The sequence below is a fragment of the Mastigoproctus giganteus genome, chromosome 7, assembly GCF_048544385.1.
Source record: "Mastigoproctus giganteus isolate SK-2022 chromosome 7, ASM4854438v1, whole genome shotgun sequence".
In the NCBI taxonomy this organism is placed as follows: Eukaryota; Metazoa; Arthropoda; class Arachnida; order Uropygi; family Thelyphonidae; genus Mastigoproctus; species Mastigoproctus giganteus.
The window spans coordinates 200,515,192-200,629,090 of record NC_143581.1 but is presented as its reverse complement, the minus strand read 5'-3'; the positions used below and the strand labels follow the sequence as shown (position 1 = coordinate 200,629,090).

The following is a 113,899-nucleotide window of genomic DNA, read 5'->3' as shown; positions in this document are numbered from 1 at the left end:
ATTCACCCAAGGTGGTTCTTTTATCGGGTTTTTTAAAGGTAATAATATAGATGGAAACGTTCACATTGCCCAATAGAAGACCGCTATGCTATTTATGAAGTTAGACTTTAATAAGGGATATTCCTACTGTTCAGCAAAGAGCTTTCTGTAAAATATTTTAAGTTCTTGAAGTCCCATCAGAACATGTCATCAAAAGTTACATGTTTAGATTTCATGATCTGGCAAACCATTCTGTTCCAGAACCTAGAGAAACATCAAACAACTGCGCAGAAGTCTATTCAACAGTCCAAAGAGTTCAACAAGAGCTTTTTTTTTCCCGATGATCAGAATGGAGTTTAAAAAGAATTTTAAAAGTGAAATTTTTTTTATCGATAAAATTTAGTTGGTTTAAGAGTTTCAACCTACTAATGATGAATCCTCAGCGCCGTCCTCCCTACACTGGATGGAAAAGACTTGAGTTCGAATCCCGTCAATGGCGTGAGGAATTTTTAGGGCCTTTTTAAGAGCGTTGCTGAGTTAGTCGGTCTTCGGCTAGGGTAGCAAAGTTTTTCCTCCCGTAAACTCGACTATTTCATCCAGCAAACAGAAAAAAATGGACCACAGAACACACACAATTGACAGGCAATATAGATGGAGCAATATAGCCTTAGTCGCTGATGTTCCTAAAACCCTTTTATGACAAAAACACGAATCCTCAGTGAGTGTGCTGAGGATTTTATTAACTCAAATGAATCCTCATTTCAGTTAATAAAATTTTACGGTATTGTAAATAAGCCTAATTCAGATTGTTTTGAGCAGAATTCTTAAATGTTTTGCACAATTTCAAAAATTTCTGCTGCTCTAATTTTTTATTTATTAGCGGTTAAGTGTCATTTGATTATCAATGTTATTCTCCCTTCCCTCTCCTCTACAGTTACAGCCATTTCTTTTTATTTCTTGTGTTTCGTCACATTAAAAAAATATATATATTGAAAACGGTTGCTTCAGATTTTCTGTGCCTAAAAAGAAGCACATATAATTAATAATGACAATTTGATAAGGTGGAACTAGAAAACTTTGCTGATCGAAAAACCCGAGTTTCCGGGAGGGAAAATCATTCACCCTCTCCTGAACCAACAAATTCAGTCACATTGCGAAAAACGACCATAAGAATTCCTCGCGTCATTGATGGGATTTGAACTTAGGCCTTTTCCACCTGGTTATGGAAGAACGGTGATTATATCCATGTCCTACCCGTGAGAGCCTTATATCAGAGGCAATATGACCAATACAGATGATGTATCGTCTCAGAAGAAATAAGAATCGCGCTGCTAATTTGAGCCTTTTGTGAGAATGCCCAATTCGATATTAGTGAGGGAGTTTGAGATTCTGTGTTATTTAGACTGGATTGATTATCTCTTTGAATATGGTGTTATGGTTTGTTATATATGCTTTGGTTAGTGGAGTTGTAGAAAAGATTAAATTAACTGTGCCGTTAAATAGAAGCTGTATAAATTTACTCTTACAATTTTCTTTCTTTTACAGTATTATAAATTTTAAACACATTTATTTTTGAAAGGCTATTTCTTTCCTAAAGCTGTAATGACGGCTATAAGGAGTCTAGTTTCAATTGTTTGTAATATGCTTGGAGATAATTTATTTTTAACGAATCTTTAAGTACTCCTCCTTTAGAATGACTTTGCAGTTTCTACAGTTTTTGAGAAATTCGAACTGGACCTTGTGTCTGGTTTCTTCTATTAGATTCTTTAAATTTTCGAGTTTTCGCATGGAAAAGGTGCACTCTGTTGTTATCTGGAATTAATGCGTTGAGAAAAGAAGTTATGTCGTTTATCATAAAGTATTAATGTGAAATACGGTTGGCGCAAATTAAATCATGTGAGTTATTATGAAGTGAATTTTATTTTGGAAAAAGGGTTACAGTTATTTGGTAGCAAAATCTTACGTCCAATAAACAGGTTAAAAATTCTCTACGTTTTTATATTATGTGTTTAATCCTGTCATCAGGCACAAACATGATGAAAACCACTTTGATTAGTAAGTTAATCTGTATCCTTCCCGTATTTCTGGGCCAGATAAAGGAAATGCCACAGCTATCCTTAACAAAAATGTAATCCAAATTTGAAAACAGTTGATTCAATTTACAATAAAATAGTGTCCTTGATCCTTTGTGTATAAACAAAAAATATTTAAAATATACATTTGGAACGTAACTAAACATCCACTTTAAATAAATGCTTTAAATAAAACGGTTAAATTATTTAATATCAGCTTCTGGAAGGATAGATACTATAACGGAGAGAATTTATGTAAGCAGTTGAAGGTCATTCGTTATTTCCCTTCTTCTCTCTCATCCCGTATACCTCGTGGTACCGACTGCAATAAGCAGGCTGTTTCTTGGGCCAACAGTTTATTGACGAGGAGTCGAAATGTAGCGTGAATACTCAGAGGAACAGCTAGTGACTGACCCTGACCCGTCTCTGAGAATTCTTTCTACTGTAGTAGCATACAGCTTGTCAATCTGTTATACAAAGATGTTGTAGTCACAAATGGACTAATTAATTGAGACCACGGAATTATTTCTAATCTAAAAGTCTCTAAGTGAGGAATTAAAATAAATAAATAAATTTTCGGAGAAGGAAGAATAACCGCTTTAATGCAAAAGTGCTTTCACTTCCATAAAAGAAGCAAATGTGAGCAAGAAATTAAATACTTGAGACAAACAGTTTCAAAAAAAACATATGATTTATTATGGTGTCTGATAGCCAGTGTGATGCATTACAGCTAAGCCTATAAATATACGAGTAATACTGCGAGCAAACTTAAAACTAGAATTGACTTGTATCTTTTTATGCATCGAAGAGTACAATTAACTTTTCCAAATACCGAAATGCTATCGCTAAATGCTACCGAAATTAATCGTCTCAAAATGCTATTTGGTTTTCACTAGCATTCCTTTTACAATTCTAAGGTGTGTTATATGTAAAATGCTGCAATAAGTTGAAGTGGCTACCACGTTATTTCATCACAGTAATTTAACGGACAAAAACAAATCACATCATTCCTGATTACTCATTCAGCTGTTTGTCACAACTTTTTCCAACTGTTTATAGTAATCAAGTTCATGGCCATGGCATTGGAGTATGGAACTGCAACCACTTTCTCTACATGTGTAACAAGTTTGCGAGTTTCTATGACCTGTCTCAACCCATTTACGGACAACTAATAACATTTCACGGCGCAATCAACTGAGCACCTAAGGCATGGTTTCGATTCCAGTTTTGATGAAGAGATAACTTTAATGAGCTCATTCACACCGTAGCTGAATTAGTGGGTCTAAAGCAAAAGTTACCTAAATACAGGTGAGTAGTTTTTTATTCAGTAAACTCGAGTTTTTCATCCAGAATAAATCCAATTTACAGACACGGTATACTGACGTTTCATAGCTTTAACTGCTTCGGCGTTTATCTAACTATCCTAGTCTAGCTCTCGTTACGGTTCAGCAACTTTCTAACAAGAAGCAAAAATAGGTACTTTGGTATTTGGAAGGAACAAGGCAAAGTAATATAGCTTCCTTCCATAAAAATTACGAAGTAAATTCTGATTTTCATTTTATTAGTACTGCCTCTCGTATACGTATTTATTTATCGTTATTTCAGTCTGGCTGTCATAAGCTTCATTAGTAATTCATGGAATCAGCAGTCGCACACCGTTAAAAATATGACGTCGGATCTTCAATCTTCAGCCAGACGCAAACCGCATCTGACGCTCCCTACTGCTTTTGTACGAGTATCAATTTCTCGCCAAAGTTTGCCCCTTTTTCTTAGAAAAAAATGTTTTTAACATTTACAGCGAATTGTGGTCTTGTTAAACCAGAAAACATTGTTTTTGTCTGTGCTAACAACTGCTCTATTATCAGTTAAAAGAGAACAGTACCAACAGTACACCGATCGATGCGCCACCTTACATTGGTATCTGGTTGTTTAAACTATTGGTCTCTCAAGCGTGTAGTGAAAATTTTGTAATTTTTCAATAATTGAATTAAAACCATTAAGCAAAGTAACGTATACACCATTTTGTCTACTGGATATCGCCTCAGAAGTGTCAAATTACTTTTCTTTGGACAGAAAGAAATTTTATGGATATTCTTCACACGGTAACCGTCTCTGGCGGAGAACGAACGTTTGTAATTCCCGAAACTTTAGTTTTTCATCCCAAAAAAGTTTTCCCTTTTTCTTAGCAAAATGTTTTCTAAGAAAAGGGGTCAAACGTATGGATGGATGAGGTTGCTCCGGTAACCTTAATACGAATATCTTTTTTTTTTTTTTTTTTTTTTAATATCTATTACTTGAGAAATATATGCAATTTACAAACACAATGTACTTTTTTTTTTTTTTGGCTGATGCTGCATAAGCTCATACCTTGCTTTCTTGCATCACATGCCACTACTACTACTACTACTGAGGCTTCGTGGCTTTAGTAGCATTCGGAAATTCTAAATAGCCCAACCCAACATTTCCTAGAGGCCTTAACTTACTAAAGACCTGATTTCGAATGTAATGAGAATATGATATTGACTAGACGGGTCTTTGACCAAAGACATGCCTAGCCAACTTTCGGGAACTGAAAATGTTCCAGAGAACATTTTAGACTGGTGTGGAGTACATGGAAAAAACTAAAACTAAAAATAGTTCGGTGAATTAGGAGTTAAATTGTGAATGGACACCGTTGATGCACGATTTGGGACTGGTTTGGAAGAAATATGTATAATTAAAGATTCAGAAAAGGCAGAAGTGTGCAGCTAATCAATTAAAAAGGGTTTTATGAAAGTCCAATTGCTCACCGTACGTAACTAATTGTTTTAATAGCACATTCGTCAAACAAGCCAAAATCTAACAGCAATCAAGCTACCGCAGCTTACTCCTCCTTAATTAACTCGATTGCTTTCTATTTGGTAAGGAAAAAAGGAGAGTCATTGTGTATTGAGGAAGGGATGGTACCACTTCCAGATCTGGATACAATGCTCCACGCTACAGCAGATTTAAACCTGAGCACTAGAAAATTAATATTTTGTCTCGTCTTCATTAATACTTGTCTCGTACTATATCAGGCTTAAACTTAAGAAGCAGGCTTGACCAAACAACTACTGTACTAAGAAGTAAATCTTGTAGCAGACAGATTAGAAAGTTATTTTTTACATTAAATTGCCACTTGGAATCAGGCAGATTCCAAGTGGCTTCCCACTAAGGCAGATTTGACGTTTGTAAAGAGTTGGCAGGTGCTTAGAAGTATGAAGGTTGTTCAATTTAAACATTTCTACTGTTGCTTCACTAATCTATACATTCTTCTTACAAAATTCTTTATACTTTTTACAGAACTGTTCTTTGATGGTTAATTTCACTTCGGATATCGAATTGAAACAATGTCCTTTTAAAGCTTTTTACAAAGGACTAAAAGCTTGAAAGTCACATGATGACTACAGTGGGATAGCACTGTGGTTTTAATCACCATTCTCTCCACACCGGGTGGAAGAGGCCGGGGTTTGAATCCAATAAATTACGGAAGGAACTTTTATAGGCTGTTTCCATTCCGCTGCTGAGTTAGGCGGAACAGCAAAGTTTTTCTTCCGGAAACTCAGATTTTTTTTTTCTCTAGCAAAGCAGAACAGGCAATGTATGGACATAATACACATGGATAGATGAGGTTGTTCTCGGGTAATCTTAATATGACTTTTTTTTTTTTTTTTACATATAGTAGTATTGCAGCTGTGTGTTATCAAACACAGCTGCAATTCTGTTGTGATTTTCTTGTGTTTAATACCCTTTAACCATTAAAAATCACTACAAGCCGATCGGTTGGGATGCATCGTCTGTTTCAAACGCCATAACAAAAATTGCACCCATAACTGTAAAAAAGATCAAGCGAAACGAAGCAGTTCTTGCCATGAACTAGCATATCAACGTTTTGGCCTAAACTGAGTTTAAACGTATCGCTCGTCTGTTGCCAACCCCGTCATTCCCATCCTGCTGAGAACTGTAACGGATCGAAACAAACAATCTCATAACACCGAAAGCGAAGGAGAAAGCCTAGTTTTTTTTTTCGATGCAGAGGGCGCGATATTTCTAAAATGGTTACAAGTAAAAGTCAGAAATTAAAGTCAACACCAGTAAAGAAATGTGTTCTCACCTATATTTTATCTTCCGTTTTTCTGCTCACTGGAATTACTTATGTAGGTCTTACGGAAGCAGCATATCCTGGAGATTACTGTCAACTATTTACCCATCTGCATGTCATCAGCAAATTTATGTGTCGGTTTTGTTGAGTTTGTGCAGACTCACTGTTCAAACCATGGAAGAACAGTATACTGTGTCTGTGAATTGGCGGCGCTTTAATACATTATGATAATTATTTTCTAAACTGTGATACAGTAGAAAGCTCATTATAATGATGACAATGAAAAATACACTTCACTTGAGGGAGTCTGCGCGGGTAGCACAGTGGTATCGTCACCGTCCTCCCCACACCGGGTGGAAAAGGCCCGGGTTCGAATCCCGTCGATGACGCGAGGAACTTTAGTGGCCTTTTTTCACTCCGTGGCTGAGTTAGTCGGTCTCAGGCGTAGATAGCAAGGTTTTTTCCCTCAGAAACTGGGTATTTTTCGTCCAGCAAAACAGGCAAATCGACCAGAGAACACACGCAATTTACAGACACGAATACGGGTTAATGTAATCATTTACGGGTAACCCTAATATAATAATAATAATAATAATAATTCCCTTGAGGGAAGTTTATTGGGATTAATTTGATTATTTCAGCTATTTTAAAAGATATATGCAGTATTACTTTGTAGTCAAAAGCATTCGTAATAAACATACCGATCAGGCGAAACCACATTACAGAAAAAAAACAAAACAAAAAAAAAAACAGCTTAGTAATCCCTTTATTTGCACCTGTCCGCTAGTACACAAAAAATCTCTTTAGAATAACTAGACCAGAAAGATAGAGGTCATTCCTAACGTACACCACTGAAACTACTAGATAATAGGCGCGTTCCAGCTGCATTAGATAATATTCACAATAAAAGAAGTTTGTTTGCGAGGTTTTGTGTTTTTCGATGGGTAGATATGTAAGTAGTCTCGTTGCCTTGTGCCACATAATATGGTACAGACGGCAATTGACTGCTTTGTAAGCATTTCCGGGAAGCAGACGCTGCAGAGTGTTCTGATAAGAACAGTTGTTTTTCAACTCATATCATGCGATGATGTAGAACAGGGAGTCCCGATTTTTTGTTGAATGTAAGTCGTACCAGACTAATTGCATTTGCTTGAAAATCTTACTCCCTCTCAACTTCTGTACATTTTCATTTCGAAAGACCAATTTTAAATGCTGAAGGTTCACAGATAATTATATTATTTTTCGCGATGAAAGCGTAATTGGGCGAAATCGAATTATCTTTTAACCTGTTTATAATTTTAGTTTTTAATTTTTTATAACCTTCTGAACGATCCAGATGGCGTATTTTTATATAGGAAAGTCCTGATAGCAGACGTCAGGTAAACGTGATAGAATTTACGTGGGTAAATCATTTCTGATAGCGAACTATTAGAACTATTAGCGTAAAAGATAACTGATATAATTTTATTATAAAAAAATAGTAATAACTATTAGCGAAACTTCTGAAGTATGCAAAAATGAATCCCACAAAAAAATAAAAGAAAAAAGACTTAGAAAACATGGAGACGAGAATTTACCGAAATGATTGCGAGTTTGGATTTGGCCATAACTTTTTGGTCATAATTTGGAAAAATTATGACCAAATCAGGTAAGCGAACTACTTTATTTTAATAGTGAACTACTGTGTAACAAATATTTTATTATCAAAAGATAGGGTTAACTTTACAAACAGTACCCATCCGGTTGAGTGTCGAGGAGGCGTGACGTCATAGTGAAACTTATGATGTATTGAAAAAAACCACAATAAATAAATAAATAAAAGTAGAGACTGCCTTCGAAACTAAGGAAAGTAACGTGGAGACATGAGGATTACCGAATTGCGACTTTGGCGACGGCTATATCTTTGACTTTCCCAACTTACGACAAAAGGACAAAATTTCAGCCTCCACTCTTCCTCCAAATTGTTCGTTGTTATAGCAACAGCCTAGACCTTGAATGGCTTAACGAGAGAATGTGATCTATAGAATGCTTGATGGCATTCTTATCGCATTTGTATCTTCCGGTAAACAAGAATAACGAATAGCGGGTGTCGACTGGCGGAAGCTATAAGGAGTAGTCGCTAAATCTTCATTCTAAGTTGCCATGAGCTTTACACAGACAAAAGAAGCGCATTTTGCCACAGAAGGAGACATCCTGGAGCACTTAGCAAACCGAAACAAGCAAAGATGTCAACTACAGAAATATACCGAGTTGCCACTTTATTACGTACACAGCATGATAGGGACTTCGTGCCCATCATAATGCTGTGTACTTTCATCTAAATACTTCGTGCACAGCGTGCACCGAGTATTTAGATAAAATTGGTGTAGGTAACATATTTGTTTGCTTCTGCAAAAACTAAAAAAGTGCATTTTTTAAAAATATTTTGTTAATTTTATTGTACTGTATATTTTTTATTGTTAGTAATGCATATATTATAATATTTATATGATATTCATTTTAAAGTAATTTAATAATTTAAACGTGAAGTTTTTTTTTAGGAGCATCAGCAACTAAGGCCATACTGCTCCGTATATACAGTCTGTAAAAAAATTGCGTGCGTTCTGTGGTCGATTTTCGACCACAGAAAACCTACCCCCGAAGGGGTTAGTAGGGAGTGGGGAGTATTCTGGACTGTCCTAGCAGCGGTGAGCTTGACACGCCTTGTGGTGAAGACATCCTGGGAAATTAGAGTGAATGCAATATATTTATCTCTGTCATTTAGTAGATTTTGCTCCTGATTGTGGGGAGTTCCTTGGATTACTGTAAACAGTTGTAACTAGTTGTTTCCAAAAGAGTGGCACTCATACATAACGTGGGCCCAGGACTCCTCATCTCCACAATGGTAAAAGTGATGTGATTTGATACCCATAGAGTTCAGTTTTTGCTGGAATGATCCATGTCCTGTTAATAAAAAGGTTGCTTGCAATCCAGGTGAGTACCATGGAGGCGGCTTGGAAAAGGTGAACTGACTGAGGGGAAGAACTTCTTTGTTATTTCTTCTTTGTGGGTTGAATTCCAGGATTCCTGCTAGAGGTGCTGCAAGTGATCTGAGATTTGCCTTTTTTCCTGTTTGTGGTCACTTGTCAGGTCCAGTTGGAGATTAAGTAGCTGTGTAAGTATGCCTTTTTTCAGACGATGGAAAAGGCCTCTTTTGGCAACTTCAAGGTATAGGGGCATATACCCTGCGATGACTTGGAGCACAGGGGTGCTGACAGTGTGGCACGCCCTGGTTACTGATAGAAACATAAATCGCTGTATGGAGTCCAGCTTGTGTTTGTTTCGCTCCAGTGAAACTTTGGTGCACCAGACTGAAGCACTGTAACTGACAATTGGAACAAAAACTGCTTTGTAAATTAGGGAGAGGGCTTTGTGTTTTTGGCCCCAATCTGCTCTACTGATTCTTCTAATCATAGTTGCATATTTCTGTATCTTGATTACTCTGTATTTCAAATGAGGATGGAAGGTTAGTTTGGTGTCAATGTAGAGGCCTAGGTATTTAACTTCCTCATAGAGGCGAATTGGAATATTATTAATCTTCATAACTGGTGGTCTGCTTATCTGGAGTTTCCCCTTCAACTTCGTCTTCTCACCGGAGAGAGTAAGTTGGTGTGTTCTGGCCCAACTCTGGAGACATCCCAAAGCCTCGTTGGCCTTAACCTCCAAGGCAGCTCTAGTGTTGGACTGAATGATAAGAACAAGATCGTCGGCGTAGGCTAAAAAAAAACCAAACTATTATATTTAGACTACCCGAATAATTAAATTCATCTGCCGTGTGTAAGTATGCCTTGTCTGTTAATTGCGTGCGTTCTATGGTCGATTTTGCTGGACGAAAAACCCCAGTTTCTGGGGAAAAAAACCTTGCTATCTACCCGAGACCGACTAACTCAGCCACGGAGTGAAAAAAGCCCATTAAAGCCCATTCCTCGCGTCATCGACGGGATTCAAACCCGGAAGACACTTCTTGTGACTGTTTGAAATTTAGTGACAATCTGCACTCTTGTCTTCAAGGTATGATTTTAAACTGTTGTAGAGGTTTGTGGACATTCCAGCCTGCCGAAGTCTTCGAAGGATACCGGGCCACAACAGTCGATTGAAAGCCCCAGCGAAGTCAACCATAATATATAAGGAGTATTTTGCTTCCGTTTGTGTGGCATGAGTAATTAGTCTGTGGATGGCATCTTCAGTGCTACATCCAATCTTGAAGCCAAATCGGTGTGGGGATACGAGTTGCTGCTCAGTATATTGGTTGGAAAGTCGATAGAGTAGGAGCTGTTCCTGGAGTTTTTCTAGGACAGAGAGTAGTGCTATTGGTCTATAAGATGCAGGAAGCTGCGGTGGTCCAACATCGAACTAGAAAATGAAGTTCAAGACCGAACTAGACTTCACATGGGACGAGAGCCTCACCTTTCAGTCATTTCTCCAACATGAAAATGAAGACGTGCTCTGCGATGTGGGAATCTGACAAGAGCTAACAGAGTTGCTCAACCTGGAAGTATTCGTGAAATATGTCCAGCAGTGCCTACAATCATTTCAATTTTATGTTTCCCAATCTGGTCTGTACAGCCTTCGAATGTAAACAGATCCTCACAGTCGAATTCTGGATAATGAGATTAATATTGTCATGTGTAATCCTATTCACCATCTCCAGGATGTATTATATACCAACCTAAACACCACCCAATGGCGAATTTGCTGTTATTGGGTTTTCTAGGAGCATTAGCGACTAAGGCCATATTGTTCTGCATATACTGTCTATAAATTGCGAGTGTTCGTTCCGTGGGCGGTTTTTTGGACGAAAAATCCGAGTTTTCGGGAGCAAAAACTATGCCACCCTTGCCTAAGATCCACTGTCATGTGAAAAAGGCCCATAAAAATTCCTCCTGTCATCGAGTCCAGGTCCTTTCCACCCGTTGTAGGGAAGATGGCAATTCTACCAAATGTGCTACCCATAATGGCTGGTGACTTCACATCCTGCAAGTGTAGACGAGTGTTCTGCAACTATATAACTGGATTGGTATTTAGTACTTTACGAAGTGATCGTTTAACATAGCAATTATCCTTAAATCTGGTTCGACATCTTATATTTATATACAATAGAAATCATGTTATGCAACTTGATCATTACCGGGAGTTGGTCGGTTAAATCGGTAATCACAAAAAAGTATACTTATATATCTTACGAATTTTCTTTTCGCTTATGACATGTACATTCATTTACATAAAATCAGTAATTTTCATCTTAGTTAAAGGAATATTAAAGTTTTACGGCAAATTCCACCCACTTCCATAAACATCATATTGTTGAATCAGGCTTTTGTTCAATATAACGTAAAACTGTATCTAGGGCTTTTTTGGCAGATGCATGAAAATGGTCCTCATTTTTGGTCGTTTCATTCAATATCTTCATATTTGAATCGTTTCCACTATGCTTGTATGTTGTGTGCATCATCCATAATTTCAGACAAATCGTCACTGATTTGTCGGAAAACATTGAATCCATTGTTGTATGGCTTGCTATAAATCTTTTGAATCTTCATTTTCCTGAAATCAGTTAAGCTACGTTCTTCACTATCTTCTTGTAGTTCAGGACTTTCATTAGCATTCAACCTCGGGCCATAGTTTGATCCAAGATTTATTAAATATTTAACTGGGAATTTCACTCCATGCTGGTGTTATATTGTTAATAAGTCTTTTGTCGATACTTTTTAACGATTCTATGACCTACACCAATGAGCCAAAACATTATGACCACCTACCTAATATGATGGTCCTCCACATGCAGCCAAAACAGCTCGTACCCGGCAAGGCATGGATGCTACAAGATTTCTAAATGTCTTGTGGTATCTGGTACCAACACGTAACCAGCAGATCCTTTAACTCCTGTAAGGTCCGTGGTTGAGATGCCGCAGATTGGAGTTGCTGTTCCAACACAAACCACAGATGCTTGATGGGATTGATGTCTGGGGAATTTGGAAGCCAGGGCAATACTTGGAAGTCTTCCTCATGTTCCACAAACCAGTCTCGAACAATCTGGGCAGTGTGGCATGGCACATTATCCTGCTGAAAGACGGCACCGCCAGAGAGGAAGACCGTTGTCATGAAAAGGTGTACCTGGTAAGCAATGATGTTTAGATACTTGGTAGACATCAGAGTGCCAGGCACATGGATGACTGGACCCAGGGTATCCCAGCAGAACATCACCCAAAGCATGACACCGCCGCCACTGGCTTTTTTTCGTCCCACGGTGCATCCAGGCACCATCACTTCCCCAGGTAAATGATGCACACATACCTGACTATCCACATGGTGCAACAGGAAATGTGATTCATTGGACCAGACGACCTTCTTCCAATCACTCAAGGTCCAGTTTTGATGCTCGTATGCCCATTGTAGGCACTGTCGCCAGAGAAACCGTGGTTACCATTGGAACTCAGAGCGGTCTGCTGCTATGCAGCCCCATTTTCAGTGGGGTTCAATGTACTGTGTTTGTTGTTGGTTATGTTGTTTAATGGCACAAAGGCTACTAAGGCCATATTGTGCCTTGTGTGTGTTGTGACACATTACTTCCGTCACCAGCATTCCAATTACCGGTGATTTGTGCCACATTCGCTCTTTTGTTGCCACATACCATCCAGGAGAGCCTTGGCTCACCTCGATGAGCCGTGGTTATCCAACACCTAGCCGGTGGTTCGTGGGTTCCCCCTCCTTGGACCACTTTTGACGGTGAGCATCCCACCATCTGTGCCATTTCAGATATGCTCTGACCTAGTCGTCTGGCCATTACAATTTGGCCTTAGCCAAACTCGCTTAAGTCTGCTGCCTTTCCCATTTGAAGAACAAGAGTAACACTGGTTAACAGAGCTCAGTATCAGGTTTTTTATACCATGTCCCGACCCATGCCGTAGTTCACCTGCAGTTGCTTCGATTTGCATAACAACTCACTGGTCATGTTTTGACTCATTGGTGTCTTCTATTTTTATTTTATTTTTTCTAAAATAGATTCAAAGACTTTTGCCTGTGTTGTCACTCTAGGACCCCCTTTATCCATAGGGTCGATCAAGTATGTTACATTTGGTGGTAAGGATATGCCCTTTACATTCTCTTTTAAGTTCCTCACAATTTCGAATATGAAGGAATATTATCCAGAAAGAGAATAGCATTTTCATGCAAGTGTTTTCTTAAGCATTCATTATTTTTGTGAGTGATACTGGTAAAGCTGAACAATTTATATATTTTTAAAAGCTCTAGAATTAGTTGATACCAACAGCAAAAAGCGGCTATTCCTTAGTTCCAGTTGCATTGCTGTAGGCAGCTGTCATGATTCTCTCTTTGGATATTTTTATATTTTTCCAATCTTTCCACAGGCTCTGCTTTTTTAGCCATCGATTTTATAGGTAACATCATATAATTAAAATCAGTTTTTCTGTTGATAAATGACCTTATGTAAATTTTTGAGCTGCAGTCTGATCAGCCAGTACATCATCTCCCCCTTCTAATACTCCATACATGACTATCATTTATTTTTCCTAACAGCCATCTGGTTTTTTATTATTAATATTACCACACCATCAATCTTTTGATGGAAGGCTAAAGCCAATTGTTTGATGCTACTTTTATGGGGATACACTGACTGCAGTTCTGCATTGTCTTTCATGCATAAACCACAGCCATAATGCATTCATTGTCTGCTATCTCTAATTTTTTTTTTTTTAATGGAGACAGAATTCAACTGTTCTTGTGAAACAAACCGAGTGCAAAATCATTATTTTATGATTTTTTTTTCGAATATTTCAGTTGTCTTACCCATATCTAATCCGATAGCAATTTTTTAGTGACACACCTTTATTGAGTCTTTCCAGCACATCCGCTTTGTGTTTATACAACCCAGAAGGTGGGCATGGTGCACATACTGGACTAGTGTTCATGGCACACTGTAGTGTGTTAAAAATGGGGGGCATCAGATAATATATATATAAAGTGGGAAGGGGATGTTTCAGTTAAGCGAGGGTTGGTTAAGAGCACTTTTGCTTTGTTTTTGAAAACACCCCAGGGGCTCACATCTGGTGAGTATGGGCTTGGCACACCCAGGGTCCTCAGCTGGATATCATCATTCTTCTCTTTCTTGGTGATTCCTTTCTACTTCTGACACTTCTTTCTCAGGGAAACTCAGAAATTTTTTTTGGCTGGTGCAGCATAAGCCTCAGGCTTCCTTGCACCATATGGCTAATAATAATAATAAAAACCAAAGGCAGAACTACTTTCACACTTATGTCGTAGCTTTTTGCATTCACGAATATAGCCTGATAATAATAGGATCGTGCAATTAGCTGTATATTTACTAAAGATCGATATGTATTCCCCCCCCCCCCAATGAATCTGGTTTGGTTTTTGATGCACGAGCAGCTAAGACTATAATGCACCAACTCTAAATGAATCTGTACCAGTCCATGTATCACACTTTGGTAAATGCTAGTCAACACCAGCATCTCTGATTTTGGAGTCTGTGTACTGCCTCCAAAAGGATCTGCTAACAAGTCCATAGGGGGCGTCTGAGATCACCCATCACACTGAGAGGTAAGTTTTCAGACTTTCATGCAAACGTTTGCAGCCATGGACTGAAACATTTGCATGACACTGGCCTACACCAATGACTGAACTATTATCAAATGGGAATGTTGTAGTGCTACTACAGGCAGCATACATTTGGGGTAGATTGCAGAAATTGATGGGTGCTCAGAAGAGTGTGACATAGGTCTCATTAGTCTTCATTGAATATCAACCAGGGAGTTCATTATGTTAAATACAAAAGCAACTTAGGCCACGAGATGCAAGTATTATCTGTAATTGGGTTATTGTTCTGCAGGTTTGCAAATGAAACCTATGCACCTCACCAGACCATCTCAGCCATTGTGGGAAAAAGCCCATAAAAACTACTTTCTTCATTGACAAGATTGGAACTCAGGCCTTTTCTACCTGGTGTGAGAGGATGGTGATTGTAACACTGTGCTACACTCAAGGGTAGGAAGTTCAGTGAGGCCATAGGAACTGATATATAGGGAAACCACATGGCATAGGATTTTATGGAAGAGCTGCAACACACAAACCAAACATCACATCACAGACCAAACCAAACATCACATCACAGACCAAACCAAACCTTGCATTGACTTGCCTAGGTGCAGAATCATAATTGGACTCTGGAACATTACAAAGCTTTTATGATAGATACTGCTTTTTGATGTGATGACCATGTTTATGTATGATCAGAGAATGCCACATCTGTAAAGTTTGGCAGATATACTGTCCCCAGTGCTTGTCAGACCAATGAATGCCAAGCAGTAAAACAAAAATTCTACCCTTTGTATACTATTGCCACAGTATGGAGAGGCCCTTTTTGTTTCAACATGACAATGCACCATGCTGTACTGCACAGCTTGTAACAATTTGTGAAAACATTGGCATGCAAAAGCTTCACTGGCATAACCAGAGCTCCGAACATTATTTTATTTTATTTCAGAAAAGTATACACAACAGGAAACCTATTTATTGTGTATAGCAAAGAAAATAACATTCAGTTAATAGTAAGGCAACAATAAAAACAATGAAAAATTTGGTTCAAAGGATTTTTTAAGCAGGTCATTTATAACAGTATTTCCAAGTATATATTTACAATGTGTGTGTAAGCTATTTACAATGAACTGTTTATATGAAAAACAAAAACATTTTGCACAGAAAAATTCTGTTGCAATCCAGAATAACAGAGCCTTAATTAAAACATCATTTCAAGCCAGCAGGGCAATATCCTGGCTTGGTGATGCCTGTAAGCCATCTGAATGAATTTCTTAAGGAATTCATTGACAGATGACTTACAGACACCTCCATTTGCATTATTGCAATAGTTCACATGCTAATCTTGAGTTGGTGATATTTTGTGATGTCTATAGAACAGCTACCGTTAATCTTAACAGCAGTAAATAGGATTATAAAAGGATTTCGATTTCAGCAAATCATCAAACCTGGCTTGAAAACCATTTTATTCTTCATCATTATTTTCAACTTCCTTTTTTAAGAATTAAAATTACTGTATCTTTAAGATAGAGGGAAATGCTGGAAATATTTTGCAGTAGGGATACAAGTACATGTCATTGTAGGAGTTTTGTTCAGGAAGCAAAAAACCATCCGATAAAGTTCATACATAATCTCTTTATTGTAGAGTACTAAATATAGAACTTACAGATGTATTTCAATAAAATCATCCGAAGCCCTTCTAGTTCCTGATAACACTTAGTTTTTATTTCAAAAAAAAAAAAAGCAATATTATACACTGAAAGGATATTAAAATGGGACTACCTATACTAATATTGAATCAGGCCTCCATGGCTTTGTAGAACTTGCATGTCATGGCACTGATGTCACAAGCTGCTTTAACACATCTGGCAATATGAATTGAAAACAATGAAGTTCAGAGGAGGTCGGTTATGGTGTGGTGCTGTTTCTCATGGAACAGCTTAGGGCCTTTGGTGATTGTTTCAACAGGATTCTTCATGCTTACCAATACTGTTTGAGAACAGTGCATGGGCATAATTGTAAAAAAGTTTTAATGGCTGGCATAGAGTCCTGATTTGAATCCAAGGGTACTCCTATGAGATTTAATGAAACATTGGGTGAAGGCCACACCAACATATCTCACACTAGTACCTCAAGTGGTCAGTATAAAGTTTTTTGGGTGTAATTAAATTTGGACGTGTAGAGCATTTGCTAGCATACAGTTAGAGTGGGGGGAGACAAAGCTGGGGGAAGAGGTAGAAATATGGGGACAGAGAAGGTGACCCCAGAAAGTCAATGAGGCAGGCCCATGCCTCATCAGCCAAAAGGAAGGGGACAGCCGGGCCCATCTCTCCCCTGCCAAGGGAAGGGGGAGTTGAAAGGGGAATCATGCAAGAGTCTGGTTCAGATTGGCAATAGTGGCATTGGGCAGTGTAGCTGCACTGTCATTCATGGTCTGGTCTGGTATTTTGTCATGCTTAAGACTTAGGTCTCAGCTTGGGATGTTGTCTTCTAGTCCAGTTCTTGTTCTTGATGTAGGTATCTTCTTTTTAGTTTCTTTTATAGTCATTCATTCATTGTTGGCTAGGGGCCGGTCGATCCGTGATGCAGTTGCGTTAGGTTGGGTTTTACGTTGGTTGTTGCTGTTGTCTTGGTGGGATAGTCCAGCGTCTTGAAAAGAGATTTTGGGCAAATTTTGAGAAAGCTGTTTATTTTTATTCTGACTCCAGAAGGTTGGTCTCTGGGGATAAATTGTATTTCTGTAATCAGAATAGATCAGAGATCCTTGTAGAGGGGACAGTGGTGCATGAGATGATCCCATGTCTCCAGTTGTCCACATGAACAGTGTGGGTTGTTAGTGAGTCCCAGTGTAGCAAGTTTCTCTACTGCAGGAAGAATGAAAGACTATACCTGCTGTAGTCTAGTGTTCTTTGGTCAAGTACCTACCCAGGAGGGTGGAGTGTTACGGTCACCAAGGTGGGGTGGGGATTGACATGCTATTTAAGTGAGTGGCAGTGAAGTCAGTGTGAAAGAGACAAATGTCAAGATACTCTGTGGCAGGTAGCATACATATTTCAGAGAAAATGAAATACAAATTTGTTTTAATGCAGGAAAAAGTGCTCATGCTTGTTTTTTTAACTTTATAAATCTGTTTCTTTTGATTAATTTGTTATGCAGACTGACAATAACCTACCAATGTGCATAACTGAAGACATTCAGAGCACAAAGTGATCTTACAAAAGATTTTAAAACTATGATTTAAAACTATGGAAAGCACTTCTTGCACTTTTATTGTGTAAGCTACAGCAAACAGCTAAGTGAACTTGAATAAGTTTTACATGTAAGGCATTGATCTCTCAAAATGCGGGGCACTCATAACAAGTTTTTCTTGTACCACACTATATTAAGCAACACTTCACTATTGGAATACTTTTTTTAGAATTTTCAAAGAGGCAGCTAAGGCCATGAAGCAGCAGGATATTGTATTTGTATACTCCTATTAACCTTTGGTTGGTCTGCTTTTTTGTTTGTGGCATGAAAAATCAATTTTTTTGAAAAATGTGTGGCTTCCTTCACCCAAAGTACATTTTAAAAAAAGCTCATAAATGCTGAGAAGGATCAAAATGAGGTGTAGTGCCAAAGAATAGTGATCATAACCATCATGCCAGCCAGGAGATCTCATTCATAATACATACCACTATCCATATGGCTGATTGATTATTTAGTGGTTTTATGGACCCATATGGTCTCTAAAGTGTTTAGGGCATATGCCTCAAGCTATGGGAGAGTCTAGACTATGTATAAATATAGTGCAAGCGCATTAGAAATACATAGCTATATCTGAATAAATCAGAATATTAGTAAAGCGCATCATTTTAAGTTATATCTCATATTGTGAATACCTTCACGAGTTGCCATGATATTGCACTACTTTGAATAAGTAACGCTTCACCTAAGGAGAAGACTAATGTTACTTATTCTCAGCATCATTTTTAGTTATATCTCATATGAGATATAACTTAAAATGATGCCGTTTTACTAATATTCTGATTTATTCAGATATAGCTATGTATTTCTGATGCACTTGCACTATATTTATACAGTCTAGACTCTCCCATAGCTTGAGGTTTATGCCCTAAACACTTTAGAGTCTAAATACATGATACACCATCAGGCATCTCTCATATTGTGGAGTTATACTTCATAACTGTTTTGTCATCATTGCATCACTCAGGTACCTACCCACCCACCAAAGAAGGGCCAAATAGCCCTGAAACGGCACCAGGGGGAGCTTGATGATGTCCGGAGTTTCCAAGAATAGGCAACAACAGCCTTCTCCACTGGGGAAGCGTTGCCTATTCGAGGAGTTTGAGTTTTTGAGTGGTGTGAGTTGGAGTCACTGTCCCTTTCACTCTTCTACACTGTTTCTTTTCCTCTTCCACTCCTACTATTACTTTCCCTCTACCTTTTTGCTTTTCTAAGTCTAATAGGGACAAGTGGATAGTCGAGTTATTATCCCACACATATACAAAATAGCCCTGAAACGGTGCCGTCTGGGTGGTGGTATCCATCTGAGAATAAGTAACATTAGTCTTCTCCTTAGGTGAAGTGTTACTTATTCGAAGTAGTGCAATATCATGGCAACTCGTTGTGAAGGTATTCACAATATGAGAAACTTAAAACGATGCCATTTTACTAATATTCTGATTTATTCAGATATAGCTATGTATTTCTGATGCGCTTGGACCCATATGGTTATTTAAGTTATCCCTTCACTGGTAAGTGCAACACATAACAACCAATATTAATTATTGGGTGATGAATATTAAGTAGTTTATTATTAATTAACAATTTGTTATTATTATGAAATTAATACAAAAAGGTCTCTCATAAAAATACTTCACTAAATTTAGTTGTATGTAACATATGAAATATCTAAATATTTTGTAATATTTTTGTTGAAGATTTTATTTTTTATACTGGATTGCAGAGATTAAAATTTTCTAAACTTTATACTGAATCTTGAGTGTAATGCTCTCTTACAGTATTACAGGGAAATTTTTCCCTTTCAAATTCAAACTGCTATTTGCATATAAGAAAAGTATATCACCAATATATATACTGTATACAGGTCTGGAGGCCATATTTCAAGAAGGATGTAGAGCTGCTGGAACGAGTACAGAGAAGGGCAACAAGGTTAGTGAACGGAACGAAGGGTTGCTCTTACGAAGAAAGGCTTAAGTTTTGCAAATTACAGTGTCTGGAGACTAGGCACCGGCGAGGTGATCTGATAGAGGTGTACAAAGCCTTGAATGGTTTGAGCATGCTCAATGCTGATGGAATACTGCCTCTTGCTCAGAATAATCACCTGAGAGGGCATAAATTCAAATTGAGGAAAGACAGATGTAGGATAGATGTGCGGAAATTTGCCTTTAGCCAGCGGGTAGTTGGTTGATGGAACAGACTTCCATCCCTTGTTGTGGAAGTTGATAGCCTAAATAAATTTAAGGCTCAGCTGGACAGGTATTTCGAACGAATGGAGGGGTGAAGTGGAAGGGTTTTTTTTTTTTTTTTGGCTGATGCTGCATAAGCTTGCTTTCTTGCATCATATGCTTCTACTAATGCTAATGCTTACGATTTTTGTTATTTTTCTGAAATGTAATATAACTTAAAATATATGTGATCATAATATAAACAAAATGTTGAGATTCATTTTTTAAAAATTTTATTTCTACAAAACAGATACATAAATAGTACCTCAACTTGTTACAAAATCTTTAAAATCTTTGGTTTCAAAAATCTAAATGTCTTCTATAAATAACTCCAAACTTGACTTAATATTATTGATATTGCACTGTATGTTATCGAATTCTTAATAAACTCCCACTATCTGTTTTTTTTTTTTTTTTTATTCTATAACTATTAAAGCTTTAAAAATTATTGTATGGAACACAAATATAGATTTTAATTCTCAATCAGGACTGGATTATGTCCTGGGCAAATCACTCACACAGCATTTCAAATAAATTACTTGAACAGGCAACACTGTTCATTTTATTAAAAATAAATAAATAAAAAAAAAAAAAAATGGAGAAAAGTTCAACAAGCAACAGAATTATTTCTGGCCTGGATCTCCTCTGACAAAAAAAAAAAAAAAAAATGATAATGACAAAGAGGATAAAATTCAATGAACAACAACACAATGTGCACCATGACCCACCTGTCAAAATACAACTTAACTTTATCAGTAACTGAATGGTTTAAGTTGCGTTTTGACAAGCAGTTCATGGTGTGCAATCCCTGATTAATTATTTCCCTCTATCAGGCTGTTATAATCATTTAAGCACATTTACACTCAATGTCAAACTGACCTCAACTTTTTTTTTTACATATTACAAAATCTTTGGTTCTATGGACACAGTACATCTGAAACTCTTTCAATATGGCTAATTATAATAATAATAATAATAATAATATACAGTATTTTTAAAATGGCTGAATTAATAGGAACTGTATTGTTTTCCACATATTTGCATTTTAACTCTGAGAATATATATTTTTCATAAAACAGGCTTACAAAAATAGTCTTGCTTCCTTTAAAAAATAATTCACCATCATATTTCAATTCTCTTAATGCCAGTTCCATTGCAGTATCTATTTCAAGTATCAAAATCAGGGTGTACCCTGGAGGGTGGGTGCCAAGCTTCAGCCCCTCCCAAAAAGGCTCAATTAAAATGAAAAAAAAAAAAAAAAAAGTAATTTTTTCTAAGTCAAAGCAGTGACTCTGATCCTCAGCCTGCACCAAATAAAAATTCTGATTTTGTTATTAATTAAAATAAATTCTTTAGGATTTATTTTTTATTATTATTATTTTTTAAAATAGTTTCAAGATATTTGAAGATTGGATGCAAATATAATATAACTGAGTAACAGAAAAATTGCAATTTTAAAGTAATGCAAAGCAGTGGAAGTATTTCTTTTTCTGTTTAATTTTACAAAAAGCACTACTGGTCAATGGAATGGGCTTCAAAGATTAAAAAAAAAGGTGATGTTTTCTATAAATCAACTAAAAAAAGTTATACAGTTGCTATCAACTAAAAGATTTTGCCATACTACCTTATATGGGTTGGAAAAAAACCAATATAACTTAAATTCTTTACAGTCAACAACTACAAGAAAGAAAAGCTAAAAAAAAAAAAAAAAAAAAAACATATACAACTACACTTACTTTAACCAGGCAGTAGTACCACACACTTTTATAGCCGAACATTGACCTTCATATTTAAAAAAAGTAATTGGATGTCTTAAATTGTGCTTATATTATACTAATGCTTTGATCCTTTACCTGTAGCTTGCAATACTTATTTTTTTTAACAATAACTCAAAATTCTAAATGTGCTGTGTTTTTTGGCCACTAGAAATGCTTATTAGTTTTAATGAAACAAAGCTTATTAATTATGCTTAAAATTTTAAAAATGTGTTGTCACCATAAAACTATCAAGCAATGGCAAATTTAAATTTGTGGAGATGCATGTGGAAACTGTGTGAAACGTTTTCTTTACTCCAGAACAACATATTTATACAATACTTAAGACAATACTTTAAAATTAACATTTTCAATGAAAAATAATAAATTATTCATATTTCTGCCCATATATGTAATCAATATTGAACTCATGAAATAGTAACAATAAATAAATCCATATTATTTTTGATCAAGGATTCGCTGCATGACTTAGAACATAGAAATGGATGACAATTCTTAGACTCTGGCAATCATAACTAGTGGATAGAGTTTCCTTCCTCCGCATGCTTAAAATTTTAAAAATGTGTTGTCACCATAAAACTATCAAGCAATGGCAAATTTAAATTTGTGGAGATGCATGTGGAAACTGTGTGAAACGTTTTCTTTACTCCAGAACAACATATTTATACAATACTTAAGACAATACTTTAAAATTAACATTTTCAATGAAAAATAATAAATTATTCATATTTCTGCCCATATATGTAATCAATATTGAACTCATGAAATAGTAACAATAAATAAATCCATATTATTTTTGATCAAGGATTCGCTGCATGACTTAGAACATAGAAATGGATGACAATTCTTAGACTCTGGCAATCATAACTAGTGGATAGAGTTTCCTTCCTCCGCATTAAAAATAATGTAGATTTTTTTTTTTTTTTTTACTGCTATATAATGATTAAAGCTTAGTGAATCTCTGGAACACTTCTTTAGCCTCCCATCCTTATAGAAAATTCTGATTGACCAGAAAATTGCTTAGTCTTCTTCCCAGAAAATCCTGGGACCATTACTGCTTACTGTAGAAATGAGTTTTATTATTTTTTACACAATAATAGCATCAATATACTAATAAATGATAACTCACTTTTACTTATGAGAAATAATAAGACAAAAACCATTTTAATATAATAAATAATTCAAACATAAAACTGAAATATATAACCTTCATTGCAATGAAAAAGTGTGCCAAAGTCAAGTAACACACTAGGTAGCTTCTCAGATACCCACAGTGATATCCTCAGATACAAAGTGAACAACAATATACATTAATCCAACAGCAGCATATACAAGACCGAATGTCAATAAGCAAGTGCTACAAAAAAGTAACTACAGGTACTGGACCATTTATTCGGCTTCCAGAAAACCGGCTATTTTTGAAACTGGCTAGTTTTGAATCTGGCGGGCTTTTTTTTTTGACAACATCAAGGTGTGGAATATAGCAAGCGTGAATCATAGCAATCAATTGCACGTCAGTTCCAATACGACAGCTGCTGTGTCCACTTGCCCCTCTAATTTTTATGTGATTATTTGTCCAAATTTATTATAATTTTCATTTAATACAATGTATAAAAGGAAACATTTTGCGCTCAGTATATCAAAGAAAGTAGAGTTACTTATGAGACTTGATAAAGGTGCTTCAGTGTGGCATTTGAGTATGGTGTTGGTACATCTACTATCTATGATATCAAGAAACAAGGAAAAGATACTTAAATTCTACGGTGACAGTGATGTGCCTAAATTAATGGACAAGCGAAAAACTTTACACCAGTCGAAGAATGTAGATGTGGACAGTGTTGCTTGAATGGATTAGGCAGCATCAGAGTGAAAAGTTTCCACTTGATCATTCCATTATAATGGCCCAAGCTAAACTTTTTCACGAGGCATTATCTGTTCATATTATTCATCTGGGTGGTTCAACAGATTTAAACAAAAGCATGGCATTCGCAAGCTGAAGGTTTGTGTAGAAAAGGCTTCTGCAGACCACGATGCTGCAGAGGCATATTTAGATGAATTTGCCAAGTTGGTTTCTGATGAGGTACTGTCAGCTGAACTGGTGTACAATGCAGATGAAACTTCTTTATTCTGGCTTTACATACCAAGGAAGCCGTAGGTAACACCAGATGAATCAGCACCAGCAGGATATAAGGATTTCAGGGAACGACTTACGATTCTTGCATGTTCCAATGCAACTGGCACCCACAAGTGCAAATTATTCACTGTTGGGAAAAGTCAGCATCCTAGGGCATTTAAGGGAGTCAGGGTGTTTCCTGTGATTGATGACCCTGATTTTTTTGTGGCTTTCGTATGTCTGATGAGGAAGAAATAGTGAAGAATTTATTGGAATATGCAAAAGGTTTGTCATGTGAAGTAGCCAAGTCACTCGATGAAGGGGCTATACAAGAGTGTATAAACATTGACGGTGATGCTCCAACTCACGGATAGTGAAATTGTAGATATGGTAATGAATGCTGATAAGAACAAATCAGATGAGAGTGATGATGATGATGGTGATGACAGTGCACTGAAAGAAGAAGAGAAAGTGTCTATAGATAGGTGCATCAGCCTGACTGAGGAGCTGATTCGGGGAATGGAGCAAAAGAGCTTCATCAGTGAGCAGCACATAATGTGAATGTATAAAATACAAGAGGTTTTCATTAAAGAAAAACCAAAGTATATGAAACAACAGAATCTGCAGGATATATTTCCAAAGATCAACCAGAAACTTTCAAGTTAAGTTCAGCCTGAACCTCAATCTTCAACCTCCAATACCTGTGCTTCTTCTCTTCCTGTACCTGTCACCCCCAGATGTTGAATTGTCTTCAAATAAAGATTAGTGGATTAATATTGATTAAACAGCCCCTGCTTTAGAAGTGTATTAATTTCTATCTGTTAAATACAATTTCCTTCTTTACTTTTCATTTTAAGTACTGTATATAGTAAGCCTTGGTCCAGAAATCTGGGTCACCTCCGATCCCAGGCTTGCCAGATAAATGGTCCGGTACTTGTACAACTAATCCCCAAACAGTGATTCACCAGGATTAAGGATTAAATAATTGCCCACAGGGGCTGTTAGACCATGCAATAATACTGCTAGGTTAAAGATAATATACATCAATAATATTTACTGACTTATTTACATATTAATTATTTCTAGATAAATATATTATTAATTTTTTTTTTTTGCTATATGCAAAGAGGGTTTCCAAGTTAGATTTTTTATAAATGGAAATTAATTACAAAAAACAGTTCCACTGTAATGATTACACTCCCAATATAACTAGTAATGATTACATTTATATTCAAGCAACACTGTAAATTGGACCGTTTTACATGGAAAATTAAATACAAAACTGTATTCCATACATTCATCAGTGCAAGAGAACAAGCAATTCTGTGTATCAGCTTAACAGAAAAGACCTCATAACAAATGAACGTACAAAAAATCTTCAACACTACACTTTCACAATAAAAAAAATATAAAACAAATGTGCTGTTACTTGACAGCAAAGATTTTTAAAATATTTTAAATAAGCAATTTGAGAAAATTGCTAAAATGAAATAACTTCTTAGTTATTCCATTTTAGCTGAAAATCCTGTATCAATATTAATGCTTTAGCCGAAATGAAATACTCTCGTTATATTTCTTGTGAAAGCCGACAAAATGATTAAAATTAAACTCTTCAAGATAAAAGGTACATAAAAATAAAATAAAATAGTAGCTTTCGGGGCAGGGTGTTCCTTCATCAGTTTGTTAGTAAGGTATACTGGATATATATACATTAGATAATATGACAGAAGATGACTGAGCATGTCTTCTGTTCCTATACACTCCATTATGGCATCTTCCATTCTTCAGTATAATGAGCACCAGCACTCATTACGCACATGTGATACCACGTTACTGACACCAGAGTGGTGATTTCGCAGTCATGCTCACTTGTCTTCGGTCATATTATCTAATGTATATATATATCTTCTATAAGATAGCCAGAGATAAAACCTCCACAACGGATATATATGGCACGGTACAAACAGACAGCGCAGAAACAACTGACTGGACAGACTGAGTACAATAATCGATAAATTATTCCCAGAAGATGACCCCCAAGGGGCACTCCCGGAGCACCAAATCATATGCAAAGCAAACACAGAATATACAACGGACTCTCAAGCCAATCCCTTCTCATTGCAAGAGCTTGACTCTGTCCTGTCAAAAATAAACATCAAAAAATGTCCGGGGATGGATCATATAGAATACGCATTCATAATCAGATTCTACAAAGTAAAGCCATACCACATCATCTTCTGCTCCTATATAACAAATGTCTGGAAAATTCCCACTTCCCACAGGCTCGGAAGGTAGCCATGCTCCGTCTTATTCTGAAACCCATACAATTACTGACAGACCCCTGCTCATATAGACCAATAGCACTACTAGCCAACCTCAGGAAAATGCTCAAGTGACTTATTCCTGTTCGCATCACTCACTGGTTTGAAAACAAAAACCTTATTTCACCAGCCCAGTACGGATTCACGATGGGGAGGTTCTGTGAAGATGCCCTCACTGATCTAGTTCTCCACCTGGAGATGTCTCAGGCTAAGTACGGGTTAGCCCTATTTATCGACTTCGAGGGGACTTTTGATAATGTCTGGTGAGAGAGTGTGCAGGACCGCCTCCAAAAAAGCAGAGTGCCCAAAAAACCTCTACTGGCTTCACAAACAGATCAATTGTAATTAGATCGAAACACCTCCAAGTCCAAAAGGCCATCCATCGGGAGTGCCCCCAGGTCTCTGTGCTGGGGCCCCTGATTTGAAACCTGGTTTTCCAAGACTGGCTGAGTTACACATTTGAAAAAACAAAAGTTATAGCATTTGCCGACGATCTGACCATCGTTGTCTCTGGAAAATCACACACGGCAATAGAACAAGCAGCCCAAATGGTCCTCACTAGTCTAATACCATGGACCACACTGAATAAACTCAAGATCAGCCCAACAAAATCCAGCGTGATGGTGTTTAAAACCAGATTAGATCTGAGAAAGCCCCCGCAGGTCAAAATTAATGGAATTTGACTCCCCATCACCGAACAAACCAGAGTTCTCGGTGTAATAATAGACCATTGACTCTCCTTCCTCCCGCACCTGCAGCATGTCCACAACAAAATGAAGAAATTCTCTGCATCCATAGAGTGTCGAGGAATGAGTGGGGGCTTTCAAGGTGCACCCTGACCCTCTATTATAAGGCAGTTTTTCTGCCCATTGTTTCATACACAGCGGGGGCCTGGTTCCACCAGACCATGAACAGTAAAATGAAAGGAAAATTAGCTTCAATCCAAAGATCAATGCTGCTGGTCTCCCATCAGGTTTGCCGCACAGTCTCTACAGCTGCATTACAAGTATTGGCTGGCACCTTACCATTAGACCTCCATATTATCTTCAGGGGGTTATCCTACAGAACCAAGAAACACATCCCAAGAGCAATAGCAGGAGTACAGACCTAAACACAGAAGTTAAACAAGAAAAAACTGTGGCAGACCAGATGGGACATCTTGCCGGTGGGTGTTGTAACCAGGGTTTTCCTTCCACAGGTAACTTCCACTACAGCCAAAGCAACTAATAAGTGGTTCTCCCCAACCCTCCAGTCCTCTTTCATTCTCACTGGGCATGGGTCACTAAATAGCAAACTGCACCAGCTAAGACTCCTTGACACAGACCACTGTCACATTGCAGACAGGAGGAAAACTGGAGGCATGTGCTCCTCAACTGTGCCCGCTACCAAAAGCAAAGAAACAACCTAAAAATGGAAATCCCCACCTACAACGAGGAACAACTACACCAATTAATAGACATCCCACACAAACTGAAGGTGTTCCAGGTACTTGCCGCAGAAATATTTGAGAAGAGGAAAACCTATGCTAACCATCAAAACTACCAGACCCCAGGGACTTCAACTGCCGACTAATGCCAGCCAACTGATAGAATTCTCATACTATTGGACATGCTACATTTAGTGACTAAAACACTTCCCCCCCCCCTGGAGCCTGGGCAGCAATAGCACCCTACTGCTATCCTTTCCTTTGTCTAGTGCAGGGTATGGAAACAACTTTTTTCACTTTTTTTTTTTTTTTTTTTTTTTAGCATTCTGTTGCTGGCACCCTGGTCATCGCTCCTTTCACTTCCCAGCTGGGGTGGAGGATCAAAATTTTTTTTTCTTTTTTAATTATTTATTATTTATTTTTATTTTATTTTTTTTTCTCTCACACTCTACCCTTGGCTGGGGCTCCCCAGGCCAGGCCAGCACAAACCCTCTCTCTCTTATTTTTTATTTATTATTATTTTCCCCCCTCTCTAATAATTATCCTGGATTGGGGCTCCCCTGGGTCGGGGAGTCCTCCTCCTCTGTTCTCCTTCCCCCTCTTCGCTTTGCACTTATTTTCTTTTCCTTCGTGGGAAACTCGTTCCTCAGGGAGGAGGGCAAGCAGATAGTAGGGAAGCCTTACCTTCCCACGGCTAGGGATGACTACCTAGAAGCGGTTGTTCAGGTGATCGCTGCTTCTTGGTAGCCAAAACACACCACACTTCAGAACACACACATAAGCTCGCTTTCTCCCATGCAGGATGAAAAAAGTTTTTTTTTCCCCTTCTCTCTCTTACCTTCCTCTTCCACTATCCTGTTCAACCAGCACAGGACTCTGATCCTGTGCGGGATGAACACTTTCTTTTTTTTTAGTACATGACACACACTGGCTTCACCTTGACAGAGTCTGTAAAAACTGAACAGAGCAACAAGGCAGAGATGAACTTTCTAGGAACCGTCCATACAAAAACAAAAAAATAATGTATATGGGGGGGGGGTTGAAAAGTTTTTAGCCTGACCCATTTTTAAAAATATTGGACCAATTTAATTATCAATGATCAGCAATCTTTTTTAATATAAAAACCATAAATCCAGAAAAAAAAATATATATTTAATTCTTTTTTTCAGCCTTTAAAGAAATGGAATCGGGAAAATCACAAGTTTGAGAAGATGAAGTACTATGCGATCATAAAATACCTTTATGTATTTCAAAGGGTTTTCTGCAAAAGCAATATTTGAAGATATGACAAAACACTTAAAGAACAGTGTCCTTTTTATGCAGCTATAAAAAATTGGGTTGGCAAATTCAAAAGAGGCAGTTTTGTCCTTGAAGATGCTCCAAGATCGAGAAGACCGATTTCTGCATCAACTCTCGAAAACATCGATCAAATTCATGAAATGATACTTGAAAATCGAAGAATTTCAGTTAAAACAATAGAGGAGACCCTAAAGATTCCAAATGAATGCATGTTGAAGATGACGATTTGGGAATGAAAAAGTTATCAGCAAAATGGGTTCCGAAATCTATCAATGTAGATGAGAAGCGAAACCGAGTGGTGACTTCAAAGACCGTTATCGCTCATTTTCAGGTTGTTGTTGGGTTTTATTGGCGTATTAGCAACTAAGGCTATAATGCGCCTCATTTTCAGGATAAGAGCAATTTTTTAATGACTGTAGATGAAACCTGGTTATATTTTTATGACCTGAGACGAAACACTAATCAATGGAGTGGAGACATTCAGGTTCACCAAGGCCCAAGAAGTTCCGAACCCAAAGATCATCTGGAAGAGTGATGGCTACTGTTTTCTGGGATTGTGAAGGTGTAGTATTGATAGACTATCTAGAAAAAGGTTTGACAATCAATGCAAGTTACTACTGTTCTCTATTAGACAAAGTAAAGAAAAAAACATGGAAAATTGAGCAAAGGCATCATCTTCCTTCAGGACAACACACCAGCACACAAGACAATGGCAAAAATTGAACAATTGGATTTCAAATATTTGGACCATTCACCTTATTCGCTGACCTGGCTCTCTCTGACTACCATCTATTCCCAAATCTCAAAAATTTTTTTAAAAGGAAGGCGTTTTGACACCACAAATAACGTCACCAGTGTGGCCAAGGTCTGGTTGGAGGAGCAAACTTTGGACTTCTATTCCAAGGGACTAAAATGCTTGAAGGACCGATGTAAAAAGTGCATTGATATAAGGGAGGGGATATGTTGAATAAAAATAGCTTTGATTTTTTTATTTGTCTTTTATTTATATGTTAAGTGATTTGAACTTTTAAAATTTTTAATCAGTAATTTTATATTATCGTAATATACACTTTTTTATTTTACTTTAATTATAGTATAATGCAGTTTTGAGTCAGTGGTTAGTGACATTAAAAATGAATTATCGAATTCCTAACTCCGGACGCCTCTTTAATGAATCATCAACTCTTTTCTGAATTATCTTGAGAATGCATTATATAGACTTATGGGAAAGCATGTCGTTATTTGCATGGATGCCAATGCTGCTTCTATTTGTGGAATAGAATACTGATTCCAAGGGAGAACTTTTGGAAGAATTCATAGTGACGACAATAACCTGACACTGTGTACCACAGTTGCCCCCCCCACGTTTGTTTCGGCAAATGGGAAATCATTAATTGTCATTACGGTTGTAAACACGACACTGCATAATGGTATCAGGAATTAGAAAATGAACTGTTCATGGAGTGCAAGTGATCATAATGCTATAACATTTGAATAGTTTTTAATCTTGCCCACAGAGCAAACATCATACGATTTTCCACGATACGAAACCTAAGGGGCAAATTGGAATAACTTTGATCTAAAACTACAAGATGCTACCACAGCTGATAATCTTCATCGTATCGGTCAATTGCCAACTGCTTCTCAGGTGGAGGCTGTGCAAGAACTAATTGAAGGAGTATGTAATAACACTTTTAGGAAGAAGCTAAGAAAAAATTATGTGCCCTGGTGGACCCAGATTTTAACAACCTTGTGAAATGACTTAAAAACTGCTAGGCACAGCTTCCAATGGACTAAGAGAAACAATAGGTCCAGGGAAGAGGTGGAACGTTTGGGAGATATTTATAAACAAGCCAGATGGAATTACTTTAATTTATTAAGAGAAAAAGGCTGCCTAGGAGCGAATGGTGAGTACGACTCTCAAAGATCCTTGGGGGCATGCTGATAAATTAGTTAATGTAATGTAATATTTTCAATTTTTTAATTGTTTTCAATTTATTTTTTACTGTAATGTTATATTCGTTTTAATTTCTGGAGAGTATCACACGAAAGTGTTCTACATATCAAGAGTATCATACAGAAGTGTTCTACGTATCAAGAGTATTATACGGAAGTGTTCTACGTATCATATTGAGGTAAACTTCTCTTATTCTTTTACAAATAAATTAGTTCCAAACAAAATAAACCCCAGTAAAAGCTTTTGTTCAATTTTGTCTCCTGATGGCCATGAAACTTTGTCATGGTCAGAATTAATGAATGAAATCTTGAACAGTATAATTCAACAAGATATTACAGTGCCAGAATGTACTGCACAGTAAAATTTATATATGGAACATCTAATTTACCCAGGTCTTGTTGAGGAGGAATTGTTCTCTCAACAGGAAATATCTGATGCTATAAATTCCATGAAAGGATGTGTGTAGTGGCGCATAAGCTGCACTGGCTATAGTGTGCCAAATCCATGAAGGATGAGAAATGTCCTGGTTGGGACATTTTAGAATAATCATTCTTAAAAGAACAAGGAAAGTCACACAGCAATTAATAACTACTTTACTTAATACGTGTCTTGCTGATGGGATGTTTCCTCTCCCGTGGAAACAAGCAAATTCAAAGATTCTGATTAAAAGTCCAGAGAAACCTGTAAATCAGCCTTCTTCCTATTGCCCTATAGCGTTGCTCCCTATCCTAGGGAAAAAAGCCCTATAAAAACTTATGGTCGGTAGATTTATATATTACTATCAAAATAAGAACCTTCAGGTCTCTACAAAGGGAAAATCAACAGTAGATGCCATTAAATTTGTGATGGCTACTGTGCAGTGTGCGAACACTAAGTATGTCCTCGGTCTCTTTGTGGACTTCAAAGGGGCCTTTGACACCTTATGGTGACAAAGTGTCCTGGCAAGATTCTGGGAGGCCGGGGTCTCTGCACAGCTTTATAGACTTATCTCAAGTTACTTTCGGGATCGTTCCATTACCATTTGCTCTGGCTCTTGCATGATTAACACTCCGTCGGGCACAACTGATCTATTAGGCACACCTCGAATTCTTTAGTTTGCCACGCCCCCTCAATACGTCATGTCCCCTTCTCCAGCCTGGTAGCTTTCTCACTTCGAGTGTTACTCACAGTGGCAAGGTCAGTTAGTGATTCTCTTTCTTCGTTTACGGCAGACAAGTGAAAAGATCTAATAGGCTCATTGCGCCTGATTACGTTGCAGTTTGACAAGTAAGTTTTCTCATTCATTTGGAATACTGTATCACATATTTACATCAGTAATTTCATTTTATGAAATATCTCATGATTATCGATACATAGGAGTGTGTTTTTTGGCTGTGTTCTCTCAAGCACATTGCGCCCGATCATGTGATTTGTTGCGAAATGTTTCAATATTTTTGCCAGAAATTATTTACAGACATACACACAATAAACATTCATGATTTTTTGTTTGTTCCAGACATAAAAATGTCGAAGAAAATGTACAATCCAAATAAACCCGAAGACCTTGCAGAAATTTACCGTTTATTGGAGGCGTCTGATGAAGACGATGACGAATTCAGGGATGAAAATTTTGAAAACGAAAGCGACATTGATTCAGAAGATAATGTTGAGGAGCGTGAAGAGGGATCAGAAACTGAACAAGAGGGTAGCAGTGAAGATGAAGACGAAATTGAAGAAAATCGCGACTTTTATATGGGAAAAGATAAAGTCACAAAGTGGTATAAGACTCATCGACAAAGCAAAGTTCGTAGGAGACCTCAAAACATCAAGACTCGCTTACCTGGGGTTATTGGAGCAGCAAAAACAGCAAAAACTCCTGTGGAATGTTGGAACTGCTTATTTACAGAGGACATTCTAAATGATATCGTAAAGTATACTAATCAGTACATAGATAATATCAAAGAAGCATTTTCCAGAGAACGGGATGCAAAACATACAGATTTAGTTGAAATACGAGCATTTATTGGTTTACTCTACTTGGCTGGTGTTTATAAAGCGAATAGACTATCCCTCGAGGAATTATGGGGAACAGATGGCGACGGCATTGCCAAGTTCAGTCTTGTCATGAGTATCAAGAGATTCAAATGTCTCATACGGTGTCTTCGATTTGATGATCGAGAAACAAGATCCGCTAGAAAGGAACTGGATCGGCTCGCACCAATACGTGATATATTCACAAAATTTGTGACTAATTGTAAAGTTAGCTACTGTATTGGTGAAAACGTCACAATAGATGAAATGCTCCCAGCATTTCGTGGCAATTGTCCTTTCCGGCAATACATCCCTTCAAAGCCAAGTAAATATGGGATTAAAATTTTCTCCCTAGTAGATGCGAAAATGTTCTATTTGCTCAACATGGAAATATATGCAGGAAAGCAGAACGAAGGACCCTTTTGTGTAAGCAACAAGGCACCAGATGTTGTGAAAAGGTTGGCGGAACCTTTGTTTGGCTCGGGAAGAAACATAACAGCCGACAACTGGTTCACACAAGTGAGTCTTCTAAATGAATTGAAACTAAAGAAACTCTCCTACGTTGGAACCATCAGGAAAAACAGGAAAGAGCTACCAAATGATTTCATAGCCACCAAAGCCAGAACACAACACTCTAGTATTTTTGGTTTCAGTAGTGATGGTGATACATTGGTATCCTATGTCCCAAGAAAGAACAAAAATGTCCTCCTTGTATCATCATTGCATGAAGACGACTCAATTGATGTTTCTACTGGCAAAAAACAAAAACCAGAAGTAATCACTTTCTATAATTCAACTAAGTTGGGAGTAGATATTGTAGACAAAATGTGTGGTGCATATAATGTGTCTCGAAACACAAAACGGTGGCCCATGGTAATTTTTTTCACAATGCTAAATATTGCTTCAATCAATTCCCAGATCATATATGTCGGCAATGGTTTTGCAGATCTGAGAAGGAGACTGTTCAAAAAACAACTCTCTAACGAACTTGTGCTTGGTCAACTTGCTCGACGAAGTCTCAAGTCAATTGGGATGCCGTCAAACCTTCAACAAAAATTGAAGATATTCGCTCCGACTCAAGAACAACTGAATGAAACAGAACAACAATTACCTCCGAAAAGACGCAGATGTGAAACTTGCACCTCAGAAACTAATCACAGGAGATTAAGTCAATATGAATGCAAAAAGTGCCATACTGCTACCTGCCTCTCACATGCTGTTTTCATGTGTCCTCAATGCTATAAAAAAGAGGTAGAAGGACATATCGATGATGAATCAGATTAATGACCAATTTTCCAGTTCCTTATATTCTTGTTCTAATTCAATGCAATTTTCATTATTATAGTTCATGGAAAAATGTATATTCATTTTCTCAAATAAACTTATGTTATTTTCGAAAATCATGACAAACTGTTTTATTTCTCTTCTTTGGTGTTTGTAGTTGACAATTTTTTCGTAAGAAAATGTGAACATGCGTAGAAAAGATCAGTAGATCAAAGTGTGCTTCCCAGGCTCAATGCGCCCGATCGTGTTCTACAACATATTGCACCCGACGGAGTGTTAAGCATGCCATTACTAGGGGCTGCCCCTCAGGGATCCAATCTGGGTCCTGTGTGCTGGAATGTGGTCCTTGATGGGTGGCTCGCTATTCAACAAGAGAAAATTGTGAAAGTTGCATACACTGATGATTTTGTAGTGCTAGTCCTTGGTAATTCTAGGCTTAAACTGGAGGAGTGGACTAATGATGTACTTATGTAACCTTAATGATTGGTGTATTGTTCACAAATTGGAAAATTTCAATAATAAAAACAAACCAAATGTTACTAAAGGGGTATTTGAATCTTAACTGACCACCAAACGTTAGAATAAATAATGGGGCCAAAAAAAATTGTCAGAATTTACAAATACTTAGGTATTATTATTGACGATAGGTTTAGTTTTATTCCTCATGTTAAATACTTAGTTCAGAAAATCAAAATGCTTACTGGGAAAATAATTAGAATTACCAGGATGGTTTGGAGTATTAAACCAGCTTAGTTTAAAATTATATTATAAGTGTTTATTTATACCAGTTATTTGTTATGCAACAGATGCTGTTTGTTATTTGGTTTTTAGGAGCATTAGCAACTAAGGCCATATTGCTCCGCAATATGCAGTGGTCATTCCCTGACCTTTCCGCATCCTCTGTATTTGGTCGTGACGGGCTCGAACCCCGGTCTAATCAAGAAGCGTGTGCTACGCACTGCTGCTCCTTCCCACCTGGCAACAGATGCTTGGGGTTATCGAGTCAACAACTGCAGTATTAAGAAATATTTATCACAAGCTCAGCATTTTTTCTGTTAGCTATATCTCGTAACTGCAGAACTGTTAGTATATATTTGTATTCTTACATTAAACTGGATTTATAACTTATACATGCATGTTATTATAAACTGCAGAACTGTTTCAACTCTTGCATTGTAGGTAATTAGCTGAAAACTTCCAATACAATATGAAGTGATGTTTCATTACCTACAGTTCCATAGGCGCAAGGCTTTGCCTGCTGTGGTTGAAAATTTCTCATTAAACCTAGATGTTCCAGTTAAAGAAGACAATATTAGAATTAGGAATGAGTTTGTCATGGACTGGCAATTGCACTAGTCTGTTGCTGAACTTGGTAGACTTACTTATAAATTCTTTTCTAATGTATCAGAATTTTCTGACCAGAAAATGACTTGGCTTAACATAAGATTACGTACATCCTTCTTAATTACTGGGCATGGCAACTTGAACTGTAAGTTGTTTGTCTTCAGTCTAGCAGCCTCCCCTTTATGTAAATGTGGGGTTCCAGAGACTGTGGAGCACATAATATTTGAGTGTCACTATTATTTAGACATAAAGAATGAGTTACAGTTATTGACAAATGTCTATGATGAGAAAAACCTTTCACATTTGGTTGAAACCAAGGAAAACTTTCTTGCACTGCAGACAGTGTATTTAAAAGGAGAAAGAGAAATGGTATATTTAAATAGAAAGGGTACAAGAATATTAGCTGATGCTACTGAGGCAGTGTTAGGTGGGTCAGAAAACTGCTAGCTTGGGGGGAGGATACACAGACTAAAAGATTAACAGTGGCAGCAGGCATAGGCAAAAGTGATTCTTGCACTACTTCTATTAGAATGAGCAGCAGCCTGGAAAGCAAGGTGCTGGGAGTCATAGTGGAACAAGTAAATACATGGGCTGTGTTAGGGTAACTAAGAGGAGGTACAGTTTCCTGTATACTTGCATGTACACCAATGCTAGTTAATAAATTTGATGAGTTTGAAGTGCTGGTCAAGACATCAAAGGCAGATATTGGTGGGATATCAGAGTCATGGTGTCACACAGATATAAGCAATTCAGAATTGGAATTTGGGGAGTACAATGTCTACAGAAAAGACAGACAGGACAGCAAGGGAGGAGGGGTTATGCTGTTAGTTAAGAAATAAATAAAATCTAAGGAAGTGCATCCAATTGACATTGGTGGACAATGCAAAGTTTAGTCAGTGTGGTGTGACATAAGCACTGGGAAAGGGAAAATGAGAGCAGTAATATGTGTGTTATAGGCCTAATCAATCTGATGAGTATAATGCGCAATTGTGCAAATAAATACAGTGGGCCAGTAAATCAGAATGTCTTATAACAGGAATTTTAACTTTCCAGATATTGACTGGAACTTGTGGATTGGTAACTCGCACACTAGCAAGACTTTTGTGGATTTATTGGATGACTGTTTTCTACAGCAATATGTTCAAGAGGCAACCAGAGGCAATAAAACTCTTGATCTGATAATCAGCAGTGATTATTCATGCATTAAGAATTTGCAGATAAAGGAACCACTGGGTGACAGTGATTACAATGTAATGATGTGGGATTTACTTAAAGATGTAACTACCATAAAGGGCAAAGGGAAGGACTTTTGCTTTTGTAAAGGTGACTAGTGTCCTCAGACAGGTTTTAAATTCTATACAGTGGGATCAACCGATGATGTTACCAATGGTGAATTTAAATGGGAAGGCTTCAGATACTTAATCTTGGAGGCTACTAGGCTTCATACCAACTAAGAAATACTGTTCAAGGTTTAGGCCTAAATGGATGTCCGATGAATTAATGAGGTTCGTGGCAGAGAATAAAAATGCAAGGGATGCATATAAATTATCAGGCGACACAGAAGCCAATGGCAGATATAAGTTAGTCTGTAACAAAGTCATAAAGGAGATTAGGCAGGCAAAGGCAGATTTCGAGAAATCTTTGGCAAAGGATGCAAAGAAAAACAGCAAAGACTTCTTTACTTATGTAAACTCTAGAAGGGGATGAATCAGATTGGTCCACTTAACATAGATGGTTCAACTATTGATGGTCCTGCTCAAGTAGCTGATAAACTGAATGAGTATTTTGCATCTACATTCACACATGAGGAGTTTCACACATTCAAGGAGGGGAATGCCAGAAGTTTATCAAACTCTACGAGGGAGCTAAGTGATTTTGTAATAACTGAGAGCAAAGTGGAGGAGAAATTGTTGAAGTTAAATATAAGGAAGGCACCTGAGGTGGATGGAATCTACCAAGTTATATTAAAGGAGGCAGCAAAGGAAGTAAGCAAACCCTTAGCCATAATTATGAGAGCTTTCTTGGACTCAGGAGAGTCCCCAATGGACTGGAGGTGTGCAGATATATACCCAATTAACAAAGGGGAGATAAAAAGGTGGCGCAAGTACCTATAGATCCGTTAGTTTAACTTGTGTTCTGGGCAAAATAATGGCATCACTGGTTAAAGAAGCATTGCAGGATCATCTAGACGAGACTGCAGTAATAGTTAAGACACAGCATGGGTTTGTTAAATGGAGGTCTTATCTGACCAATTTGATTTGATACTATGATGTGGTCACAAAGGAACTGGATGCCAAAAATAATTTTGATATATACTTGGATTTCAGGAAAGCTTTTGATACTGATGCACATGGAAGACTACTGTACAAATTAGAGTGGTATGGCATTGAGGGTAAGTTGCTACAATGGATAAAGGGATGGTCGAATGGGAGACGACAGAGAGTGGTAATCAATGGACACTGCTCTTCGTGGACTAATGTCATTAGTGGAGTTCCACAGGGTTCGGTGTTGGGCCCAGTGTTGTTTTGTGTATTCATCAATGATATTGATGAAGGTATATTATGCTTAATGTCCAAGTCTGCAGATGATACAAAGGTTGACATGGTTGTTAACAACAGTAAAGACAGTATGCTACTGCAACTGGATCTAGATAACTTGGGCAAATGGGCTGAGAAGTGGCAACTGAAGTTTAACATTGACAAATGCAAAGTACTGCATATTGGTAGCAGTAACCCAAGAGAAACGTACCAACTGTGTCATACTACACTCAGGGATTGTGAAGAATGAAAAAGACCTGGGGATAATTGTGCAGTCAGATATGAAGTTCTCTGAGCAGTGCAGGCAGACTGACAGAGCAGGTCATGGAGTTTTGTCAATGATATATAGGAATTTTTCTAGCAGGGACAAGGAGGTAATTATCCCATTGTACAAGGCAGTGGTCAGGCCACACCTTGAGTACTGTGTATAGGTCTGGAAGCCTCATTTTAGGAAGAATGTAGAGATGCTAGAACGAGTACAAAGAAGGACAACAAGAGTGGTGAGGGGAACAAAGGGGTGCTCTTACCAAGAAATGCTTAAGTTCTGCAAATTGCAGTGCCTGAAGATAGGCACACATGAGATGATCTGATTGAGGTGTATAAGGCCTTGAAACGGGTTGAAGAAGCTCAGTGCTGATGGGATTCTTCCTCTTGCACAGATTACGAACCTAAGGGGACATAAATTCAAATTGAGGAAAGACAGCTGTAGAATAGATGTGCGGAAATTTGCCTTTAGCCAACGGGTGGTTAATTGCTGGAACAAACTTCCATCTGTCATGGAAGTTGATAGGTTAAATAAATTTAAGGAGGAACTGGACAAACATTTAGAGGGAATGGTCATGTGAATTTTTTTTTTTTTTTTTTTTTTTTGACTGATGCTATATAAGCTCATATGCTTGCTTTCTTGCACACATGCCATGATTACTATTACTATTACACAGTGTGCTATGTACTTTCAGCATGACGGGGGGGGGGGCTCTTCCCATTCTACAATACGTGTGAAGCAACAACTGGACCGAATTTTCCCTAATCAATGGATTGGTCGTGGTGGTGCCATCAACTGGCCACCAAGATCTCCAGACCTAACCCCATCAGATTTTTGTTTATAGGGTTGAATGAAGAGTGAAGTGTACAGAAGAACGATGGATACAAGAGATGATCTGCTAGCTTGCATAATGGGCACTGTTGCCCATATAAAGGAATGTGAAGATACACTTAGACAAGAAACACATGTTCTCATGAGAGTAGAAAAGTGCATTGAAGTTGATGGTGACATTTTTGAAAATTTATTATAAACTGTTCCAGATTTGTCACTTGAAAAATAAATATTCAAATGCCTCTATCTTGGAAACCATTCGGGATAGGGCACATGTTTATATGAACTTTTTTGCTTAAAATGACCTATCCTTTCACTTCCTGGAATATTGACCTTTCCTCCCGGGACACCCTGTATATACATTTTATATATATATAAAATATAATAATATGGCTGAATGGACCACAACTGGTGCATAAATATATATATGGGTGACCACAATTGGCATATAGTCAGCCAGGATTAAAGCATAACAGAGCATAGAGGTCAATACAGGAACAATAAAAAAAAAAAAAAAAAAAAAATTGTATTAGATATGTCAACTATCATAATCTTAATATAATTTAGTATATTTGCTTAGTAAGCTGCTGAAACTTCAAAAAAATATTCAGAAGGAAAGCCTCTAAGGGAACCTAGAAATAATCTGAATTAAATAGAATAAAGTCAGTATGCCTTGAAGAAGGAGATGACGTGAAGATGATGAGAACAACAGTAGTATGGGTAATGAAATTAAAAGCAAAAATGAACAGAGACAAGTAAGAATAAATAATACGGCTAGCAGTAATTTAGGGAAAATTAGATTAAGTGTTTTTATAAAACCATTTAAAGGGGAGGCAGGTGAAAGTGTACAGACATTCATAAATAAATTAAGACAAACAAAGGACAAAGAAAGATTAAGTGAGTTAGATGTAATTGCAATAGCTGAATTCAAATTTGAGGGTGAGCATTAGTTTAATATAGACAGGCCATGATCACAAGGAAATTATTTGTAAAGAAAAATGATATCTTAACCAGCGTGGAGAGATTACCAGGGCAGGTACAAACCAACTGCAAGACAGTAAATCTAAAATTAAACAGAGACACAAGATTCAGAAAAACAAGCGTTTGAGAAAATAATAACCGGGCAGTTTCTTACTACAAAAACAACCCGAAACCTTGCTCGAGACTTACAATGTAAGAAACACTTGAACAATAAAAGCTGGAGAACTTTAGTAAAAATACAAGGATAAGAGAAATGAACACAGTAACAAATAAAAGGCAAGTGGAGACCATAAGTGAACAAAAGGCCAAGAAAAAATGATATTGAAGAGCTTACGAGGCACCTAAATGAAATGGAATGGCTGATAGAGGCTCTCTTTAAACAAGTATGCTCAGCCCAGTCTGCAGCAAACAAATGTGAAGCAAATAGTGGGCACTAAAATGGACAATAGATTAAACAGGGAAATTAGAGAAAGGTGGATAGCTAGGGAGTTCAGGACAAGCAAGCAAATGTGGTGTCACAGATGCCAGAACACTGACCACCAGACCAGAGACTGTGCAGTTGACAATTCTGTCAGGGGTTTTGATAGGAAGAAGGAGAGGTAGGGGGGTTAGAGAAAATATGGGGAGAAGAGACTATTGGGAAAATGATAGTCTCTCACACAGTAGAAAACCCCAAAACATAGATCAAAACAGATATGATGGGTGCACGACCAATAGAAGGGGTGGAACATATAGGGAAGCAGACAGGAAAGGCATAATTTAAACTAAGGTCCTGCGTGGAGGCCCAAAGTGGGAGACTATATGAGTATAAAGGGCATTATAACCAATGAGACATATACAAATAGAATCAGTGAAAAATATTTCGAATAAGTATGCTTTATTTTATGTGGATGGTAGCCTAGGGGGTGTAAGCAGTCGAATGCTTATAGACAACTATTAGCTATTTTCGTCACCTACTTACCTTATCAGTGTTAACTCACAGGTCTTATATATGACAGCCAAGAAACGGGATGTGCACTTCCCCTTTTTGAGTAAGTATCTTGATTCTTTTAAATTGTAATTATAATTACAACCACACAATAGCCATGTTCCATTCATATTATTTAAGTTTCTAATTCACACAACCATGCTGCTTCTTTAATTTTCATCACACCAAAACAGATTATATGAGGTGAGTACTGTAAATTAAGCTTTTTGCTATTTTAAAATTATAATAATTTATTTAAAAAACATATACATTAAAATAGTTCGTAACTGATAAATATTCAACCTTTTTAGGTTTACAATGTTTTTAGGTTTATTTATTTATTATAATAATCTACATTCAAAAGGAACAAAGGCGACGAATTCGTCAATTACTTCTTCTACAGTGACTGCAGCAGTTAAATCCTGTTCTACGTATGAAAGCAATAAGTAGTTCAACTGTTCTTGCGTCATGACGCTTCTTAATTTTGTTTTTATATGACTCGTTTTGGAAAAAGTTTGTTCAGGAGTGCAACTTGTAACACCTAAAACCTGAAAGTCGTATGAGTATGTCACTTTTGTGAAATTTGGATATAATTTATATTGATCGGCATCATTAAGCCACTTGCTCCGGGTTAAAATATTTTTGCAGTTTAGATGGTTAGTGACTTTCAACAATGATATTTCTGTCTGTAAATCTGTAAAAGATAATTTAAAACAGTCGCAGAATATTTCCATATATTCAGATGTAAGATATAATTCAAGGAGATTCCCCATAGCTTTGATTACTAGGATTATTTCTTGATTAAATCTGCTCTCTACAGCATTCATTAGGGTATCAAGAAGTGGGTAATAAAAATTTATTCGTAAATCCTCTTCTATATTTTCAAAGTGATGTTGAGTATTTCCATTTCCGAGGGTCCCCCTTCAAGATTTCAGGGGGGCATGGCTCACCCGGCCCACCCCGTGCACATGCCTATGGTGTCCCACCTGAGTAATAGGTCAGGGAATGATTGGGATAATCATATGCGCTGTTTTCTATTCGCACATCAATACACTGCAGTGTGATGGAAAAGCCAGCTTATCTGCTACTGGGATTCGATCCAAAATTTCCACAGATCTATCAGATGATAGTGCCCATCTAAAGTATGAGGACATACAAGCTTTAAGCAGGAAATGATAAGTAGGTTCGAGACAACTTGGGAACTGGCATGGGAAGCTAGCTTGCATAGTGGTCAGAAGCACAGGAAACATGTAAACGGAGGTAGAAGACACAAATAGTTCAAGGAAGGAGATTGGTTATTAATTAGGAATGAGGGGCAATGAAAGAATAAGTGGCATAAACAGACAATAGGTCCTTTCAGAGTCACAAAGAAACTTTCACCTGTGAACCACAAACTATGGAAAATATACAGTCCACTGATTAAATGGATAGAACAAGAAGACATTGAAACAATACTATTTTGGAGGGAGGAGTATTTATAACAATTATGCTTACCCACTGCAAAAAAGGGAGAGTGAACGGGTGGCAATGAAAAAGGTAGGTGAAAATGGAAGTAAAGGATTGCAAGACATGACAAAAAACTCAAAGGATGAATGCACTCTTAGAAAGTTACAAAATACGGATTATAAGAGGTTACATCATGGGGATTTCTGTGTTAGGATGGCAATGGTAAAAAAAAGGAGAGAAAATTTCTTCCAATGGGAATAAATTTTGCCCAAAGGAGGAATGATTGTAAGTGTACACTCTTACAAACAAAAAATTTTAAATTATGTATCTGGAAAAAAATATATATTTCATGAAGGGCAGCAAAATCTGTGAAACAGTTGGTAAGGTTTAATAAGGCTAAATTATAAATGGGGAAATAATAAATGTGGTAAATTTAAATAACAAGTAAATTGGAAAAGAAATGAAAAGTAGTACAAAGAGGGTGAACTGAGGAACATGTTGGGAATGGAAGAAAATCCCTGATGAGTGGAATGGAAGTATGGTACAAACAGTGGCCATTATTAAGGCAGAACGGTTATTTTTGAACAAGTGAGATAGGAGTTTGCTAAGAGTTGAAAACAATAGGATTGTGGAATAGAACTAAGACAAGTTCTATTCCACTATTTGAAGCAAGCCATGCAGTTGAAAGAAAACAAAAAGTGCAATAATAAGTCTGACATTTGCGTACGAAAACCACTACAGATGTAGCAATGTAGGCCAAAGTGACACTTGTAGCAAGGCAGAGTCAAACATGGGAAAACCTGAGAAATCATGAAATTATTCATTCATGAAAGGATTGTAATATGGTAGTGTGAGATAAACAAGTAATCACAAAAGAGTTGTTTTGTTTGTTGCAGAGGGAGGAGTTAGTCAGGAAACAACCATTGTCAAAAAAAAAATGAAAGGAAAAAAAAAAAAAAAAAAACAGGTGGAGCAAGAAGTTATACGTGCAATTCTACGGAGATGTACACTAGAAGGGGGACAGTTGTGCGAATAGGAAGGAGTAAGAAATTAATTATGATAGGTAGGATTGGTTGAGATTCATTGTGGTCCCAAACCTTGGAGAAAAATAAGAGCAGAGAGGAGAAAAAAGGAATATAGGAAAATGGAGAGGGATAGAGAGAGGAAATGTGAGGCATAGAGAAAGAGAGGTGTTTTTTTTTTTTTTTTTTTTTTTTTGGGAAGTGCGGTCGACTAGGGGAGTGTGAGCACCAAAAGCTGGGATGGTGTTGGCTATCAGCTTGTTTATTTCGTTTTTTTTTAGGACCATTAGCAACTAAGGCCCTATTGCTCCGGGCCATTCCCTGACCCTTCCACATAGTCTCTTTACACGAGGTGTAAAGGTCCCATGTTCACAAAGGTGGCGAGGATACCTTCAAACGTTTTCCTGTCTGGACATCTTCGTCCGCCAAACCATACATAAAGTGCATATCTGCTTGCTCCTGATTTGAGTACATGGTCGGAATGGAAAACACCATTTTGTCAGTACCTTGAGATGAAGGAAAACACCATTTTGTCAGTACCTTGAGATGAAGGAAATCACCTGCGGGAGATAAGACATTCCGGTTAATAACTTGGGAACCAAGCATTTCCGGAACTATGTTGATATAAAATATTTTTATTGTCTACATATGAGGAACTCATTCCTGAAGTTATGCCGTGTATTTTTGAGACACCCTGTATATGTACTCCAGGAATTGTATTAACTGTAGCCAAAATTTCCTGAGAAGCAATTAAGCGAAAAAGAGAACCCAGTTATGTAATAGGTGAACAAGTAAACTAATATAGTTGTGTATGGTTGTTGCAAGTAAGTGCCAACTGTTATAAGATCATTTGAGACAATTCTATGAGTGGGAAGAAGGATAACCACAGCCCAAGTAGCTGTTGAAAACCTTATTTTATTTGTGGTTCCCATTGGAAATTGTGTTAACTACTGAGAATAACTATATATATGATCAGGTGTAGTCCCCTGATGAAATACCTGATCATTTCTTCCAGTCAGCGATGTTATTGATGGCTTTATCGAGCTGACAGATTAAGATGATTTGCTGCAAGAGTTGATTTCTTATTTTGAAACACTACATTGGAGGAGAAAGAGGCTTAGGGCCTCAAAGGCACAGAGTTGAACCCACATTTCCCATGCAACTTTGCAACATCTATCAACAGACATGTGACAATATGCCAAGAATGAACAACAGTGTAGAAGGCTTTCACAATGCAATACAAAGCTCAGTTACAAATATGGATCGTAGTATTTGGAAACTGATACCTCTCTTAATGACGGAAGAAATTTTAGCGAAAAAGAAAAAGTGCGATGCCAAACGAGAAGACAAATCAACAAGCAAAAAAAAATGTATGATACTATGAACGAAAGACTTTGAAGACAAGTGCTTAGGTACAATCCACAAAATAAAATCGGTTATTTGCGCAGTATTACCAGGAATCTACACACATTTTAAATGTATTCAAATATTTTGTATTTTATTTTTCACAATAAAGTCTATTTAATTTTGTTATTAATTTTCATGTTTCCTTATTATGTCCCTTTTATTTTTCATTATTTTATCTTTTACGGCAAAATTGCCTTACGGCGAAAATGCTTGCGGCAAAAATACCTAGAACCGTTTTCTTTCATCTCAAGCATGTATGTTCGCGCTGTCATTTCCAGGCCGTTCAGTTCCATTTTTAAGGTATTAATTTTGTCTTCATATCTTCACTGTATGCAGGGCTGGATTTACTTATAAGCAAAATAAGCAGTAGCTTAGGGCCCCCACCCATCGGGGGCCCCGGAAAAAATCCCATAATTTCCCACAAAAAGATGTCGATTACTTTAGCTTTTATTTGGCAAAATTACAAGACTTAGCTCCCGACATAACGATTTGGCGGTAGCTTAGCGTCTAGACATAAAACAAAAAGTAACTAGAAATGCCACTGATCCCTGGTTTGGCAGCGCCCTCGTGGCGCTACTAGGAACTGCTATAGTTGAGTTAAGGCGGGTTGCCAGTCACCTATGTAAGTTTCTCGTTGAGTTTCATAACCTAACTAACAGCTTGTTCTCTGTTATAATTTATGGACATCTTTGCATCTGAATTTATTTACATTTGTATCAAATACATTGAAATAGGTTAGTTTCTTTTCTTTATTATATCTTAGTATCTGATGTTCATAAACTGTCATAAATAAAACAAGCCTAATCATTGTTTAGTATCAATCTACAGTATCTAATATCTCATTCTGTAAACAACAGAATATGTAATAATTTTAATATACTGATTGATAGAGTTTTTTTACAAGTATAATATATTGAAATACTGCAATTTCCATTATTTTAACAATATAAATGTTGTATAAATTGACTAATTTTATTCCATAAAATTAACTTAAATATTCTGTTTAATAACATGAACTATTTATTTTACTTCGCATCTACCTAAACATGTATTCTATCTCATTTATATTATTAATAAGTTCTTATCAAGTAAGTAATTTACAATATTAGTTACATGTCAAAGTTTAAAGACTTTTATTTATTCACATTAATGATGATTCTAATTTAAAAATTCGCTATTGAAAAGCGATTTATAAATAGATTTATTCAAAACTTTTAATTACTTTTTAATTAAAAAAAAATAAAGGTAATTCAAATGTTAATTTTAAAATTAATGTATTAATAATATGTGAAATACTTCAATTAATTAAATACATTATATTCGATTTGATAAACAGATTAAAAATGAAGAGGTCTTATGCTAGTGGAAGTCAAAAACGGAAGAAGAAAAGGGATGACGAAGAACGAATGAATAAACTTCCTAAAATTACCATTTTTTTTCCGAAAGAAAGTCTAAATGAAGATACCTTGTCAAATATTAACGCTGATATCCGTAATTCTTCTTCGGCAGATACAAGGCATTTTTCTAATAATGGTACCAAATCATGACATAAATGTATGGCAAACAACGACTTAGATGTGACTGAAAATATCCAAGACTCTACTGACACTGCTTCGGACAGTGCAAATTTTGAATTCAACATCGACAAGCAATATTGTAATATTAAATCTAACGATCTTGGTCTTTGGAACGAACTGTCTGAAACTGATATTGAGCTTTGGATAGAAAAGGGTCCGACAGACTGTGCGCATTGGGAGGGACCATTCGAGAAATTGCAACGAGTTTTTCAAAATACTACAAGGTATCGTCCAAAGAATATTTTCGTCGGTACGAAGGCAAATGGAGAAACTTTCAACAGAACACAGCTCGTATATTCTCCGACAACTGGTCACCTATACTGCTCTGTATGTAAACTATTCTTTCCGAATACGAGTTCATTAGCAGGTCATGGATTTTACGATTGGCGGAATCCTAATGTCATTAGACACCGTGAAAATTCAGGGCAGCATAGAAATGCCTTATTGACATTTTTATCTCGACAACGAAAAGCAGGCAGAAATATGATTAGAAAGGTCCTTTCTAATCATATTGAAAATGAAAAAAGCTACTGGAAAGAAGTTTTATGTAGAGTAATTATCTGTTATTTGTACGTTATCAGAAAGAGGTCTAGCTTTTCGTGGCACCAGTGAAACGTTTGGATCACCTAATAATGGCAGCTATCTCGGATTGTTAGAGTTAGTTGCTAGTTTTGATCTGTTTCTCAAACATCACATCGAGAAGTATAATAATTGTGGGTCGGGAAACACATCTTATTTATCCAAAAGCATTTGTGATGAAATCATCCATCTCATGGCTCAAAAAGTTCGACAATCAATTTTGGAAGATATGAAACTAGCACGATACTTTAGTCTGTCAGTTGATTCAACACCAGATTTATCGCATGTCGATCAACTAACAGTTATTATTCGATATGTCACCTGATAACGGAAAGCCAGTTGTAAGATTTTTGACGTTTTTAGAATTACAAGGACACAGTGGGGAAATGTTGGCAAATACAACTTTAGAATATTTAGAAAAGTGTGGAATTGATTTTAACAATTGTAGAGGGCAGTCTTACAACAATGCGGCCAACATGTCTGGACGTCACAAGGGTATGCAGGCGAAACTATGCGAAATAAACGAATACACGAATTATATTCCATGCTCAGCTCATTCGTTGAATTTGGTTGGACATGCTTGGAAGCAGTGAACTTTTTCTCTACAGTTCAAGAAATTTACAAATTTTATTCAGCATCCACACATTGCTGGGCACTTCTAAAGAAAACTATAGGTTGCAAGGCGTTAAAGCTCAAACGACTTTCCGACACAAGATGGAATTGTCATTCTGAAGCTGTTTCAACTATTGATCAAAGCTTCAAGGATACTGCTGATACGTTACGTAGTATTTCTGAAAATAAAGATGAGAATGGAGAAACGTGACGTGAAGCTGCATCTATAGCTGATAAAATGGAGACGTTGGAATTCGTTTTTATGTCGAAGCTCTAGAAATACATTTTAGATGAATTCCATAAAGTAGCTAAAACTCTTCAAGATCCAATGACGTCCATCACTACATGTTCGAAACTGTACTCCACACTTACAACCTTTGTACAAGATACTCGAAATCAGTTTGATTGTATCGAACAAAAAGCAATAGAAGTCTTACCAAATGTTGATTATAAACCTGCAACACCTAGAAGAAAGCGACGGAAGAAACAAGTCAATGATGGCAATGCACCTGATGTTATTGAAAATATAACCCCAAAAGAAAACTTTCGAATAACATCTTTCATTCCGATAACAGATTCGTTATTGATAAACTTGAAAACACGGTATGTAGATTACAAAAGTATTTCGGACATGTTTTCATTTTTGACTGATGAAAACAAAAGAATCTGTTGTGAGAAATAAACTAAATCAGCTGCTTAAGAAATATCCAAAAGATCTAAATACTGATTTTACTGCTGAAATTAAAATTTTTTTTACGTATGTGAAAGACACATACCCTAATACCAAGTTCAATCACGAAGAGCTGTACCACCTTATATGCCAGGACAACATTTTTCTAGCATTTCCGAACATTGAAACGATTTTACGTTTGTATTTAAGTTTGATGATATCGAACTGCACTGGAGAATGATTGTTCAGTAAACTGAAAAGAATAAAAAACTATATGCACACGACTATGTCTCGGGAAAAATTAGTCGACTTAAGTATTCTGAGTATGGAACACAATAAGCTGCGAACTCTTTGCTTCAACGATATAATCGACCAATTTTCAACCGTCGAAAGTAGAAAAAAAATGTTATAATGATTTTGATGTGAATGAATGTATTTAAATCGGAAATATAATATATATTTTTAACTTTGTAAGTAATTTTTTTCTTTGTAGCATATGTATTTATATTTATTATATATAAAGAGATAATAATAAATGTATTTTTTAGATTTTTAAAATTAAACTTTTGGGGGGGAGGCAAAAATTTTGTAATTAGGGACCCCGCAATACCTAAATCCGGCCCTGACCGTATGCAACTTTCTAAGCTTTTATTTTCGACTTTTCTCTATTCCGGCATTTGGTATTGGTCACTTGCCATTTGCATGCTTAAATTCTTTTACACTTATTTTATTTTTATCTTACAGGTCACTATTCTATCCTTTTCCTTATTGCTTTTGGCATTCTGTGTAACTAGCACATCCATCATTATACTTATATTTATTATAAATATTTATGTGTACATCTGCATACTTTGCTGCTGCTTTGCACACTTTGGTGTATTTGTCATATCCGATTTATTTTTATCTCTGCACCTTTCCTGTTCTAACTCACTGTTATATCTTATATCAATATGAATTTTAGCATTAGCAAAGGCACATGATGCAAGAAAGCAAGCTTATATAGCATCAGCAAAGGGGAAAAAAAAAAAAAAAAAAAAAAAAAACCTTATTTCACCCATCCACTCGCTCCAAATATTTGTCAAGTTCTGCCTTGAATCAATTTAAGCTATCAACTTCTACAACAGATGGATATTTGGTCCAGCAATCAACCACCGCTGACTAAAGGCAAACTTTGGCACATCTATTCTACAACTGTCTTTCCTTAATTTGAATTTATGCCCTCTCAGGCGATTATTCTGAGCAAGAGGAAGAATCCCATCAGCATTGAGTATGCTAAAACCATTCAAGGCTTTATACACCTCAATCAGATCACCTCGCAGGTGCCTAGTCTCCAGACACTGTAATTTGCAAAACTTAAGCCTTTCTTCATAAGAGCAACCCTTTGTTCCATTCACTAATCTTGTTGCCCTTCTCTGTACTCATTCCAATAGCTCTACATCCTACTTAAAATGAGGCCTCCAGACCTGTATACAGTACTCAAGGTGTGGCCTGACCATTGCCTTATACAAGGGGATTATCACCTCCTTATCCCTGCTAGAAATATTCCTGTGTATCATTGACAAGACACCATGAACTACTCTTGCAGACCATCTGCACTGCTCAGAAAATTTCATATCTGCCTGCACAATTACCCCCAGGTCCTTTTCATTCTCTACCACTGTCAGTGTAGTACCACAGAAAATTGATCCAACTTGATTGCTTTCCTTTTATTGACAGATTTACTAGTACCGAAGAGAACTTCACAGGGTTAAGGCAAAAACTCACTATTATCGCCCCACGCAAGCTCACATTTTACTAAAACATATTTCTGGAGGTCACTGTCATAAAACAATAAAAACAATTTGCACTTTCTGGGTTACTGGGCTTTTCTGTTAGTGCATCTAATTCTAAATTGGTAGTAAACTCAATCTTATTGCATTTGTGATAATACCAATAGCTGGGATTCTGTGGATTTTTAAGTTATTATAGTGAAATGTGTGTCCCCTTCACTGAAATCTTCAGTCAGGGCCGTGCGGTAGATTTTCTCAGTATGATGTAAGTCTTCGAAATGCCACCCCTTAATGGTTCAAATTGTATTTTGATTTCGCTGCTTATGCCGCCCCCTTACGGTGCCGCCTGATGCGGCCACCTCTCTGTATCATAGCACGGCACGGCCCTGTCTTCAGTCATATAAAAAAATATAAATAACGTAACATAAGTCCGAACTCCGTAAGTCGGGGACTTGCTGTATCGAAAAATGTTCAGCAACCTACGTAAAAAGTATGGCGATAGATAAAAAAACTTACCACGTACTACTCGCATGTCCAAATGATGCTTCCCTTTATTTTTTAAAATGACGCGTATGGTTTTGTCACCAACATTATAATGGTTCTTTAGAGATTTAACGGATGCACCATTTTCAAACCTTTGAATAATTTCAAGTTTTTGTTTAATTCTCTTGCGTTTGCCCATTTTCGTGATTTATTAAAAAAAAAAAAAAAATATATATATATATAGTTACTATAAAAAAAAAATTCCGACATTCCTGACACAACAAAACAAAATTTGTCTGTTTGCGGTGTGACAGAAAGCAACAATCGACGCGACGCACTAAAACAAACTAAACATTTGGTCTCTTTTTTTGAGCGACACGTGTGAAGGCAGTGGGGTTGCAAGATAATAGGTACACTAATCTCCCAATAACGACTTATAACACCGCTTCTTGTCGTTTATTTACGACTTACAAAACATACCTATTCTAGTTATTACTTGAATTTTATGATTTCTGGTTGATTTTTTTTTTTTTTTTTTTTTTTTTTTTAATTTGGAATCTTGAAGTGTCCTGGGTTAATCCAATCCCGGTAAATCGGGAGTCTGCTGTATGTCACAAGGTAAATTGTCAATGAGTGTAAGCAAAGAACCTTCTGAGGCTTCTGCCTTGGAGGTTGTTGTTATTTGGTTTTTAGGAGCATTAGCAACTAAGGCCATATTGCACCTGAGATATGCGGTGGTCATTCCCTGACCTTTCCGCATACTCCGTATTTGGTTGTCACAGGCTCGAACTTCGGTCTAATCAAGAAGCATGTGCTACGCACTGCTGCTCCTGCCCACCTGGCTATGGAGGCGCCACCTCTGGAGGTGTAGTTAGAAAATGTCAGAATGGGAGGAGGTTCTCTCGTGTAATGCTATCATGTTGGCAGAACTGGATAGAGAGAATGACAGGGATGATAAGGACATTGCCTGAATATCCCATCAAAAGAGGTCATCGAAGGCAAATGCTATGGTGGGGAAGAAAGTCCAGTTGGATCACTGTATTTATCGTGCAGTAGATCTCCTGTTATAAGAAAAAATAATAGGAGAAAAGTCAAGATTAATACTCATAAGAATGATTGGGATAAGGACCTACATAAAGTTAAGAGAAATGTTCAGAGTGATATGTATTTGGCTGAAGAAAATAAAAAATTCTTCAGCTAAAATCACTTTTCACACAATCTTGAGAGGAAACCACACTGAAACGAGTATCTTGTCATCATGTTCAAAAGAAATTAGGAACGAAAACACGAATTTTAATCCTGATGTTCAAAAATGACTTCTTTATGGGAGAGAAACTGCCTCCTGCAAATGATGATTTGGGAGGAGGTAATGCTCATACCGTTACAGAAATAACATTGAAGTTTTACAAAGATTTGGAAAACTTCCTTTTTTGCAAAGGGGAGTGGTATCAATCAGAGGGATACTGTCTAGATGGGATCTTCTTGAGGCCATGATTTTGGAACTTGGAATACAGAATGAAAAATCTGAGGAATGCATACAATGTATGCACAAATCTGTTCAGAATTATACGCAAGATATGGATAATTGACAGAATCAGAAACTTTACAGTAGTGCAGTCAAGGGTGACATGACCTACTACAGAGGATGTTGGCTTGAATGTGAGTTCCTCAGATGATGAAGCAACTAGATCATGATGGTGATCGTGTTTTAATTCAAGCTAATGATGGCTCTGTACTTAGTGAAGATGTCCAAATTGCTGTGGATAAGGAAATGAGAAGCTCATTGAGAGGGGTCAGGATTTGGAAAGTAAGAAAAGTATTTGATTGTGGCATTGTTTTAGAGACACAAACCCCTCTACCTGCTTTTTTCCTTCTTTTTATAATGATCCCCCATTTCATATATTATGATGCCATCTCATTGAGGATCCTTGAAAAACGCCCTTAAAGTGATTTATGAATGTATAAAATAGTACCATGAGACAATTTCAATTAATCACTGCTATGAAAGTCACCACAAAGACATACAAGTGTGCCATATTCCAATTTAATTTTGAAGTCTCTCTTACTGCACTTCAAAAAACCACACATTCTATGCACACAAGTTTTTGAAAAATAATGAACAGCAGGTTGTTTCCTTACATGCAGAACCTCTTGATTTTAAAAATTCACCACTGGCACCAGAGTAAACAAAGCAACTACCACTGAAAGGTTGCCAACTTCTGGTATAACGTTAGGAAGAATGCACAAACAAATTTATATAATTCAATACATATCATAACATAAATTCATAATTGTCCTGCTCTACTGCTAAAGAAATTAAGCATCTAAAAATTAAGCTCTTTATATAGAAGCAGAACTGAGGCATGATTCAGTGAGTTCAAAATCTGAGACAAAACTGATAATCTGGCATTTCCAAACTCTTTTGACCTCCAATTTTTTTCATAACAAATACCCCTCCTTGCTTAAAAGTTGCACCCAGACAATAAAACATTCAGCCCTTGGGAAAAGGGGGAGACGGAGTATTTCAGAGTTGCCACAATGCCAATGCATTGCCACAGTCTTGCATACAAAACATATAACATCAAATATCACAGTGTAAAACAACTTTATAATTTTTTTCTTAATTATATAACTATAGTATCATTTCTTACCAAGCATTAATATTAAAATATTAAATATGTAATTTAAATATGTTTTTGATAAAATATTAAATATTTATCAAAAAACAATTAAGCTGAGTTAACAAATGAACATATTAAAGTTTTTCAACCTTATTTCATTAGAAAATTACAAAAGGTATTGCACATATTCATACATTTACCAATAAATGCAGCTTAAAATGCAACATATGACAGAATGCTCAAGACTGTATCACAGATAATTTTTCATGTTCGACTGTCAGGACCCTAATAGTTCTGGAAGTAAAAATAAAATGCAATAAAAATATATTAACATTAGGTTAAAAAATTTTTGGAAAGAAGGGGCAATGAATATCAATGAGCAACTTATAAAAAACTATCACTGTTGGCAGAAAGGCCTTTGCCAAATGCAGAAAATTTCAATAACTCAATTTCTTTGATTTTTAATATTATATTGCACTTAAATTAATTTAGTGAATGGCTATTAAAGTTGATCTTATGTCGGCAGTGGTCCTTCCTCTACTGCAACTTATGATCATTCAAGAGCTAAATTCAATTAATTCCTTTCCCTGTCAGATTTCAATGGGCAACTAAAAAACAACCAGCCAAATATCAAGGTCAGTATCTGATTACACTTTCATATTTATATGGTTTGTGTGTGTATATTAAAATTTTATGTATATGGCATTTGAAAACCACACACCTAAGAATATTTTGAATATTTAAAAAATTAAATACATAAATACGATGTCATTTAATATTAAATTCCAAAATAAGCCATGGATAAGCTGACATAAGTGATGTTTATTATGATAAAATAACATGTTGATTAATCCTGGATTACGTTGTTGTTGGTATTGGGTTTAAAGACAAAAGGGCTTCTGTGGCCTAATTGTGTCTGTTCATACTTTATTTACTTGAAGCATACTGTTTGTAGATGTTAAATTAAATGTTCCTGTATAGACCAATACATTTTAAATAGATTATAAGTTCTTCTATGTTTGCATCATTTCCCAGGATATGAGTGAAATCATGTGAGACATTCAGCCTAGAGACCGACTGAAAAGTGTTTGACCGGGTGGTTGAATATAAAGGACAATTAAACAGAAAATGCCGGACCGTAAGTTGACTGTGACAGGATAAGCACTGGGGTGTGGGTCTTCTCTGAAAAACAGGATGAGATGGGTAAGGTGAGTCTGTCCAATACCACTTCCTCTCGTCTGTTTCATCGGAAGCCTGAGAGCCACAGCTTTGTTTCTTGTTTTATCTGGTAAAGTTTGCTGTTAGTATTCATTTTCCAGATCTGTGACCAGTTGTCATAACATGCTTTGCAAACAACAGGCCACACTCCATATCAGAGATTGTGTCGACTGACATAAGCATTTACCAGTCAAAGAATTTTTTTTTATGAAACTCCCAAACACAAAAGGTATTAGAACTTACAGTGCTTATTACTGTGTATAGGTTGTAAGCTGAGGAGACAGTACTACTTATTGACATTAGACTTGAATTTCTATACATTTTAATTTTCAGCGAAGGAATGTTGTCCCAGAAAACAGAAGTAGAAGGGATAAATGAGAAAGAGAAAACATTCATTCTGTGAGTTTGGAGTTGGAACAGTGAATGGATGCAGACTGGTTTGAAGAGAATGGAGGAATTGCAGATGCCAATTCAGAAGAACAGTGCTTGTGGAAGTAACTATAGAAAAGGCATGCAGCAGAAACTGAATGTCTATGAGACAGAGAGTGGATAAACTTTGTAAAGAAGTGGGTCATTAAATAACCTGACAGCCCTCCTTTGAATGGAATCTAGAAACTTGAGAGAGGTTTTGGGGGCACCACCCCATATGGGAACAATATTCCATTCGATCTGAGATTTGTAGAGCAAGTAGTCATTTAGAAGAAAAGTAATGTTGAGAGCAAGAAAAGAAAACCCGATTTATATGTGATGTGCTTATGCTAAGGGAGATTAGAAATCAGCATAATTCCTAGCAGAGAGATAAGTGATCGTGTCCAGAAATCTGAGTGTCACTGAAGATGAGCAAAGGAGCAGAAGACTTTTTTTTACAATAAATAAGATAGGACTGAGTTTAAAGGGATTAAAGTCAACTAAAGTTTCCTTTGCCGCAATGACCTGGAGATCTGCATTTAAGTACTTCGCAGAGGATATTCAAGAAATTAACACTATTTACACAGGTCACAAATTGGAGCAGCGAAAGTATGGATGTTTTAAAAGATACTTTAAAACATCTGTATCCAGCTATAGAGAATGCTTAAAGAACAAGTCTAGAGAACAAAATCAAAAGATAAGAACTCTGAATTATCAGTCATCAATGATACACATACACAGAAAAGGATTCTCACATTAACAATAAGAATTAACATTTTGAAGAATCCTATATATCATGGATGTCAAACTCATAGCCATGTAGCCAGCTCTAAATGTTATTAAACTCCCCCCCCCCATCCCATCTCGAGCTTAAAACATTTGGCAGATTTGAAAATATCCATTGTTGGCAAAATTCAATTTTTCTATTTTGCTTTCCTATGTTAAATGTGTCTTCTTTAATATTTATAAGTATTATTACAACCATACAATAAAAATGTTATTAGTGTGCTGTAATCATAGTGTTGAATTTCTGTGTTTAATTATTACATAAACTGTAAACAAACACTGATCAACAAAAATTAAATCCTAATTTGAAAAATGAATAATTAGTGGCAAATTAGTTCCTTTCATAAAAAAGGAACTGTTCTTGTGGCTGGTAAGAATAAGTAACATTTTATCTGTTTAGTCACCTAGCAAAAAAAAAAAAAAAAAAAAAAAACACTGTACACTCCAGCTATATATACTGCTCATACTTTAAAACCTTATTCAAGAGAAATTTTTTTTGAACTGTTGATGTAAATAATAATCGTGATTACTGAATGTCTATAGATGCTGTGAGCTTTCTCTAATCTGTGAATTTAGAATTCCAGATTCACAGGTTAAAGTAACTTCATTATTTAGACTATGACAGATTGTGAATCCCCCCCCCCCAAGCTAGCAGTTTTCCGACCCACCTAACACTGCTGATGCTATCGAGGCAGTGTTAAGTGGGTAGGAAAACTGCTAGCTTGGGGGAGGGATTCACAGACTAAAAGGTTAAAAGTAGCCTGCAGCTACTTTTAACCTTTTGGTCTGTGAAGGTGACTCTTGCACAACTTCTATTAGAATAAGTAGCGACCTGGAGTGAGGGGTGCTGGGGTTTTCAGGGACTGATGGCAATCATTGTGAAACAGGTGGGTATATGGGATGTGTTAGGGTAACTAATAATAAGAATAGGAACATGTATACTTGCATGTATACCAATGCTAGAAGTATAGTAAATAAATTTGATGAATTTAAAGTGTTGGTCAAGACATCAAAGGTGGATATTGTTGGGATAGCAGAGACGTGGTGTCACACAGATATAAGGAATGCAGAACTGGAATTTGGGGAGTACAATGTGTACAGAAAGGACAGACAGGATAGGAGAGGAGGAGGTGTTATGCTGTTAATTAAGAAAAACAAAATCAAAAGAAGTGAATCCAGTTGATATAGATGAACAGTGCACTGTTGAGTCAGTTTGGTGTGACACAAGCACTGCAAAAGAAAAAATAAGATGTTATAGGCCTAATGACCCGAATGAGTACAATGAACAATTGTACAAAGAAATAGAGTGGGCTAGTAAATCAGAATGTCTTATAATGGGGGATTTTAACTTCCCAGATATTGAATGGAACTTGTGGGTTGGTCACTCACACACTAGTAAGACTTTTGTGGATTTACTGGATGATTGTTTTCTACAGCAGCATGTTCAAGAGGCAACCAGAGAGGGTAATACTCTTGATCTGGTTATCAGCAGTGATCATTCGTGTATTAAGAATTTGCAGATAAAGGAACCACTAGATGGCAGTGATCACAGTGTACTGATGAGCGATTTACTTAAAGATATAATTACCATCAAGGATAAAGGAAAGGGTTTTTGCTTTCGTAAAGGTGAGTACAGTGGTCTCAGACAGTTTTTAAATTCTGTACAGTGGGATCAACTGACGATGTTACCAACAGTAAATTCTAAGTGGGAAGCATTCAAGGAATTAATCGTGGATGCTACTAAAAGTTTCATACCTATTAAGAAATATTGTTCAAGGTTTAGGCCCAAATGGTTATCAAATGAACTAATAAGACTCGTAACAGAGAAGAAAAATGCATGGGATGCATATAAATTATCAAGCGACTCAGAAGCCTGTGGCAGATATAAGCTAGTCTGTAATCAGGTCACAAAGGAGGTTACGCAGGCGAAGACAGATTACGAGAAATCTTTGGCAAAAGATGCTAAGAAAAACAGCAAGGATTTCTTTAGCATTAGCATTAGTATTAGCATTAGTAGAGGCATTTGATGCAAGAAAGCAAGCTTATGCAGCATCAGCCAAAAAAAAAAAAAATAAAGTAAAATAAATAAATAAAAAATAACCACTTCCACTTCACCCCTCTGTTCGTTCGAAATACCTGTCCAGCTGAGCCTTAAACTTATTTAGGCTATCAACTTCCACGACAAGGGATGGAAGTCTGTTCCACCTACCAACCACCCGCTGGCTAAAGGCAAATTTCCGCACATCTATCCTACATCTGTCTTTCCTCAATTTGAACTTATGCCCTCTCAAGTGATTATTCTGAGCAAGAGGAAGAATCCCATCAGCATTGAGCATGCTCAAACCATTCAAGGCTTTGTACACCTCTATCAGATCACCTCGCTGGTGCCTAGTCTCCAGACACTGTAAGCTTGTGCCTAGTCTCCAGACACTTAGAGTATACTTATATACACTCTAAAAGGAAGGGAATGAAACTGATTGATCCACTGGATATCGATGGTTTGGCTGTTGATGATCCTGCTCAGATAGCAAACAAACTAAATGAGTATTTTGCATCTACGTTCACACATGAGGAGTTATTAAAGTTTGAAAATGGCAGAAGGTTATCAAATTGTAGCAGGGTGCTTAATGATTTTGTAATAACTGAGAGCAAAGTGGAGGAGAAATTGTTGAAGTTAAACATAAGAAAGGCACCCGGGGTGGATGGGATCTATCCAGTTATATTAAAGGAGGCGGCAAAGCAACTAAGCAAACCCTTAGCCATAATGATGAGAGCATCCTTGGACTCAGGGGAAGTCCCCACGGACTGGAGATGTGCAAATGTATCCCCAATTCACAAAGGGGGATCTAAGGGTGACACGAGCAATTACAGACCAGTTAGTTTAACTTCTGTTCCATTTAAAATAATGGAGTCACTGGTTAAAGATGCATTGCAGGATCATCTAGACAAGACTGCAGCAATAATTCAGACACAGCATTGGTTTGTTAAGGGAAAGTCTTGTCTGACAAATTTGATAGGATATTATGAGGTGGTTACAAAGGAACTGGATGCAAAAAATAATTATGATATCATATATTTGGATTTCAGGAAAGCTTTTGACACTGTTGTGCGTGGAAGACTATTGTACAAATTGGAGCAGAATGGTATTAAGGGTAAGTTGCTACAATGGATAAAAGGATGGTTGGGTGGGAGAAGACAAAGGGTGGTAATTAATGGATGCTGCTCTTCGTGGATAAATGTTATTAGTGGAGTCCCACAGGGTTCGGTTTTGGGTCCACTGTTGTTTTGTATATTTATCAATGATAATGATGAAGGTATATCAGGCTTAGTGTCGAAGTTTGCAGATGATACAAAGGTTGTTAATGACAGTAATGGCAGTGTGCTACTGCAACAGGATCTAGATAATTTGGGCAGATGGGCTAAGAAGTGGCAACTGAAGTTTAACCTTGACAAATGCAAAGTACTGCATATGGGTAGAAGTAACCCCAGAGAAACGTACCAACTGTGTGGTACTACACTTAAGGTGGTAGAAAATGAAAAAGACCTGGGAGTAATTGTGCAGTCAGATATGAAGTTTTCTGAGCAATGCAGACAGGCTGCCAGGGCAGGTCATGGGGTTTTGTCAATGATATATAGGAATTTTGATAGCAGGGAGGAGGTGATTGTCCCTCTGTATAAGGCAATGGTCAGGCCATGCCTTGAGTACTGCGTATAGGTCTGGAGGCCTCATTTTAGGAAGGATGTAGATTTGCTTGAGCTTGTACAGAGAAGGGCAAGAAGATTGGTGAGGGGAATAAAGGAATCCTCTTACCAAGAGAGGCTTAAGTTCTGCAAATTGCAGTGGCTGGAGACTGGGCACCTGCACGGTGATCTGATTGAGGTGAATAAGCCTTGAATGGGTTGTGCACGCTGAATTCGGTTGGGATCCTTCCATTTGTTCAGATTACGAACCTAAGGAGGCATAAATTCAAATTAACAAAAGACAGATGTAGAATAGATGTGCGGAAATTTGCCTTTAGCTAGCGGGTGGTTAATTGCTGGAACAAACTTCCATCTGTCGTCGTGGACGTTGATAGGTTAAATAAATTTAAGGAGGAACTGGACAGGCATTTGGAGGGAATTGTGTGATTTTTTTTTTTTTTTTTTTTTATGGCTGATGCTGCATAAGCTCATACACTTGCTTTCTTGCATCACATGCCACTACTACTGCTACTACTACACTGGTTAGTGCATTTGCATCATTACTACACAGTTGAATTTTTTAGACATACCAATGTACAAACTTCGGCTTGTCTAAAAAATTCAACTATGTAGTAATGATACAAATGCACTAACATATGTCACAGTTTGAGGCTTTCTGCCCCAATATGTTATTAGTTCATAATTTAGTTAATAATGAATGAATACAAATGAATAAATATTCACTTATTATTAACTAAATTATCTATAATTATGACTTTAAAAGCAAGCTCAGGATATAATCCATATAACTCGAGCTTTTAAATGGTTCAATATACAAGGTAAAATCCAAAAATCTTTTTATTTTGAATGTGAATTCTATAATTATTAATCTGTTTAGAATGTATTATTATTACTTCAAAGTAAAACTATCAGAAGTGGACTACTTTACCTTCTATATAAAATTCTTCAAAACAGATCTTCCACTCTTCTTCTGCTGCCCTTCTTGTAGCCTCATCTCCAAAGAAATTCTGTATATCAGATCTCATCTTCTGAAACCTCTTATCCGATATGTATCTAATAATTAAAGAAGAAAATTGTTAACACAAATTGTTTTCAACTCTTCATTAAGAGGTAATCACTGAAATGAATTTCAACTTTAAACACTGAAAGCAAGATATTTTCATCAAAACCAAAATTAAAAATCCTCAGCTATTTCAAATTAGTGGTTTCTGGTTATTTGGGACTAGTGCACTTCAGCCTGACTAAGCGGCTGCCCCAATTATGAGAAGTTTCAATTAAATAGTTAAAAATACAGTGGACATTCACTTCACGATTGGTTCAATGTACGATCAAACCATGTTACAATGGACTCTCTGTAATAAAATACAATTTACTATGAAATATGTATTAGGCACTTGTCATTGTGATCACATTTGTGAATTGAATTTTAATTCTATTAAATGCCAATTCTAATAAGCGAAAATAGGAAGAATATTATCTACAGGCTATAAAAGTAAAGATGTATTAAGCACAAATTTACACTTTATTACCTTACCAATTTAAAAATTAAACGATACATGAAAATCAGAAGAATATTTTCCACAGGTTAGCAAATTAAAAATAAATTTATGCTTACGTACATAGCTTAATTAATAGTGTAATATGTACATACTAACTAATTGATATTTCTGTTCATTGACATTTTTTTTTGGTTGAAAATTTTAAAACAATAAAAAAGATAAGCAATAATAACAAAGAACACGGTATGCGCAAATTGCAACTAACATGATACACAAAAGTGAGATACGAAGTAACAAGTTTACGAAGCTTAAAAAATAGGAATAAAGAGAAGATTCTGAAAATTTATTAATGCTTTTTATATGATTGAAGATTTCAGTGAGGGGAAACACATTCCACTATAATAATGTAAAAACCCACAGTTTCAGCTATCTGTATTATCGCAAATGCAATAAGATCGAGTTTACTACCCGTTTATACTACACTAACAGAAAAGCCCAATAAACCAGAAACTGCAAATTGTTTTTATTGTTTTATGGTTTTGACCTCCAGAAATCCGACCAGACCACATGGTCTGGTTAGAGACAATTGTAGGGTAACTCAAGTGCTGTAGTCTCCTGCCCCGATTAAACAGCACGTTATCCAAGCAAAGAAAACCCTGGCTATTTCCTTGATTAGGTGCTGTTCTTTAAAATTTGTCCCAAATAATCAGCTGTCCTGATTAACCGGTGGCTCAAATAACTGGAATCCACTGTAGATGTATCTTTGCATTAAATTAAAATTTTTGACACTATTTTCAAATTATTTCATTGCCTGCTCTGAAATTTAAACCTGAAGCCTTTATTACTGAGCTTGGCTATTCCAGAAATAATTTGTGATTTATATTTAACTTACATCACAAAATTATTCATTTTTATTTCACATCATTCAAAGAATTTTTATTCAAAACTGAATTTGATTCCTGTATACTACTATAAAAGTGAAAAAAATATGCATTTAATGCAAATTTACATAAAATTTGCAATAAATATATATTTATTATAGAAGATTTACAGTAGATATGTTCAATTAAAAAAATACAAAATTAAATCAAAAACCATGTTTATCAACTGTGAAAGTCAAATTATTCAAAAGATACTGAAAAAAAGTATGCACCAAACAGAACAATCCATTATCTTACGTTCCACATCAAGATACGAATATATCATAAAGTATGGTGAGAAGAATTTTCAAATTATAATGATGTTAAAATTCTGGTTGTTCAAGACCTTAAGACCAGCATTGACCTCTGTGTGTCCAATCAATGCTTCTCACAATTAACTAAGTTTGCTGAATGTACTTATTCTAAAAAAAATCAGCATGCCAAATTTTCTCGCTGAGAATTGGGTATGCTTAAATGAGAATTCTTCTAAATTCAAAGAGAGTTTGGTATGCTCAGGAATTCTTTTTGAAAAAAGAATTTTTTTTTTTTTTTTGCCTCAGCATATGATATCTAAATCAAATGTTTCAATAATAGCATATTCAATAACATGTTCAAGAACCAACTAACAGTTCATGAAGATCGCTTCAAACTAACTACACAAATAATAAAGCAAACTCAATTCTTTATACATTTTCCAATTTAAACCTAGAGTTTACTGCATTCAAACTGCAGTGTCAACATGTACTTTAAATTCTTCAACTTTTGTTTTTTTAACTAACATAGCTTCTGCTAATTCGGTTACCTATCTGGAACTCTGCTCAAATTATTCTCCTCATTCTAAGGCTTTGTTACCATCAATATCTCTCTATTTGTAACTTCAAACTCGCAACAGACACTCTCTGAATTAGTGATTTAAAATTTGAATTGCATTATTTATGTAAAGCCTTGAAAAGTTGACTATATCCCCTGCAATTGACAACCTAGGTTATTCAAAAAGTAAAAAAAAGTTACAAAATCCCAGTATTGTTCACCACATACAAAAAACTTGCTCACGGAACCCAATTTTAATTTGTACCACAGTCAGTTTGTCACAGAATCAAATGGGTATTCAAAGACACTGAAAGTCTTCTTATAAGTTACCCACTAATGTTTAATTGGTATAAAATTTATCAGGCTTCATCCCTGATATCATTTATAAAATATTGTGTCAGGAAAACTGTAATGCTATTTATATCGGAGGTATATCATCTAGATTTGGCATGGAGAATTCCTCAGGCACATGAACTTATTACCATAAAAACAATGCAAGGAACTGCTTATTAGAGGTGGAGCTTTCAACTCACTGTAACGATGCAAAATATAACCTGGAAATTAATAAAGCAGATATTGTATTGATCACACATTCAGATCTAAAGTTACGGTGTTTTTAATCATTAGTTATTTATTGATTCAGACAACAGCATTCCCAAATGAACCTATTAATGTCTGATTACCAACCAAATTTTCAAAAAAAAAAAGAAAAAAGGAATTTAAAATAAATATCTTCCAGTCATGGAGTCAAGTGATGAACATCTATGCTATGCAGTCTTCTGACATTGCTTATGTCATTTAAATCTTTTTACAGCAGCAGACAAAAAACTGCATCATCTTAAAAACAGTAACATTTGTAGTGGAACATATAAGATATTGTTTGATTACAGTCATTTTGTTTGTCACAAAGCAAAGATATTGTGTCAGATAACGCTTCTATTGCATCATTCAGTAATTGCAAGGTATTGCATCAGCCATTTCTATAAATACAGCATTGCAAGGGTATAATACGCTCTTTAGTATCCTGTTTTGAGGAGGTGTAAGCATGGCTCCATACGTTCAGTTGACATCAAGAAAACAAAGGGCTTTCTACATGCATTTTCGCTGATAAAATAGGCTGTCACCAGTGAACAGTATCTCGGGGGCTGAAATCGAAGTGTGAAACCAGTGATGTGAAGAAAAGACCTGGATCAGGCCATAAGAGAGTGCTCTGCCTTCCCAAGATCAATATTTGAAATGGCTATGCCTTCATAATCCCCATGTTAGTGCTCCTGATCTAAAATTGGACTTTGAGATGGTCTCTGGTGTCGAAACAAATGCACGAACTATCCAAAGATGGCTTTCAGAATGTGGTCTGCATGCCTATCGGCCCAAGAAGAAGAAGCCTTTGTTGACCCAACAAATGAGGAAGAAGCGACTTGCTTGGGTTAAAACAGAAGTTTCATGGACAAAAGAGCAATGAGACATCGTCATCTTTTCTGACGAATCAAAATTCAACCTGCATGGCTTGGATGGGAAGCGATACGTCAGAAGAGGAAAATCAGAGGCATACCATCCTGACTGCATAACACACTCACTGTAAAGTTCCCTGCCGGTTAGATGGTCTGGGGATGCATAACAAGCAAAGGGATGGGGTAAATTAAGTTTATTAACAGAATGGTGAATGCAGAAACCTACACTGCTATCTTGGAGGAATGCCTGAAACCTGTTATTAGGGATCACCACACAGACATCCAAAACTGCATTTTTCAACAGGACTCAGCACCAGGCCACACAGAAAAATTGGCAAGTTTTATGCTATTTAGATTTAATGATGAGTTTGTCTCACAAGGCTTAAAACATACTTACACCAATATTTTTCCTAGTTTTTCTCCCTTAAGGTGCAGTCATACCTCAGAAATGCTGGCATTACAGTGTTGAACTGGCCTGGCAACAGTCCACATTTGAACCCTATTGAAAATTGCTGGTACATAATGTCATCTAAAATTGCTCAGAAGAAGCCAACAAGTAAGGTTCAGTTGCAAGAGAGTATTGTAAGGGTGTGGTACCACAAAATTTGGAATCACAGAATCTGGCATAGAGTTAATCAACTTTTATATCCAGAAGTTGATTAACTCTATGCCAGATCATTGCAAGGCTGTAATTGCAGCTCGAGGAGGAACAACAAAATATTGAGGACTTATTTTGCTGATTTACAGTGTATAATACTATTATGTTAACTTGTCATTTGAGTTTTTATATGTAAATGCAATAAAATGTATGTTTGATTGTCTTGATTGCCATTTGCATGATTTCTCATATTTCCATCAATTATGCATTTTACCCTTTGGGAAGATATTTATGGCAATTAGGTATATCAGGTGGAGTCTTTTTATTGGATTTCATTCACAGAGATATATATCCCATCTAACAAATGCATTTCAAACATTTCTGCAACCCACAATGCAGTGCAAAACACAATATTTGCAAATTTCACAAGTGTTGCAGTTTTTTTGTCTGCCACTGTACATTGGGGGAGGGGGGTTTCTAGTTCTTAGTTTTTAATTCTTTACATTCTTGCATCAAACCAAATGGAAGTGGTAAGTTTTGTGAAGTACATGAAGAGATGGCTGTAATAAGAATAGATGAGCAGTTTTTTAATTTTTACAAACTTCCAAAATTGCTTGGAAAAATTCACTCCAGGTGACAAGCAGAAACTATGGTCCAGAAACTTACTTCCAAAAGGTTAGGAGAGAGCCTCAAGTATGTAAATTACAAGGAAGAGATCTGAACTGTACTGGGAACAGTCCAAGACCCCTTGTATTCTACAAAACAGTTGTCACTGGGTTCGCTACATGTGGACAAACGAATATTTTAAAAACATGATTTTCCATACATTGCATCCTGTAATCAACATCTATGAGTAAATAGTTCTTTGGACTCAAAAAAAAAAAAACACGGTAATGGCATATTGATATGCTATAATAAATTATAGCATATCCTAATTAGTGCACATCATCAATTGCTGTGCATCAACTGATCACCTACTCTCAAAATGCATAATATGATTAAAAGATACTGTTTTTCTACCTTACTGATGTATGATGATGTAATATTCAAGAAATGTTATGCCCCAAATGGGTTTCTATTGAACCCATTTTATATTTATATATTGCTAAGGTCTAAAATTAAAGAGAAAGTACTTATTAAATAGTTCCTTACCTTCTCCAAGCTCTTTGTATAACAACTGCTGCTTTCTCTTTTAGAAATAGTGCACACTTGGATGCAATGTTATCTTCCACAGCATTGTTGCATAAGAAACAATACTTTGAATCATAAGACTGAGGTATTTCTAAAGTTTTTGATTTTGAATCCATTCTCCACACTGCAACAGGTATCTTGCTACCATGTTGCTTCATCTGAGTGCAATTCCTTAGCACCGAATCAGTTAGCTTATTATTCACTAAGAGAGAGTCACTGTGAAGTAATGATGTAGGCTCTTCTTCTGTGCAAAATGGATCATTATCTTTCACCTTTGAAGTGAGATCTTTTGATATCCTATCTTCTTGGAAACCAATCATGTTATCTAAACTGAAATCAGAAAAACACTAATAATAACACCTTTCAATTTTTCAATTATTTAACTGATTTCAAAATGTTGTCCCATAGTCCAACATACAGAATAGATATTTTATGTGTTTACACCTGCAATACCTACCCAAAACATCACTTAAATGTTACATTTATCTGTTCTATTCTAAATAAAATAAAAAACACTTTTGAACACATAATCATATAAATCACTTTCTAGTTATTATGCTTACAGAATGACCAGTATTAAACACCCACATTGGGACAAAAAGAGAAGAAAATGTATTACTGAATATATTAAAATAATAAACTTTCTAAATTTAATTATTTGACAATACTATTCACTTGTAATATGATTACACATTAATTTCAATTTCTTTACCTAGTGGTATCCTGAGTCTGGGTTGGAATAATCCTGAGGTTTAGTTTTTTCCTGACTTTGTAACCTCTAAACCAAGCCTGAAAATAAAATGTACTCATATTTCAAGACAGTGTATAGACCTCTTCAAATTGCTTATCCTAACAATATTTTACTTTAACCCTAACACAAAGATATCACCCTCCACATATATAGCAAAGAGAAGATAGAATAATAATTTAAAATTACAAAGTATAAATTGATTATGAGAAAGCAAAAATCAAAACTTGAATCAGTAATTTACCATCATTGTACAAATACCTGTATTTTTATAGCTGCAATGTTTCTAATTTCATTAGCTGTGAGTCCCCCTTGTAGTCGGAGAAAATTAGCAACATCATGGAGGTCTTCTCTTAAGGCACAATCCAGTGGCGTACACCTGAAGAATATATATGTGTAATAATTGGCAAGTATGTTCAAAATAATAGAATACATAATAAAATGTCAAACATTTTATTATGTATTCTATTATTCTGAACAAATGAAAGTGAAAATTAGTGCATAAATAATGTTTGTATCACTGATGCTACTTCAGTAACTTACTGCAACAGCTAGCATTAGTATCAGCTACATAGTACAAGGAAGCCACAGGCTTTTGTTACACCAATAAATAAATAAATGCCAATAAATAAATAAATAAAACAAACAATAATAAAAATTAAAATATAAATAAATATATATTAAAAAAAAAACTGTTTTCCTCTGCACAGGTAACTATCCAGCTAACATCTAAATTTCCTCAAGCTGTCAGCCTTAACTCTCCACCAGCATAATTGAAGCTGGCTTGGGAAAATTAAAATTGTGTGGCTAAAAAAAAAAAAAACTTCCAACAATCCAGTCTAAAACTCTTTCCCTGTAATCTGAATTGACAGCCCCTAGTTCTGGAATCATTTATGACAGTAAAAATTTCATCCTCATTCATATCACTATCCCTTTTCAGCACCTTATAGATTGCCGACCGGGCTAGCCGGGTGGGTAAAGTACCTGAATGGCAACCCAAAGGTCGCGGGTTCGAATCCCGCCTCGGGCTTGGATCAAAGTACTGCAAAAACCTTGGGAGGTGTATCATGGCCACAGATGCCGATGCGCCAACAACTACCAAAAAAAAAAAAAAAACCCTTATAGATCCTAGTCAGGTCCCCCGAAGGTGATGGTTGCCTAACTCCGTAGCTTACAGATACAACACTGTTCAAATTTTTCCTCAATAGGCACCCCTTTTGCAGATCTCACCAAGCAGGATACTATGGGCCTTCCTTGCAGCCTGTTTACACTTTCAGAGAATTTTGTATCTGTCCGCATTATAACTTTCAAATCCTTTTCTTCCTCTACTGCTTTTAATTCAACTCAAAAGAGTGTATAAATTATTCCAGGATTGCTATTCACCAACACCTTGCATTTTTTTACATTAAAACATAGTTGCCATTTTTTTGACCATCCATGAATTCTACCAAGATTTTTTTACATGTTATTTAAGAAAAATTTAAAATAATGGTAGTCCCAGACTCTTGGGGGGTGGAGAGATACCTCTAAAATCTATATTCCAACCAGAAGAGTAACTATTAATTACAATCCTCTGCCTCCTGCCTGTAATCTATCTTAAAATCTTATATGTAATCCTAACATGTTCCAGCTTATATAGTAACCTCTCATTATATTAGGGACAGAGTAAAATGTTTTGCTAAATCCAAATAAATGATATCAAATTATTTCCTACATCCAGTTCATGAGTGACTCTTAAAATAGTTTACCGGGTTAGTTAAACATGATTTTCCCTTAACAAAAGGCTATGTAGCCTTTAAAATTTCATTTCTATCTAAATGTCCCTGTACTGCACTTTTTTATCACTGTCTCCATGATTTTCTATACCACTGAAGTCAGACTGACTGCTCTGTAATTACCCACTTTGCTCTTAGAATCACTCATATATTGGCAATACACTGGTACTTCTACCTTCCAATGGAATCTCTCCTGGTTAAATGATGCCTTCATAAAATTCATACTCACCACCACCTTCAAAATTACAGGGTATGCACAATCAACTACAACAGCCTTACTTGCCTTTAGGCTCAAAAGTTTTTCTTTAAAAACACCGGCATGGAATTTTTATTTTCAGAAAAATTCCATGTCCCTGTTTTTTCTGATAAACAACCTGTAATTTCATACTGCTCAGCCTCACCCACATAACCTCTCTTCACTATGAAGGGTCTTTAATCTGTAAAGATTGATGTGAACTACCTGTTCAATTCCTCAGGAACATCTGCTAGGTTATTTAAGACTTTTCCACACCCATTATACAATGATCCAATGTGATTCACTTCTTCTTTGTATTCAAACATGAAAATCTCCTTGTCCTTTGCCCACTTAGTTAGTGATTTCTAATACTTAACCTTTTCCACTTAACCTTTTCTGTATGCGTGGACACATGTTATATCTTATGTATGACAGCTCCTGAACATTAGTTCAATTCTGCCATGATGCACTGCAATGTTACATAACTCTGTTATACTACTGCAGATCAACTTGGGGCTATTATAGGTTTTAGTACTTTTCATCACTCTCTGACCTTGTGCTATCTTTTTCTGTTCTATTAGACTGGTCCAGCTCTGTATTCATCCCCCCTTAAAAAAAAATTTCCATGTCTGTGCTCTTTCCTCTTTTAGCCAGTGATTTGTCGTTTTCAGCCTAACCTTTACTGTGGCACTATTATAGATCAACCTGGAGCTATTATAGGTTTCAGTAATTTTTCATGCCATCTTTTTCTGCTCTATTAGACTGGCCAACTCTGTTTCGTCCATCTTATCATCCTCACTGCTGTATTTTCTTAATGATATATATGTGCATTCATGGATTCTGTGACTATCTGTTCTGTGTAATTTATTCACCCTTCCTATGTTAACTGACCAGTTGACATGATGTCACATAGTATCTTTAACTGTCATAGGCCTTTTCCTGAAGTTAAAGCCCATGCCTTTACCTTAAACAACTGCAACCTCTTTCTTTATCTTCCAACTGTGTGTTCACTTCTTGTTAATGAATGCTGTACTGTGAGCCTTTATGATGTCATCTGGTTCATGGGTGATGTTCAGGTCTAGAATATTCTTACCTTTAAAATTTTCTCTAATATCCTGATATAAATAATCGTCATCTAGTTTATTTACAAAAATTTTGTCTCTACCTGGTAAGTTTCTTCCCACATGCTCCAAACTGTAAGGGACAAACTGAAATTACCCATAATATGGTATTCATAACACCAGCTCACTCATTCCATCTGCACATTGAGGCACTAGTCATACTCTGTACAATCTTCTGGTCTGTTGTATACCCCAACTCTCATTTTTCCTTTACTTTCAATTACCTCACACCATATATTCTCTGTTGGAATGTGTAATTTCTGAATCTGAAAAGGCCTTTATCACATTCAGTCTGCTTTTGATAAATATAACTCCCACACTTCATAAATGCAATATACATACCAATAAAGAAAATCATCATCCTCTATTTCTGGGTGACACCACATTTCTGTTAGCCTTATTCTGAACTACTGGTTACGGCAGCATTAGCTGTCCTACCCAGGAGTTCAAATTCACTCATTTTATTAACAACACCTAACATCACTGTACATTGTTAGAGTAAGTTCTGTTGTATAGTTCACTACCCTGACATATCCTTGAAGTTTAAGTTTATTTCCCTAATATTAGCTACTGTGTTAATGACCAACCCACAAGTTCCTATAAATATCTACAAAGTTAAAATCCCCCATGATAAGACATTCCGATTTATTGGCCCACTCTATTTTGTCTGGTATAGAAGTTAATTATATTCATCACAATCATTTGGCCTGCAACATACTCCTACTCTCATTTTTGTTTTCTCGGTACTTATGTCACACCAAATTGACCCAATATTACACTGACAGCCCACAAGAACTGGGTGCACAACTCTCCCCCACCTCCCACCCTATCTGTCCTTTCTGTACATATTGTATTCCCCATATTCAAATTCTACATCCTCTGTCTTGTTTCTAATATTCCTACAATGTCTGCATGTGATAACTTACCTAATACTTCAAATCCATCAAATCTGTTTACTATACTCCTGCATTAATGAACAAGCAAGTACACGTGCACACATTTTTGATCACAGTAATCCTAACAACAGACAACATATTTGCTTTTCCATGAGGATTATCCCTGCACACAATGTAATCTCCCCCCCCCACACTTCTGCTTTCATATTGCTGCATGTCCCAATAGAAGCACTACAAGAATCGATTTCATCTCTGCTAGTGGCTGCTGTTAAACTATTAGTCTGTGTATTTCCCGCTAAACTAGCAATTATCTGACCCACCTAACACTGCCTCAATAGCATCAGCAAATATCCTTGCACCCTTTATTTAAGTGTATCCCATCTCTAAAAATATTCTTGCCTGTTTACATGTACAGACTATGCTGAGAAATTTTCTATCCAACGAGGCTTGCACAATCTCTCCGGGACTGAACTGACTGACAAGGCTCTCATCAGGTACTATCTCTTGTCACATCTTGGCAAAATTTCAAACACTTTCAAATTTAATCCAAACTTGTAGCCTTTTCTGAACATTTCCCTATACCTGTTAATAAACTTCTGCAGTCTCCTATTCTTAATATCATCAGCAGCAACATGTACAACAATATTGTCTTTCGTGCCCTTAAAATATGAAACCATTCTATAATATCATTAACTTTAGCCCCTGGCAGACATATCCTGGTCCTATTCCACCTATCCTTTTTTGTACAATATATTTCCCATTTCCCTGGCAAAAGAGTTACTGAGAATAGCTTCCTGTGAGACCAGCACATTCTGCCATTGGGGATTCCGCTGTGTTGCCTGATGCACGAGTATAAATTCAAGCACTGCATTAGGCAGTTGAATGCTTGATGGATCCCTCATTTTAATTCCTTCAAAGGCATAAACTCTGTTCTTCAAGCTATCATATTCACCTATCAGAATGCTGAATTTGTGCTTAATCTTCTCACACTCTTTGCATCAATAACACACAGGCATCCCTTCTGGCTTAGTATTATTATCCTAATTTCTTTTTTAATGTCATGAGAGAAAATATACCATTCATCTCCAGTGGATATGGAATTGACAAAAGCATCATATTCGCACAGCAACTTTACGGCATCTAGGTTTTCTTTGGTACAAGCCCAATGAAGAGGACTCTTCCCCTAAAAAATAAATCATGATATAAACTAAAAGGTATGCACAAAAGAAAACTCTAAATAACATACCAATAACTCCATATAAGAAATTTCTCCCCCTCCCACAATCAAAGTATTCTGGAAAAAAAAAAAAAAAAGTGCAACAGCTAAACAACCTGCTATGAAAAATATTTCTTTTGAAAACATAAAAGTTCTAATCAATTTTGACGAAAAGAGATGAATTTTTTTTTTGGCATGATAAACGTTTTTGTTGTTTGTTGTTGTTTGTTATTTGGTTTTTAGGAGCATTAGCAACTTAGGCCATATTGCTCCAGGATATGCGGTGGCATGATAAACCTGAATAAAACTTTGTTCAAACTGACATTGCAGTTTAAATTAAATGAAGAACATTTGTGCAAATCTCAGAATGTCTGAAACTAGGAATTTTCAATCTGATGATGAGGTAAAGTATCATGCTGTGGTCATTACACTGCTCCCTCCCTCCCAGTATTTCTGTATACTGGTAGATAGACAGAAAAAGAGAGAGGAAAATTTTCAAAAAGTCAAATCAAATGAATCATTTAAAATACTACAGTAAATTTTAAACATAATAAAAAAACTACACTCTAAGAGTTCATATAACTGTCGCTTTATAGGATAAACTAGCATAGTAACAATGCCAGTTGTCAATGTGTGCACGATCAATGTCTGTATTTACAAACAACTACAACCAATTTACTTTCATTTGTAAGGTTTGTTTTTGGTGCATCAATTAGATCATAGGTACCACTTCACATATCTTTGTTAGCATTAGCATTAGTAGAGGCATATGATCCAAGAAAACAAGCTTACATAGCATCAGCCAAAAAAAAACCCCTTCCCATTCCACCTATCCATTCGGTCCAAATGTTTGTCTAGTTTTGCCTTGAATTTATTTAAGCTGTCAACTCTACAATGACAGATAGAATTTTGTTCCAGCAATCAACCACACGCTGGCTAAAGGCAAACTTCCACACATAATAAACACAACGTTGTGTTACATCAACTGAAAATGATTTATATGTTACATCAACTGAAAATGCCTATGATAACTAAAAGTGGGAAACACCACTCTCTGAAATGGGAAGGTCTTTTTTTTTTTTTTTTGGCTGATGCTATATAAGCTTGCTTTCTTGCATCATATGCCTCTACTAATGCTAATGCTAACAAAGATATGTGAAGTGGTACCTTATGATCTAATTGATGCCAAAAACAAACCATACAAATGAAAGTAAATTGGTTGCAGTTGTTTGTAAATACAGCCATCGATTATGCACACATTCTGAAAAAGACCTTCCTCAACTGAAAAGACCTTTAAGAATTCCTCCAGTTGCTAGTGAATTCTAAGCCTTGCCTTCCACAAGGGAGTGTCACACTCATTATACTATCATGAAGAATAATTTAATTGAAACTGAATAAATATAAACACTGACAATTGTCTGTATGCAAATGTCTCAAACCATTCTACTTATTTTATTACGTTTTCACGTAAAGCAAAATTTCTCGTATTAACTGAGGTGATACACATAAGCAATGACCAAATGTAATATACAGGGTGTCCACAAATGATTACCCTGATTACATTTTGTTACAAAAATTTTATTACTATTGGGAGGTTAACAAAATTTAACCAAATTGTACGCTAATAGTAGTAGTAGTGCCATGTGATGCAAGAAAGCAAGTGTATGAGCTTATGCAGCATCAGCCAAAAAAAAAAAAAAAAAAAAAAAACACACCATTCCCTCCAAATGCCTGTCCAGTTCCTACGACAGATGGAAGTTTGTTCCAGCAATTAACCACCCGCTGACTAAAGGCAAATTTCCGCACATCTATTCTACATCTGTCTTTTCTTAATTTGATTTTATGCCCCGTTAGGTTCGTAATCTGAACAAGTGGAAGGATCCCATCAGAATTCAGCGTGCTCAACCCATTCAAGGCCTTATACACCTCAATCAGATCACCGCACAGGTGCCTAGTCTCCAGCCACTGCAATTTGCAGAACTTATGCCTCTCTTGGTAAGAGGATCTCTTCATTCCCCTCACCAATTTTGTTGCCCTTCTCTGTACACGCTCAAGTAAATCTACATTCTTCCTAAAATGAGGCTCCAGACCTGTACGCAGTACTCAAGGCGTGGCCTGACCATTGCCTTATACAGAGGGACAATCACCTCCTTCTCCCTGCTAGCAAAATTCCTATATATCATTGACAAAACTCCATGACCTGCCCTGGCAGCCTGTCTGCATTGCTCAGAAAACTTCATATCTGACTGCACAATTACTCCCAGGTCTTTTTCATTTTCTACCACCTTAAGTGTAGTACCACACAGTTGGTATGTTTCTCTGGGGTTACTTCTACCTATATGCAGTATTTTGTATTTGTCAAGGTTAAACTTCAGTTGCCACTTCTTAGCCCATCTGCCCAAATTATCTAGATCCTGTTGCAGTAGCACACTGCCATTACTGTCATTAACAACCCTGCCAACCTTTGTATCATCTGCAAACTTCGACACTAAGCCTGATATACCTTCATCAATATCATTGATAAATATAAAAAACAACAGTGGACCCAACACCGAACCCTGTGGGACTCCACTGATAACATTAGTCCAAGAAGAGCAGCACCCATTGATTACCACCCTCTGTCTTCTCCCACTTAACAATCCTTTTATCCATTGTAGCAACTTACCCTTAATACCATTCTGCTCCAATTTGTACAATAGTCTTCGATGCGCAACAGTGTCAAAAGCTTTCCTGAAATCCAAATATATGATATCAAAATTATTTTTTGCATCCAGTTCCTTTGTAACCACATCATAATATCCTATCAAATTTGTCAGACAAGACTTTCCCTTAACAAACCCATGCTGTGTCGGAATTATTGCTGCAGTCTTGTCTAGATGATCATGCAATGCATCTTTAACCAGTGACTCCATTATTTTACCCAGAACAGAAGTTAAACTAACTGGGCTGTAATTACTCGTGTCACCCTTCGATCCCCCTTTGTGAATTGGGGATACATTTGCACATCTCCAGTCCGTGGGAACCTCCACTGAGTCCAAGGATGCTCTCATAATTATGGCTAAGGGTTTGCTTAGTTGCTTTGCCGCCTCCTCTAATATAACTGGATAGATCCCATCCACCCCAGGTGCTTTTCTTATGTTTAACTTCAACAATTTCTCCTCCACTTTGCTCTCAGTTATTACAAAATCATTAAGTATCCTGCTACAATTTGATAACCTTCTGCCATTTTCAAACCTTAATAATTCCTCATGTGTGAATGTAGATGCAGAATGCTCATTCAGTTTGTTTGCTATCTGAGCAGGATCATCAACAGTCGAACCATCGATGTCAAGTGGACAAATCAGATTCATTCCCTTCCTTTAAGAGTTTATATAAGTAAAGAAATCCTTGCTGTTTTTCTTAGCATCTTTTGCCAAGGATTTCTTGTAATCTGCCTTCGCCTGCCTAACCTCCTTTGTGACCTGATTACAGACTAGCTTATATCTGCCATAGGCTTCTGAGTCGCTTGATAATTTATATGCATCCCATGCATTTTTCTTCTCTGTTACGAGTCTCATTAGTTCATTAGATAATCATTTAGGCCTAAACCTTGAACAATATTTCTTAATAGATATGAAACATTTAGTAGCATCCACGATTAATTCCTTGAATGCTTCCCAAGTTGGCACTAATCATGTTTTCGTGGAAGAAGAAAGGTCCAATAATGTAATCATGTAATAGGGCACACCACACATTGATTTTGGCCCTGTTACGAATATGCTTTCTTATCACCTGTGGATTTTCTGATCCCGTAATATGCACATTGTGTCTATTGACTACATAACTAACATAATATTAAATGTTTTTATCAATACATAAGGACTTTAAAGAACTTCAACATGAGTGCCTCTTGTGGCATGTAGAATATCAAGGCGATATTCAATCTCTCTCTCTCCCTCCCTCCCTCCCTCTATACATTTTCTAACATCTGTGGGGTGGTGCATTCGACTGCAAGTGTAATCTCCTCTCGTAATGTTTCAACATCTGGAACAGCTGTCCATTACACCAAGTCTTTAACATATCCCCAAAGAAAGAAATCCAATGGATTTATGTCTGGTGGCCTTGGAGGCCGCAAAATCGGTCCATCCCTGCCCATACAACGGTTTGGAAATGTCTTATCCAAAGTGTCATGAACAATTTGAGCCCAATGAGTGAGTGCTCCATCCAGCTGAAAGATAGCAGTAGGCTGCTTCTGTTCCAATTGGGGTATAGCGTAATTAATGAGCATGTCTAAAAACATGTTCACACTAATCATGTTTTCGTGGAAGAAGAAAGGTCCAATAATGTAATCATGTAATAGGGCACACCACACATTGAATTTGGCCCTGTTACGAATATGCTCTCTTACCACCTGTGGATTTTCTGTTCCCTTAATATGCACATTGTGTCTATTGACTACATAACTAACATGAAATGAAGCCTCATCCGAAAAACAAACGTTCTGCTGCAAAAACTAATTATCCTCGTCAATTTTATTCAATACGAGGTTAGCAAATTCCTCACATTTATGATGATCGTTTGGTGTCAACTGTTAAAGTATCTGAACTTTGTAGGCATATAGCTTTAGATGTTTCCATAATACTTTGTGCACAGTAGACTTTGGTACTTGTAACTGCTGTGAAGCTTGTCACACGGGTTTACTAGGTGATCGCGTAAAAGCATCTTGAATTGCACCCACTGTTTCTTCGGAAACAGACGGTCTGCTAATTCTTTTCCATTTCTTAACTGACCCGGTTGCCAAAAACTTTTCCATCCACGATTTAATTAATAAGCTTTACATCTGGAGGATTTCTACTATACTTGGTTCTAAACATTCTCTGCACAGTCCCAGGAGATTTTGTTTCAGCTAACCAAACAACACACTGAGCTTTCTCTTGTACAGACAGCATCTTGAATGAATAGATGCAACAGTGCTACTAGCGGCAACAGCAGTTTAATCAATACATCATCATATTGATGTATTGATAAAAACTTTTAATATTAGCGTACAATTTGGTTAAATTTTGTTAACCTCCCAATAGTAATAAAATTTTTGTAACAAAATGTAATCGGGGTAATCATTTGTGGACACCATGTATTTTCATATTATACGAGGGGATTTCAAAAAATAAGTTACACCTGCTGCCATCTCTTGGTATAATTGCGCAACAAATGTGCCACCTGCACAGAACGGAGTTCATATTGCGCCCCCCCCCCCCCCCCCGGTAGGTGAGTTTCGTTGACATCACGGTAACAGTTGTGTAGGAGCAAGCATTCATAATGGCACGTCAGCCAGAATGTTACTCCAAGTTTGAGGTACGCAGGATAGTACGATTTTTGTAGGTGAAATATCTGAATTGTTGCAAGATTCATTGTGAAATAACGGCGGTGTATGGGGAAAATGCAATGTTGCGTCCAGCCATAGTGAAGTGGTGCCAGCAATTTGAAAGTGGTTGCACAGAATTGTACGGCAATATCCGCCGTACAGTCCCAATCTTTCACTTTGTGACTATCTTCGGCAAACTGAAAGAATATCTAGGGAGACAACGATTTGCAAACAATGAGCAGGTGCAAACAGCAGTTTGAAGGTGGCTGAATGACCAAGGAGTGGATTTTTATCATCAGGGAATTGAACGTTTAGTCACACGTTCCGAGAAGTATTTACACCAACTCGGTGACTATGTGGAAAAGTAGTGCAAGGCATGTGCTTTCTATCGCATAATATTACATACCTCAATAAATGTCTCTTGGGCTACAGTGGTAAGTGTAACTTATTTTTTGAATTACCCTAGTAGATATAAAATAAAAATTTAAGGGAGAAAGAAAATCAATATCAGTCAGAAAAACAGAATCTAAATTGGTCCAATTTAATTTACTACTCACCTCATTATCAGGAACATATGGATTGGCTCCATTCTCCAAGAGAACAGACATACAATTAATATAACCTTTGAAGCTTGCATAATGTAATGCTGTTTTCCTGAAAATAGATAAGATGGAAAACTTATTTTTCCAAGTTTGATGTATATGATGAAGTGAACAAGAATTATCAAAACAAAGCAAAATTTGCAAGCAAAATAAAATTAATTTTTTGTTTATACTCTGGGACAACCACATAAAGAGTTCACCAGATGGAGAATACAATACCATATTTAACCATATTTAACATTAATGTGAGTCTGAACAAATGTCACTTACACATGCATATTTCTGTACCAATGCACCTGACCACTCAACTATGGCAGCCCAAATAGCTTTAATATTAAGGTATTCTTAAATCGTCATTTCTAGCCTTGCATCTGTGAAATTTATTCTTTGTTTATCCAATAACTCTATAAAGTATCTTACAGTAGGAGTGGTATAATTTTTATCTGTAGTTAGCATATTTGCATTAGCTTGTTGTCAGAAGGAAGAATTCACATATTCAATTACTGCTACCTCCACAAAAAATTTGTTGTTTAGTTTTAAGTTAAACTTTAGCCTATGGTCATGAAGTCCACACACCCTGACAAAACCACTTTTCTTCCTGATAAAGAAAAAAATTTTAAAAAATCACTGCACACTGCATTTTATAGGCATGTCAGGATAAGTTAGGACTATTTCCATAGCTTATCAGTGATAGGTTATGAGGTTGGCAAAAAATTCAGCTGTAATACTTAATTGGCAAACACTGTTCACATTTAATCTATACAACTTAAATTGTGATACCATGGATAAATATAACAGCCTATCCTCACAACTAACTGTAACTGTAAAATACATAAACTTGTTATATGAAAACAAAAAATAGTACACAGATTTTTTTATAACTCTTTGATTTATAGGCAAAGGGGCAAAAATTAGTTTTAGATCTCTTGCTTCCCTACTATCTCAGCATCTCCTACTACTAATGCATTAGGAGGCTTCTAGATTAGCTAGTGAATAATCTTCTTGCCATTACTCTGTTAGTTGTAACTGAAGGAAATTTAAGTATTCTGTATGTAGTGGGCAATGCTAAGGCTACCCTAAGTCAAGGAGTTAGTTGTATTTTATTACCATATATAGTATTAGTATTAGCAAGATAGTACAAGGAAGCCCAATGATTTTGCTACAACAGCTAGCAAAATAAAATAAAATAAAATAAAAATAACTAATAAAATAAAATACCCTATCTGACTCCCTCTTGATGTGGATACCTATCCAGCAGAACTTAAAATTTTCATAAGCTGCCAATCTCAGCCATCCTAAGCAACTTATTCCAGTAATTAATAACTGGCTTGTCTACAGAACCCAATGATGCAACACTCTGCATACAGAACATGCATGGACAACTGCTATTTTAACTTCCTCATTTCAACAACACAGACAATTATTATGATGTTAAAAAATACATGGTTCCCTCATCAATGTTAAATTTTAGCACTATTACCAGTTTCCTTCTATTTGCATATGACATTAGAGACAGTGCTGTTCAGAATGCTCAAATGCTCTCAAATGCTCTAAAACTCTAATATGTTAAATCCTGCCCTACAGCATCTCTCCCCTGTTCAAATTTGCTAGGGTCTGACCTAGTGATTGTAAATGGTACCTCTGTTTTCTGCAGCTTCATATATTTATGTTTTACCACACTACCCTCTACAATACTGGATAACCAACCATTTGCATAAAATATGCTCATTCAATAGTGCCAATAAATTTCAATAACTCAGCATATAAGGTCTGACGTAGCTGAGTGGTCAAAACAGGACCATAATAGCACACACATTTGAGTTGATCATGGTTCAATCCCAGGAAAATGCTAAATACAGTGCAACTGTATTCATTATCAAAATAATTAGTTGTAAACTCATCTGACCTAGTGATCATGCCAGAGTATAAACAAAACATAAAATAATGAAACACGTAAATTACATTTATTTTTACCATAATGAGCTTTTTTAAGCTACATCTTGTTTACAAAAGTTTTAGATGCTATACAATTTTCAATTCTTTGAGCATGTCTTTCCTTACATCTGATGAAAAATGAAAACTTCAAAATACTGATATGTAGATAAAATTTTTAAAGTGATATATCTTACCCAAAAGAATCTTGAGTATCAGCAGAACATCCATACTGTAGTAGAATTTGACAAATATAAGCATGTCCTCCCATAGCTGCCCTTAAATTAATAGAAATATAATTTTTCTATTAATATAAATATATGTATATTATTCAAGCATTAGATAACTCAGTTGACTGATAAGGAGAAAAATTAGGAAAAGAAAGGAATATATATTCATTATATTCCTTCCTTCATTATACAGGGTGTCTCAAAAATATTGGTACAAACATTTAGGGGAGGTAGGTAACATCTAAAGGAATGTGAATCGCATAGGAACCCATAACCGGAAACGTCACGGGAAAGTAGTAGCAGAGGCACAAAAAGCAGAAATGACACAAGACAGTAATCAGTGGCAAACATTTATTTGACATAATATTAACAATGGAGTATGAGATGGATGCATTTCATGATGTTACAACAGATGCTCGAAGGTTCCACCATGAGATGCGATGCATGCGTGACACCGACGCAGCATGGATTGGTGGACACGGTCGAACACACCTGGAGTTTCTTTGACTGTAGCAGCAGCGCAGATGAGTCTCGCCACGAGATCCATTTCTGTCTCCACAGGCGATCCATACACGATAGATTTGAGGGGCCCCCCCACAGAAAGAAATCAAGGCTCGATAAATCAGGTGAGCGTGGGGGCAGGCAACGGGTCCACCACGGCCAATCCATCGATGCCCAAAATGCCTGTTCAAATGGTTACGAACACACCTTCCATAATGGGCAGGCGCCCAGTCATGTTGAAACCAAATGTTGCGTCTCACATTTGCTGAAACATCGTCAAGTAACCCTGGTAGAACTTGTTCAAGAAAGATCCGATATTTAGCGGAGTTCATGGGGGATGGTAACAAGTATGGGTCGACTAAGCAGTCACCGACCATACCTGCTCACACATTTATTGCGAAGCGATGTTGTGCGCAGCGTGGGGGCGCACACCGTGTGAGTTGTCGTGAGCCCACACATGAACATTGTGCTAATTGAATAAGCCTTCCCGAGTGAAATAAGCCTCATCCGTGACCAAAACATAGGCTGGAAAATTCAAGTCTTGAACACTTTCTTGGAGAAACCACTGCGCAAAAGCCACATGTGCAGGATGATCTTGGGGAAGCAGTAACTGAACCCTTTGGATATGAAAGGGGTGTAAAGAATCGTCGTGCCAAACACGCTGTACACTGCAATGAGACACTCCTAAGACAGAGGCAACGGCACGTGTGCTGGTAGTAGGATTATTCTGGACGGCATTCAACACACTTTCTTCCATGGCGAGAGTTCGCGTTGAACGTGGTCTGCCCGCACTACTCCTGTTACCTCTAAATGACCCATAATCGCACAAATTTTGATGCACACACGCAAACAAACGGTGGTCCAGTACATGTCTGTCTGTTTGGGAAGCATTCTCCATAAATTCATTGAGTGGCTCGTCCATTGCCCTCTGCTAATCCATACACTAGGTGCATGTCTGCCAGCTCACAGTTCGTATATCAATGCATGCTCTTCGTGCGGCGACTACTGCTTGAATGAGTAAACCAGAAATTTTTTCCTCTCACGAACTGATGAACAGCGCCATGTACCGACTTACAGTTACATTTCCGGTTATGGGTTCCTATGCGATTCACATTCCTTTAGATGTTACCTACCTCCCCTAAACGTTTTTACCAATATTTTTGAGACACCCTGTATACATCAATATAATAAAGAGAATTTGACTAAAGGTATGAGCTAATGCTACACATCCATGGCACAGTGTCATACATGCCACATAAATATTTAATATTATAAATATAAAATTATAGCCCTTCCTGGTCTCACAGCAAGTAATGTTTAGATTTTGCTTCATTCCTGAAATAAATTTGGGTTTTCTGTTTGTCATTAGTTGCTAAACAGCTGTCAGAAACAAGCTGAAATGCAACCATTTCAGCTTGTTTTTAAGTCTTAGTTGGACTGTCAACTTGTCCATAATACTCTCTCAGGAATCAATTTTCTTGCTACATTATGTCAATCTACCATTAATTACACCATTTGTGACTACTTTTCTTGCAGTAGTGTTCTGTCACTTTGGCCACATCATTACTGAATTTCCTTTTGTAAATAGTGCAACTTATCGATATTTGATAAATTTACACTATTTGTAACCTTTGAAAACAGAAATTCATTACTTTTTCATTACCTTTACATTCTCTTCAAAAAATTTCATTGTTTAAATTGCTGGCATAAAAGAAGGAATGCCCTCCCTAAAGTCTTATGGGGAAAAAATATTCCCCAGTTGCTTTTTTTATTTTTATTTTTTATTTTTATATATAGAAATATGCATTGCATATCATGCAATATTTACACTATAAACAACAATTACTATGATTTTTATTCAACTGAAAAGCGGCATCATCCAATGACTGAATTTCTTCTTTTGTGCAATCAATTGTCTTATCTTCATTTTCATAAACTAATTCTCTTGCTGCTTTCTTATGTTCATCTTTATCTGTATTTGCTTTATATATAGTTTCCTTCCTTTCCTTTACCTGAAGTATCTCTTTCTGCTTCAGGCAGGGTATCCATCCATTTTAGTAATTTCTAAAGTTTGCAAGCCATCACAGCAGCAGATACTTTACCATGAACAATTCTCAGAGTAAGGAGAGAGAGTGTTTAAACCATGTTTTCCATTGGACATTGTCTGCTGACTGGTGATGGTTTTGCTGAATAATTACAGCAAAACCATCAACAGGAACACTGGCAGGGTATCCATGACTCCATGTTTGAAATTAGAGGAAACCAACTCACAACAGTTATTCTGCCCCACTCAGCAGCCTCAGTTAGAATTTACGGGAAGAAACCACCAGTCAGTTCCAATCAACAATAACAGAGTTCATAATTTTATCATTAAATTTATATATTTTTATCATGGAAGAAGATGGCAAAGACCACTGAAATGGTTACTTAATGGATAGTTAAATTAAGAAGAGATAACCAATTTATCCCTACCCTCACCATTATGTTCTTCAACCCCCTCCTCCATTTTAAATTATGTTTTACTAGCTCTGCAACTCCTGGAGACAATGTTTCTCTATGAAATATCCCAATGCTACAGATACTCAAGAAACCTTCACTGATAAGCTGAACATAATATGAAGTGAAATGCATGTAGCCCATTTCACTATATTATGCTGCTGAATACATTTTAAATATAGTTTTCAAAAACTCTCCATATTCTTTCTTTAAAACAAGCATTTCTTCCTTACTCAAGCTTCAGATGTACAGAAATTCCAAAATCAATGTTATGATGGTGAACCAGCTTGAAATTATTTAAATTTATCATGTCCACAGTAATAAGCTCTTACTGCAAGCATGAGATATAATATCTATATTTACAAACTGATTGTTGATTGCTTTGTAAAGATCTCTATAGAGAAACGGCAACAAGGGATTATTTGATTGATATTTAGTCTGAAAAGGCTTCAGCTACAGGGCAACTGACTGAATGTAAAAATTATAACTTTTCTGTAACAAGTTTATTGTTCAGAGCATTCTGCACTTTCCTGACCTTTTCTATTGCTGGAGGACTAGGCTTTGCCTTCTACATATTTTTTATATGATGTATCATTTCCAATGCTCACACATACTAGAATTTTCCAACTTTCCAATTTTCCAATTTGATTTCACAAAACTTGAGAAACCAGAATGATATTTAAAGTCTGATCCCCTTGATGGAAAGTCTTAAATAGGAAATATAAATATCAGAGAAATTTTGGTACCTGCCACTCACTTTTAGCCAGCACTCTTTTAAAAGCTCCATCAACTAGGTAAAGTAACCAAGTATCTGTTTCAAACATTTCTGGTTAATTTATATCAGATTTATCACTTTAATGCAAGCTTTTAGGTTGATCAAGAATTTATCGCATTTGGGCTGTACAAAGAATTTCATTGTTTAAATTGCTTTACAGGGTGTCTCAAAAATATTGGTACAAACGTTTAGGGGAAGTAGGTAACATCTAAAGGAATATGAATCACATAGGAACCCATAACCGGAAACGTCACGGGAAAGTAGCAGAAGAGGCACAAGAAGCAGAAATAACACAAGACAGTAATTAGTGGCAAACATTTATTTGACATAATATTAACAATGGAGTACGAGATGGATGCATTTCATGATGTTACAACAGATGCACGAAGGTTTCACCATGAGACACGATGCATGCGTGACGCCGACGCAGCATGGATTGGCGGACACGGTTGAACACACCTAGAGTTTCTTTGACAGTAGCCGCAGTGCAGACGAGTCTCGCCACGAGATCCATTTCCGTCTCCACGGGCGATTCATACACGACAGATTTGAGGGCCCCCCCACAGAAAGAAATCAAGGCTCGATAAATCAGGTGAGCGTGGGGGCCAAGAAACGGGTCCACCGCGGCCAATCCATCGACGCCCAAAACGCCTGTTCAAATGGTCATGAACACCTTTCATAATGGGCAGGCGCCCCGTCATGTTGAAACCAAATGTTGCATCTCACATTTGCTGGAACATCGTCAAGTAACCCTGGTAGAACTTGTTCAAGAAAGATCCGATATTTAGCAGAGTTCATGCGGGATGGTAACAGGTATGGGCCGACTAAGCAGTCACTGACCATACCACCTGCCCACACATTTATTGCGAAGCGATGTTGTGCCACATTGGGGCGCACACCATGTGGGTTGTCGTGAGCCCACACATGAGCATTGTGCTGATTGAATAAGCCTTCCCGAGTGAAATAAGCCTCATCCGCAACCAAAACATAGGCTGGAAAATTCAAGTCTTGAACACTTTCTCGTTTCTTTGTTATTTGGTTTTTAGGAGCATTAGCAACTAAGGCCATATTGCTCCGGGATATGCGGTGGTCATTCCCTGACCTTTCCGCATCCTCTGTATTTGGTGGTGACGGGCTCGAATCCCGGTCTAATCAAGAAGTGTGTGCTGCGCACTGCTGCTCCTTCCCACCTGGCTACGGAGGTGCCTACACTTTCTTGGAGAAACCACTGCACAAAAGCCACACGTGTAGGATGATCTTGGGGGAGCAGTAACTGAACCCTTTGGAGATGAAAGTTGTTTTGTTTGTTGTTTGTTGTTTGGTTTTTAGGAGCATTAGCAACTAAGGCCATATTGCTCCGGGATATAGGGTGGTCATTCCCTGACCTTTCCGCATCCTCCGTATTTGGTGGTGACGGGCTCGAACCCCGGTCTAATCAAGAAGCGTGTGCTATGCGCTGCTGCTCCTTCCCATCTGGCTACGGAGGCGCCTTGGAGATGAAAGTTGTGTAAGGAATTGTCGTGCCAGACACGCTGTACACTGCAACGAGACACTCCTAAGGCAGAGGCAACAGCACGTGTGCTGGTAGTAGGATTATTCTGGACGGCATTCAACACACTTTCTTCCATGGCAGGAGTTCGCGTCGAATGTGGTCTGCCCGCACTACTCCTGTTACCTCTAAATGACCCATAATTGCACAAATTTTGATGCACACGCGCAAACAAACAGTGGTCCGGTACATGTCCATCTGGGAAGTGTTCTCCATAAATTCGATGAGCGGCTCATCCATTTCCCTCTGCTAATCCATACACTATGTACATGTCTGCCAGCTCACAATTCGTATATCGATGCATGCTCTTCGTGCGGCGACTACCGCGCCATCTACCGACTTACGGCGACGTTTCCGGTTATGGGTTCCTATACGATTCACATTCCTTTAGATGTTACCTACCTCCCCTAAACGTTTGTACCAATATTTTTGAGACACCCTGTATATTACTTTTGTTAATGAAAGACAATAAATGTAGAATGGAAATAATCAAACTAGTCCAAAGCTGTGGAATGGTCCAAAAAATATATTAAGTACCTTGTAGAAATATTTGAAATATTATTCCAATATCATACAATAATATCCATTTGTCCTTTTAATGCACTTCATTGAGACTTTCTTCAAATGAAACAGTGAAGTTACAGTTCTTCAGTTGTTCACATAACTGATCTTGAAAGAAAGGACCTATTCAAAAGTAAAAAGTGACAACATTTGCCAATTTATTTTTCTTCATTTAGCAATTACACTATCTGGAAACATAATGAGAAATAAATCAGAAGGGTTTGTGGCTGTGCAATCTGAAAAATGAGTCATTATTTTGTTCATTGTGCAAATAACTTCTGCACACACTGCTCCATCCACATCAAGAAATTTGAAATCTTCATAGAGAAAGCAGATTCTTTCGGATTATTACAAATTCTACCTGTAGAATTTGTAACAGCATCTTCCACATTTTTAAAGTGAACTTTAAAGAAGGAAGTGAACTTTTCGCATCAGCCAAAAAAATAAATAAATAAAATAAAATAATAAGTCAAATAAAACCTGTGAAAAAAAAAATAAAATAATGCAATATCATGCCATCCTCTCAGTAATTCTTCGTTGGGAAGCAAAATCTGACACATGAAAAACGAATTATTATTTTAAAATATATGGGAAAGTCAGGGATATTTGACCAGTAAAATAAACTGACTTCACTGATTTCAAGTATTAAAAATTTAAGTTACAGATGTTACAGCTGCATGAAGTTAACCTACTCATTACATCAGCCACATAATTAGTGGTTCAGATTTGATTAAAAATTTTGACCGATTCAATGACAAAATATAGCATCTGTGTAAATGTACATTATGCAAAAAACAGATAACAGAAAAGGATGAAACAGTCATAACAGTGTATACATTATGTAAAAAACAAAAAACAGAAAAAGGATGAAGAGGGCATGATCATTTAAAACTTACCAATGAATACAAGTGCACCCATTAACATCTTTACTGCCTATGGCTGCACCTCTTTCTAACAACAGCTGAGCTGCTTTAGCTCTTCCCATTTCACAGGCTTGCATAAACGGAGTCATGCCAGATTTATCTATAACATCTATAAGAATTCCTAATTCCAACAACAGCTCTATAGTACTTGTATTCCCTTGAATAGCAGCTGCATGAAGTGCTAAAGATATGAAAATAGAACAGTATGCATACATCACCTGCTCATTCAGTTCACATTCTTTTACTATGAGCATGATACTTTTATCCACAAATTCCAAGAAATAAATTATTTATGAATATGAAGTGTGGCAATAAAGTTCCCAGACTGGTGTAATAAAAAGAACACAAAGTGAAGGAGCTCAAAAATGGTTTTATTTTTATTCAAAGTAATCACCACCTGATTGAAGTTATTACACTGTTCTAAAAGTTTGTCAGTGAAGGCTTCCAAAGAGATGATGTTCAGTTCAGTGGTTATGAATTTCTTTATGTTCTCAACATTCTGAAATCTCTTTCCTTTGAAGGCAGTTTCCACCTTAAGAAAGAGGAAGAAGTCTGCTGGTGCTAGATTGGGAGAGTAGAGTGGATGATTGATCTGTACAATGCCATGTTTCATCAGAAGTCTTCAAAACAAGTGTGAATGGGCAAGGGCAATGTCGTGCAACAAGGACTAGCTGCCTTTTCCCCTCGATATTGCAGCCTTATCCAGGAAATACACTTCAATAATCTTTGAAGCATCTGTACACAGAACACAGCATTGACTCTCTTCCCTTCAAGTATAAATTCCTTGTGAACCACACTGTTTGTCAAAAAATATATTCAGCATCATCTTGATCCTGAACTTCTGTAAACGAAACGTTTCAGGCCTTGGTGATGATTTTGGTCCACTGCATGCTCTGATGCTTTGTCTCTGGGTCATACTGAAACATTCAACACTATTCTCCAGTGACAATACAGTCAAGGAAATTAGGATTATCTTGACAAGTCTTTGCATGATGATACTCTTCATTGCTTCTGCTCCTCCATGAGGCTATGCAGCATAGATTTTGCACAGATCTTTTGCACAGCCATTGTTCTGAGGGTCAAATGACAATCTTTTGCCACAATTTCCTAAACCTTTGCAACTCTGCCATCATTTCAAGAGGTCTTTGAAATGAGGACAGAGATCCTCACATTGGTCTTTGAACTTCTTATACCATTCAAATACACTGGTATGACTTAAGGTTTCATCACGATAAACAGTTTTTAACATTTCATACGTTTCCGTTGCAGATTTTCTCAGTTTAAAGCAAAATTTGATATTTGTTCATTGCTCCATTACAAAATCGTGACACAGATCACTTAATGCTACTAACAAAACTGGTTGTTACTTGTAAAATGTTAGCCTAGTGGACAAACTCTGTACCATCATCTGTTGGAGGAAGTTTGAAGTACAACATACCACTTCACTTCTGTTTATTTTCAAACTCAAGGAACATGAGTGCAACAGCACCAGTCCAGGAACTTTATTGCCACACCTTATATGTGACCAATAAAATGGCAACAATCCATTTGCTTGGTAACATCAGCTCTTGGCATAAAAAAAAAAAGTACAGATGAAAACAATGCTATTATGAAACATTTAATTCCTCAAGCAAGTGAACCGACACTACTGATATAGAGAAAATCTTTATTGCTTGTGATACAAATATGCACAGAGCAATTTACTCTTCAAGACTAAAGGGCCAGGTAATCTTTCTTAAATTACAATACAGACAGAAAAAATAAAATGCTAAACTTAGCAAATGTGCTTCAATTTAACTGACATGTCAGCTAGTTAGCCAAATAAAATTACTATGTTCAAAATAATGCATCGTGAGCATTTCTGCTTTGTTCATCACCCGATATCATCAAGTAGACAGGAAAAATGTACTGGCATGAAACACAATTGTTAATCTGTTTCATACCATTACATGTGTTTCATCAAACTGATAGGAAAAGCAAAAAATCTATCCTTAAATACTTAGGGTACAAACAACAGATGCCACCGAATACAGGTTACATTGCACATTGTAACTCCTCTACCTAATTTGTATATGCCTACAAGAAAATCAGCTGACAGCCCTGCACATTATGATGCAGTTTGATGCATGCAACATTTTGTGTGTGTGTGGGTTGGTTTTGTTTTTTTTTTTTAGGAGCATTAGCAACTAAGGCCATATTGCTCCAGAAATATGTGGTGGTCATTCCCTGACCTTTCCGCATCCAGGTGGGCAGGAGCAGCAGTGCTACGCACTGCTGCTCCTGCCCACCTGGCTATGGAGGCACCCTGTGTGGGGTGGTATACAGTGGCAGCCACATAAATTGCATCACTATAAATTTTTTCACAAAACAAGCATTACAACTAAAATAAATGTCCCTATAGCCTCAAATTTATTAAACACTGATGTAAAATGATTATGCATTTTATTGATAATAAAAAATTAAAGAAAACTATTCAGACATTTATTTACAAATAATCACAGAAATACATTGCAGGCCATATGAATGCCTTTTCACTGTGACCATGTTCAAAACTTTACATAATAAGATGGAAGAAAATATACCAGCAGCAAAGAAATATGGTTGTGATACCACTGGGTCTTCTATAACAGATATTAGTATTTTGTTGGCCTATCACAAGATTTAATTGTGGTCTTGCAACTGTTTGTCATGGAGTGTACGAGATTCTTGATATAATCACTGCTTAGTTCATAGTACCAGACATGAATAATGGTTTATTGCAATGTTATCTTGCTTGATGGCTCTTTAGCAGCAATTTTCTGTCCCATATCAGTCTAGCAGTTTTCAATTAGGTTCAAATCAGGACGATTCCCTGGCCATGATAAGGATCAGATATTGCAGTCTTACACGAACTTCTTCACCTAAAGGGAAAAAAAAAAAAAAAAAAAAAAATGATAAAAAAAGTCAGTGCTTGAAATAAGTTAAAATTAGCATAACAAAATTGTATTAAATAATTATGTAATGTACTAACCTTATGTGCAGTGTGGCAAGGCACAGTCATGTTAGAAACCACAATTTTCTGTTCCTTGAAAGAGGTCTCTGATGATAGGCAGAAGAAACTCCTTTAAAATTTTTGTGAAGTAGTCACCATTAACAATATCATTTACAAAATGTATTCTTCCCACTCCTTTGCTCGTTATGCACCCAAAAGTATTTGCCCCAATGGAAATTTTATGGCTCATTTAATACAGTCAGGGTGATAAGCTTCATTAGATATACACCAAATACAGCATTTACCATCTGATCCATGGAGGTTAAATTTGGATTCATCAGACAATATTACAGATTCCCACTGCTTAACTGTCTGATCAGCATGTTCTTTATTCCAGGTTAGTTGTTTCTATCTCATGGATTTTGTCAATTAGGGCTTCTTCAGAGGTTGATATGCTTTCAGACCACTCATCACAAGTCTTCATCAGACAGTTCTGTTACTTGCATTTATTCTAGCATGTTCCTTACACATGGATTTTAGGTTTGTGGAATTGCATGATGATCATGGAGGCACAAAAGCTTCAAAACTTTGTCCTGTGCTGCAGTACTTTGCTGTTTCAGTCCGGTTCATATTTTCTTTTGAATTCTCCAGTCTCACATTTCTCTTTAAATGATCTTGACACAACTGACTGGTCACAGCCAACTTTTGCAGCTATATCTCAACTTGAAAAGCCATCCCTATCAAAAGCAATAATTACACTTTTATTTCTTGGAGTGAACTGAGTGTATGCCATACCACTGTTGAACAGAAAGTGAAGACAGATGGCAGTAGTTGGATGTTTATAAAAACATCCAACTACTTGATGCACTACCACTATAATATTACAGAATGATGATGAAATATCAACACTGGTTTGGCAGGATAGTGTAAGTGTCTTGAGATGACATAATTTTACCTATAGAGGGAGTTATGGAAATACTAAACTTTAAAAGGATGATGCAATTTATGTGGCTGCCACTGTATGTGCATCTGTAACTTGTTGCATACTTTTACTGCTCCATTTAAAAATTGCAGTATTGTAGTTTTCTAGTCAGATGCTTCTTAATAAATCTATTATGCTCCACAATTTTATGAATTACTTTTCTGATATCTTTCATATTTAAGGGGAGAAAGGGGTGGGAGGAAGGACAGGAGAGAGAAAAAACCCACCAAAATCCCCGAAAACCATATTAGAACATTAATATTTAAAGTGGCCATTATAATTCATTCAGTTATAAGTTATAATACCATCATGAACTTTACCTTTTATCCTATGTATTATCAGCTTACTAGCCTTTCAAAGTTATTAGTGTTCATTTGAAATACAAATATAAACAACTGTTTAAAGCCTGCAAATCCTACCTGTAGCACCATTCTTGTCTCCCACACTAAGATTTACATTAAGATGGGACATACACTTGATCACCTCATCAGCTGCTCTTGCTGCTGCCCAAATGACAGCATGACGACCTTCAACATCTGGTTCATCTTTAATATAGCTTCTTGACAAAAATGCAGCCACTGCTTCCTGAAAATTTTTTACAAGTTGTAACATAGCAGTACACTAAAACATTTAAATCTGCACAAACATGATCTAGAAAACTTGAGTTTACTTTTGTAAACTGTCTTCTAAAAGTTCTCATGCAGAAATGTTATTCATCCAAAGAAATTTAAATTTTTTAATTCATGAATTTTAATTCTTGAATCTTGTTTTAATATTGGTATTACCAACCAATAAAGAAACCAATAACAATGGGGTAAATATATCAAATTATACAACATTATTCCCACTGTGCATCCTGGTTCTCTGTGGAAACCAGGATGCACAGTGCTAATTATGCTACTGCAAAAACCATCAAAACAGGTACCAACAATATTAGGTGCTTAAACAGCAAAAAAGTGGAATTAGCAAAAGAACTATTGATTAATATGATATTAGAATAGCTACTATCACAGAAATGAAGAAAATGAATACAGAGGAACTACAGTTAATCAATAACTATAAACAATATATAAAAAAACTATTGCTTTTAACAACTAGTTTGGAAGGAAGTTTAACTGGCTGAAAAGCATTATTAAGCAGGATTAAATCAGTAAAATTTAAGATGAATAGCTGGGTGATTAAATCTACCATGCATGACTCAACTGAAGGCTAGAAAATATGTATATGTTGAATAGAATAACGAGGAAGTGGAAATAAGAAGATAGAAAAATGGGGAAGAAGTGTAGTGCAGTGCAGTCAAAGGCAGCAAATGCTAAACATAAACAGAGCATGGACAATAAAGTGATAGAAAAAAAAAAAAGTTAAAGAAGGAAAGAGAGGGGAAAAAAAAATTGTTAATTCTTGTAATTTCTAGTTTGTTTACTAAATGTTATTTCCATTTATGTTTATGCTTTTTACCCTTTGGCTTATCGCTTACATCAGAAATGAAGACACATATTGCTATTTTACTTGCAATCACAGCTGTTGACACCTGATGAGAGACCCGGAGCAATATGGCCTTAGTTGCTAATGCTCCTAAAAACCAAATAACAAACTGATGAGAGACCGGTTTGGTAAGCTGTGTAGCAACGTCCTTATTTTATCAATTTTGTAATTATATATTTCTTATTATGCATATTTTTTTATTTGTTATCTATTAGTTATCTTCACTCTGTCTCTCTCACTTTCTTTAACTTAATTTTTTTTGTCTCCCTCTCTTTCCTTCTTTAATTTAATTTTTATACACACACTCAAAGACTTCTTTAATATGTTTGAAAGATCTGCAGAAACTAATAAGAAAGAAAGACTATACAAAAATTATATATTCTATTTTGGGGAGAAAGTTAAAGCTAACAATAATTGTAAAAAGCTAATTCCAGAAAACTGGAATTCTGTGCAAGTCATGCAAAATATAACTACAAGTTTAATTGAAGTGACCATAACAAAAAAGGAAAGCATAACTGGTCATCCCAAATCCACTATATACAAAGTCAGTGGAGGTTCTGAGATTGGAAGCAACAATAAAACTGAATCGAGCAAAATAAAAATAGTAATTAGTGCCAAAAATAAGAGGTATAAAAAAAAGTATTGCAACAGATAAAAATTAAATGACATGCTTGATATGAAGAATGGCATTTAAATTTTTTCATTTGACTTTGGATAATGAGCATAGATAAATTTATCGGAAGCCACTAAAGAAAAAGAGAAACTTTTTCTCTTTCATTTTCTCACAAGTACATCATACCACAGTCTCTGCCAAAATATAAGACCAAAATGCCTTGGGCAAAACAGTCATAGCTCTAACTGCAGGCTTGCAGTGTTCTTCTAAAACAAAAAATAGTTACTTTTTTCCCCTTACGATATATTTATAATAGTATGCTCTGTAACGTTCCTTCTACATATTGTTAACAGGAATAAAAGGGCTTACCTCTGCTTTCTCCACAAAGTGAGTATCTTTGTTGTGTGTGAATTATTTTATTTTTCAAACCTTGGTTACCTCACACTCACCTTAACTTGTGTAAAGTTCATTCTTGCTTATGTTGACAGAGACGTCCACTTTAATGGCTTAATACATTAATACACAGCAGCAAATGATGTGATAAAAAAAATAAAAAAAACTCACTACTAGTATTCAAAGTTTATCCAAACTTAATTACATTAATTAAAACGCTTATAATTTTGGCTACACATGACTCAAATAGCTAATGCATAACTCATGCTTTAGCAAGCTGCCTGAATCACCTGGAATAATAATATCTATACATTATGTTCCAAGAATTAATGTCACTCGGTGCTTATTTAAGGGACCATTCTAGCTGTTCTTCCTAAAACTATCTGTATTCCATCTCACCTGGCAACCACACACTGAAATTCTCAATTACACAATCAACTGGATATATCTGTAAAGCATCATAACTCATGTGCCTGCATTTATGCTCATGCTGGTAACCATTTTTTTAATTTCTGGCTCGCATCAGAACTACCAAACTTACAACTTTTATAATGGAACATATTATACCAAATATTTAGCAAAGATATTCTGCATAAATATTCAGCACTGGATAATAAACAGGTAAATACAATAACATTCTTTTAAGTTTTTCTTTACATTTTTTTTTTTAAACTGCAAACAAGAATGACAGTTAGTTTATGCCGTACTATGTACAGCAATGTGAGATACAAAATATCAGTAAATGGCAATGTGATGGTAAATCAATCATACAGAAACCAATGAATATACATAAATTAATTTATATCAACTTAAAATACAGAGGTTTCTACAATAAAGGATCAGTCAGCATTCTCTTTGCTATAAACAGTAGCATATGGTTGATAGTGTAAGACATGCATGTTTAATTTTACTTCCAGAGAAAAGATTTCCAAAGGCAACTGAAATTTGTATGTAAATCTGTGAAAAGCTTTTGTTTATGGTTAGAAAAGTCTGAAATAGGTGAAGGGGGAAAAAAGAAAATTTGGAAATCAACAAAAACAGTTTACCAGTGGTGCAAGGACTTCAAAGTAGATTGCTAATGTAAGGAGTTGAAATCCCATCGATGAAATATCAGTGAATACTGCTGTAGCTATGTTTGTGGAAGATTGTAGGCTAAATGTATCAAAGAATGTGGCAGTGTCGGATTCAGAAATTACTACAGTGCATCACATTTAAAGAAGCATCTGGACACTGCTCACTGGAGCAGAAACAGTGCAGTGTTCAGAAACTATGGCTGCTATGTAGGAAACACTGATGAAAAACATAACCATAAGGTGATGCAAAGTGAACTTTCTAACATGATACTGAAACAAAACAACCAAGTTCTGCTGAGAGGAGTGGTCTTCTCTGCCCAAGTAAAACAAATCAGCTGGGAACGTCATCATAATTTCTTTGATGCAAAATAGACTGTTTATCACATTGCATAAGAAGATACATAATGATAAATTGTTCTGTTCATGACACAACATAACTACAACTTCTTCACAACATAAGAATAGATATAATGATAACCACACATATTGTTAATTTCATAAAATAATGCAACATGTTTTTTGTAGTGATTGTCTGGGGACACTTTTGTCACTCAGGCAAAAACAGAGCTTGGACTTAAGCTCTTTAGAAACAACTACGTTTATCCACAAGACAATCTAGGGAAACTAATAATATTTTTAATTAAATAACATCACCCTGTAGGTGAATCTGTTATTCATTAAAAACTTGAGGGCACTATTGGGGACAGTTTCAGACCTATTTGGGTTGATAATCAGACAAGGGCTACCTTCAATTATTAGTGAATTTATGTTGAACAGTGAATAATAATATACTGTTGCACTATTTTCTGTAATAGGGGTTTTATTATACACATAACAAATTGTTACATTTTCAACTGAAGTTTTTCTTCCATGCAGTATTTTGCTATTTGCTTAGATTTGATACATTTACCTCTCAACACAAAGTCATTCATTGATGCCACCTGTTGTCTGATGAGTGATCCAAATAGGCCCAAAAACAGTCACAAAAGTGACTCTGAGTTTATAATGAATAATGGGGTGATGCTATTTGATTGAAAATGATAATTCCTTTATGTCAATCCATGGATAAATGTAGCCTTTTCTAAAGAGGCCAAGCTCTGTAACTAGAGGAACAAATGTGTCCCCATGTAATCATGACAAAAGAAACATAATGCAGTGTTATTTTCTGAAATTATTCAATATCTGCATTGAAATACCACTCACTTCTTTAGTAAATTGATACATATTCTTATACTATGAAGAAGATGTAGTTCCATTACTTATATTAAAAAATTTCATTTATTATATTTTGATAATTTTATATTATCTAAATAAAGTTACACATAGTTTCATATAACAATTCAACACTAAAAGGATAAATCAGCTATTGAATGTTTTTTTTAAAGAAAGCCTTACTGCATGGTTGTTATGAGCAGCATAATGCAATGGTGTAGCTCCATTACCATCAGTGCTACTATAGTCAGCGCTACGACCAAGAAGTAGTTCAACTTTATCAGCAAGGCCTAAAAGAAATCAATAAACACATAAAATAATCTAATACTACAAATAATACTGCCTAACAGCACATGATATTACATATTATGTAACTGCATCAAGGCCTAATTTCACACTTGCAATTAATTTTTTTTTATTAATTATATTTAAAAAGCATCACTGCAAATTTATAATGACAGAAAACAGATATATCTTTCCAAATAATTTTTTACATTTTTTTGGCTTAAGGAGGAAAAAAATATGCTTCCACATCACATAAATGAATAAAAAAAGCACAATATTTGAAGAAATCACAAGTGTTAGAAAATTAACTATTTAGCAATTTTACCTGTAACAAGTAAAATTTACTAAAATTTTTCCCAAACTATGAAACTTAAAGGTGGGCAATATTATTCATTTTCATCATTCAAAGACAATAAATCAGTTGTCATACTATTTGGTCACATACACAGAGATAACTTTACATTCAGGTCACCATGTTTCACCTGTGGAGTCTACCACAACCACCATGTAGTGCATTTTTTTTCAGTGTAAGAATAGAACCAGACACTACAGCATACAGGTGTTGTGCAAAAAATGGGCTAACCAAGTTCCCATGGGGTTGGTTGCTGGGTCCAGATTAGTGAGTAGTTTGAGCAAGGCTGCTTCTGCTTTTGTCCAATTTTAACTTCCCAGATATTGACTGGAACTTGTGGGTTGGTCCCTCACACACTAGTCAGACTTCTGTGGATTTATTGGATGATTGTTTTCTGCAGCAGCATGTTCGAGAGGCAACCAGCAAGGGTAATACTCTTGATCTGATTATCAGCAGTGATCATTCGTGTATTAAGAATTTGCAGATAAAGGAACCACTAGGTGGCAGTGATCACAGTGTACTGATGTGGGATTTACTTAAAGATTTAATTACCATCAGGGGTAAAGGAAAGGGTTTTTGCTTCCGTAGAGGCAACCAGCAAGGGTAATACTCTTGATCTGATTATCAGCAGTGATCATTCGTGTATTAAGAATTTGCAGATAAAGGAACCACTAGGTGGCAGTGATCACAGTGTACTGATGTGGGATTTACTTAAAGATTTAATTACCATCAGGGGTAAAGGAAAGGGTTTTTGCTTCCGTAAAGGTGAGTACAGTGGTCTCAGAAAGTTTTTAAATTCTGTACAGTGGGATCCAACTGACGATGTTACCAACAGTAAATTCTAAGTGGGAAATGTTCAAGGAATTAATCGTGGAAGCTATTAAAAGTTTCATACCTATTAAGAAATATTGTTCAAAGTTTAGGCCTAAATGGATATCAAATGAACTAATGAGACTCATAACAGAGAAGAAAAATGCATGGGATGCATATAAATGATCAAGCGACTCAGAAGCCTATGGCAGATAAAAGCTAGTCTGTAATCAGGTCACAAAGGAGGTTAGACAGGTGAAGGCAGATTACGAGAAATCCTTGGCAAAAGATGCTAAGAAAAACAGCAAGGATTTCTTTACTTATATAAACTCTAAAAGGAAGGGGATGAATCTGATTGATCCACTTGACATCGATGGTTCGACTGTTGATGATCCTGCTCAGATAGCAAACAAACTGAATGAGTATTCTGCATCTACATTCACACATGAGGAATTATTAAGGTTTGAAAATGGTAGAAGGTTATCAAATTGTAGCAGGATAGTTAATGATTTTGTAATAACTGAGAGCAAAGTGGAGGAGAAATTGTTCAAGTTAAACATAAGGAAAGCACCTGGGGTGGATGGGATCTATCCAGTTATATTAAAGGAGGCAGCAAAGCAACTAAGCAAACCCTTAGCCATAATTATGAGAGCATCCTTGGACTCAGAGGAGGTTCCCACGGACTGGAGATGTGCAAATGTATCCCCAATTCATAAAGGGGGATCGAAGGGTGACACGAGTAATTACAGACCAGTTAGTTTAACTTCTGTTCCGGGTAAAATAATGGAGTCACTGGTTAAAGATGCATTGCAGGATCATCTAGACAAGACTGCAGCAAGAACAAACTCCATCTGTCATTGTGGAAGTTGATAGGTTGAATAAATTTAAGGAGGAACTGGACAGACATTTGGAGGGAATGGTGTGATTTTTTTTTTTTTTTTTTTTGGCTGATGCTGCATAAGCTCATACACTTGCTTTCTTGCATCACATGCCACTACTACTACTACTACTACTACAACAATGTTCCCAGACATCCATATCCCAAGAGTATTAAGGGTATACCAACAGTAGAAGAAGCACCGGCCAGATGTACCATGCAAGCCAGCCATGTGTTATTGACCAGACAAGGGGTGGATCCAAAACACTGACCACAGTGTACTGGATCCTCCCCTAGAACAGACATATAGATATACTACAGTGGAGCAACTGTCCATGCAATACAACACTGAAGTGGCAAGATCCATTTCAATGTAGATTAAGTATCAGACACTAGCACAAATGGGCCATTCTTGAGTATCCTTTTTTGTTGGACCATCAGAAGCAAATGCACTAGAAGAAACAGTGGACAGGAAATTGGCACCACTGGACAGTGGATGACTGGAAATGGGATGTCTAGTCCAATGAATTGTGCTCTAACTGCCCATACAGATGAAAAGGTGAGGATGTGGCTTACTCAACACATGAAGTTCCTGAACTCCACTGCACAAAGAGTTATACAGGCTAGTGGGGGGGCAACATAATGGTCTAGGCATGTTTAGAGGGAAGACCTTAGTCCTTCCTGGTACCTACTGATCAGCATCATATTGGAGACTTGTAGAGATCCTAGAGAAATGGCATTGTGCTTCAGGAATCATATCCATAAAATTTTCTTGCATCTACTGACTAAACACAAATGAAAATAAAATATTTAATAAACTACACAAAATGGAGAATGGTAAGTTACAACAAAAAGAAAAAACCAGTTAAGAACTAATAAAAATAAAGGACTAAAAGCAATAAAATATACACATAAAAAGTAGCTTTGAGATAGCTTCTTTAAAGCGTAAGACACAATATCAATTTAAATAGAATACCATCATGTAATGCATAACAGAAATCATCACATGATGCAAAATATCATGACATGATCATACATAATGAAAGGGGGAAAGAATGGAAAGAAAGGTGATGGGAGGGAGGGGAAGAGAGATATTAACTGGACATACCATTCTTCATTTTGTACAATTTAATAAATATTTTATTTTTTTTAACATATGTGTTTAGTCAGTGGATGAAAGAACATTTTATTGACTTATACAGATGCAACATTTTTGACCATATGTTTTTGATAAACAACCAAGGCATATTTCAGAAAGACAAACATGCCATGTCATAGGGCTTCAATGAGCATTCAAGAGTTCTCCATCCTCTCGTGGCATCAAACTCACCTGATCTCAGCCCAGCTGAACATGTGTGAAACATTAGGGAATGGACAGTGTTGCCTGGATATAGTACTAACGAATACCCAGTAAATGTGGGATGCAGTATCGTTGGCATGAGCTCCAGAGACTGTGGACACCCTACAGCACCTCATGGAGTCATGGCATATCCGAGCAATGCTATGCACCAAAGATGGTACCCACCAGACAATATTATGATACCAATTAGTGTACAGAGCTACAAAAATAATTAAGCATGCACTTATAAATACATATGCATACACTAACTTGATGTTGATGCTATTAAATTATTGTATAAAAATCATTTATAATCACTAAAGCAGTAGTATACGGAAATCAGTCAGAATATTTTTAACTTTTAAATGCATTTATTCCAGTGAAGGAGGCAATATTGAGATTTCATTACAGCATTGCAACCCCAACCCTCAAACCCAACTAATTGCAGTTTACAAAAATATGGCAACTCTGGTTGATTGAACTGTTTTTTTGGTTGATGAATCAGCAACTCAGACCATATTCCACTTTGTATATTACCAGTATGTTTGTACAAGTGTGTGTGTTCATGGGCCAATTTGCATGTTATGCAAGCTAAAAAATGCAGAATAATTCATGGGGAAAAACTCGACACCCTCTGCCTGAGATTGAAGAAGCCTTCAAAAATTCCTCCAGTCTATGATGGGAGGAATTTCTAAAGGGACTTAAACCCAGACCTTTCCAAAAACGTGACAAGCGATGAATCTACTATACTATATGGCAAGAGAGAGAGAGAGAGAGAGAGAGAGAGAGAGAGAGAGAGAGAGAGATTCAGTGATTCACTGACTAGTGGGTCACAGATGCATATTAAGTGTAGTCCAATACATTACATATTGTTATAAAATTAGTGTGACAGACTTATTTTATAATACAATATTTATTATTATAAAGCTATTTGATTTTCAGTATTTTTACGATAATAAAAATACTGAAAATCAAATAACTATCAAGGATAGCAATCAAAGACTGCAGTATTAAAAAGGTTAACAATAAAAAATTAAAATCCTATAAGCAAGAACTAAAGGTGAGAAAAACAAATTCTGAATTCATAAAGCAGAATGAAATTAAATGTAAATTGTCTCAGATAGTGAATATTTTGGTAACAATTTCAGATGTAATTTTCATTCACAGTCATCTCACATTTGAGCAAACAATGTTAATTTTATGTGGAAATTAATCACGAATGAGAGTTTAATAAAAATTATCAAGTTTATATGAGAAAAAAGATTTGTCATTCACATTCAATTTCAAACAATGAATCATAAAAGTGACCCTTATGCCTTAAACTTGTAAACATTTATCATTATTATTTATTTATTTTTTTTTTTTATATATATTTTATTTATAAAAATCCCAAGAAAAAACTATTCTGGATGGAAAGTTTCCTCATATACATAAAACTGCACCACAGGAGTGAGTGACTACTACTGAATAATATTAAAATATAGAGAATCGAAAGGTGATTAAAATAAGAATTTGAATACTATTTATTTTAAACAATTCTGCATTTCTTAATTCTGGAAGGAATTTTGGTGGTGTTTTCTCAGCTTCCTTTCAAAATTGAGGAAAATTACTATGTGTTACTTTAAGGGATTCTACAGGAAATGTTATTATAACAGTAAAGCTCAAAATTTTGCATAATTTGTTTATTTGCACCAATAAAACCAGCATATAAGAACTGTCAAATATGCAACAGAAGCTTAGGAATTCTCTCACTTAAAAGATTTTAACAAATAAAATGAAAGCATAAAGTATAAACTAAAAATTAAAGCAATTATTACAAACATACCAAATTTTGCTGCCCAGTGTAGTGGTGTGCAAAACATATTGTCAAATATATTAATGTTGCATTTTTCCTTTGAAGTCTGGAAAAAAAAAATGAATAAATAAAAAGAAACAAAAAAATAAAATACAAAACGAGTGTAACCCCTTTCTATTACCATTATTTTTGTTATGATCATAAATAAAATTAGTTGGGATAAAAACTATATTAATATACTGTTTAAAAAACTAAATAAAACTTGGTATGTATATTTAAATCATAATGAATCCTCATAAATAAATCGCTCATTATCAAATTGGTAAAGAGTCTGAAGTTTAATGCATATTCTTTTAATATACATTTAATATAAGCATTACAAAATGTAATGACTTGCCATGAAAAAATTACTGTATTTTGTTTCTGTGGCAAACCATACTCAGGTATGTTTTCTAACCAGATAGCAGGATTTTACATTTTTCACACACAACTAAATATAAATGTACAATTAAGAAATATATCAATAATACCAATATACAGCCACTCCACAACTTATGCAATACTTGACTTACATAAATTCAACTTTACGTAAATTTTTGCTGGCCAATGCAAACTTAAAAAAACCGTGGAAACGTATTTTGCATCCCATAGGAAATAAATGTAGGACCAGACTAGGACAGCAAAAATACATAGATGGTGTAACTCAATAAGCCAAGCATAACTTAAGGGCCTTAAAACAAGTACATACCACGTTCATTGTGTTTATATTGTAATTCATATAATTCATCTCTTGGTTGGCACTGAAATGAATTAGTCAAATGAATACGTACTTTACTACTGTTTCAAATCAGACCTTCAATCCGAAACAGTAGTTGTGACATCACTGTTCTTTTTAACCCCGTGTACTTATTACAATGAAGGGAAAGTGACCAAAGGAAAGTGCAAGTGGTGGTAGTGCCAGAAAATGAAAATGATTAAGAAGTACGAAACAGGACAAATTTTGTCATCTATTTCATGGGAATTAGGTCTCGCCGCTTCAACAGTGAATACTATTTTAAAGGACAGTGCATGTATAAAAGAGCATATTAAAGGATCAACAGTAATCAAAAAAACAGCATTCAGGTTCTATATCGGAGATGGAAAAGCTATTAATAATAAGGATGGAAAATTAGATTCAGAAGCGAGTGCCCCCGAGGTGTTTGTACTGGCACTTGTCTTAATCCTTTTATTGTACATTTCGAAGCACACATTTGTAAATTTTCCAGCACGTGAGATAAAAAAACTGAATAAATAATTCTATTCACATATTCATTGAACATTTCTTTTTTGCTTCAATCAAATTATCATGCTCATATTCAGCACGCACATTTGTGAGTGCTGCATAAGCATTTAGGGAAATTCTGAATTACGTAAAATTTGACTTGCACAAAGTTCCACAGAATGCAACCCTTATGTAAGTCGGGGAGTGGCTGTACTTTTAGCACGGCAAAATAACAATGGCACCATAGCCAACTGCCTAAAACTATGACCGTAGCTGGGAATCATATAAAATATGCTTGGATATGGCTTCAACCAAAAAAACAAAAAAAAAAAAAAAAATTAAAGCTTTCAGATAATTTTCTACTGCCCCCTTCACCCCTACTGTAAAGAAAGTTTTCAACGAGGTGTTTAATCTGATAATTGAAGTGCTTCTTCGAAGGTGGAACAGGCACCTTGTGTGAAGTGTATTTGCATGTTTTTCTTTCCCCACTACCAAGTCTCCCTCCAGACTTGATGTGCGCCTTGTTTCCGCATTGGATGTAGCAGATCTATCGCTGCTTTTTTGCAAGTTTTAACAACCCCTTCGACAGAAGTAACTAAGGCTAGTTTATGTTCAAAGTGAGTTAACTTGGGAACTTTTAATTGGAGTTGCACAAGTTGACACTGTTTTGTTTCTTTCACTGTGCTTTAGTGTAGTATTGTACTTGTGAGGTTAGTGAGTTATTTTAATAGTTTTAATTTTGCTTAAAGTTTTATATTATTAATGTATTTTTGACTGAATTGTTTGGCAGTTTTGCTTTATATTTTAGGATTTTATTATTTATTAGTTTTAATCATTATATTATTTTATCATATTGCAATATTGGTATTAATTTTTTTTTTTTGATCGAGCGCTCCTTGATCTTTGACTTAACAGTTGTAAATATTGTATATAGTTTGTCATTAATAGTGTTTGATTTTGACTTTTAAACTGTATATAAGTTATTTTATGTTATACAATACTAACTTATGTCTACTACAAGTGATTCAGATATTATTGATGAAGACCTGTCAAAATAAGATCGTCATCACTCCCTGGTCTTGTGCAAGGGACTGAAGGGAAAAGCTCAAAAAGTGAAAAGGAAAAGGTGCTGATGTAAGTCCAGAAGCACTCTCAGACTCTAAAGCTCAGGAAAAGGATAAAATTCGAAAAAGAAAGAGGAAGGAAGACAGTATAACTGAGAAACCTGAAAATAAAGGATTTGAACACATCCAAGAAATCTGTAAAATATTAAAAAGTTTCTTATGGGATTAGAATATAAAGTCCCTATGGCAGCAATTCGAATAGTAATGGACTTATGGGATGACTTGAAAACAAAGGCTTATAATGTTTTTGTGGAGAACATAGTTCTAAAAGACAGACTTAAAAGGAAAGTGGATAAAGACAGTGTAAGTTATTCTTCAAAAGTAAAGAAGCCTGATACCGAGAACAAAGCTCCAAAAGTTATGATCATTAAAGCAGTACTGATAAGACTGAAAACCAGTGATGAAGTGAAAACTGAAATTTTGCATGAAGTGAGGCAAATGTTATCCACAGTTAAGGTCAGAAATATTAGACCTATGCATGATAGAGCTGTCATTGTAGAAGCCGAGAGTGATGACGATATCGATAAACTTAGAGGGTGTTCAAAAATACAAGATATTGGTTTGAAATATGTGATTCCTAAATCCATGTATCCTAAGATAGTGATATTTGATGTTGAGCCTGATGTTGAGAAAGAAGAATTGCTTAAACAATTGTGGTTGAAAAATTTTACAGGTAATAATATAAGCGAAAAGAAGTTTTTAGAAGGAACTGAGGTTCAAACTGTAAATAAAAATAAAAGTTCTAACATAAATAATTGGGTAGTTCAAGTGTCTCCTCTATTATGGCAAATTATTAAGGAAAGAACAAGATTGTATGTCCATTGAACAGCTTGCAAATTTAAAGAAATTTTTACAATAGTTCAATGCTTTAATTACTTAATGTATGGACATGTGGCTAAATACTGTAGAAAGGAGGTCCATGTGTGGTCCCTGTTCTACCGAAGGACATTCTTACCAGAACTGCCCTAATAAAGAAAAACAACCTGAATGTTGTAACTGTAAGAGGAAAAAAAGTTGATGCTGTACATGTGGCTGTTGATAAAAAATGGCCGGAGTATAGTAAGGCTATAGAGATATTTAAAAAGAAGATTAATTATCGGTAGAGAAGTAAGTGTTTTACAATTGAATGCTCAGAGATCTAAACGTTTTGCCGCTCAAATTAGCTATTTGATGGAAAACGATGATATAGCAGTTGTCCTCCTGCAGGAGCCATATGTAGAAATCAATTTGGTTTCAGAAAAGGATTATCCACAGAGGACGCTGTGTATCAATTGATACACACACGGTGGAGCAGAGTGATACTAGGTACGTCCTTGCTATATTTGTGGATTTCAGGGAAGCATTCGACCGGCCATGGCGGGAGGGTATCTTGAGTAGAATAAGGATTTCTAATTGCTCACAGAATTTATATTCTGTATTTAAGAGTTATTTTTGTTCTAGAGAAATGGTTGTTAAGACAAGCTATACTCAAATTATTAAGAAGTTTTCATGTGGATGTCCACAAGGCTCAGTGATTGGCCCCTTTGAGTGGAACATCGTATTAGATGAATTTTTAAAGAAACTGATTTCCGGCATAACATTTATAGCATATGCTGATGATTTAGCTGTATTAGTACAAGGTAACTCTCATTCTTTGATTGAAAACAAAGCAGCAGAGGTTTTAGGTATGCTAGAAAATTGGTGTCAAAATTACAAGTTGCAAATTTCCAAGGGAAAGACTGTACGGATGCTTCTGAAGGGCACTTTAGTATAAATCATGCCCTACTGTTAGGCTTTATGGGGTTGCCGTTCCGTTTGTTAGAGTCACGAGGTATTTAGGTTTATATCTTGAGAAGCATCTCTTTACTTAGCACGTCAAGTTTTTGAAAACCAAAATTCGAACATTATATGCCAAGCTTTGGAGGATCATTAGGACCGATTGGGGAATCAAAGGACGATCATTAAATTTATTATATGACTGTTTGTTCCTCCCAATCATGACTTATGCCTCTGGAGCTTAGTTTCACAGAAATATTTGCTTCAAGCTCAGAGATTCGCTCTTCTCGGGATAATGCGTGCATGCTGGACTATCTCCGATGAAGCTTTACAGATTATTTCTAGATGGCTTCCTGTTCAGTACAGAGTTTTTCTGGCTGGATTATTATATTACACAAAACACAATATTAGCAGGACTATTCTGGGCATAACATCTTGCCCAGAGGAAAACAGGACCTATTCTAAAGTCGATTTGAAATCTGAGAAAAAAAGAATTGTCTTGCAAATAATGGACATGTAGCAAGATGATTTGGAAAATAGAGAAAAAGGCCGTCAGACCTTTTATGTTTTTCCCAATAATAAAATTATCAATCCAAAGTTAAAACCATGGCTTCAATTTGGTTTTCATGCCACAAGCCTCATTACTGGACATGGATTGGCATATAAACTGTCATTGTAAAGATCAGTTGTTATTTTAGAGAAAGAGCAACTCTGGGTTCTGTTCACAGATCATTACCTATTTGCATATTTTAATGACTACGTAAGTGAAATATTTAGAAGACGGAACACACTAATGTGAAATAGCGGTGGCCCATCTCCTTGTAGAAGGGACGGGAACCCTACTGATTAAGATTTACAAATGGGAAGTGTAAGGTCAATTTTCCTCATTTGGGGCCTAGTGGCCAAACTGAAAATTCAAAAACAAAAATAAGAAAGGAAATTATGTATTGAGCTCTTTTCATTGTCTATATCAATCTACTGTAAACTCTGAATCAGTTAACAGCACAACATTGCAGTTGATAGCCATGGATAGGCTGCGGCCTAGGGAGTGGCCTTTAACATTAATGGAATCTTAAATGTATGTATGCCCCCTTCACCCCAATTTTCACATAAACAACCCTTCTACGTACAGTCGAGGTGAGTGGTCCACTAGGCACCTCAGATCACAACTTGGTGATGGTCTCTTCTCCAATGGAGCCTTTCTTTCATGGTCATTTTCAATCTTGTGTTGTTGGGCATTATTTCAATGACTGAAATCAGATCATCCCATTTTGCATTACAGGAATGTAAAATGGGATGATCTGATTTCAATCACTGAAAAATACTTTTAACTGCAAATGTGTAACTCAAAATTTTAAAATTTTTCTCTACTCAACCAATCACTACCCTGTATATACATTCACAAATAGTAACCCCTCATATAAGTGGGCTTATGAACACTTCCGATAAATAATTCTGATTTAAATGTAAATGCAACAACAATAAAAAAAAAAAGGGAAAATCAACCCTGATCCATTCATAATCCTACAATGAAAAGTATGTAGAAATGAATGCTAAAATCCAACAGTTGTGAGGTTACAATCATACATGAGTGATCAATGGATACTGAAAAATTGGTTTAACATGGTTAATAACAATGCAGTTCAAATAACCCTTCTACTGTTATAAAAATAAAGTATTCACCATGTGTGACTTATCAGTTACTCAAAACAACAAGATATATATGCAAATTATCCAAAACAAGTACTGTAAGTATCATCCGGTTCAAGTGATATTTTTTGCATCTGTATTCATGCATGAAGTATTCAGGAATGGGAATATTAGAAGTATAGCAAATTTTAAATTGGAGACAAATGATTTTGTGATAACCAAGAAAAAAGTGGAAGAAAAACTGTTGAAGCTAAAAGTAAACAAGGCACTTTAGGACTGATGGAATCTATCCAATTATATTAAGGGAAGTAACAAGAGAGGTTAACAAACCTTTGGCCATAATTATGAGAGCATTCTTGGAGAGGTCCCGATAAATTTGAAATATGCAAACATTCCTCCTATTCATAAAGGTGGACCAAAGAGCAAAGTGGGTAACTACAGACCTACAAACTTGACTTCTCAAGCATGCAGTTCTTTAAACACTGACCACTATTTTTCAGGGAAAATAATGAAGTCAAAAAAAAAAAAAGGAACCACTTCCCATTTCACCCATCCATTCACTCCAAAAGTTTGTCCATTTTTTCCTTGAATTATTTAATTAATATGTTAAGGTGAAATCTTGTTTGACAAATATGATTGGCTATTATGATGCAGTAACTAAGGAACTCAATGCAAAAAATAATTCTGAAATCGTATACTTAGATTTTAGAAATGTTTTTGATATAATTCCACAAGGAATAGTACCAAAAGCTTTTTACAAGTATCTTCTTTATCCAGAATCCCTAGTGGCAAAGTATTAAAAGGTTATGTGATAGATTTTTTAGTTAAGGAGCTGTATAAATTGAACCAGTATGGCATTGGGGCAAGTTACTGTGGACAAAGGGATAGTTGAATGGCAGAAGACACAGGATGACTATAGTTACAAATGGGTACTGCTCTCTTTAGCAGAGCAATGCCTCAGGAGTCCCTCAGGGCTAGTGCTTCAGAGTTCTCCAATACTGATGAAGACATATCAACCTTATTGTCTAAGTTTACAGATTATGTAAAGGTTAGCATGGCAGTCAATGACAGGAATCCAGGTATACTACTACAACAATAGTTGTAAAAATTAAGTAAATGGGTTGAGAAGCAGCAATTAAGGTTTAACATTAATAAATGCCAGTAATGCATATGGGCAGCAGTAATCCCAAAATAACACACAGATGGGGTGGTACCACAATCACGGTGGTGGAGAATGAAAGAGAGCTAGGGGTAATTGTGCAGTCTGACATGAAATTCTCTGAGCAATGTAGACAGGCTGCTAGAATTGTTCATGAGGTTCTGTCAATGATATACAGAAAATTCTGATAGTAGGGACAAGGAGGTGATTATCCTCTTGTGTAAAGACAGTTAGGCTGCATCTTGAGTACTGCATAAAGGTCTGGAAACCTCATTTTAGGAAAAATGTGTATCTGTTGGAATGCACACAGAGAAGAGCATTAAGATTAGTCAGGAGCACGAAAGGAAACTCTTACCATGAAAGACTTCAGTTCTGAAAACTTCAACACCTGGAAATTAGACACTTACGAAGGAACCTGAATGGAGTGGACTGAGCTTTAAATGGACTGAGTACACTAAATTCTGAGGGCATCCTTACTCTTTCTCGAGCAACATGCAAAATGGAACAAACTTAAATTGAAAAAGGAAGGCTGCAGAACAAATGTGCGAAAATCTGCTTTCAGCCAGAGAGTAACTGATTGTTAGAATAAACTTATCTGGTGTTTTGGAGGTGAGTAGTTCAAATATATTTAAGGAAAAATTAGACAATTATTAGAGGATATATAGGTAGATGAAGTGTGTTTTTTTTTTTTTTTTTGTTGGCTGATGCTGTATAAGCTTGCTTCCCAACTAAACTAATTCAGCAATTTACACCATCATTTTAGTTAACTAGCTTAATCTCTATAAAGTTATAGGCCTTACCAAAAATTCAACTACTTCTCTGGTTCCTGAAGCAACAGCTAAATGAAGGGCACTCCTTCCTTCATAGTCTTGCCAGTTAATAACACCTGATGCTTCTTCCTGTAATTAAAAGTTAAAACGTTCATACGTATTTAATTATTTTCAAATCCACCAAAAAGAGGACTCATGACCAGTTATTACTATGTTTCTGACTGACTGGGTTTGGGGGTAATAACCATTCTTACCGACTCAATCATACACCTCATAATTATTGAATGATAGTTTGTACATATCATACTGCTCAAATCTATAACAAAATATTTCCAGAATATTATATTTATTATGATTATATTGGTGCAAAATAAATATTCCGTGGCAACAGTAGTGGATTACTACTCAGGTGACTGTTATACTTGTATGAGAAATAATTTTTAAATATTCATATCTGTAAAATTTGTTGTCATAATGCTTACAAAATTTAAGTCTTATAACTCAATGTAGGAGACCAAATCTTTTCAGCTAATAACAAAAACATGAAAAAAAAAGTCTCGAAAAAAAATATTTTTTCTAAAAAGGAATTGTTGAAAAAAATATTTTTTTTTCGACATTTTTAGACATTTGCAAATGATGTGCAATATAGAAAATTGTTTTTTTCAGTTTAGGCTTGCTGTTTTCTAAAAAAACTTACAGAATCAATTTTCACAAGGTTCTAGAATGCAATGGTTAGAAATAATTGGTTAGAAAAAATGTAGATAATCTTGGCAGACGAGCATTAACACAAATAAATAAATGAGATGAATTTCATTTAAAAATGTTTTTAATGATCAATTCTAATATCTGATGAAAGAATTTAAGTTTTTTAAAAATATTTTTTAATTTTTAATGCAGAATTTAGTTATACTGCATAAACAAATTTATAATAGACTTATGCACATGACAGAAATTCTTTATGCAAATATAACTAAATTTTTATTAATGTATCAAGTGATGGTGGTAGTGATGACAATTGGTTCACTGGCTTAAAATACAGTATTGGGAATGTATATGCAATAAAAGCTGTCTATTTATGAATTAAGCAAATACTAAAATACAGGGCTGGCAAGATCATTAAATGTAATATTAAACAAGAAACAAGTATCTTCTTTATCCAGAATTCCTAGTGGTAAAGTATTAAAAGGTTATGTGATAGATTTTTTAGTTAAGGAGCATTGCAGAAGTTTCACATGTATGTGTTCCTTCACTGCCATAGAATATTTTGGCACTGACCAGTGCCTCATCAGGGATTGGTCAGCCTCCTCTCCCATTTACACACTGGAATTATCCCTGAAATATGGAAACATTATATTGTAAAACCCGTGCCTAAAGTCAAACATCCGAAAGACAAGAAGGATTTTCATCCCATCTCTATAAGCTGCAATTTACTAAAATTGTTCGAGAAGACTCTGCTGCCAATTCTTGTTATGCATTTTTTCCATAAAAGACCACCATATTTACACACTGTAATTCCAAAGAGATCAACTGTGACTAATCTAATGGACACCCTATTTCGGATCCAAACGACTCTGAACGCCAAAGAACAGATTGATGTAGTATTTTTAGATATTAAATCTGCTTTCGATAATGTCTCAATCAATTCCTTGATGACAATACTTGAAAGGCATTTCAGAATACAGGGAGGCTTATTAAAAGTCATCGTTTCCATTCTCAAACAAAGGCATTTGAGAGTAGAACATAGAACCTTCCAATCGAACCACGTCGTCTACAGAGGAGTACCCCAAGGTGGCGTCCTTTCCGCACTATTTTTTGCTGCCGCTTTGGACCCCTTCCTCTCTACGCATCCTGACTGCAGCTGTTACGCAGATGATATAAAACTCTTCATCTCGTCAAAACAAGGTGACAAATCTGAAGCAATCACCGCCCATGCCACTGCCCTAACAGAAGAACTTGACCATTATCTTGAGAATATTGGCCTATCCATAAATCCGACCAAGTCAGCACAAATGTCTTTCACCAACTTGAAGAAGAAGATGAACATAGACATCTACATCAATGGTATTAGAGTCCAAAAGGTTTCTCATCACACTGATCTAGGGCTCACCTGGGATGGAGGCCTGACCTTCCAACAGCACTTCGCCAACACTAAAGCAAAAACTCTGTCAGCAATGTGGGCGATAAGACAGGAACTTACTGGTGTAAACAACCAAAAACTTGCCACTCACTACATACAAACATGTCTTGTTCCGAATACTGGATCTTGTTCCGAATACTGGGTATCGAATACTGGATTTTAAGGTGGTTGAACCGTGTTAATGGCCACCCTTTCACCATCTCGAGATCAGTCATGTATGCTAACCTTGGTTGCACCCCTTGGAATCAGTTGCTCATCACAGGAAATCTGCGTAATCTCTGCCAACTCCTCACCGATCGCTTCGATTCTCCAAATGTCCATAATCTTGTTGCAGGTCCTAGTCTTTCCCGCGCCCTTTGCAATAGTGCTTGGAATCCCCTAAGAAGCTCATTACAGAATTTAACTATGCTTAGACGATGTTTTCCGTCAAACATCCTCGAAACGTACAACACCCTGAAGATTGATCCCCACAAGTTCTGTGATGAGAAAGCGTACAGATCTGAGAAGATACAGGACATGTACCATCACATACAACTGTAGAAGTTTCCTGATTATCTCCTTCAGGATGGAATCTCCCATGAACTCTACTTTACTGATGAATTAATTTGTTTTAAATCATTATGTGTTTTGTATGTATATGTATTTTGTATGTATATGTATTTGCTGTAAATGCATATATTAGGACGCGTATGTTTTTATATGTCTCTATCTTTTGCTTGTGTCATTGTATATATTTATATCTGCTTTATTTGCTCACTTTAGATGTACGATTTCTATGTTTGCTCTCTAACTTATAATGTATAAATGTATATAGGCACCCTCCTAGCTGAAGGTTGTTCAGGGGTGAAGCATATGTAATAAAATGAATAAATAATAATAATAATTTATATCATACCCTAGCATAGGACTCTTGATAAACCTCTTCATTTGGTAAATAGCTCAAGTAATATGCATGAAGATAAGATACTTCTCATACCAATAGTATATGACCACTGGTATGAGGGAAATAATATTCTGTTTCGAAATTAGGCCACTCATAAATCCTGATCATATAAAACAAGGATTTATGAGTAGCTTAATTTTGAAACAGAACATTTATTTCCAAAAACCCAAAAAGTAACTCAAGATACATAACAAGGAATCAGAATTATCATAGAGAACTACTCACCAACAAGATTTTTACACATTCTAAAGCTTTAGCATCACTGCATCCTGCAGCCCAGTGAAGCGGGGTCTTTCCCTCAGCATCAGGAATGCATATATTTGCACCCTACATGGGATAAAATGTGTACAATACAGAAATTTGAAATAAAGAAAACATCTAGCAGCCCCAGATGTTTTATTTAAAAGTTCTCATAATTGCAGACTAATTAGAGATAACAAAATTATCAAAACATAAGTGCAAGACAAAAATATGATTTAATGTTCCTTCTACATTTCAAATCAATTTAAAGATTATGTAAAATAAAAATTTCATAAATTATTATATTAGATAGTATGAACTAGAGCTGTAATGCTCAATACGTTCTACGTTGATATCAATATTTGTAAAATAATAAGAGAAGTTTACCTCAATATAGTATGTAGAATACTTCCGTATGTAAGTGTTAGATGTACTATATTGAGGTAAACTTCTCTTACTATTTTACAAATATCGATATCAACGTAGAACGTATTGAGCATTACGGTCTGGTTCATACTATCTAATTTTCGTTTTAATTTCTGGAGAGTATCATACGGAAGTGTTCTAAGTACTATATTAAGGTAAACTTCTCTTATTATTTTACAAATATAAATTATTACGCAATTTATAACCATTACAACTATATACAAGTTAGAATCTACAATCAATTTATTGATGTAATATTAATATCGATGAAATTTAGGGTATTCAACTAATTTACTTAATGAATTCAGAGAATTTGGCAATTAAAGACTACCAGTTCATTTCATAACTTTTAACTAACAAGATACAAGAAATGAACTAATGATGAAGTAGAGTTTTACTTTCCATTAGATAGAAAAAAAGACTATTAACAAGTGCCAATCTTGGCATATATGAGGATAGATCACATCTAAGATAGGACAGTCATCTCTCCATTATCTGATGAGATACAAATTAGTGCTACCAGTCAGACTGATGGAATAACTATTATAACTCATTCTTGAAACAAAGTATGCTAATTGATATCACTAGACTAGCTGCAGCATCTGACAACCTAGTCTAACCTTATTGGTACCTCCCCCCCAAACTACAAGAACTGAGATTTTTAACAAACTGGGAAACATTCTGCTGAGTGGCTAAGTCACTGCTTACCAAAAGTGCAGAATGAGTTAATTTGCAACATGAAGTCATGTTGCAAATTAAAAGAATTTAATTAAAATATTATTTATTTTTTCAGTAAATAAGATACAGTATCTAACATATTAATCGCCTGTGTCAGATGATTAATATGTCTGTGTTAACTGAATTTTAATGTAAATGTTTTTCCTGGAATTTGGTGTTCTAAGTGGCCAACCACCCTCTGACTATTAACTAATTATAATGAAATGCTGCTTGTATCTCTGATGCCCTAAGATTCCTTGACATAAAAAGTTAAAAACATGCAAAAGAAAAATGCATATTGAATCTATGGTATGAGGTGTTATAATAGATTGTTATACTATATTTCATTTTACTATATACTACAAAGTATGTGTACGTTATACATTAGTATAGGCATATGATGCAAGAAAGCAAGATTATACAGCATCAACCAAAAAAAAAAAAAAAAAAAAAACATTCCCATTATTTCACCCATCCATTCACTCCAAATGTCCA

General features: G+C 36.1%; 1 protein-coding gene across 1 annotated transcript; it reads right to left on the bottom strand.

Annotated features, from left to right (window-relative positions):
- Positions 1 to 51,932: 51,932 nt before the first annotated feature.
- Positions 51,933 to 101,289, bottom strand: LOC150083556 (uncharacterized). Its single transcript, XM_090378522.1, has 12 exons — positions 101,253 to 101,289; positions 95,948 to 96,054; positions 91,408 to 91,573; positions 87,009 to 87,216; positions 80,198 to 80,278; positions 78,024 to 78,120; positions 71,983 to 72,089; positions 67,141 to 67,258; positions 66,844 to 66,920; positions 66,093 to 66,461; positions 60,591 to 60,715; positions 51,933 to 51,988 (listed from the first exon to the last, which is right to left on the bottom strand). Exons 1-12 carry the CDS (start codon positions 101,287 to 101,289, stop codon positions 51,933 to 51,935), a joined length of 1,548 nt encoding a protein of 515 aa, XP_090234648.1.
- Positions 101,290 to 113,899: the final 12,610 nt, after the last annotated feature.

Bases quoted from the DNA above. Each gene is read 5' to 3' on its own strand.
- LOC150083556 (XM_090378522.1), bottom strand. From the start codon at position 101,289: ATGTTTTGCACACCACTACACTGGGCAGCAAAATTTG. The intron at 91,574-95,947 runs GTAAGGCTTTCT...AAAAATTTTCAG, and splicing joins CTGCTCATAACAACCATGCA to GAAGCAGTGGCTGCATTTTT. The intron at 78,121-80,197 runs GTAAGATATATC...ATCTATTTTCAG, and splicing joins GATACTCAAGATTCTTTTGG to GAAAACAGCATTACATTATG.